The 143491-nt window shown below is 43.2% G+C and overlaps 5 protein-coding genes across 8 annotated transcripts; 2 read left to right on the top strand and 3 right to left on the bottom strand.

Annotated features, from left to right (window-relative positions):
• Positions 1 to 28037: 28037 nt before the first annotated feature.
• Positions 28038 to 87763, top strand: hs6st1a (heparan sulfate 6-O-sulfotransferase 1a). The gene is made up of 4 exons (XM_047610564.1): positions 28038 to 29092; positions 77648 to 77870; positions 79165 to 79413; positions 83365 to 87763. The coding sequence occupies exons 1-4, from the start codon at positions 28593 to 28595 to the stop codon at positions 83689 to 83691; spliced, it is 1299 nt and encodes a 432-aa protein (XP_047466520.1). The 5' UTR covers positions 28038 to 28592; the 3' UTR covers positions 83692 to 87763.
• Positions 87764 to 91479: 3716 nt separating this feature from the next.
• On the top strand, positions 91480 to 122322 carry uggt1 (UDP-glucose glycoprotein glucosyltransferase 1). 2 transcript variants are annotated; one of them, XM_047610807.1, is made up of 41 exons: positions 91480 to 91543; positions 93442 to 93574; positions 93824 to 93903; positions 94194 to 94324; positions 94416 to 94528; positions 94607 to 94781; positions 96845 to 96941; positions 97041 to 97119; positions 97351 to 97451; positions 101238 to 101337; positions 101453 to 101513; positions 103896 to 103987; positions 105396 to 105546; positions 105889 to 106008; positions 106103 to 106188; positions 106478 to 106613; positions 106739 to 106870; positions 107775 to 107939; positions 109159 to 109279; positions 110650 to 110748; positions 110884 to 110907; positions 111304 to 111398; positions 111876 to 112082; positions 112212 to 112343; positions 112422 to 112552; positions 112643 to 112738; positions 112841 to 112943; positions 113094 to 113173; positions 114649 to 114838; positions 115121 to 115279; positions 115381 to 115466; positions 115570 to 115654; positions 116640 to 116728; positions 116986 to 117090; positions 117242 to 117326; positions 117896 to 118078; positions 119992 to 120152; positions 120261 to 120375; positions 120750 to 120866; positions 121349 to 121496; positions 121584 to 122322. In XM_047610807.1, the coding sequence occupies exons 1-41, from the start codon at positions 91513 to 91515 to the stop codon at positions 121601 to 121603; spliced, it is 4614 nt and encodes a 1537-aa protein (XP_047466763.1). In that variant the 5' UTR covers positions 91480 to 91512; the 3' UTR covers positions 121604 to 122322. The 2 variants fall into 2 exon arrangements, with proteins under 2 accessions (XP_047466763.1, XP_047466764.1); XM_047610808.1 differs by lacking the exon at positions 110884 to 110907.
• Positions 121710 to 132452, bottom strand: LOC125023510 (transcription factor Sp3-like). Of its 2 annotated transcripts, none has more exons than XM_047610809.1 (9): positions 131733 to 132452; positions 131309 to 131406; positions 130438 to 130668; positions 129747 to 130352; positions 128596 to 128805; positions 128320 to 128524; positions 128019 to 128208; positions 127057 to 127253; positions 121710 to 124658 (listed from the first exon to the last, which is right to left on the bottom strand). In XM_047610809.1, the coding sequence occupies exons 1-9, from the start codon at positions 131737 to 131739 to the stop codon at positions 124405 to 124407; spliced, it is 1998 nt and encodes a 665-aa protein (XP_047466765.1). In that variant the 5' UTR covers positions 131740 to 132452; the 3' UTR covers positions 121710 to 124404. The 2 variants fall into 2 exon arrangements, with proteins under 2 accessions (XP_047466765.1, XP_047466766.1); XM_047610810.1 differs by having other exon boundaries at positions 131692 to 132450.
• A 979-nt stretch (positions 132453 to 133431) lies between these two features.
• Positions 133432 to 138644, bottom strand: LOC125023891 (obg-like ATPase 1). The gene is made up of 11 exons (XM_047611449.1): positions 138537 to 138644; positions 138108 to 138205; positions 137879 to 138022; positions 137647 to 137774; positions 137045 to 137220; positions 136871 to 136951; positions 136609 to 136706; positions 136380 to 136520; positions 135228 to 135324; positions 134719 to 134841; positions 133432 to 134616 (listed from the first exon to the last, which is right to left on the bottom strand). Exons 2-11 carry the CDS (start codon positions 138203 to 138205, stop codon positions 134515 to 134517), a joined length of 1188 nt encoding a protein of 395 aa, XP_047467405.1. The 5' UTR covers positions 138537 to 138644; the 3' UTR covers positions 133432 to 134514.
• A 751-nt stretch (positions 138645 to 139395) lies between these two features.
• Positions 139396 to 143178, bottom strand: LOC125023201 (transformer-2 protein homolog alpha-like). 2 transcript variants are annotated; one of them, XM_047610299.1, is made up of 8 exons: positions 143001 to 143178; positions 141692 to 141825; positions 141412 to 141571; positions 141101 to 141289; positions 140385 to 140500; positions 140144 to 140305; positions 139985 to 140055; positions 139396 to 139895 (listed from the first exon to the last, which is right to left on the bottom strand). In XM_047610299.1, the coding sequence occupies exons 1-8, from the start codon at positions 143031 to 143033 to the stop codon at positions 139885 to 139887; spliced, it is 876 nt and encodes a 291-aa protein (XP_047466255.1). In that variant the 5' UTR covers positions 143034 to 143178; the 3' UTR covers positions 139396 to 139884. The 2 variants fall into 2 exon arrangements, with proteins under 2 accessions (XP_047466255.1, XP_047466254.1); XM_047610298.1 differs by lacking the exon at positions 143001 to 143178 and having other exon boundaries at positions 141692 to 141876.
• Positions 143179 to 143491: the final 313 nt, after the last annotated feature.

Genomic DNA, 143491 nt, shown 5'->3' with positions numbered 1-143491 from the left:
AGCCTTGGGGAATCCCAGAGGTGATAGAGCCGAGCTGCACAGAAAAACTCTGATCAGTCTCAAGCAGGACTGGAGCAGATTGTTGGCATGTGTAAACCAACAAGGACAACACTGCATCTAGCTAAGGACAGGAACTTAATGCATTTAATATAGGAAATGCAAACCCATAACAAAAAATATGATACCACTGGTAACATCAGTATTTTGTTTTTGTTACAAAACTACAAAAAAAAAAAAAAAAACCTCTACACAACAATACAAAATATTAACTCACAATTCTCCTCCAGTCATTTCTGAATAACGTCAGCATCACAACTCCAGAACTCTGACCTTAGTGAAAATTTTCCAGTCACGAGGTTGTGAATACCATAAAAGAGGCCATTAGGTTTATGGACTTTGCTCATAAACCCAACCCCATTTGAAGGCAGCATTATTGTGGTCACTACTTATGCCACTTGCGAGCCAAGAGATTTTGTGAAGCCATTTTGCCTCAGAAAGGAGCTAACACGTCCGCAGTGAGCTTGTCTCCTACAGAAGCTAAGCAACTTGCCATGTGAATACTCCCAACATCACCCAGCTTCTTGAACCAAATAATTTGTAGAAATGACTCTATTCTAGCTGTAGTCTTTCAGTCTCCTCCCTCTCCCTCCTCTTTCGTCCTCTCTTGTAAATTAAGCCCGCACTTTTGCTTCCTCTGTGTGATCTCTGTGTGTGTTGTGTTGCCTTTGTGACAGGGCCCGCATTACAGGCTGCTTTAGGAGGCAATGGACAGAGTCTCTTTGCCAAGGTCAGGCTGACAGGATGCATTATGGGAGAGTAATTCATGAGTTTACAATAGAGTGCATTTACACACTCAATGCGGTCTGCAGCCTGAGAATGACTCAGTCATATCTGAAGGATGGTTTTTACATCACAGCCACTGAGTTATTTCCTCGAAGCACGTGAACACCTGCTGTGTGTGTGTGTGTGTGTGTGTGTGTGTAGATGTTGTGACATTTGCTGCAGTGTCTGATTAATTATCCTATACAGCTTGCATAGATCGTGACAGGTGTTAGTCATTTCCTTGGGATTAGGAAGACGAGAAAAGCCGGGGGTGAGCGGAAAGGTGTAAGAGAGACAAGGGTGCAGATGAACATGACAAGTTCTCAGGAATATCAGGTGACAAAAAAATATTTGTGTGCGTGTGTGTGTGTGTGTGTGAGAAGGAGAAGGAGAGGGAGAAACAGTTCCCTCTAGCTTGTTTGGAACAATTATCTCTCTATACCAATCAGTGTTGATGCCTGAGTATAATCGTCGGTAAATGCTAAATGCACCTACACCTTGTTTAATGAGAGTGCCACGTATTTAAACACACTTTAAATACACACACACACACACACACACACAAGCCATTAATATTGTCGGGTGGCAGTTAGCAGCATTACCAGACTGTCTTCCCTCAGCTCTGCAGTGCCAGAGGAGCGACAGTTAAGGGGAAGTCAAAGCAGCTTGGCTGTTTGCTTATGACGGGCACGGACTGAAATAAAGTACCCCTAATAAGTCCCGAAAGTATCCGAGGTGAGGTGTAGTGTAAACACACTCGCAGCTTAATTTGGAAATTACATAGACGGTTTTAAATAGCGGCAGTTGCAGCTGGTTGTTACACCGTCACAGACTGATCAGGCAAAACATTAGGACAAGCTGCCTAATGCTGTGTAAGTCACCAAAACAGTTTTGACTCATCAGAGAATGGGCATGGGCCTGGTGACAGCATGTTGTTAGTGTGGGGCTTTAGGTCCTTTAGGGGGCTCTGTGGATCAGGCTTGTTCCAGTGCTTCACACAGTTATTTGATGAGTTTAGAACCTAGTGAATTTGGAGTTTTTCATGTTTTTTTGAGTTGAACCCTAAACCTTTTTGTGTGTGCCCGTGTGAAGGTGCATCCTGCTGGGGACGGCTGCTGTCATTAAGTAGCGTCGTCACTATTAGAGGTATGCAAAGCATCCAGTATTTGTATTCGAATAAAATTCAACATTTTTATAGTTACACTTCTAATTTAGGATATGCCTGTGTGAAAATAATTATCCTTTAATTAGCCATTATAATAATTATGTATGTATGTGCAATATTGGTTTTCTGTTTTGCATTAAATGCAGCTAGTAGAGATGATTTATGTGGACTTGAAAGCGCACAACATGACTGTGATGATGATTTGCTTCTTGTGGGGGATGATAGGGGCTCAGTATGTACAGCGGTTAGCGGTTCAATGCCTGGAATGTGCTGAAGTGTCCTTGAGCAAGACACTGAACCTGTGTGATTGTAAAGGGCTTTGATTACCAATAGGTAGAAAAACACTATATAAAAGCAAGAACAGTTATCACTACCAATAGACAATAGACAGCAAGAATTGCCAAGCTAACGAATGCTAACTGAGATGAATGCTAATATGAGAGAACCTAGCTGCAGACGTCTCGGTATAATCTCAAGGTAAAACTCTGCTTCCCACAAGTTATTTGCTGCCTCCTCCAGCCAGTTAAGGTAAAAATTAATAAATAATAATTAAAAAAAAAAAAACTATTCCACAAAACTAGTAATGCAGTTAAATGGTGTTTTGTCCAGTCAGAGCCTCCTCTGTTACAGACAGTGACGTCGGTTACTCTAATCTGACCACTTTTTTTTTTCCAGTAACAAGTAATCTAACGCGCTACCATTTCCAAAACCAGTATTCAGACTAAAGTTACTGATCCAAGTTACTGTTTTTCCCATTTTATATCTTTGCTTTCTTCTTGCGTCTTGGGGAGTGACGTCACATATCCACAAGTTTTCAGCATGAGGACAACTCACTGTATCATGACGCTGAGACACAAATGTAAACAACAATGGAGGCAGGAGCGAGATGAGCGTTGCTAACCTGGACATGCTGCCACTGGAGTAGTGATTAGGAACACTTGGAAACCGAAGGGTTTAAGTGATGAAAAGAAAAGTAGTAAAAAGTTAATTCGACTAGATTGTGTTAATATTTCTTTCTCTCTTGCTTTTGCTGCAAAGAAACTACAAATTGTATCACAAAAATGCTTCACACACAACTTCACAACCGACACTGAATAACAGCCACATTTTTCGTACAGAACATTATGACCTCACAGTGGGCTTGAGATATCTCCAAAGATGTGTTTTATGAGGCCACAGTGACCTTAATCTTTTATCTTTGACCACCAAAATTGAATCAAATTCATTACTGAGTGGAAGTGAAGGTATAACAACGTGCCATATTTGAAGAAATTCCTTCAAGGTGTTCCTGAGATATCGCTTTCATGAGAACGACAGACAAACAACCTGAAAACATAAAGCCTCTGGCCTTGGCCGACGTCAGCATGCAGCCAGGCACACGAAGTGCTGCTCTCTGCTGTTGTTCGCCAGCACAGAGATTTTAATGACTCAGCTGTGTCCTGTGTGAGGCAAGTCATAATGGCCCGAGACGTTGCTTTATCTACTTCCTGTTTCTGGAGTTTGGATAATGCACACAGAATCATTTATTTCCCTTTGTTTTTTATGAATAAAACCAAATTTATTTATTACGAGCAAATTAGTTTATTTTTTTTTCACAAAAACTACCATTTACTCGTCTAGTCGAAGCTTTTATCCGTATCGTGTGGCTTTCATCAATGGATGCATTTTGCTCAGTTGTTACCACATGATGTGAGAGTGAAATTTCAGCCGCGATGAGCTCTCAAGCACCGCCGCCATTATTAGGCAGCCTGTGTGGATGTGGGATTCGTTCGGCCTCAGAACGACGGTATGAAATTGGCTATATGACAAAGGCTTTGGGGGGAAGAAATGACATCAAGGCAGCTGTACTTGCTGTCTCGTGAGCTCATGCATTGTGATGAGATGTATGCGTCATTCGGTCTAAATGTGGGATGCGTTCAGGCGTCCCCGGTCGGCCCTTTGTCGGAAAGCTGCTGCTACGGATGCAATCCAAACACGAATGTGATGTAATAACAGTGATGATGCAGGAAAGCAAAATTGGTTTTTAGACGAATCAGGCACAACATTATGACCACTGACAGGAGATGTAAATAACACTGAACATCTTGTGATAATACAACGTTCTGCTGGGAAACTTTTGGACCTGGCATGTGTGTGGATGTTACTTAGACATATACCACCCACCAAGACTTTTGTTTAGTTGTGTCTCAAGTCATATTACTTCTTTTAATGGCATTTGATGAACGTATTTTCATAATTTGTGTAAATTTTCTACTAGATCTGTTTGAGTTGGTGCTTTTTGATTAGAAATGTTTCAGATCTATCCTTTTTTTCAATCTATTAAACATCACATGAAGTTTTTGTCCTCCATCTTAAATCCAACAGATATTTCTTTAACATTTTACCTGAAATAAAACCTACACAAAGTGAAATAATTGAAAAAATCCATTTGAACGTGTCTTCCTTTTAATCAATTAATTATGTCAACGCTAATTGGATGACATCACGCTCTTATTCAACGTGTCAAAAATGATAGTGATGATGACAGAAAGTGTTTAAAGTTGCCTGATAGACTCCACAGGACTACATTATTTGGACTCATTATATGTTTAACCTGTATTTTGTCTCTTTATTAGAGGGCTTGATGACCCCTGATGGTGGCAACGCACCACAGAGATAGACAGAAGACCACATGATGACATTCAGAGCCTCCAGGAAAACAAACATCCTTTCAGTCAGTCTGTTAAACCTTAAAACAAAATTAAACATGCTGCTTCTATTTCAGAAGTACTAAAATGTAAACAAAGCCATGATTGTTTACAACAAACTCTCCGCAGGCGACCTTCGAAAAATAGGTAATTTAACTTTGGCTTCATTTGGTGGAGGCAGACATTTGGAAACATTGTCACTTAGCAGCAAATCAGAGCGGGAAATGAAAAGGAAACATGTTTTATGCTTTTCATCTGCACCAAACATCACAGCTGGAGCATAATAGGACCACACACGGCGGAGAGGCAGTTAATTCCAAACCGAACAAAACAGCGCAGATATCTCCACTTTTTAAAATATATAATAAAATATTGAAATTTATGAGAACGGGACCACTGTGCATGATTCAAAGTTGATATCTGAGATTGACGGTGTTAATTATAATGTGTTTAAAAGCTGTTATATATATGTCATCTATGTGAGCTGTTTGCCCTGTCCTCTACATTATACGATAATTTAGCAGTTTTTCAAAAAAAGACTTTGTCCCATAGACTGAATGTACTATACATTTATGGTAACAGTTTCACCTTACTGTCCATTCATGATTATATCATGTGATCTTTAAAACCAGTGGCGGCTGGTGGTGGACTTAACAAATGCATTACACCAAAAACATGGTTAACACAGCAGCAAAAGACACACACACAGTTACATCAATTACAGGTACACTATACTTTTTTATCGCTCTCAGTGGTTCTCAGCTGGTCTGGTCTTGAGATCCGTCATCATTCTTTATGTAAGAAAAAATTCAACTTCTCAAATGTTTTGACGGCAATAATTGAATTAACACTCAGTTGGTGTTTTCAAGCAAAATACATGAAATAAAAAAAAGTTCAACTACTGAGAAATATGTTAAAAAAAAAAAAAAAACTCACTTACTGGATGTCTGACAACAAACGCTGCACTGTGAAAAAAAAAAACCATGACTTCTGTCCTGACTGGGAATTTAACCCCAACTTCCTGTGGGGTAGCCAGTTTCACTGACTGTACCACCTAAATGCTAACTTGTAAAACAACGCATGTTTCCGATGTGACTTATGTTGGATCCATGTTTTCAGATGTGGTCCGACAAATGTTTCAAAATCCCTGTCGGGTCCATGCCGTACCTCGTCCAAAATGTCAATCCAGAAATGTGAATTCTTGGCTACACCTGCCATTAGCCAGTCCTTTCTTTCAAACCAAGAAACACAAAACTCAAAAAAAAAATTTTTGTCTATTTTGTCCCTTTGAGTTATTTGAGTATTGCTTGGCTGCTGTGATCCCAGTATCTTAACTTCCAACTTTTCCTTCCAACTTACTTTCTAATCCAAAAATGATTAGAAAGTAAAATAATCCACCTTGTTCATGCTGAACTTCTGGGGATGTAATAAAATCAGTCCATTTATAGATATTCTGTGTTTATCTTTTGACTTTTTGGTGCTGTTTCTAAAAACTGTTGTAAGTCATTTAAAAAATAAACTAGATTTCAGTCACTTTTAATACTTTAGTTTTAGAAACTTTTTTGTTTGATGATGTTTTCACAAAAAGTGGAGGTGAATGGGACTAATTATGATCATTCATTTTCTGGTCTGAGGGTTAAACTACTGAGCATGTATTGTAATTTAGCTTCATTTCAGAATTTTCCAACATGTCGATATTCCCAGCAGCTTCGCTGCTCACAGCGTCACAGTTCTGAGAACTTACAGCTGACGTCAACGCCAGACATGTAGCGTGCGCGACCTCTCGTGACGTAACCACGGGTTCCACTTGAATACACATCCTTTCATGGTTAGGACGCTTGAGTCTATTAATTGTCTCCTTAAGCCGTGAAAGTGAGTCGCCGTGCACAAAAGCAGGACCTCCCCTGAATGGAATGCGGCCATCGCTGTGTTGTCTCTGCTCCGACAAGTCGAAACGTCTGCTGCAGAAAAAGGGCCGCAAAACCTCAACACTTTAACTCTGAGATGAGTAAAGTCTTTAAAGTGCTCGGAAATGTCTGAATTTGATCTACGGCTAAGTGGCAGAGGAAACTCATAGATCACGTGAGCAGAAAGCTTCAAACCGGCGACCAATTGGACCTCGAGGGAAAACGCTTTGGGCCGAGAATTAACTTTGAACCTTATTTGGCTTTTGGAGGCAATAACTCGCGTGTCACTGGTTAAGTTGTGATTTATGTTGTAGACACAGAGGTCTGATGATGTGATTCAGTGAATGGGCATCCTTCGTCTTTGATGTTTTTGTGCTTTTGTATGAAAAGCATGCATTCTCCGCTCTGTTTATATCAATTTGTGGCTGCACGGCACATCTACAATAATAGAATAATACCTTCCTGTTCAGGCAGCCGAAAATAAAAAAAATCACACCGTCATTATGAATGTGAACACGAGCGACCAGGTGCGTTACAGTGAATAACATCTACATCAGTGGCTGATGATGAGAAGTCGTCATCATCATCCGTGACGCATTTTTCACCTGTTTAGGATGCAGTGTTATTGGCTGGTTAACCACCCACCGCCAGCCTCCTCTCCCTGTCCCCTCTCAGTTCTTCCCTCTATCTTTAGATATGCCTGGCAAACTGTTTCATGCTCTGTCTCCTCAACAACACCTGAGAAACTCTCTCCCTCTCTCTCTCCCCGTCCTGTAGACAGATGTGCCTGGCTCTACCCATTACCCTTTTCCTAACAGAAACTTGTTTTTCCACCAAACAGTATCCCTCAAAAATCTCCATTCCAGCAAATCGGTGTCTCCCAAACCGTCATCTTTCGGCTCCGGAAGCCCCCGAAACCGCTTTATCTTTGTGTGTTCAGCACATTTGCGGGTCGAATTCAGGTGGAATTGTGTTGTGATGAAAAATAATTTAGTGCTGTTTGTGGCACCGCTGGCCAATTAGACGGGAGCGAAGGTTGGAGACAAGAAAAGAATAAGAATATTTTAAAGTCCAATGGAAGTCATTTCCTCATTTTGGAGTCATTGAAGCTGTGTGTGTGTGTGTGTGCCTGCGCGTATGCGTGTGTGATTGGCTTTGCATTATGATGAGTGTACGGGGGTGGTGGAGTGTTGACATGCAGAGCACAATGCCTCCATAAGCAACAGGATAACGAATGCATTTGGGCTCCCACGTTCAAACGCAACCAGCGACTCTGTTTACTCCTTTAACAGACAACGCTCCTCTGATTTTCTAATTTCCCTTCTGTAAGTGGCCAACCAGGTGTGCGTACTGGCGAGAGCCAGTGCAGATTAGGGTTTGTCTGCACGTGCGGCCCTGTGAATGTGTGCGTTTCTTGCAGGGCAACTAGCGTGTAACAATGTTGAGTTCCACGGAGCTGCCAGGCACAGAAACTCATTTAGGCTGCAGCTCCAGCTCAGAAGGGGCCCGAGGCAGCGGTTCCTTCAGGCTGACGCCGAGGTGGCTCACATTTTTACCCCGTTATCAGAGCTCCTCTCTGGGTTGAGCCTGGCGGGAGGCCTGACTACCTCGCCGTTCCTCCAGGCGACTGAGATAGCAACCAATCACTGGCACCAAAGAGACTACCCCACGGCTCTCTTTGCAGACTCCCATTAGCATATTCAGGTGGGTGCGTGCGTTTGTGTGCGCTAATCAAAATGCAGCAGGGACGCTTAGCGTGCAATGTGTGTGGGCTTAGCCTGAGCTTAATTCCCGGTCAAACCATAGTGTTTGATCATATTATGTTTACTTTTGTCGCCCTTATCATCAGAAAACTATACACACACGCGCGCACACACACACACACATGTCTGCACACGCGCATACAAACAGACAGAGCTTAATCACAGCGTGTCCATGTGTGCGCCGCATTCACTGGTCCTTCTCATCTATCTCATAGCACATGATTTATGTGAAAATTATTTGCCGCTACAAACACACCAGGATGCACACACCGAAACGCGCGCGGCCCGTCATCTCATTTATGACAGCAGCAACGCTGTGCCAAGGGGATATTGGACTTTCTCTTTCAGTTATCAATGTTTCGGTTTTGATTGATGACCTTTATTGTAATTATTTATTGAAAGGCAGGAACAGGATAATTAGAAAAGGTCTGAAGGGGAGGAAAGTGCTGATCCAGAGGGAATTCTGAGGAGGAAACCGGAACGCTGAAGGTGATAAAGTTCACGGATCTCCTCAGAATTTCGTGTCAGCGAATGGGGAGGAGGTGGGTGAGGTGGGGGGCGAGGGGGGATCTGCAGGAGGAATCAATGATCAGAGCTAATGGCATACTAATGATGTAACTACTCATCCATACGGCACAGACACGGGGAGAGAAAGAGGCAGCAAGGAAGCGAGGGAAAGACAGAAAGAAAGGAAGAAAGAAGGCAACATAGTGACACAGAGGTCATAAATTGACCACTAATCAAAACAAGTCCCGAACACTGAGCTGGAGGAGAAATTATAAATGTGCTACTTGTACTCTGTTTCCACTTTGCAGGAGGAAATGGAGTCATCATCAAATAAACACGGTCATCAAAGTCAAATGCATGTTATTTAGCTGCAGCCCCGGTGTATCCGAAGATAAACAGTATTTTATCTTTCACGCAGCACTTTCAGACGCTGCCATTACTTCACTCTAATCACAGACCCTGATGTAGCCCTGTCGCCATTACTGATCCACATGATTATTAATCGTGGAAACATAAAATCAAAGAAATGCAGTTGTCACAGCTGCTCTCAGAGCTCAATCACCGATGGAGGTCATGACTCTCATTTTTGTGTTTATTCCTCCATTAGCCATGCAAAATGGTGGCAGCTCTCCAAACTGCCAGAATTTGGCGACGTAACACTTTTAAAACTACTTCAGGGGCCTTCACTGAGCAGTTAATATGAGACAAGACTATGCATGCTACCGGTTTTAAGACGCTATAAACAGTCGTGATTAGACTCAGACTTACACTTAGACTTAGACTCAGACTTAGACTCAATTCATCCACAAGGGAAATTGCTTGGTCACAGTAGCTTGGTTAGAAAACACTCTTGAGAACCACACAAGTAAAAAGAAAAATACGTGAAGATAGTTAAAAAAAATCAAAAAATCTAATATAAATACAAATCTAGTAAAATCTACAGTAGGAAGGACAATAGTGATGTAAACATGCTGAGGTACAGTGGTGGTTCTAGCTTAAATGGCACCCTGACACTAGTTTTGTCCGCCCCCTTAGTCAACGAGTAGCGATGGGCATCGATAACATTTCGATGCCATAATCGATTTTGCTTATCGACCAATTTTTTATCGATTCCTTTATCAATTCCTCCTGCGAATTTTTGGTCTAGAAAAAGTAGGTGTAAACAGCAGCAATTTTATTGAGTTTCTAAACAAGAGATAAGAGCTTGCGTAAGAAAACAAATAAGAAACTGGTCACTGGATCCTCAGTAGCACTGCTCTGCTGAGACTTAGCAGCAGTGGCACTCCTTGATCGGAGATTGTCGAACAGACAGCACTCTGGGTGTTTAATGCCGTATGTCGTCAACAAATGCTTCAGCGTGTTGGTGGTGTTGCCACCCTTGCTTGAAATTGCTGCATAAGTTGCACATTGCGCTGTTACAGTCCCTTCTGTTGAAGTGAAGCAACACTTTCGGATGTTGCAGTTTCTCTGCCATCGCAACTTCCTTGTTGTCAAGTGACATGAACGATGTGCTTCGACGTAAAGATTCTTCTGCTTTCGTTTCATGGCGGTTGGCAAACAACTTTTAGGTCTGGACTGGGATGTAAAGATTCAGAACAAAAAGTATCGATAAGGGGAAGTATGAAGGCCAATGATATCGATTCTTTAAAAGAACTGCGCTGGGTGTGTCCTTGTTCACAAGTTCATAGTTTTCCATAAAGTAAAGGTCTGTGTTATATGACATTTTTCAAAATACTTTAATTGGAAGAAGTTTCTGTAATTGCATAATACACATATGTCTAAGGAAAATGTTAATGTCACATAAAGTTACCTGGTTGTTAGCTTGCTAAAAAGTAGCCTCTGCATCTCAATGAGTTCAAAATACTCACTGCGCATGACTATTCTCACATTAGGAGTCATCATTACAGGTGCCGTTCTCAATTCTGGCAAGTGCACAGGACAAATTCATGGCAGATTTTTGAGTTATTTTATTCTGAACTAAGGTCATTCACCTTCCACTTATTTATTAGCAAAACCACATTCTTAATGTATCTAAAAAAGGACTGAATTTTGTTCATCATTCACGGCTGAACATGTTTCAGCTGTTGACCATTCTGTGTCATCATTATCTTTACATGGAGCCACTGGCAATTACCAAGCAATCATAATTTAACTTAATTAGATGGATACCAAATTACGTAGCTGACCCATGAGATTAAAAATCTCTCTCCCGATTAATAGGATTTTTTTTTTTTCCCAGTGTAAATCAATTCTTATTTATTTCCTCTTCTTTATTTCTAAGGACGACACTAATTGCGCCAGTGCTCGCCAGCTGGCTAACGTCCAGCTACAGTCCTTTGGCAAGCTGTTCTAAAATCAGCGAGGGGACATATTAAGAAACAAAACAAGACAGTAACATGCTGAAAAGACAACAACCAGTGCAATCTCAGGGTGTCCAATACTGTACAACTACATGGAAACAGGACGCAGGAGGAACTCCACGCAATAGCATAATTATCTACAGTTCGATAAGGACAAATATATTCCAATCTTATCTCAGTGGATGTTAAAAGGCCGATATTGACCTGTTTGGATACATAGTAGATAAGATCTGGTTTTTACACGGAGCTCATGAGGAATTAGATTCATCCTTTAAATCTCTGTGTTTTGATGACACTCAGAAGACAAGGACAAGCAATTAGACAAATCACTCAGAGCCCTTATTTTCCACTAATTTGATTAGGTTTATATTTTGGAAATAAGAAAGCTTTCATTTAATTTCTGTGCCACATTAACATCTTACCATGTATGAGAAGACGGGTGAGGAGCCCAGTGAGTCATTACAGCAAACTAGCAGCGGTTCATCAAGTCTGCGGAAATACTTTACGAAAGATGAAGCCCATATTATCGTGACATATCATTTCTGAAATACAACAAAAGCAATATATCTGAAAAGCTATAAGCTAACGCTAACAGAGGAATGCTATTAAATTCTGTTAATGGTGCTGATTTGCTGCCTGTTTTTATACAGGCTATACACGTGTGCCGCACACAGTATGTAGCACATGAGCTGTCTTGCCTCAGCATCTGTATTCAGGTCAAGAATATAGATTTTTATCAGAAACATCAGCAGCTTGACTTTCATCCTCGAGGCCAAAAAAATAAAGCCAATGCACAAATGTCAAAAAACTACAGTTCCTTGAATAGCCACTTGAGGCTGGTTCCAAAAGGGTCTCAATGCTTATGGACCTTCATATGTTTTTGTTTTGTTTTTTTAAAAAAACGATAAGTGTATGGGGTGTAAATATTTGTTTAGAACTTATCTGTTTAAATTTTATGAGGTGTTGCCGCTTTTAATGAAAGGCCAAGCTGCTAGATGTCTGGCCAGACGTGGTGATGCATACACTCTGCCAATGAATTCTGATTTCTCCAGCAGAGTGTGGCCTCTGCTGTAGAAAGAAGGTGCATTCATTTTCTTGACATTTAGGAAATCTGGTTACTACACAAAGGTCAAGGTACAGGTTGTTTGGTTCGTTTGAGGTTGATTTCCTTTTGACAGGTTGATAGATGAAGCTTAACATAGCCGACCAATATAAAATTTACTAGAGAGCCGTGATATAAACCTCTTAAGCGTTTTTTAAGCGCCAACTTGTGCTTTGTCATTTAACTGTCAGCTAAAAGTGTACACACTGTTGAATTTGCTGTTTGAAACTGTAATGCTAAAGGACTAAATGAGTCTGAATCTCCACATCTGAACAGTAGGTTTTGTAAAACCCTCTCGCTGCATCGCCTGCCGCCTCCTCCGCAATCGTTCCGAGGCTCAAGCAAGAAAATACATCTCTGAACCACATCAAATCTGCCAATACCGGTTCCAGAAGCGTACCTGGCTCAGTGACTGAACTAACTTGTTATTTTTCTGGTCAGTCTGTGTTTACAGTTACTGTCATCTGATTGCTTCCATACTTCTTTTCCTCAAAAGGGACATCCATCAGAGCTAATTAACACTTTAAACGTGCTAATGATGTAAATTGGCGGTTCTTTAATGCTGAATGTCAAATTTATCCATTTTTTTTTTCTTTCTTTCAATTTGTCTGTGGTGGAAAAAAAAAGAACCTCTATAGCGGACTCATGAAATACAGAAGGACATGGTTTATGGATAAATTTAAGTGGCGAGCAGTGGACTGATGGACTCAGGGTATCACTGGTGCGGACTAAAACTGCACATGTGTGAAGAAGATAAAGGATGGGCTTTAATTTAAAACCAGGGACCAAAAAACATCTGCCGGCTGCCAGGTGTAGCATTCTGCCCACGGCAAGTGGACAGACAGTTCCCAAACAACTGAAATGGATGAGTGGCTCTGGTGTGTTGGAGCAATCTAAATTAGTTCAGTGGTTTTTGTGGAGATGGTACAGGGTAAAAATGGTTGTCATGTCACACCAAAGCAAGAAAATCGATCCTGCGATGTTTGCTGGATATGAACTTGGCGCATTTTTATTCATATGTTCAGCAGCCGGGCTTTAGACAAGGACAAAACGTTGGCTCTGGGAACACGTATTTGCTTACAAACCGGAGAAATGCTTTTGTTCTTACCAGAGAATCTGAGAAAAACTTGTGGGAAACCAGAATGAGTCTTCGAGGATCTCATCCTGTTCCAAAGAAAACACAAACCTGATGAAGTTGATGAATGGAGTTTAATAAGAAGGTTCATTTACCTCGTCTACAGGTTCACCGCAGTTTCGATAATTTCCCCCATTGCTTTCGTAATGAAAATGCGTAGCTTCTTGCTGTTTTATGAACTGGGATGCATTATTTTTTTTAACGATACGATGATTGCACGCGTGTTTGACACGAAACTGTTTCAAAACACTCAATTAGCACGATATTTAGGACCTTTCTTTACCACCATATTGTCACTAAACAACAAAAACAAACATGGATACGGTGGGGTGGGAAAAAAAAAACTTAATTTCCTCTGAAATGCTCTTATTTCCTGTGGAGTGGAAAGGGAGATAAGGTGAAGACATGCGGCAAAGGGAAACCTTAAAGAGGTACAGCAATTACAGACACCGCAGAGGCACACAATCGCAACCTAATACCTGAATTTTCTCAAATTCTCCGTACGAATGCTCACCTCCTGTATGTACCCTGCCTTCCAGTGAAACAACTTTTCTTTCTCATTTTTTTTCCCCCTTTTCCCAGCTTCTTTTTTTCTGGCTGGCTGTTAAGGATAGGCGCACGCGGCTGCCTCAGTAATGTGACATTTAGACAAATTCACCAGACGTACCGGCGGGATTCTGCCCCCACTGCGCACGAATGTCTGCAAATACGCTTCTGAGAAAGTGTGCAACTGTTTTTTCTTTTTCTTTTTTTTTTTTTTAAATTCCCATTTTAATATGTGTGTGCTTGAAATTGGGCTGACATTCTGCCTAACTGCGAGAGGTGCAGGCTCTGCTTAAGGTGCGCACACAAACCTTCTGCGCCCCCCCCTTTTGAAGTTTGTGTTCTGGGCGATCGTGTTGAAACGGAGCGCTTCTCTTTTGAGACCTACAGGAACGGGGCTGCGTTACCCCGGACCAGCGGCCATTATCTCTTTGCAATAACTTCAATACTTTCTTTCCTACTCTGCCTCTGCATGTGTTTACTCTCACTCCTCCCCGTCACCACAAAACCCCATCAACAGATCCGTCTGGCTGTGAACTCTGAGCCGCCCGAGACAGACGGTCATGCAGAATTGGCAATATGAGTCAAGTGAGCATTGGAAACATGTCAGCCTTCTGTTTTGTTTTCCTCACAGAGCATTAAAGAACTCCTGCAAGGCGGCTTTAAAGAATAAAGAAAAATGAACACACACACACACAACAGCAGAGATGCACAAGCGCATACACGCGAATTCAACCACAATGCATTGCTTATATTTCCCGGGATGAGAGGGAAGACACTGAGCAGATGGAAATGAATTCAGATGTATCGACAGTGGGGAGAAGCAATGAAATTAGGACGGAGACACGACTAAAGAGGGCGCCTTAACTCTGTAGAGACGAGGGAGGAACTCAACGAGGAAATATTGTGAGGAAGCACGTGTGTTGCGTGTGCGCGTGAGGGGCAGCCAAATGTGCAAAATCAAAGTGCTCGCACCTCAATCAGTGAGAGTTCAGATGGAGGGTGACGGAGGGTGCAGCAGAAAGGGGATGATGAAGAGAGCGGTTTAAAAGAAGGAGGAAGGAAATTAGATGAATCAATGGAGGCGTCTCTCTGGTTATTTTTCATCTTTTTGAGGTCAATTCTATTCCATTACTTGTGGACTGTTTGTCCTCAATCACACAGTTTGTGAATCTTACCAAAGAGGCCTGGAAGAATAAAAAAAAAAAAAAATCATGGGGGCGAATTTAATTTCTCAATCTCCAAATTGATTTAGTCGGTGGAACCTACTGGAGGCTACGAGCTGACCTCTGAATATAGCTTATTGTGGCTCGGCCGCGCGCTGTCAAACAGACGGGATTTCAGATCAGAGCGGAGTTATGACCTGATCACGCTAAGATGATAAGATGATTAAATATCTAATTCACTTTAGATCATTAACTTTAATCTGCTTATACTTAGGAGGCAGATGAGGCGGCGGGGAGGTGGGAGAGCGGGGGAGGAGGAGGGGGCGGGGCTCCGTAGTCTGCCTTCCATATTTCAGCATCCGTCATTAGAATCGGTTTTATCGTCTCCGTCCGTCCGATAAAATGGAGGGAAAAGACGGAATAGAATGCTCCGGGGGGGAAATGTATACAGTGTGGGTGCCTTTTATTTTTTTATTTACTTATTTTAGTTCATGATCCATCAGCATCACTTGTGTGTTTGAGGTGACGTCAGCCAGAGTTTGACAAGTCTTAAAGCAACATGAAGTTTGTTTTTTTTTTTCACTAGCACCAATGACTTCATTTAGTATTTTATACGTTAACGCTTCAAACTTGTCGATATGCTGTGAAGAATTTTCATTCACTACACAGTTTGGTGCATAAGGGGCATGGGCTTAAAGTGCGGCTTTAATTTCAAGAGCACAGCTTTAATTTTAATTTACTTGGAGGAAACGTGTAGGAATTACAGCCATTATAATTTATAGTCGCCTATATTTAAAGCAGCGAAAGCAGTTCATTGAACTGATCTGATCATAAACAATAATAATAATAATTTTTTGTAATATTGCCTGTGGATCTTTTGCAGACGTTGACTGTCTGAAGCCTGGAAGCCACAGACATGAGATAACAAACCACAGCGGTGACTGAACAGCATGCTTCAATGATGTAACTTGCTAAATAAGCTGCATTGTTACAGATTACCATTGTTAGGCAGCTTCCATTTGAGAAACTGAAACAAGGGGGTTCCTGTAAAACATGTCTGTATACGTGCGCGTATTTATGTATAAATAATGAAGTATTATCTCTTACTCATTCATATGAATGTTCAAGTTGTTACCTCAGCAACTTGATGGTTTCTGAACTGATCTCCAGAGGATAGGTTGGTATGTACACCGTTCTGCCACAACATTAAAACCGCACAGTACAACGTTCTGCTGGGAAACTTTGGACCTGACATGTTACTTAGACATGTAGCACCCACCTACACCAGACCAGACACCCACAACCCCATAGCAACGACACTCTTTGAAGGCAGCAGGATGCAGTTTGTAAAGCTGTACAAGGTGTCGACCTGGCCTCCAAATTCACTTGATCCCAAACTCATCAAGTCTCTGTGGGAGGGAGCAAGTGTGACTGGACTGAACAAGACTGAACAAGTCTGATCCACAGAGGCCCCTCCCTTTGACCCAGCAGTCCAGCTTCAGAGGCTACAATACAAAATAAAATGCTGCAACACAGACGGAGCAAAGGTCATTAATCGGCTTCACTCAATTAATGTTTAGCTGTGTTAGTAAAGTAAATTTACTGTACATTTACCACCCTTACCTTTTTACCTAGGATTTGCTACCAGTTCATCCAGCACATCATCCAGTCGACGCCGATGAGCAACTGCAAATGAAACAAATCCAGTTCCTCGTGTAATAAATCTCGAGCAAGTCATGTCTCATTGTTTCACTTGCAGGGCGACAGGTTAGGGAGTTAAATGTTAAACGTAAATTAAAACCCAAAATGTCAACGCGTGCATTCGTTTAACTTTGAGACAAACATTTCTCCGCCTCCTCGGGAACCGGTACGGCATCTCGGCAGTGATCGCATCTGACCCAAATCGACTCTAACCACGCTAATATATATGGCAGAGATGCGGAGATTTGTTTTTATGTCCTGACAAGATACCTTGGCAGGTTAGGGCGCATGATTGAAACCGAGCTTCAGTGACAATCTGCTGTCAGCTCAGCGGAGAGAGATACAACACTGAAAGCCAGGCCCGGCTGCTATCTTTGGAACAATACTGCGTTTGCCGATCCGTCACGCCAATAACGTGTAACTGGCATGAGGCAGAAGTTGAGTTATAGGGCGAGAGGGAGGGAGAGGTTCAGATGAAAGAGATGGAAACGGGCGACAGGAGGAGGCTTTGGGATTGTGAGGTGAAAACCACCAACAGTCTGGTAATTACTGTCCATTTATTTCAAAGGAGATAAGCGGTGTCACAGTGGATAGTGTGAATTTCTCTCCGTGTGAGAACCCGATGCCATGTGGCGCACAATGAAAGGACGGACGGACATGTCGAGGGGGGAGAGACAGCGAGAGACAGAGAGAGAGAGAGAAGTTGTGGGAGAGAGAAGAAAGAGGGGCAGAAGAAGAGGGAGGGGTGGACAAAAAGAGGGTGAGACCGTGTGAGGTTACGCAGCTTCCATTAGTCGTCCGTTGTCTTCCAAGAACTGAAGCAGCAGCAGCTAGATCAGATTGCACTCCACTCAAACAAAGAGCTTTGGTTATTTGAGTCCTCTGCCATTGTACCAGATAAATTTCCCAAGGCAAATGTTGACAGAGAAAATTGATATTGAGTGCAATATTATTCTCCAACGATCACAAGGCATTTCCTTCACAAAAAAGTTGGTATCTGTGATGTCTGCGCCGCTCTAATCAGCTTTCACGTTTGACTCAAATGTCCGGTGGCGGTGGGAAATTTTTTAACATTTGTATTGGAGTCCTTCGCTCACGAGCCAAAAAAAACCCCGCCAAACCCAAGTCACATATATCTTCAAAAATCGATACACCTTCAGCAGCCAATAAGCAGCAGACAGCGGTTACGCATGGCTTTTTAAATAAACCCTTAATCATTAACAACTGCCTCGGACCACGAGACAATCCAATTCCCCATAGACGCATGCCTATGGACGTTAATCCCTCATGTCTGAGAGGGAGAATTAAGTGTTAAAGCCGGCACACCCATGGAAAACATATGTCCTCTGGCTACAAGGAAAAAAAAAAGAAAAAAAAAGTTCAAGGGTCAAGCTGTCACTAGAAAATGACAACCCTGCAGAGAAAAGTACAGTGCGCACAGGGAGCAGGCACTCAAAAATGTGGACACTCTCACAGAGGAATGTTTGAGACGGATGACATGCACAAGATTAAGGCCGGGGTACGCTTGAAAACATGTCAGCCTGGTTACAAAAAAAAAAAAGAAAGAAAAGGTTTTGGTATCCGCAGCTAATTACTCCATTAATGGCTGACGTACGGGGATAATTGTTTCATAACTAATCCATTTCAATTCTATTAAGGCATATTAAGGACGCGGTGCCATCACAGATTGCTAGCTGTATTCTTAAGTGTCCCACCTCAACTGAACTCATGCGCCAACCGTTCGACTTTATTGTCGAATTATCCGTGAGTCATATGTTAATGCCTCTCCCCCTTTAAGGCGTCCTGAGGGCCTCCGAAACTTGTACTAATCAGTCAGACGCGTTCTGATTGATGGAGAAAGCTGCGGCGGGCACCGGAGGGACGCATGAATAATCTAAATTCAAAAACAATGAAAAAGTGGATATTTTTTGGGGGGATAAAACGGGCCCCTGTTGCAAGTAAAGCACTGCATTTCCAAGAAATCAATATTAAATAAATTATGTATTATATTCTGTTTGGTCCGAAAGTGGAATATCTCAACAACTGGAGCATTTGAAATAAAACTTTAATGCAAATCCATGGTCTCCAGAGGACAGATCATACTTTCCCTCTATTTACCTCCACACACTCTATGCGTACCTGAAAATTCATGATAACACCATTGCGATTGGAGTTGATATATCCATGATAAACACCATAAACATGCGTCACGTTACATACTGTGTTACAGGGAAAGGTTCAGTGAACCCAACCTAAGATAAATTCAGGCATATTTCTAACTCCATATGTAATTAGTTTCATCATATACTGTGCAGAAAAACCACTGCGAGAAGGATCCTGATGAGGCGAGACAGAGGCTGCTGAGGAACCGAAGAGGTGCACTACATGCGGTTGTGCACCTCTTCACGCTGCACACGTCCCGATGAATCATTTTACAGGCATTTACTGACACCAGACAGATAGATAGAGTCAGCAGGCCTGAGCCACACACATACATTTACACATGACAGATGAGTAATTAGGGCGTAAATTCGTTGCACTGGAAGAGGTTTTAGCGGGGCGTGTTAAGTCAGTCAACTGTTTTAGATACTTGCCGAGTCCCTCGCTGCTACTTTTGGTGATAATGGACTGCAAGGCTGAAGCAGGAAAAAAAACAAAAAAAAAACTCTCACCCCGCAAACAGAATATACACGCACACCTGCCCAATGTGTCTGGAAATGGTGCGATGTGCTTTAGAGGCCTCTTCAATGGTGTTACCAGGATGTGAGTGAAATATTTTAATATTTTAACCCTTTAACTGGCACCGTGACCACACGGTTGATCTTTTTCGTAGAAGTAGACAATAAAATGCTTAGTTTTTCATTTTGTACCTGTTTTCTAACGATTGCTTGTCACTGAGTTTGTAAGATACACAAATTTGCCCACGTGTGAACACTTTTTTTTATACAAATATCTAAGCTCTGGCTTTTATGCTATTTGAGATATAGCACTTTTGAACAGATAGTTTGAAAATGTACAATATTCAGCTTCAGTATTTATGTTGCATGAATCTGTACAATCGTGTGAACATTTTAACAACGATGTGTCAAAATACTCAGTTTGCAGTGCACGCTGTTAATATAGATTAAAAAATAAATGATATTTAATCGTGATTAATCGCATTTCTTACTGAGGAAGTCAAAGGGTTAAAGCATTTGTGTGGACTACGCTACCAAACAAGTAAACGTGACACATGCACACTTACACTGATGAGGCATAACATTATGACCACCTTCCTAATATTGTGTAGGTCTCCCTTGTGCCTCTAAAACAGTTATGAATCATCAGAGAATGGACACTGGCCTTCTGAGGTCTGTCCTCTGGTGTCTGGCAACATGATGTTGTTAGTTGGGGTCTTTGGGTCCTATGGGTTGAGGGGAGGGGCCTCTGTGGTGGATCATCCCACTGATACTTGATCAGTTTCGGATATAGTGAATCTGGAGGCCAGGTCAACACCTGGTGCTGTTTTTCATGTTTTTGGAGTTGCTCCTAAACTGTGTTTTTGTTATGGGGTGGATGTGCCTTGTCCGGTCTAGGTGGGTGCTACATGACTAAGTAACATCCACACAAATGCCAGGTCTGAAAGTTTCCCAGCAGAACGTTGTATCGTCCCAAGATGGTCAGTGTTATTTACTTCTCCTGTCAGTGCTTTCAAAGCTATGTCCGTACAGTAACAGTGTACGCAGACGCACTTAACAAACAGAAACTTGAACCCGGGAGCATTAATAATAAACGCACGCACACTCACAAACTTCCCCTGTGCACCCGCTTTCTCTCAGACGCACACACTCCCAACACTTACAGCCTGTGGAATGTAGGAAATACATGGCGCCCAGGTTTGTTTTCTTTCTACAGTGCGCGCTTCCCCCTCGGGCACATCCAAAGAAAATATTTGTGTCTGAAACACTCCCAAGGTTCGGGGGAATAATTCATTTCGGGGCCTCATGATGAAAACAGATCGCTAATGCTTTTGACTTAATTTTTGCTTGTTTGTTTATGAAGAACAAACAGACATGCTGCTGAATTTGCAAAAAAAATAATTAAATATTAATAAAATAATAAAAAAGCGGGGGCTGGGGGGAAAAAGAAAAAAAAATGTCTGTGTGTGTGTGTTTTAATCCCTTCCTGCTCTTGTTTTTGTGTCTTTTTGCACTCGGTGGTATTTGGTCTTGGCCCGCTGGCTGAATGAAAAATAAAGCGCAAACAGGCAGAGCATGTCTGAACATGATGTGTATGCGTGTGTGTTTGTAGGGTGGACATAACAAGCCGAGAGAAGACTCCTGAAAACGGAGACAAAGATGCAAGGACTGCGAATGAATCCCGGTTAGCTGTAGCCCTCTGTTGTTTATTTATTAATATGCAGGAAATTTTAATTGGGGGCATTTCATAGGTCTCCTACGTATGTAAATATTTAAGCCGTGTGCACTTCTTGTTCCGTTTGTTTCCCGCTCCCAAACACGTGTGGCTCTTGTTTCATTATCAAAAGACAAACCTCATTAATAAAAATGCGACAAAAATACAAGTATAATACAGATAAAGGTAGACAATGTGTGCACGGGAGACACAGGGGCAGGACGTGATGCACAACTCGAAGCCTCTGGAAACTCTTACGAAAATATCCATCTAAGCAGGATCATTATACGAAAGCAACAATAAACTGGTTCTGATGATAAACAGACTGTCGTATCTCCATACCCGAGCCAGAGGGTAACGCACTCGGCAACATCCATCTTCCTTAAGTAACGCTGCTCATAATGGCGTGGCGCATGGTGGGAGAAAAACACACATACACACACGCACGGGTTAACACAAACACACAGTAATGATATTCTCCCTTCCTCGGTGTCTGACGCACACAAAGGCTCGGAAAAAAACGTCCTGGTATTTAATACAACCGGGTAACACCAGAGGGCGAGGCGGGAGTCGTTATCACGGGTGTGCTTAACAGCGGTGCGACAGGCGCTAGCTGCTTCACTGTAAGTAAAGTAATGCAAATAAGCAGTGGCTGAATTATTCAACACCGAGGCCCGGCTCAAACGTGCGGGCTGCCCTCGCCTGCTCGCATCCACGCCTGGTGCTGGAATAATCCCAGGAAGCAGCAAACAGTGAAAGTTTTTTTTTTTTTTTGTCAAACGGAAACGGCGGTCCAAACTCAAACCTGAGCCGAGTAGGGAGCAAGGTTATTTCACTGGGAAAATGAACTCAGGATGAGTGGGAGGGCGAGTTAGTCTTGGCTGCTGCCAGATGGGGACATAAAGAAAAAGGAGAAAGAAATGCATAAGGAAACTACATAATCCACGAGTCAAATGGCAATGGGTTGACACGGGCGATACTTGTACGTGTATCACAGCATTTCTCAGGGACAAAACATTTACGTGTTCCTACTCACCGTTCACGATGTACTCTCCGGATAAAGGTCAGCGTTTCCATACATTTCATTTCACAGACAATTGCAGGGCACCTTGGTTTATGTGCAGCTTGTTCTGTAGGATTTGCTTTGCTGCGTTTAAAAGTAGTTTCGGGAAGAATTACCATGTTCTTTTAGGGCTGCAGAGGAATCATATGAACCTTTTAAAACGTGAGATTTCCTGCCTTTAATGCCTTCGCCATATGGACCCTTCCCGTTTTGACCCAGACCAAGAGTCCTCACATAGTGTCTACACCAAATGTTAAACTGCACGAATCATCTCATCTTCTACTACCGCGTGTCCTCACTAGAGTCGCGGGTCCATAGTCCATGTGTCATTATTAAATTTATGATTAATCCTTAATAAATGTTTCAGAGTATTTTTTTTTAAGTTTCAACATTCATTTTCCAGGAGAAAAAACATCTACTGTTACACTTTGTCACGTCCTGTGTTGCATAACGAGACCTAAAACATATAAAAACTAAGCATCATCTTTGAACAGTAAGTAGTAGTTTTTGAAAAAAACAAACAAAAAAAACTTTGTCCTCATATGTGGACACTGGGATTATTTCATTATTTATGCAATAAAGAAGTCACTAATGTGTGACAAAATATAAAACTGTTCATTTTGATACCTGGACATGGCTGAGCAAAGACAGAATTGCAAACAACGAAGTCCCAACATCCTCAAACGAGTACTTGCTAATAAGCAAAAATTGCTAATTTGTTAAATATGGGTGTCGTATCAAACTAGAAACATAAATAAGCATAAATAAATACGTTTTAACCTTTGCTACCACTAGATAACAGACTACAGCGTCCACTAACGAGGACAAAGGGTTTAAGTGAAGCAGAATAAGCTGCAATAAAACCTAAAACTTAACATCCACATGTGAGGACGCAGGGTCTCAGGAGGTTAAGACATAAACACAAGATATGAAAAACAAAAAAAGGAACAATGATTTCAATCTCTCATACGCTGTTTTGAGATTCTCCCATGACCTTGAGATTCTTGTGAGAGTCTCGAGGTCCCCCTTGCCCTAACGCAAAACAGAGTCAGTGTACAAAAATTTGCAGCGACTGTACAAAAGTGCAACATTTTAAAATAACATTTTGGGCCACTTTAGGAAAAGTCAGCATATTTCAGGCTAAAACAATGACACCTGAGGGGAATTTTTTACTGCTGTCAAATGTCAAAACAGGTCAAATTTGGGGTTAAGTAAGCTGTCGTTGGAAGTCTTAACACCAGGCCCCTAGCAATTATTTTAAGTTGATGAAACTTTCTCTACAAATAAATAAATAAATAAATACCCACTTTGTGGCGGAAGAACTCAGGCATTACAGTAATAAACCTTTTCCCTCTTCCTGGACACAGACTCTAAACCACAAATCCATGAAGACAGACAACATCCCCATCTGAGCCAAAGTAAACCAAAGAAAAGACAGTTGTGGTTTGGTGTCAGAAGTGTTCCTCTTTTTTTTTGTTTTTTGGATTTGGCACAGCTAAAGGTTTCACTTTATCGTGGGTTAATATCTTTATTGGCAGTAACTTACTCACCGGCGAGTGCAACTTTTGGGGTTTTCGGTTACCAGGTTGGCTTCTGTCCACTCTCCAACATTATACGTATCTATTTAACTCTTCATTTGATTAGGAAAGCCCTTTAACAACCTGCAGAGAGAGTCTTAGTAGTATTAACACGGTATTAACCTTTAATCAGATTTAACCATTTATTCTCAAGGGTTAAAAGAGCAACATTTAATAATAAGAATTACAAACATAGTAGGAGTTAAATGAAGACCTTTAGTAGATGATTTACAAATTAATAAGCTGGTGACTACAATAGGTTAACTGCTTATAAAGATGAGCAACAATCGCTGATTGGTTGTCAGTTCAACCCCTGAAAAGACTGGAAAGAAAAGAAAGTCTATTTTCTATCAGCTATTTCAAAGACTATTTGTTCCCCATGTGAAGCAGTTTCCAAGTGTGGTTGAAGAACTGATGTATACACAAGCTGCGAGCACATGGCCCCCGCTAAAACTCCACCTTACATAAAGATGAAGACGAAGGTCGAATCAGGTCCTCGTTCGACTGGGAAATCACAGAAGCCGAACAGCAGCCTGACTTAAACCCGCGTCACGCCATCAACCCAAACCGCCCCACGTGAAAACCCACCCTTGTCTCACACTAACCTCATTTGCCATCAGCCGCAACCAACTGGTGCTTTCGTACCCCCCCGGGGGGCCCGTGGTGATTGGCCTGATCTCGCTGACTGAGACTCATTTAAAAAAAACAAAAAAAAAAACATGTGGGAATCAGGCCCGGTAGCTTTGCAAGATTACACACAGGCACAGTCATTTTGCTCCGTCCTATTACCACAGTAAACATCTGCAGTAACAAATGTCTGAGAAATTGCAGTTGCGCCGCCCCCAAGGGCACCTGTGGTTAACACACGTGTCAGCTTTGCCAGCTTTATTTGAGCAGCACCCAGCAGTTTGAACATGCCTCTCTCTGCCACTCCTAGATGCGATTAGTTGAAACATGTTCGACAATAATCACCTTGGGGAATACGCTAGAGGAGCAGTAGCAGCAACAGCAGCAGGACTCTTTCCTGGCCACCAGCGGGAGCAACAAGAGAAGCAACTGAACGACGGAGGAACGGTTGATCTCATGGTTGCCGGGCGCTTCAGCCTGTCTCGCAAACGAGAAAATTTTAAGCTTTGACGGTGAACAAGCGCCGTGTGTCTTCTTGCTTTCTTCGAATGTCACAGAAATAAGCAAGTGGCATTGAGGAGAAAGGAAAAATAATTTGACAATAGCTGAAAACGAGTCACATTTTTATTACTTCCACTCTCTTGTACTATTCCCGCAAAAGAAACATTTTGTTCCTCATTTTTTGTTCCTCTGAAAGAGAGAAAAAATCGTTCCGCTTTTATTTTGAGTTTAGACTACTAATTCAGATCTTTGTCCTGTTCGTCTGTGTGATTTTGCAATATTAGGGGGTTTTGTTCTGTCAAAGAAAAGCCTCTGGTGATTATATTTCCCCAATAATTTCTTTATGTGGCATGTTTTTTAAGTTGCTTGCTCAGATGTTAGGGGTTTTCTGTGCGTAGAGAAAAGTAGAAATGCTGATAGGATTATTTCCCGTTAATAGTAATCGTGTGAAAATGTAAGTGTACTTAGATGACAATTTTCCAATATAGATTTATGTTTTACATGGGAAATTAAATTTAAACACAGTTCTCTTGGTTGAAAACTCAGTGGGAAGATACAGTAAAATATTAAACCAGTAATGCATTTTGATAGCCTAAATGCGGACCTATTAATAATAATACAGTGGTATTTTTTTTAAGAATAGTAAAGTCAAATCTGATCTGAAACCTATAAAGGTCATTATTTTTGGATTAGTTTATACTACAGGTATTATGATATAGAAATATGGGTATGAATGTAGGGAGGATTTTAGGGTCGTACCCAGTTTCAGCTTTTGTTTGTATATTACCAGATAATTAAAATATATACAGTGCTGTGTAGAAGTTGAGTCAGGTATGAAAAATGCTGTAAACTGAGAATGCTTTCAAAAATGGAAGTATTAATAATTTACTTTCATCACTTAACAAAATGCAGTGAGTGACCAGAAGAGAAATCTAAATCAAATCAATATCTGTCGTGGCCATGCTTTGCCTTCAAGGCAGCATCAGTTCTTCTGGTACTTGCAGACAGTTTTTGAAGGAACTTGGCTGGTAGGTTGTTCCAAACATCTGGGAGAACTAACCACAGATCTTCTGTGGATGTAGGCTTCCTAAATTCCTTCTGTCTCTACATGTAATGCCAGACACACTCTATGATGTTGAGATCAGGGCTCTGTGGGGACCATGCCATCACTTCCAGGACTTCTTGTCCAATCATAAGCCTCCTTGATGGTACTGGATGGTGGATAAGTACTTGCCTGTATTTCTCAGGACTGAGGACACCATTAATCCTAAACAAATCTCCAACTCCATTTGCAGAAATGGAGTCCTAAACCTGCAAGGAACCTCCACCATGCTTCACTGTTGCGTGCAGACACTCATTATTGTACCGCTCTCCAGCCCTTCGGTGAACAAACTTCCTTCTGCTACAGCCTGACATTTCAAATTTTGACTCATCAGTCCGGAGCACCTGCTGCCATTTTTCTGTTCCCCAGTTCCCATGTTGTTGTGCATAGTTGAGTTGCTTGGCCCTTGTTTCCATGTCAGAGAGATGGATTTTTGGCTGCAACCTGTCCATGAAGACCACTTCTGGCCAGACTTCTCCAGCCAGTTCTGAGCTGATGGCTCTGCTGGACATCTTCCGATTTTGAAGGGGAATAAGCTTGATGTGTTTTTCATCTGCTTGACTGCAAGTTTCCTTGGCCGACCACTGCATCTACGATCCTACACAATCCCTGACTTTGTGCAAGTGTACTTATAAGGATTGATGCCGGTTTGAAGGCAAAGGGTAGTAACACCAAATATGGATGTTCTTTTGTTCGTTCACTTTGCATTTTGTTAATTGATAAAAATAACAATCGTTGTGTATATTTTTGAAAGCATTCTTAGTTTACAGCATTTTTCCTCCCTTGCCTAAAAAACTTGTGCACAGTAGTGTATATATATCAAATCACAGCAAAGTAAATGCCACGCAGACTTCCTGGAGCCGTCTGGGCCCCAAAGGCCCTGAGGCCACAGGGTAATCCAGCCTTGCCCCGTAGTTGTTCACTGGCCTATCACAGTCTATAGGTGTTAATCTGCAAAAAAGACTGTGACAAAAGATGTTAAATGGATGTAATGAAGAATTTTTGTCACTAGTATATATACTACTGAGAGGGAAACTGGAAACTAATCAGACTCAAAAGTTGCTCTGCTATATATGCTGTATGACACAGGTGTCAAACGTACAGCGTGGGCTGCAAGAAGACTGCAACTTTTCAAAGTGGACAGAACACAACACTGAGACCCATGACTAAACAGCAGACAGCAATGTGCACAAATTGCACTTATTTTTCTTAAGAAATGTCATTTTTTGAAGGATAGTTTATTAAATTGGTAAATGGGAGTTTACTTGTTCTGCTTTGCACAAAAACAAATGGCAAAAATCTTGAGTTGTCATTGCTTATAGGTTATTATGCTGTTATCTGACTGGTTTGACCCGCTTGAGATCAAATTGGGCTGTATGAGACATCCCTGCCAGGGCATACAGAGGATAATGAAATACATCTCTCTCCAACCCACAATGAAGGCCACAACACTGACGACAAATTTTAAAAAAACATCTGTAGTACAAAAACTACAGAAAGATTCTGTGTGAAGGTTAATTTATATTAGATAACATTAGTTCATAGCAATTAAAATTAGAAGAAGAAAAAAATGCAGATTTCACAGTTAAATCTACAACTAACATTATGGATCAGTCTAAAAAAATTAAAAAAAATACTGGTTTAATCAAATAGACGAAACCTAGCCTGAAAAAACAAGGAGAAAACTAGATAAATATCCTTGTTTTATAAACTCAGACTTAGACTCAGATGTTAACGCTGTTGAGATCACGCACAGGCACAAAGAGGAAAATCAGAGATTGAGTAATCTTATTATGGCTCCTTGAATTCAAATAAATAAACAAAGATTAGCCGCTGTAAGCCGCTAGTTAAACCAGGACAGGCTGCAGCTAAAAAAAAAAAAAAAAACTTGAGTGCATTTAAGTGAGCGAGATGTTTCATTACTTACAAAGACAAGCTTGGCATTTGTAATAAAAGAAAACAAATTTCTTAATGGTGCATGTCCGCATTTTGCTAAATGCTAAAAAAGACTGCTAGCTATTGGCTGGTGGCGGATGACGCGGTCGTTACGTGTCAACCAATAAATTAAAAGTCCCGTGGCTCGGTTGGTTTTCAGAGTGAGGGAGAGAGAGGTTGAAAAGGTAGGCTTCGCGCTGCATCCTGGGTACATAGCTCCGCTGTGATGCAGTGAGCTCGTTGTGTTGACTGGAAACCAAAGTAAAGTAACGGGGGAGGGTCGGCTACATGGGGGGGGGAGGTTTCTGAGCGAGTTACAATGCGTCTTTCACGGTGTTGAGCGGTCTCGCAGAGCCATGAGCCAACTTCGCCGGTCGCCTCGAAGCGGAACGAGCCACTCTTGAGCCCCCGAGGAAAACGAGTCCTTCTTGGCGGCGGAGAGCGAAAATGAAGACGCCGAGCGCCCCGCTCCCTGCTGCTGCTGTCGGCTTGACTGGGAAATGGTAGCGTGCTGCGGGGACCGCACTGGGAAGGACCATGGTCGAGAGGAGCAGCAAATTCTTGTTGATCGTCGTCGGATCCGTGTGTTTCATGCTGATTCTCTATCAGTACGTGGCGCCAGGGGTGATCAATTTCGGCTCCCCGCACGGTTATTTCACGGAAGAAGACGAGGGGGACATCTTCCCGACTCCGGACCCCCACTACGTTAAGAAATACTACTTCCCCGTGAGGGACCTGGAGAGGACGATCGATTTCCAAATCAAAGGGGAGGACGTGATAGTGTTTTTGCACATCCAGAAGACCGGGGGGACTACCTTCGGCCGGCACCTGGTCCAGAATGTCCGCCTGGAGGTCCCCTGCGACTGCAGACCGGGCCAGAAGAAGTGTACCTGCTACCGGCCGAACCGCAAGGAGACCTGGCTCTTCTCCCGGTTCTCCACCGGCTGGAGCTGCGGCTTGCACGCCGACTGGACCGAGCTCACCAACTGTGTGCCGGGGGTCCTCAACAAGAAGGAGAGCAAGCAGAAGACTCTGAGGTAAAAAAAAAAAAAAAAACTGTCACATAATTGCTTTTTATGAACAAGTGTGTGGGCAAGGTTCACGGACCTGTGGCACCAAACAGGAGATCCGCAGTTAAATGTTTTAAGATTTATACCCCTGAAACTTTTAAGCCGTGCTTGTATGTTTAATCTTGAAAGGTTTAAGTTTAAATGACTCCAAACCAACATTTAAATGAAACAAACCTTGAAATTATTAACATTTTCTGTGTATTATTAACAATCTTGCACATAATGCTGTGCCCAAAGCTCATTATTCCTTCAGAGGCTGTTTTAATCTAATCATATTTGTTTAACACAACATGTCAGAGGTCTTCTCGAGCGCAGATTAAAGTCTGCTACAGTCTGATGGATGTGGCGGCTCAGTAAATCATCTTGAATCAGAGGTTCCCTGTCTCTCTCCCCTGGATGGGGCAGTGATTTTAAACAAAAGAGGGACGTGTTTTTTTTTTTTTTGTGACTCTTCCTCAAACATCGGGGGCCGATAATAGACTCCGAGGCGAGCGCTGATTGACATTTTTAACACTGCTCTGTAACAAATGCCACAGGAGCTCAACAGTTCCTCTGACAATTGTTGATAGGTGCCAATATCACACACACACACACACACTGAATCACACACAGAATTTATTTCGAGACACCACGCAGTAATAATCTCTTGCTTTGACAGCGAGGTCCCCAGACACGATGCGCATTTTTTATTTAGGCATAACCCATTTTATTTTCCCACCCCCCATTGTTGTTGCCCACGTTGCATCCCCTCACACAGACATATTGACGGCCGCATCAGCTTCCATTTCACTGCACCCTTGTGGTTAAAGGGTACGGGGGGCTCGTTGGACGCGTTGTGTGTGTGTGTTTCTGTTGCCGATGATTGTTCAATAATATATTTTGGCCGCGAGTGGTCAGTGGGACAAAGAGAGGGGGTTTTTCAGAGATGAAATGTGTGGAAATTATCTGACTTGTCTGGCAGCCAGGCGTGGTGGAGATGTCAGGCCGGCTGCTCTGCTTCCCATGGCAGCCTCGAAAGTGGGGATCAGTGCTGCAGCCGGGGTAGGGCTGGGCCGGGCCGGGAGAGAGGGGGGGGGTTTGGAGGGGGGATGCCCTGCAGGGGTTTGGCTCCGCTCTAATCCGGGTGATTATTACCACTGGGACACACACACACACACACACACACACTAGCGCTGGTATTTGCTGCTGGCGTCTGTCCTGACTCCTGTGGTTCCCCCCCACCCACTACACCCCTCCACCCCGGTCAGAGGTGATAACGCGGAGCTATCGCAGTGGACGCTGGATAAACGGCCTTTCATCACTTTGTGAGCACCGTTGCAAAGCCTGAACTTGTGTGTGTGTGTTTGCATTTGTGTGTGTACCTGAAGAGGCCACGAGAAACAGAAAGAGACAGGACGAATTCATGAGCTGCAGCAGAGAGGCGATCTCTCGCCTCAGGTGTAATCGACTAACCGATCACACCGGACAGGGAAAAACAAGGGACTGTACGCTTTAATGGCACCCTGCGGGGACGGGGGGAGAAACGTTGCCCCTCCACATTATGTGCGGCACCACTTTCCCAACAAAGAGAAGCAGATACAAGAACGTACAAGCACTCCCTCCCTCTCTGTCTGCCGTGTTTGTTCTTCTCTGTCTCATTACCTCCTTATATGTGCTTTTGTCCTGCGTCCTCATTGTCGTGCCGCTAAGAACATTTGTCTCGAGGGCAATGTGGTGAAACGGCCGGCGAAAGTGTGGAAAAGATCATCTGTGTTCACAGAGCGGCGGTGGCGGCGGCGGCAGCAGCGAGGGCTCTCTTGGCGCAGTGTCGTACGCATAGCTTTCGGATCAGCTGTGCGTATCCTCAGTGTGGTTTAAGTAAACAGCGCGCCACATATCTGCTCGCTTTATTTTGGAGGAAGTGGTTCAGAGTTGCACCTGTGAGATAAAGGAAAAAAACAAAAACAACGCAGAAAAAGGGACCAACGCTTATTGAGAAACGTGCAACCATGAGGCAGTGGCGGCGGCGGCAGTCCTCGTGCAGAGATCATCCAGGAACTGTTCTCATCCAGCTGTCAAGTGGATTTTACACAAACGTTTCAAACGCTGCAAAAATAAAATGCGAATTGGGATCGTTTCCATCAGCTGGATTATTGAGGCGCAAAATATCCCTCCTGACTGCGAAAGAAGAGGAGGGAGAGCAAAAAAAAAAAAAAAATGAAAAAAATGGAAAAAGTCAATAATGGCTGAGTTTATTTAAGAATCGATCGTGACATTTGCCGTGTTTTTATGCTTCAGCTTAACTGATTAAACGTGAATTATACATAAAATCAAATCAGAGCACAGAGAAATTGGATAACAGTCCCCTTTCGAGAACTTAAACCCAGGTGGATTGGAACAACAAATGGCTAAATTAAATGTGTTTATAGTGATATTGATGATTAGTTAATTGATAATCGACGAATTGTCCAATTGTGTTCGCGCTCGCTGCTTAATAAGTTCACCAGATGCCTTTTAAGCAACATTACTGTGATTTTTAAGACATTTATGATCATTAAACGAGTCCCTATTGCACTGTTTTCTATTAGTACTGTGAAACATGTTCCAAAGCCTTGTTGCTATGGCTGGATTAGTTATTGATTGTACAGTCGCACAGTAACTTCAAAATGTTTCCACTTCAAGAGACAAGGTTTTTATTATTATTTTTTGAGAAGAAATTGGATTGAACATTTTTTTTTTTTTTTTTTTTCCTTTCGCCTCCTCTCTCTCTCTCTCTCTCTCTCTCTCTCTCAATCTCGGTGCATCCTAAATCGTGGCGGGAAAAAAAAAATGCTACGATGGATTAGGCTCAGTTTGGTCCGGTGACGAATGTGTCAGCCTCGGAGGAAGGCGCGTTTCGAGATGAATGGCTCATAACGGGAGAGAGTGGTCCGTCTTTGATCGGTGATTAGATGCGATCGAGCTCAACAGTGGCTTCGTGGGGGAAAAATAATTTAAAAAAACAACAAAACAAAAACAACTCGTACACACTGCACTCGGAATGAATCAGTCATCTCCCTCCTCTCGTATCAGTTTTAATGTTCCTCACTGGTCCCACAGGAAACACTAACACACACACACACACACACACGCGCGCGCTAACGACGCAAACATCCTAATGCAAAGGCCTGAAGATGTGGAGCTTCTAATTGGTTAAGGAGGCTCCTATCACTTTACTCAAATTAGAGGCACTCTTTCATACGGAGGATGCCATCTGTCCCGCGCAAGTGGATGTGCACACATGTCGTAATTGTGCGTCTGGTTTTAATCCTAATGTGTCATAGAACGACTTAGTAAGAGACGTGATGGGGCTAATTTCTCCGCCTCTGTCTCCGTCCTCCTCCTCCTCCTCCTCTTCGTTCCCACTTCTTTGCCTCCACAACACTTTCCCCTCCCTCTCCTCCCATCCCTCATTCCATCTATGATGGTGTCACTCTCTAATCAAACAGCGGGGCTGGCTTTCTGCTTGGTGGCTTTATGGCTGGGGGCTCTCTCTCTCTCGCTCTCTCTGTCTCCTTCACTTTTTCTCACTCTCCTCCCGCCATCCCTGCCCCCTTGTCTCTCTCTCTCTCTCTCTCTCTCCCTCCTCCGCCATCCCTCTCTCTCGCTCTCCCTCCGAGCGTGACTACCGCATTAGAGGAAATGTCTTTTCATGGAAGATTTGCTGCAATTTCCAAAATGGCTGCTTTGCCTAATGGACAACTGCCTTGGTTCTAATGAATGATTACATGTATGAGTGGGAGGGGAGGGGAGGGGGTGGAAGGGTGGAGGGTGGAGGGGAGAGGCAAGGCAAGGAGAGAGGGACACAAGAGGAGATGAAGAGCGATATGAGGAAGAGGATGAGTGTGGGACAAGAGCAGAGCTGTCGGGGGATGATTGAAAAGATAAAGGATGGAGGGGTGAAAACGTTTAGTTTCATTGCTGGGGAGGGGGCTAGTCAATTAGCACGGTTGTCAAGTACCGGGCATTACTCTTCTTTCAATAGGTCTGTTTCAGATTCACAGCACAAATCACTGCTCTCTAAGATGGCTCTGGGACTAAGTGTGTGTGTGTGTGTGGCGTGAGAAGAGCGTATGCATGTGGAAGCCCAGCGTGAAGCCATCAGCCAGCCAGCCATCCAGCACAGCCCAGAATCCAGATGAACTCCAGGAAGCTGCAGAGGCTGATTGGCATATAGTGCAAGTGTGTGTGTGTGTGTGTGTGTGTGTGTGCGCACACTCCTTGTGTATGTGCATGTATGCATGCCCTGATGTGTAGTCAGGCAGGTCGGTGTTAATCCAATCAGATTAGCCGGGTTTAAGCACTGGCGGCCGGGCGCTCCAAAGCCGGTTACGTCCGCTCATCCTGCGGCTGTGGCTGCTCCGCGTTCCAGCATTCCCAGCAAACATTCCCTGCAGCCTGTTATTCCCTTCATGTTTACTGAGCTCAGATGGCCTTAGCTCGCTTGGCAAGCCCGTCTGTCTTACTGCAACCCGGGCCTCAAGTCGGATTTGGCGGTTTAATACCTGTGCTGGCCCCGCGTTACGTGATTTATATTAAACGTATGAGGTTTTAAAGTGCATGTTTACGTTAACTGCTGAAAACAGCAGATTAATAGACTTTTCCCTGATCTATTTACCACTTTGGTAATTTAGTAAAACCTCAAACGTTTGCTAATGTGTTCATTATCGTTAGAATTTTGATCATTTTGTCACTGGAAACTCAGTCAGAATGAGCAATTTACACATTTGCTTTTGTTACTGTTTGTTCCAGATTGCATGGGTACAAGTTGTCACAAGTGCAAAATTCTTCCATTGCACACTTTTTTTTAAATTTTATTTTATTATATTTGAATACTTATCTACCAGAAAGGGGGAAAAGCAAACATTCAAATCAAACCCCATGGAACATTTTGTTCTCAACGCAGTCTCGTTCAGCGTCCCACAACCCTGTTAATCTATCACATGAACCCGCGGTGGGGTCGATCTGACCCAGAGATTGGCCGTTCGCGCACGCAGTCCACCAGACCAGGAAGTTTATTTTATTGCCGTAGCTGTTTACTCCCAACCTCTTAACAATGTTTCAGTTGTTCAAACCAATAGCGTAATCCAAATAACGGCCCTAAATCCAAAAACCTGATTAGCCGTCCGACGGCTTCGGACGAAGTGCCTCTTCAAGTTTTATGCTCTTGCCCTTCACAATATTGTGAAAGGGAGGGTCGCCGCTCTTGCTATCTGGCACGTAAAAAGGTTGCGATATGGCCCCTATGTGTTTTGTTCTTCGGTAGTTTAAGTTGAGTGTCGACAGGTCTCTCTCAGCTGCTTCCTCTTGATGACAGGAGCTGAGCTCAGGTTCATGCTGCGGTCACCGTGACGTACAACGTGCCGCCTCGCAATTCAGAGAATATGTGGATACCTTGTGTTGGGCCCCTTGCTATGGCCACACACACACACACACACACACTGCATAAACCTGTGTCGTAGCAGCAGCAGCAGCCGCCGCCTTCAGACAAGTTGTGGCAGGGAAGGGTTGGGCTGTGTTTGATCAGAGAATCAAAGTCGGCCAATTAGTAGCATTAGGGAAACAAACATTGAACCGAATTCAAACTACAACGGTCAAGTTGACTGTTGAGCCATTGATTCGCCCCAGCTGTTTCACTTCGGCTCATTGTGAAGACCAGACAAGGGGAGGGATCCGCTTGACCGCTGCCGTCCATCTCCTTTGGTGGTCCGCGAAGGGTTATCGCTCGCTCTGCCTCCGAGCCTTCGCTATTGATTAGCCGCCGCGGATCGGAGAGGGGTTTTTCATTGACTGATAAAACTTGAATGACGCTAACATAGAGCGGAGCCCTTTTTCCACCCCCCCCCCACAACCGATCTGGTTGTAATCCTCGACAAAGAGGACAGACAGGGAAGGAGAGCGAGAGAGGGGGAAAGAAAAGCAAGAGTGATGTGCTTCTTAATCATTACACAGCCTCCGTTGCTCCGTGTGTCACTCTTTCTCTTCCACCCTCTGCTGCCGACTGTCAAATGTCAGCCCTCAAACGCACCACCACCACCTCCACCACCAGTGATTACGCGGCCCTGTGGACAAATAACCGTGCGGTGAATGATTAGCAGACATTTCTATGGCTGGTAATGAGGGCCGCTACGCTGCAGCAGCTCCTCCAACAGGATTACTGCCTATTGATTATCCTAGCCTAGCATTAGCTTGTTCTAGCTTAAGCAACTGACTGATTAGTGGGCATTTCTATAGTGGTTAATGAGTGGTGCCGCGGCATGCTATGGTATGCTATCCATGAGAATAGGATTACAGTCTATTAGTCAGACAAGAGGCTCGCTGAAGTCATTAGCCGGGCCCGCGGCAAAGTCAGAGCATCTGTGGCCACTGATCTCAGTTCCTGTTTTCTAATCGGGTTTGGCCGCGTCTCCGTTCGTCTCTTCTCTCATCAACCATGACTTCTTTCTTTTATCGCCCCATGACGCCCTGCTCTTTGACGAGACACCCTTCATTTTTGACACTGCCTCCTCCTCTTGCGTCGCGCTTCCTTCTTCGGGGACGCAGAAGGACGAGAAAGAAAGACGCCCCCCCACCCCCACCCCCCACGGAGACGCCTCTGTGCATCCATTAACGGCGCCGTCTTCTCTCGTCCCTGAATGTGACAAGTCCAGACAGGGATGTGACCCGGGAGCTTCTCCTCATCCCCTCCTGAGCCCGAGCTCCTCCTGATTCATTTGTAAACAAACAAGTAAATGCGGCTGTTTTCCGCATGCGTGTGCTTGTGAATAAATACATGTATTCATGAAGCTGAGGTGTGTCTGTGGGAGCGGGACGTGGCCAGCGGAGGCATGTGAACGGAGAGTAGAGGCTGACAAGCGTGTTAATTGAATTGTGGGAAAAATGCAAATCCTGCACTGCCTCTTTGAGTAAGGGGGAGGAGTTTCAGCTGATTGGGGATTGCTTCCCCGTTGGGCACACAGACAGAGAGAGAGAGAGTGGGCTAACTTTTAACAAATCCCAAAAGGAGAATGAAAGATAGCGTTGTCTGCCTCCTTAAACTCCTCACCCTGTCCATTTTTCTGCCCATCATGCCATCCAAGGACCCAGGGGTCTTTTGTCTGAGTGCATGTGTGTGCGTCTGTGCATGTGAGCGTACCACAAGAAGGAACTAAAGTGCTGTTGCCATTCATGGAAAGATGGGAGTCAAGGGGAGGGAGGAAAAAAAAAAATTAGATTCCTTGTTCTGCTACACTTGGTTTGTCTGCATCGCTCCGGGGAAGAGCTGTAGGTCACCAGAGCTGCTGCTGCTGCTGCTGCTGCTTCTTTAAACTGCGTACATTCTCAGATATTGTGTGTGTGTCCCGTGCCTTCATTTGTGCATTGAGGCAGGGGTTGCATGTGTCCCAGTGTGTACCGTGTGAATGTGTGACCTGTGTGATCTGTGTTCACAAGACTGTACGTTGATTTGATTTGTGTGACTGTGTGCACGGCAAAGTCACAGATAGGATGTGCCGCTGTCACTTAATTCGCCGTTCAGCTGTCTTTCCCGTAACTCAGCCTGAATGAAAACATGGAAATCAGAGTTTTGTGACTATTTTCTGTAATTATTGAGCCTCATTTTGAAATCTACATGCAAATGTGCTTTTACAAAGAAAGTAAAATGCCGACAACCTTATCCCTTACTTGCATCTCTACCACTCCTAGAGAGCTTCAGATCAGGTTTGAAACCGCTAAAATTATTAATTTATTTAAGTTATTCATAAGACTGTTTTTATAAAATACCAGTCAGTTGGAGAAAAGTCAGCAGACAAGTGAACCCTAAGTAAGCTGTTTCATTAAAAAGATTGGCATAACTTAGTCACGTCCCATCATTATCGTGAATTGCTCGCTTTTGTGCCGGTTAAAGCTGCACAATTGTCCTTTTAATAACAAACTGAACAGCGAACACTTTTCCACTGCGCTCCTTTCAAATATAAATCACATCTGGGCTAGCATCTGTTCCACTAGTTTCTGTAACTCAACGCCTCAATGTCTCATTGAGCATTCTTTTCATCCTCTTCCGTGAAAAAACTAAACACGAAGCACGTTGTTGGAGTTTACTGCCTAAAACAAATTGGCATATTTTCAGTCGTCTATGGATTCTTCTTGTGGTCTAGTGCCTATGGATATATTTTTAAAATAACATCCTTTTTAAATATAGACTGTGAACAACGCTACATGAAGTAAACCAGTGTTTGGTTCTTATTGTTGGCTTGTTGAGTTGGTGTCAGCTCTTCCCGTTTCCTCTTTTGTTAGACAAACACACTGTACCACCACCCACTGGTTTGAAGGGTTACTTCCTGTTCATTGTTTGTGGTCTCTGTAGTGTTTTCAGGTGCGTTTTGGTCCAGACATAGACGGCTTCAGGCGATGGCAACGCTGATCTTCGTTGCCAATTGTTGTACGATGTCTGTTTGATGTGTCCGTACCTTTAGTTTAGTAATTTATGTTACAAATGTCTGTGTAGTTTTGTTTTATGTTCTCATCTTCCGGTCCCCAAAAGTCTGGTATCATTTCAACTGATGATCAGGCATAACATTATGACCATTGATCGTCATGTAACAATTCAATCTCCTGCTTGGAAACCTTGTTCATTTTCTGAGTCACAATGGAGATGTGAATATTATACCCGTTTCACATTGAAAATACTGGGTTGACACAGGATTTTTAGACCTGGGTCGACACGCCTTTGTTGTGCTATTGCGTCAACAACGTCATCATTACACATTTAAGTGCGCCGAATCTCCTCTTCTCCACGGATGCAAAGCAGCTCGCGGCTCTCATGGCCTTGCCACTGCACTTCCACGATCAATAAAAAAAAGTGCCATATCGCTATATAAACTGTATATAAACCCAGCTGCGCATGCAATTCCGCAAACATGAGAAACATTTGATTTGTTTGATTGGGAAAAAATGGACACAAACCTCTGCCCCTCAGAGATCGGTCTCTTATGGGAGTAGACCAAAACTTTGCTCTGTTTTTGAGCTGCTCGCAGCCCTGGAGCTTCTACAACGACATAGTCTGTTCACATTGAAGCCAAGCCAATAAAATCACGGGTCGATTGCTGGGTTGATAACCCAGTTCGACCGTGTTTTTCCTTCGATGTGAAAGGGGCATTAGAAGGTGGTCATAATGTTGTGCCTGTACCTCTTTGTTGCGGGAAGCCGTTCGTAGTCTAAATACTACAGATTTGAGCCTGCAGAGTAAATTCTAACCAGAAAGGTATCATTTTCTTGTAAATAAGGGGATTACTGGTAATTGCTGCTCACACACATGCCTTTAAGGAACAGATCTGGTTGAACGAGGGTTGCATAAACACGTCTCCTCGCTTGAGAATCTCAACATGAGCCGCTGTCGCGTCGAACTTAATGGTTAAAAAGTAGGACAAGCCTCTCCTATAACGGCTGTAAAGAGCGATTGAGAGAGCGAGGGAGTGTCACTCTGCTGAATAAAGGTCAGTGTTAAAGCTAATCCAGTTATACTATTCTTAGTGTCTCTTTACTTCTTTGTCTCTTGCCACTCTGCCCCCCTCCTCCCCTCCTTTTCCTCCTCACCCCCACTCCGCTGGGTGATATCTGGGCCATTGCTATGTAGGTTTCACCTTTCCCCTCTCTCTCTGTACATTTTTCACGTCTCCTTTGCTTTCGCTTTCTTTTCAGTTCACCTCTCCATCTCGCTCCGTCAAAAAAAAAAAAAAAAAGTTTTACTTCTTTATCCCGCCTGCCACCTCACTGTCATTTGGGGTCCCCAGCGCGTGTCAGCTTCCTCCGGAGAGAGGAAGTGATGTGTCAGGATGCGCCTTTATCCGCCAGTGATCTGATCTGATGTGAGATCGAGATAAACACGGGAGGAGTGTAGTGTTCTCGCTCTCGCCCTGGGGAACTGTACAACGGAGGAGACCTCATTTGTTCTTTCTCTGACTGCTTTTCCCCCACCGTTTTCTTCTGCTCACACAGAAAATTCTGGTGGTCTTGGGGAGAATGCCAAATTACAAAGAGAATCCAAGGGAGCGAGTCTTTCAAACCTGCTTTACTTGTCAATTCCTTTAAAAAAAAAAAAAAAAGAAAAATCTGCTTTGGTACCTATTAGGAGAAGTTCAGGAAGTAGTCTCGAAATCACCGTTTTGATCCCCCATGATTTGTATTATGTCTGCCGACAGCCTTGTGTTGTCTGTCAACGTGTCTTTGAGAAAGACGCCAAACTTCCACTGTTCGCGGTTCGCATACTTTTGTTACGCTGTCAAATAAATACAGTAAAAATCTTTTGGATCACTTTCAGGGGCTCCTACGCATGCAAAGTACACTGTTGTGACATCCAGAAGACTAGTACATGGAAAAAGATACAAAATATATCAATATTTCAGATTTAGCCTGGGGTAGTCTTAACAAGCACATAGATTGGCTGTTTGGAGTTTAATAGGAATGGAAAACCCAGTCCCACTGAGGCCAGACTATTTTCAGGAGTCAATGTAGAGTCTTAAATGTAAAAAGCCTCAGTGTGTTATAATGGATAATGATGGAGAGTCGAGGCTAACACGCATTCATCGTACATTTTAAAATTGAGGCAAATGTTTTAGAGGAGGCACGATTGAACATCCATTTTGAAGTTTATTTTGCTTTTCCATTTAGACATAACGAGCAGTGGGGCCTTCTCCTGCGAGTGAGTCCTCTTAAGCAATCCCCATCAGCTCTAGCATAAACTATGGACATAAACTATGAGGTTTTAAAGGTTTTAAAGGAACAAGGTGGGATCTACCAATGTAATGGTCAGGGGGTTGCTATAAATCCATCCAAGACCCATAAACTACCCAAGACTTTTTCTCCTGAATACACAATCTCAAGATGCCACTTGAAGATAAGTTGGGTTATTAGTCATGCATAGTTGTTTTGGTTCAAAAACACGATGGTGGACACAGTTAAAAATACTTAGAGCAAAAATGTTGAACTGGTTGGGGGTAGAAAAGGTCAAACAGACACGAATATGAGCTGAATACCGTCTCTTTGGACCACAAATGCATGATCCAAGCCATCCAATCGCTGTTGTTGCAACTATAAGAAATGGATGATGTATTTGGAAGATGTTGGTTGCCCATCAATCAAGTGGTGGAGTTACATCCCTTGAGCGACACCACTGGCCAGACTAACGCTTACGGACCAGAATAACAATGATGTAATGTGCAAAAGGAAGTCCAACTTAATGTAAAAGTTTTCAAATGTACAGGAACAACTTTTAACCAAAAAGACAAACTCGAGCACAGAAGAAAAAAATGAAACGGAGAAAAGGCGCTGTGTACTGGGAAGTTCAATGACTGCAGGGTATTTTGACGAGGTACCGGGACTTGAAATCAGATGCATGGAGAAAGAGAGGGGGAAAAAAAGGCCACTTGGGAATACTTGAGAACAGTTTTGTTATGTACCGATTACACTGCAGTCGCAAAAGCAGAAAATGCCAGCCCAATTATGGCTGAGTATGTAAATGACGTGCTTATGAGAGGCGAGAGGTGTCCTTATGTTGTGGTAAGCAAACGGGACACAAATTCCCACCCTTATGCCGATAAGACGTGTCCAGCTACTACAACGGAGATTAACGGTCTATATATTTAACTCACGCACGTCTTTGTTTTTTTTTTTTTTTGTTAAAATCTGCCTTGGCTCAGTTTCCCCTTCTCTAATTACTGGACAAATCGAGCCAGAACGATAAATATCAAACAGACTTCTCAGTGACTGCCTCTCATGCTCCTGCCATCATGATGTCATCGTCCCGAGCAGAAAGCCAGGTACCTCAGAGTTATTTTATTTAATTTTTTAAAATAAATGTTACACCACCACCACTGCTGCTGATGAACGTTTCATCACCAAACTTTCAGGTGCGAATGTGTTAGATGATGTTCACTGATTTAAAACGCGCAAAGGAGTTTATTTTTGTCCTCTGTGGCCGCGTTAAACTTCAGAAAGTGATACAGACAAAGACGAATGGCAGGGTTATGAGGCTCAAGAGGCTAAATATTTGCAGGGGGCAGCAGAAAAAGAAAAAAGACTGTAATGCCGCAAGAAGAACAAGATACCCACTGATGGTAATGAAAGCAGAGAGGCGCCGTTAAGAGTGTTGTCTCTGAAAATATAGCCTGTAAGCAGTCGGTTAGCTGCAGTATTCCAGGCACATAAGAACCCCCCCCCCACCCCACCCTCCCAGGCCGTCCCTGCAGTCCAGAGAGATGTCACTTCATTCTTTTTTTTGCTCGTTTCCCTCTTGCGTGATGCCGGACTTTTGCATCCTGAGCGGCACAATGCAAATACCCGGAGGCACTCATGCAAAAACGCAGAGCTCCCTTTCTGCCACACACATTCTGCCCCCCGTCCCTCTCTGACTTTATGGATGTTCTCAGTTTGACGTTCTCTCTTATTGAATATACCCCCCTCCCTCCCTCCTCCTCTCCCCCTGCGTGTCTCTCTTTTCTTCCTCTTCCTCCCTTTCCTTCCTTTTTCTCCCTTCACTCTCCGCCGTCTTTTGTCCGGCGTCTCTTCACGCTCGACCGGCCTTGCTGTGACTCTTGACTTCAAAGAGCTACTTCATTCATCAGTCACTCATCAGAGAGAGTGTGTGTGTGTGTGTGTGTGTGTGTGGGGGGGGGGTTATTCAGCGGCGCGCTAAAAGAGAGGGAGGGGACGGGGAGTGAGTGTATAAAAAAAGAGTGGGGGAACGAGTGCGTGAAAGGAGGGCACGAGAGAGAAAGAGGATCCGCTCTTGACCGCGGGGACCTCGCAAAATAAGGGACACACACCCCCACCCGCGCAGACTCGCTGTCGACTGTCGACGCACACTCCTGCACTTTACTTTCGGGGGGGGGATTTTGGCTGCATGCACCATCCCATCCTTCTTTTCCTATCCGTTCTTTCTTTTCGCTTCCCGTAATCCCTCACCGCACCTGGATGTACGTGGGTATGAGTGTGTGTTTTATTTTATGTTTTTTTTTTTTTTCCCCCCCACATCCTTTCTACTCCACCACTCTGCAATATTTCTAAATCTCACCTTCTGTACTTTCATTCCCTCCGTGCTCACTGACATTCTCCTTCTTCTTTTTTTTTCTTTTTTTTTATTTATTTCCCCCCCCCCTTTTCCTCTGTATTTTGAGGTGGCTGCCGCCGAGCTAGTTTTCAGGTCACTGGGAATTGCTATTGCCTGCCCTCTCAGCTGGAGCCTGGCTCACACTCAGCTGCACACAGACGCACACTTCGGGCGGCAGATGCGCACGCCCGTTTCGCTCGGCGCGGTTTAGCGGGCGCGTGGCTGTGTGGTCTCGCGCACGCGCGCCGGCTCCTCGCTCATCCGTCTTTTGTCTCTCCATCATCCCATCTTTTATTTGTGTTTCTCCCTCAGGTAATAAGACTGTCACGCTCCACGTGCTGCACCTCGAGCTTTTATAGTTGTGCGCTTTTTGCGCGCGAAGGAGACGACTCGTGACTCGTCTTGTTTTCGCGTGCGGGCGCGTGTGTTTGTAACCTCTTACCCCAATTTTCCCGTCTCTGCTGTAACAAGCTGGTTTTTAAGAAGAAACTCGGGCTCTGCCAAGGAATGCCATTGGCGCTCTCACTTGTGCAATTATGGAAAAGCGTGTGAAACTGCACGCTGCGTCCCCGCTTTCAGTTAGTGTCGCAACAGTCGAGTCCCATCCGCTTTATTTGCGTTTTTCATTCAGTTTTGAGTGTAAAATGTAAAGACGGTGAAATTCCCGATGATATTCTCGTAAAGCAGAGGCTCTAAAGTTTTATTTTTATGATCCACACTCCAGAGGAACGCAGCTCATTTTGAAAAGGGAAAAAAAAAAAAATGAAATAAAACGATTAAAACTAGAGAGTGTATTTGAGAAAGACTTTAATTAGCAGAATAAAATGATGGAGCTAAATAAACTGCTTTTTTTTTTTAATTGGAAGAAGTCCTCTCTGGGGGAAGTGGTAATATTTTTTATAATTGTGCGCTCGTTTGTTGGTCCACGTCATGATGCGTCCACAACCTTTGACGATCAAGTTCATAATCAACACTAAACTGGAAAATGCCCTCAACTTTCACTCATTGGCAAGTCGAGAAGGAGTCGAGTGAGATGATCCTCCTTCTTCTTGTGAGTCCTCATAAGGCTGAAAAAGATAATTCTGCTTTTTCACACACTTTTGGTCAATGTGGGCGTTTTTGTCAGACAAGTCCTGAGTTTTGCTTGGTTTTTAAACCAAGGATGTCTCAGCTGGTGTGGAGGACGATGGTCTTCTTTGACTTCTAGTGTGGATCAATGTCATATCGGGGTGCTCTGGTGGCAGGTTGTTATGTAACCCCGCATGTCTCAGGCTTTTCCAAGTTCCTGATGTTGAGGCTGGGTCGGCGTTGCATCTTTTCTTTTTGGCATTAGTCTCAAGGACATAGTGGAACGGATGAGACGATGGTCTGTCCAACGTCCGTCTGTACTGCGGTCAAAAGTTTTAGAAGAGCGCGTAGTGTAGCTGGTGTAGTTGGTCAGGACTTTGTCCCACAGCAAGATAATGACTCAAAACTTGGGTGTTCACACATTTCTGGGAACTTCTGCCACAAAATTAGGAAGAAGTCTTCTTAGGAAGGAGAAAGAACGTCACTAGTGCGTTTTCATGGTAAATCAGCCGAAGCTGGTCACTGTGATGAGTCGAAAGTTCCATGATTATTATTGTTATTTTTTAACTTCAGTTGTTTCATTTTGGTCTACGCTTTCGTTTCAGAGTAAAATGAGGCATTAAAGTGCATACAATGAAAAAAGAAAGATATATTGGTAGTTGACTTTTTCTGATGCCAGTGTTTGGAGCGAGGATGCATCCAGGCTGGTTTTTCTGTCTGTAAAGGGTGTTGGTGATGGTGAGACCATGGTCATGACAGTGGTCTACCAGTATAACATAGTACTTTTATACTGCCAACTCTGAGCCTGTTTGCAGAAGTAGATGTCAGTTTAGTAGTAGTCAATTTTCCGTCTGTGCGAAAGTTCCCAGTTCATTAGATGTATCGGTGTAATCTTGTGGAAGAGCCCTGTATCATGTTCTATCCTGATGAGCTCCTGGTGTTCAGCTCAGTCGAAAGGTGTTATTTACAAGCGTGTGATGTTTGAGCTGTATTTAGCAGTAGTGATTTATTGTACTCCATTTGAAGGTATTTCTCATTTCCCTGTTGTGTATAAAAGTGGACCAGGAAAAAAAAAAAAAACATAGATTTATTGCTTGGAGCAACATTGAACCCCGTTAAACTCATTCGACTAATTAAACGCCTGAATGCATCCAAGTAAGCTATGAAAAATATTGACGTGTTGCGTTTGTCGCTGCATTTTTTTTTCGTTCTTTTAAAGCAATGGGCAAAGAGAAGGGAACTCACACCTGTGGAGTCAAACACCATGTCCACGTGTATTATTTTCTTTTTCCATGTGCCACTCCACACCAAAGAAAACCCTGAGAAACCAGATGTGGAGGCTTATAAAAACATATATATATATGTTTATATATAAGTCACAGGCCTTAATAAAGTAAAGGAAGTGTGGATTACTTAATGAAACACCTAGTCATGTTCTTGTTTTTGTTCCTCTGAATACTTCGTTAAGTACATAAATATATAAGAAATAAATGTTGAGTTCTTTTAAGGCGGCGAGTTGGGGCATGCCTCAACACTACACACACAACACACACACACACACAGACCTATTAACACGACCACAGGATAAAAAAAAATGGATACGAACGTGGAAGGGGGAGAAAGAGCACAATAATAAAAGTGCTGTAGAAAGGTGAAACATTTGCCTCGAAGTGGGTAAACAGAAATAAAAGCAGAGGGAGAGATGGGTGAGGGGGTGTGTGTGTGTGTGGGGTGGGGGTGGGGGTGGAGGGCGGCAACTGTCGGAGGTAAAATTGTTAAAAAAAAAAAAAAATTAAAAAGAGAGGAAAGCCGGGGGCACAAAGGTGAGGGAAAGTATCTCTTTGTCTCCCTCCTCCCCTGATGGAATGTTAATCAGCGTAAAGAGGTCAGCCCTTTTGGCGTTTTTTAAAGTGTGTTTGTGTGGCTGTGTGTGTGCGTGTGTGTGTCTTTGAGAGAGATGGGGTGAAAAGGTCGGCTGCGGTGCTCTGGCCTTTTGGAGCCTCGCTTCAAGTGAACAACTGCACAAAGGGGTCCATTACAAAGTCCTTTGCAACTTTCTTTATGACACCCTCTCAGCCGCAGAATGCAAACAAACAGTCCTTTGATTCGTCAGACAAAGACATCACCATAATAGAATACAGCATGAAACATTTATATCCAAGAAGCTAGTTGTGGGTAGAAAAAAACTAAACAAAAACAAATATCCACTGATCATGTTTTCATCTATAAAATATTAGCGAGTTACTCTCTTTTGTTTTGTTCTCTTCCCTCCTGTCAATTGTTTGTAGGGGCGGCGCTGGCGTTTAAAATTATTTCAAGCATTCAGACGGAGGAAGTCTGCCACACGCAGCCTGGACACGTGGGTTTTAATCAGCCAAAGCATCAGAACGCATCGACCGCGCCGAACACTTAAATCACGTCGTGCATTTCAGATTTCTATTGAATAAGTCTGCGCGAGATTATTTAAGGCCAGCGATGGCCTCGGGATAAGATGCACACTTTGGCAGTATTGACAGAAACATCATGCTTTTTTTTTTCTTCTTTCTCTGAACTGCAGACATTGACATTTCAACCCGACTTTTTCCACACTAACTTTTAAATTCAGCTGCTTAAAAATAAGTCATGATGCATAAACGAGACGCTAAATAAACTGATGTTTTTTTCTCTTGGCATTTGTTGGTGAGATGATTCTTCAGTGCTAAATTAAGTTGTGTAGTACAGCAAACTGTGTGAAATAACCTTTGATTTAAAATAAAAGGGATAAGTCGGTATTGAATTATTATTTTTTTTTAACGATTCATCCAACCGTGTCAACACAGAGCCAGATTGAGGCACATGAAAGTTGCGCTTACGAGAAACTATAAACCGTATCCTCCACCTGCTTCCACATTTGAAGCCCCGTTATGCAAGAACAGGTAGTTTATATGACTTCTCGCGCCTACACATTTACCGTCACAGTCGTTACACCTCTTGGCTTGTGATCAAAAACTAGTGAGTCACACCTCAATCAAATGCGATAAAACAAGGTGCGGCGAGCCAGCTAATCCCAACTACCGGCCAGTCTGTGGCTAGAGGCTCAAAAGAGGCAGTGACACGCTTGATACGTGTACCTAGATATAATACAGTAGCTTAATTAATGCTATTACAGAACCAGTGTTTTGTATTATTATCCAGTTCATCCGTTGATCCAGTGAGGTTGCCAAAAAAAAAAAAAATCAATTAATGCACATTACAAACGCCCCACATTTCTCGATGCGGAGCATCTGTGGTGTTAAACGCAGGCTACTACAGAACAGCACTTTGTTTTTACCAAATGCAAAACAGCTACTTTGACCCGCGTTTTATTTTGAAGGCTGGATGCACTTATGCTAATCTTCTCCCACCGACTTACTGTTGCAAATTTCACGCTGATTGCCGTATTTCTTGGGTCACTAGTCCAATGTGAAATGGTGTTTTTTTTTTTAACAACTAAATCAGTTAAAGTAGCTTTTTTTTTTTTCTTTTTTTTTTTCTCCCAAACTGAAAGTGCTTTTCAGTTTATTGGGCCGTATAACAAACTGGGCCGTGTAATTTCACTTGGGACCAAAACAATCAGACCAGGGCCTTGTTGATGGGAGGGGGGGGCAGAAATACGTCTCGGCGCACCTCTGAAGTGGGAATCGTTTGGAGCGAGGTTCATCCGTCTCCGCTGCTTCGCGGACGCCAGCCGGCGCGCAGATGAAACGGTTTGCAGAACATGTGCGTCGTGGTTCAATTAGCGCCCGAACCAACTGTATTGTGAGACCGAGAAATTGAGTGAAATGGGATGAGGTAATTATTCACAATCTCATTTCATAAATAGTGGGATAATTAATCCTTTGTTGTATTTTGGGGCGACACCAGGCTGAATTTCTGCGGCGATGAACATCCGCAGCAGATGCTTTATGTTTGTTTAGCCGTTAAGGAAGTCTCCCACTCCCGCTATAAATCTCAGAGTAACAAAGAAAGGACGACCAGCGGGAGCAAATGTGGTTCTTTGAGTCGCGAATAAGTTTCAGGAAGTTGCAGAAAGGGATCAGAAAGTTTATCGATTAAAAATTTGAAACGGAGGACGTGGGTATGATTAGTTTTTATGGATCAAAATGTTGCACTTGGTGAAGCAGTAAAGAGAATCTAAGGTTTATTGAACTTATTTGGAACAGAAAATGTAGACAAAATATGGCATAATTGCCCATAATGCAGCGGCAGAAGTCGTATTGTGTAATGCCACGTCATTTTAACACACACCGATCCGCCACAACATTAAAACCACTGAAAGGTGAAGTGATTAACATTGACCATCTTGTGACAAATCAGTGTTTTGATGGAGAGATTAAGCAGGGACCCTATATGTGTTCTACATTAAATTTGGCTTAGTGCTATTAATAAATATATATTGTTGATTTTGGACCCCCCCACGGTGTCTGACCCCCATTGGAAGACCTATGTTAAACCTGATCGGTGTAATCGAGTCGAGAAATCGAGAAAATACTTCATCCTAAAGCCTTCCATTTATAAAAACGAGGAATTGCCGCTTGCATTTCATTTTCTTTTATCTTCCCTTGAATAAACCGGCAAAACTTTTGGCTCACTTCCAACAGCGTTTCTGTGTTTCCAGATCTGGGTAATTATCATCTCAACGCTGCAAACTTATGACCAAAGACAGGAAAATAAACCAAGTTGTAATAAAAGGAGCAGGGCCGGGGGGGGGGCGGGGGCTGCTTAATCAGGTTGTAGTTTCAGATCCGGTCACCGTCGTCGTCTCCTTGAGTCACTGAATCTTTGCGTTGGCGCGATGGCGTCGTCGCATTTTAATACGTTAATACATATGTATGACCGAACACGCGTTACCTGTCAGCTGTCAGCTTTGCAGCACTTCCTTTTGATTAATTTAAGTTTGAGGTGAAAGTGGCTCGGTTGCGTGCTCACCTACTACTGAAAACACACACACACACAGACACGCGCACACACACACACACTTCTGCAGATGGTGCTTGACAGTGTTGACTGCCGTGGATATGCAGAATGGGATGTGGTCCCTGTGGAATAAGAGATGCTATCTCCACCTCCTCATATCTCCCTGTCTCTTTTCTCTCCGTTTCGTACCTATGCTCGCGGCATGTCATCTCTTCATCTCTCCGTCCCTCTCTGCATCCCTCTCTCCTTGCTCGTCTCCCCCCTCTTCCTTCAGATGGAAGCCGACAGCTGCCATCAGGCTTATTTCAGGCGCTGGCAAACACACGCACGCACACACACACACACGCACACACACACACACGCACACACACACACACACACACGCACACACACACACTCACACACACACTCATACACATCCGCCTGCTTGCCTTTTCACACTTTCTCCGCGTTTGTCACCGTCTCTCTCGTAATTTCTCCGTCCTCCTGTTAAGACTCCGTCTCCATGTACTTGCTTGTGAGTGAGTGCGTGTCCAAGTTGGACGGCTTTCTAAAGCCCCCCCCCTCCCTTCACTCCCCACTACCTCACCAGTGGAAGATCTTGGAAGGAGACCAAAGCAAACCAGGATCCGCTCCTCTGCTCCACGTGTCCTTCCGCTGTCCCGCGTCCCTACCTGTCCATCTGCTTGCCTTTCTCCAGGGATGGGGGAGAGGGGGGGGGTCTCGACGCGTGTTTGTGTTTCTCCCCCCTGAGCGTGAGCCTCTTTTTGAGTGCGTAGCGTTCATTCATTTATAATGAGGTGTCAAGCCTCCCTGTCCCCGTGGCTGCACAAATCCCCTACTTTTGGCATCCGGTTCCTGTCAGCTCCAACATGTCTGGGCGTCTCCTTGTCCATCTCCCGTTCTCTCTCTTCCCAATTTATACATCTGCCTACCTGTCCTGTTTGCTGACATGCCTGTCACTCTTTTTGTCAAATAAATAGGTCATCCACCTAATAGTTTGTCCTTCTGACTGGCCTTCCTTCCTTCTTTCCTTCCTTCCTTCCTTCCTTCCTGTCTGTCTTTTCTGCTCGTCTCCAGGTCCCCCCTCCCCACCTGTCAGCCTGTCAGATTAATTCCTCAGCGACCCACAAATGAGCCACAGGGTGGCATTTTGAACTATGGATTCGAGAATAAGTCAGTACGTTTACATGCGCATGGAAAAAAAACTAATTATTGCCTTAATCTGACTTTAACTAGACTAAAATCAGAGTTGTTATTCAATTTGATTAAGACGCCAACATAATGCGATTGGAAATCGATTTTCTCCGACATGTATACGCCTTAATCGGACTTAAACTAGACAATGCATGTGCGCTCATGCTCCACAGCCGATGCGCTGCGTATGACCCCGGCACAAAAACATCAAAGAAAGTCGGTCACAGAAGAAGAAGGTAAACAGAGCCGGTAGAAGAACCACCTGAGAGATAGTTCCATTTTATCTGCACCATACGTAGTGCGCACATTACTTATGAGATTAAAAAAAAGTTGTGCTATTATCCATCTTGTTGAACGACTCTTGTTTATTATATGACGTAATAGGTCAACCGGAGAAGGGGCCGTATTAACCCGCTGAAAAGACACATATCGCCACCTAGTGTGGAGGAGGAGGACGTGTTCCCGTTAGTTATTCGATTTTCTCCGCTGCATGTAAACTGGGACAAGGACGACATTCAGAAAGTTGAATTTTTTCAAGCATAGCTCCATTAAACTGTGATTGCTTCGGGACTGAATGAGGTCGTCTGAAGTTTTACAGAGTGTCACTCTTGTTCAGACGTGTCCCTTGTATCTGTGCGAATCGTTATTTACCTGCTGTCTCCTGTCTATTTTTGTCTTTTTCCATGTGGGCCCCGTCGTCTCCTCCTCCTCCTCCTTCAACGTGGCCTCTCCTGGAGCAGGTAAGACCCTTATCTTTTCTTTTTCTTATTTTTATTTTATTTTTTCTTCCCTATTTGACCTCTTTTGTACGTTCGAGTTGAAATGACTTGGAAGTTGCGTCGCCCTGGTTCGTTAATCAAACAGTTTGCTCTGCCCTTGTGCTTTTCCACGCGCGCTTTGTTAGTCTCTTCCAATCGCAGGTCACACACACACACACACACACACACACACACACAAAGCTCCTTGTGTGTTGATTTACCAAACTTGTTAAATGTTAACTCGACTTTGAAGGGCTGAAGGTCTTTGTGTCTGTGTTTGCTGTCCTTTGCAGTGTGTGTTTGCCTGTGTGTGTGTGTGTGTGTGCGTGTGTGTGTGCTTTTACCCTGTTGGGACATTTCATCTATCCCAGATGGGATTGGCCTCTTCCTTCCTTCCTTCCTTCCTTCCTTCCATTCACGCAGCCTTTGGGACCAGTTTATATTGGTGTGATTTCTTTATAAGTGTGAACCTCGTGTAGCCCGTGTGTGTGTGTGCGTGTGTCTCTCTGTGTGTGCGTGTCATCACCTGCAGGATGTTGTTTTCCCCGAGCTGTCTCTTGTGATCTCTCTTGCCTCTGAAGCACCTCTTCTCTAATTTCCCATCGTTCTGTATTCTCTCCATCCCCTCGTGGTCTTTTTTTTTTTTCTTTCTACCGTGCTCTCCCTGCAGTCCCTTATCTCTTCTTTGCAGCGGAGCCAGGTCCTGAAACAGCACCTGTACGAATCATTGTGTGTGTGTGTGTGTGTGTGTGTGTGTGTGTGTGTGTGTGTAAATGTGTGCTTTGGTCTGTGATGCACTCTAGTGTACTAAGGAAAGGTGTTTCTCCATATTTCACCACCCACTCGTCTGTTTTGTCCAATTCACGTCTTCTACTTTCTACTTCTATCTCTTGGTGCGCGCCCCTCTACCTCATCCCACCTGCCTCTGTCTGTTTCTCTCTCTTCAGTTTTACAATCTGTCAAAAAATCTGTCGTTTCCGGCTCAGCACCCGTCTTCCTCCTGCACATCTGCGTGGATACACAGTGTGTGTGTGTGCATGTGTGTCTCCTGTGCATCGAGCATCACTGCGACGTTTTCTCGTGCGGCCCTCGATTTTTTTTTTTTTGTTTTTTTTTCTAAAGCTACGCAGAACGTCAACAAAAATCCTTGAGAGCAAGTGTCTGTGGCTTCGGCTGGTAACCAGAACACCGTGTAACCCAGAGATCTTTTACTTATCCACGGACAGTTTGTCTTTTCCCCAGTCTCACACTCTGATTTTCATTCATTTATTTATTTTTACGCCCTTTTCTGTCCCTACTGTACGCCCATAGGGAAACAGAAGAAAGGGTGACCCAGATAAGGGGGGGGGGGGGGGGGGGGGGGCGAATGAGGAAGTAAAAAGAGGGGAAGGGAAGAGGAGGGGACGGCAGTCGAGGAGATTTATAGGCAACACCTGCTTCGTGTCAGCGCTCCGTCAAAAGAGACACATTCCTTCCTTTCCCTTGTCTCTCTCCTCAAACCGTCTCTTCATCTGCGTTTTTTTTATTTATTTATTTGTTTTGTGAGACGTTGGGGAATAGGAGGGGACCGACCACAACATGTCACGCAGGGAGGGGAGGAGGCAGCAGCAGCAGCGGCTGCGGCGGCGGCGTCCCCTGTGTGACTCCGTGCATGTGTTTGCATGCATGCACGTGTCTGTCTGTGTGTGTGTGTGTGTGTGTGTGTTTGAAGAGGGGGTTCTCAAACAGCATTATTAACTCATCTGGGCTTTGCATGAGTCGCCTCCCATTCTCAGACGGTGCGTGCGCACAGGCCGCGTGTCTTGACAGCTCCCCCGGCTCCCATCCTGGAAAGGCGAGACAGGAGAGCAGCGGAGCATGCTGGGATAGTAGAAGACCCCGGACGTTCATCTCTGAGCCCCCCAGCTCTGTTAATACTTAATGTCCCAGCGTGCACACACACACACACACACACTGACACTCTTGAGTATGTAGCTGCAAAGTCATAAACACAAGCCCGTGTATACACACACACACACACACACACACACACACACACACACACACACACACAAGCATTATATAAAATATTCAGTAGTGTATGAAATAATGATGAACATTGATGGAATGAAACTTGCTAATTTAACTGGGACCTTCTCTTGCCTCTGTTAGAGGAGGACGACAGACAGCGACTTGAGACTCGGTTGCACACACACACGCACACACACGCACCTTCGCAGAATTAATCGCAACACGAGAAAAGAAGTGACAGCCCATGGGCGCCGCTGGGACAGTTTCCCGACCAAAGTGTGTTTATTTTATTTTTTTTTTGTATTTTTTCGCAGCCCCTCTCCTTTTAGAGCTGAGATGCACGCGTGCGCACTCCGCGCACCAGCTTGCTTAATACATATCATAGTAGGCAGCGTTTGAATTTTACAGTGGTTTGATTGTAAGCCTCGTGGTAAGTAGGGCAGCTGTCCCGTTTCCGTCAGTGCAACGGCTTCAGCAGTGTGTGGGAAGCGCAGCAGTAATTCCTATAAAGATTAATAATGCTGGCTGCTGTTTTGTTGCATTGAGATAGAAGTTTGGTAATCAGTTAATTAAATCAGCTAATTAAATCAGCGTTTGGAGGCGAGCGTGTTTTTCACGTTTTGCTTTTCTGAATGGATGCAAACAGTGGGTGGGGGATAGAAGAGGGGGGGTGGAATGCACAAAGAACTTGCAGAGAGGGTGGGAATATGAGGGCCTGTTGAAAGCCGGATGTCTTAAATGATAAGGGCACAGGATAGAGTGTGTGTGTGGAGTATTTGTGTTGCTCGCATGTGTGTACATCAAAGCGTTATTAGCTCATCTGGGTTTCTTTCCCTTCTGTGTTTAACTTAAACACTTTCCAACACCAGCAGCAGCCTCACATTCCCCAAGTGGCGCACTGTAAGTGCCTATAGTGCATTTTTTTCCACTGAGGTCAGCGTTTGGACGCAGGATCACCTTATAGTGAAAGTTGTTCCACTGAAGCGCTTTCCCCCCGCGAACGCGCTAATGCCGCGCTATCCGGCGCTGATTGCTCTCTTCGCTGTGCTAAGCTGTCAGACGGCAGCCGAGGTGAAATAAAACGTTTCCTCTCGTATTCATGAATTCCAATTTAGACAATTACTGTAACAGCAAGACTTGAAGTACTGTAAACTTCACGTTGTTATAGCCGTTTCCAAAACACAGTTGAGAGCTTTAGGGAAAAAAAATGGAGGAAGGAAATCAGCTGAGATTAATGGTATAATGAGATGACACCGCTAGACGTGAATTAAAAGCGTGACTGCGGGAAAAATAAAACGCGCGAGCCAGAATGAAACCGAAGCTAAATAATGTGAAGGTACGTTTTAACAAGCGAATCCAAAAGCCGCCCGTTAATTTTTTCCCAGCCTCAGCTCCTCCGGCAGTTGAGCTCAAAAAAAAAAAAAAAAAAGCCTCAGATCCCCAACACCACATCTAGGCCTGAAGGCTTATTACTTGCTGCAGTGGCTTCAGACGACAGAGCATTACAGCTGAGATAGGCGAGTTTTGTATCAGCATTTAACTCCGCGTTTCCGTTCGTCGTGACCGGGGGGGGGGGGGGGGGGCGTTGTGATAGGCAGCGGGGGTGTTGGACGTTACCGAGGGGACGGGCCCGAGTGAAGTCGCGCATCCGAGGTGCAACAGTGAGGAAAGTGGTCTGAGCGCATACCTGCGTACACGGCCGGCGCCTACCTTCCGACATCGATCGCTCCCCGTCCGTCGATCTCTCTAAAAGTGTGGGATCCCCCGCCGCTCGGCAGATTGGCACTCCAGATCTCTGTTTGTGTCAGCTCTTAATCTGTCCCCCGCGTCGCCCCGTAATCCGTCCCCTGCCGACCTGCGCTGACAGGTGGAGGTTGCGCCGGGGTGTCCTTGACCTCCGCTGCATGCGGAGTTGGCGTGGCACTGGATCAGACCAGATCAGACGTGACTCACCGCACGCGTGTGTCAGGCTTTTTGGGTGATTTTTGTTTTTCTTTATATAGCGAGTGCAGTGAATATCACTGCTTTCAGGCTCTCAGTTTTAAACAGATTCAACAATACACCAATCAGCCATAACATTATGACCAATGTTGTGTAGGTCTTCCTTGTGCCTCCAAAACAGTTGTGACTCATCAGAGAACATGGACATGGGCCTTCTGAGGGTGTCCTGTGGTGTCTGGCAACAGTATGTTGGGTTAAGAAGAGGGGCCTCTGGATCAGGCTTGGTCCAGTGCACAGATACTTGATCAGTTTGGGATCTAGTGAATCAAGAGACCAGGTCAACACCTTGTGCTGTGTTGTTCCTAAACCGTTTTTGTGTGTGTCCCTGCTGGGGATGGCTGCTGCCATCAAGGAGTGTCATTGCTATAGGTTGGTACATGTCTCCACATGAATGTCTGGTCCAAACGTTTCCCAGCGGAAAACTGAATTGACACAGGATGGTCAATGTTAATCACGTTTCCTGTCTGTGGTTTTAATGTTGTGGCTGATCGGCGTATTTTACCACAGGGGGCGTGAACGCTGCGGAAAAACAAAAGCTGGTCTGAGTTTATTTTGTGTTTGTCTTGGCGCATGTACAATCCTAATAAGGAATCATAAGAACACATCATGCTTTTTTTTTTTTGTTTTCCAGGACTCTTCCCTGACAGACACTTCCTGTCGGTGTCAGTCAGCGGACAGTAACCAGAGCAACGTCGTCTCAAAAGTAACAATAACAAAGCAGAGCCGTGCCTGCGAAACCAAATTAAGACTTCATGTTTACTCTCACAGGCCATCACTCCGAGACAAGTCTGCCGGAGTTGGAAGCTGTTCTTCATAATATATGAAAGTGAATGGCAGCTAATGGTTTCTCCTTAGGGTAGGGAACGGAGCCCAGATATTTCCATTTATGCTGACACTGTTTAGATACCAACAGAGTGGTGTAAAGGAGAGGGAGAGAACATGATGTTGAATGGCTAAACTACCCCACGACTGAGTGCCCCCGCAGGCCAGAACATATAAATCGGTTAGTATAGAGTTTTGTGTATGAAGCCGGACTCCCTCATATTGAGTGTTTCCTATCGCTGCCGAGACAAATACAATAACTAGAATAGGACAGAGCAGCACTCTACAAACCGATACCAGCAGTATCGTGATTGTTATTTTTTTTACAACTTTGGTCATCATAGAGAATTCATGTTGCTCTGGGGTTTGGCCCAATGTGAAATTTGATTAGCTTTCCCAGTTCCAAAGGGCGAAACAGCGGCGCAACAGAGAGGAAGCCTGGCAATTGTTTTATATACTTGTGGGAGTGTAGCTTCAGGGTGGGACGCAGCCAAAATAATAAACAACCGAGAATTACTGCATCTCGGACTTATCTGTCAAATAAATCAAACTTAAACGACCACCCCTTAACCAGCCCTTCTGTGTCTGGTGATTATTTGTTTTTTATCGAGAAAGAGACACCGAATTCTATTTTTTATTTTTTTTCTTTCTTTCAACAATGGGAACGTGCGGCCACCTTCTCACAGACACAATTTAAACTACACTTGTGTGTCTAATAGCTTCTTGTGGGAGGTGCAACTAGCGTTTATTTCCGTGCTCAGTGATTCTGCCAAGTACTTTCGTAAACAAACGGTTTGTTGAGCTGCGCAATATGAGAAGTTCATACACAGTTTAGTAAACGTCTTTTAGTTTCTGGTTTCAAATTGGTGTTTTCGTCTGACCGCACTCGAGACGCTGACAGATCTCACGTAGAACTAGTTTCTGTTCGGTTTCACATCGACCCACATTGCACGCCAAATAAACAGAGCACTTCTCCTTTGATTGACTTATGAATTGTGTGGCTGATAGTTTCAGCTTCCGCTCACTTCTGCAAAGAATGACACTTATTCTCCAGCCTCTATACACTAAACATGAATTACCACATTTAGAGAGGATTAAAAACTATCCAGCTAAAACATAAAGGCTCCCGCGTATAATAAATGTATTGTGTAACCGTCCTTCAGCTGGAAAGCGTTCATCCCCGTTCTTCGTTTAGAGCGAGCTTCAATGTAGCCGCCGCGGTGTCCTTGTGTGAAGTACTTTCCCTCCGCCCAGATTGGTATCACACGTTGCAAAGTTTTTATCTCAAGGCCTTGGGCCATACTTGGCAACCTCTGAGACAGACCTACTGTTACCCCTGGAGAACTGTGAATGCCCTAATAATCACATAATGGTTGCCAGTGGCTCAAAGGCTCCGGGCTGCGCGATGGTTTAGAGCTTTTTAAATGTCTCCTGCAGGGGTGATTAGTAATGTGGTCACCCGGCGCAGACGAGCGAACCTGGATTCTCAGACTAAATGTCTGCTGCCAGAGCTGAGGTGTCCTTGCAGCCCGCTGATCGATTCACTTTGAATTACGCCTCTCTCCTCCATTAACCAACCCGATCCGCCGCCGATCCGCTGAGCTGTACATTAATGAAGCGAAAATATCCCGACAAAATTAATCTCCGGACAGCTTTTTCTTAATTTCCTCTCGCCTGACTGTTTTTATATTTAAAATGCCGCTCATTAACTTTCTCCTAAGACGAGATAAGGATTAAATTTATTTGGTGTTATTTCACATTAACAAGATTTTTCTGGAGTGTTCTGCACACTCTGTACTTAAACTGAGGCGTATGTATGCGCTGGTGTGAGGAGTATTTGGGCTTATTCTCTGGGTCTGACGCAGACTGTGACTCCGTTGTCCGTTGTGGCCTCAGCGTTTATTATGTCGGCCTTTTGATTTTTATTTTGTCTCTTTTTGCGTGCACACCCTTTGGCCCGTTTCCCCCTGCGCTGTGAAATCTGGCATAGAATTGCGTTTGGGATTTTTTGCTCTATATCTCCACACTGTAAATCCCATACGATTATAATTATCGTCATCATCATCATCATCATCCCTGAAGCCCACCTGGTGCCTGGAAGATGCCTCACAGTCCCACATCTATTTTTCCAGCTGGCCCCCCTTTTTCCCTCCAGGCTAGTTTCAGTCCGACAGCTATGGATCCGCAGTCAATAGCGTCCCGTAGTTTAGTATTTGTGGTCGCTTCTTTTTAACCCTGCGGTCCACCGTGCAGAGCCCTCGCCATCACATGTGGAGGATGAATTGATTCAATCGCGGGGAGATTTTCTCTGGACGTGTAGAAGACTAAGGAGCTACTCATGTGAGCTTTAATTGAATGTGAACTGCAAAGGCTATTTGGGGGGGAGATGGGAAAATCCATGGATTTGTTTTTGAGTGGGGTGTTTTGTTGTAACATCGAACGTGACGGTTGTGGCTTAGGACCACTCTGCGCGATCATGACTACAGCTGTGTTCACACAAGCGGTGACAAAGCACTCGTCTACGAGTCCTTTACGACGGAAGCCAGCGGTGGTTTCTTGTTGCTACATGACGGACCTGGCACGTAACATGTCGAAGCTGAGGTGGATTTGATATGACGTTTGTTTTAGAGACCACGGTGAGCTGTTTTGTAACTTTTGTTGCTCATAGTAGGTCATCATCATTAAACTATTCTTTTCTATGAGTAGTATACACCAATCATCATCATGACCACTTCCTACTTAACAGTGGTGATAGTGATCGTGTGATTCTGACACATTAAACAAGTGGAAATCTTTAAAATAAATATGTACAGTACCATTTTACACCCTCTATTCCTCTTTTCAACCAGTTTTCAACCATATGACCTTTATGTATTTGCGTGCCGCTTCTGTGCATTCTTTGCACAGTGAAATCAATTTTCCCGTTCTGGAGGATAAAGTTAAGTTGCAAATTATTTTATTTTAAGCGTGTCACATGGCGTTCATCAGCGGCGCACACTGTTTGCTCAGTTTTTCACGGAATAGGTACTCGGTGGTTTTTCATTAAGTGAAAAGAGTTCTTGTCCTCGCTGGTTTTAAGTGTTTAGGCTGAAGATTCACTTTAGCAAACAGCTGTGCTCAAAGCTAATGGAAATTAAAAAAAAAAAAAGGAGCTCATGTGATGTCTGTTAAGATTCTCGGTCATCCAGTTCATGGTATATCCAAAAAAAAAAAAAACATTCAGGGGAAAAGGCAACTTTAAAGTTCATGTGATCAAATGCTCCAAAATGACCAAATCCACCTTCAAGTGACATTCTTTTACGAGCAGCTGTTTCCTCAAAAACCCCGAAACGTTAGCTGGAGAAAGTTAATTTGTTATTCCTCCGAGCGCCGGCCTGCCAAAAATAATACTATATGCTGTGATGTGGCTTGGCAGTGTTTTGATATGTGATGCACGTGAAAGAGTTTGTTTCGCGTTGCCAGTCGCCAGTGACTCTCACGTATTTGTCTTTTAGATTCTTCATAGTTGCCTTGTGTGTTTTTTACTTTATTCTGCTGCCAGACGCTGATTGAACACAAGAGCAGAATGGAGCAGATTAGAAACCTACAGTAGAATTCTAATTCTCTCCATCTAATGGCCTACAGTAGAGTCGGAGTAATGTGAAAAGGATTAACGCTGGGATGAATGCGCGAGAGGGGGGGGGGGGGGGGGGGGGGGGGGGCAGAGCCTGAGATTACAATGAGAGCTTTGTTTCTCCTACTATCGAGCTGAGGTTTCTGCAAGGATCCATTATTCTTGCTTTGATGCTGCTGTCTCAATGAAAAGTAGTTGGCGGCGATGCATTGTTTCAACGGCGAAGGGGATATCGCTGCAGTGCTATTCAGCATAATTTAGCTCACCCCTCCTCTTCCTTCCCGTCCCACACCCCTAACTCACTCCCCGCCTGCTTCGTTGTGACTCCTTGCAATTACCTGCGGTGCTAAATCAGCCTTTGACAGCGGCGGCTAAATATGGAGCTTCGTGCCCACCTTCGCCTTATTAAACTTTCAGCGGTTTGCCAGGCAGAAACCTCTCCAAAAAGGGATGGAGGCCCCTGATAAACGCCCCGGTTACCCAGGGCGACGGTTGTCGAGGGCGCCGTTTGTCAGTTATATGCTCCGGTTGTCAAGGAGCAGATTGTCAGAGACCAGGGAAGTTCGGGGACAATTAGAAGATGGGTGATTTATGGCGTGTGATAAAAAAAAAAAAAAAAAAAATGGAGTCCGCGCTTGGTGGGCGTCGCCGCCACCGCGTCTGGGCGCCGCAATCCTCAGCCGCGCGTGCTCTCGCCGCGCGCGCATGCAGCCGGGACGCGTTGATGTGTCACGGTGTGACGGATATCCCTGGCTCTGCGTTTGCAACATCATTTCCCATCGCTCTTCTCAGCACAGATGTTCGGCTGTGCGCGCCCGAATCATACACCCCGCCTGCACACGCACACACACACACACATAATGAGCAGCGCTGCACACATCTCAGCTGCAGCTGTTCCAGCAGTTAGAGGGACATGGTAGATGCCTCTATTAGAGAGCCGCAAATCCCCGCAGAGGTGGGGGGGGGAAAGAGTTGGAGTGAGCGATGGATAAGGAATGAACAGAGGGATGAACAATGACCCCGGTGCTGCAGGGAGGTAGCGAGGGATCGCGCTCCGGCTCTGGCAAGTCTCACAGCAGACAGGCATTCTGGACATTTCTGGATCCGGCTTCAGAGACCTTAGCGGGAGTGGAGGGGGGAGAGGTACACGCAGCAGGGGCGTGTGTGTGGGGGGGGGGTTTCGAGGGGAGGTCTTGGAGCGGGTGATGAATGCTCCAGGAATGCTCCAGGAATGTCGGATGAGGCTTTTTAGAGGCGGCCTGCCCAACGAGGGCAGATGTGGCCCCGGGGGAAATCACAGGATCATCATTCCACCACTGCTTACCTTTTTCCTTCCAACACACACACACACGGCAAACACACGGCAAACACATCCACACGTTCCAGTGGAACATTCTCCGCTGCACAGCCATCAAGGGAGAAAGTTTAAGGGGGGAATTTAACCCCCGACTGTGGAGCGGTGGTTACCTCCAACCTTTACAGATGGTTTTATTTACTTTTTTACAAGGATTTATGTTTGTGAGTTTGAAGCTCCTGCCAGCTGCTGGTTGTACCCCGGAGGTTAAACGCTGCAAAATAAAGCCCGGGCCTGGTGAAATCCCTCCGCCGCCGCTGCAGCATCCCTCACTGACCTCTATAGAAGTCTGTTTTATTCTTCCAATCCCTACTATTTTTTTCCTTGATCCCTCTCCCCTTGGGGGAGAAGCCGCGATCTCGGAGGGTCACCGTCCAGAGCCGTTGCGTATTTAGATCGGCTAGGGTGTCGGGGCGAGACGACGCGGCGTAGGCTAGACGAGCAGACTTGTCCTACAGGCTTTTAGAGAGATTAGCTTTCCCCTATGTGTCCACGAGGTCGATCTTTTTTTTTTCAGCCTTTAGCAACGTTTCCTGTTACTCCGGGATGAACCAGTGTGGGTGGATTAACGGATAATAGGCAGTGGGAAGACATGGGAAAGAGACATGGCGAGCTTTCAGCGTGGTGACCCAGTGTGGGAGGTATGTCGGCAGGCTCTGATAAGGGCCAGACTGCTAACCGTTTTCTCCGGTTCCTACTGAATGCTAATCAGGAGTAGCAGAAGACGAGATTGGCCAATTTCTCTTATTTTCTCCGTCGAGCGTCTGCCTCTTCCCTCCCTATCCATCTCTTGTTCTCATTCTGTTTTCCTCTTGTCTCTTTCCCTTTTCTCTGTCTGAGCAGAGATAGCGTTTACAAGGCTTTGCAGATTTAGCATGAAAATGAGGCAAAGGACTTGGCTCTCCAGCGTAAGACGTGTTTCTTTCTCTGTGTGTGTGTGTGTTGACTCACCATATGGAAGTGCTTCATTTGCATAGTATATTGTTCCCCTGGCACATGGTCCCTTGCGAGTTTTCGCCTTCATACACTCTCTCTTTTAACCAGCGCAGGAACACACTCTTTAACTGGGACCCCATCACACAGTCTAGCCTCTGTGTTTTCCACTCAATGCAACCCTTAACACAGTATCTGATCCAGGGATTTGTTTGGGATTCACTCAGATTCACCCTGACTCTCGTCTTTATCAGCGAGCTTGTGCTACGTGTTTTCTTTGGCTGGGCACATGAATATAATTGCATATCAGCCTCCGCCCACGCAGTCTTTGATATCTTCCAAGGAGACAAAATCTCGCATTGTTAGTTTTTGGTGAGGGTAGAATGTGCTGCTACACATCCTCGCACACAAACGCGCGCTGATACTATTACTTGTTATGTCGACATTCCATTGACTAATATCCGCTTCGAAGAAGAGGACTTGTGATTAGACGCCCAGCCCTACATGCTGCGGAGTCTGTGGCATGCATTGTTTTGTGTGCCAGATGGAAATGTAGCAGGAACAACACGCTCGCGGTTCAGACTTTTATTTTCACCATATACACGCATCGGGCATAACATTATGAGCACTGACGGTAGAAGTGAATAACCTTGACCGCCCAAAAGGGGAACACGAAAGGAATCCAGACTGGTAGAGTTTCTTTCGTTTTGCACCTCATCTGAAACGCTTCTTTAGTTCTGAGAGACTAGAAGGAAGTTGAGGTTTAAATAGGTAAAATCTACCAGAAACTTGCTTGACCAGAAACTGGTGCCACTAGTGGCTGGATGCTTACCTGTCATTAAGGAGGGAGGCTGTTTCACCCTATGAATGGTGCTCCAACAGTGTCAGTGGTACCTTCCCGCTAGTCTCTCAGGACTGAAGAAACTCTGCAAGTCCAGTTACCTTTTGGATTACCATGACCTGCATGACTGAGAACATAACCTTGACCACGTTGCGACAGTGCTATCTCCTGGTGGTACTTAGACATGTAGACCAGACCAGGCACCCCCACCCTGTAGCAATGACACTCTTTGATGGCAGCAGCCGTCAATGAGCATAATTCAGAAACACAAGACCAATTTAGGAACAAGAAAAAGAAGAAGAAAAACAGCGCAAGGTGTTGATCTGGCCTCCAAATTTGCTAGAACCCAAACTTATCTGTGCCTTGGTCCACAGAGGCTCATCAACCCTTAGGGCTTTTGGTCCCACATTAAAAACCTCCTGTTATACCTCAGGACACCCTCAGAATCCCTGTGTCCATTCTCTGATGAGTCACAACTGTTTAAGAGACTTGCACAAAATTGGTCATAATGTTATGCCTGATTTGGCTAAAATGGATGTTTGTTTAAAACCTATTTTTTCCTGCATTTTACTAGCTTTTAGTGGGTTGGCCAGTATGTAGTTGTTATTATTACCAATAACAATAATGATGGTAATAATAGCTATAAAACTGTGTCCATAAACTGTAAATAAGAGTTTTCCTTCGAAAGAGTTTTTTTTTTGCGCCCTTTTGCCATTTTTTTTTTATTTTTTTTTAACCATCTGATCTTAAAAGCAACTTTCCACCGAGGCCGAGTGTTACATGACCATTAAAGGGAATCTGTATTCACTTTATTTTGATATTCATTCTTGCCTCTCTTGATGGAGCACTCTAGCTCTGACCCTTGGCCTATGTTTACTTTCATTATTGAGGGTAAGATAAACCCGTCAGCTGTGATGTATATTTTTGTTCCACCGGGCCTTTCGCTCGCTGTTTTTCCATTTCATTCGTCTTCCATTGCGAGGGTTCAGATTGTGTTTCTGGGAGAGCCGCGGCCTTGTATTAGGAGATTTCACGCCAAATCCAAACAGGTGGCACAATTTTTTTTTTAAAGGCGCCGTAGATGCCGAGCGAAGCTGCCAGAGTCTAAATTAATTTAGCACTGATTTACAGACGGTAAAGCGCTCCAAACTTTCCATTCGTCCCGCATTTGAATTATGACTAAATGGTTCTGGGTGTGGTCTTTAACTTGACGCCTAATGGCTGCTGACAGCACGAGAGGCTGCGGAAGCAGGAAACTCCCTGCGTGCGCCCTGGTCCTCTGCTGGGTTGAACGTCGGGGGTGTTGATGCTTGGTAAGTTTCTAACCCCGCTCGGTTGACGAGGAGCTTTGCCAGGGTCGACAGCTGCTCCGGCTCCACATTCCCCCGCATGTGATCCGAGATTGGAAACTCAGGGGAGCGTCTGCCTGGGACACACAGTGGAAGACACATGTACTCTGAACCACACATGCAACACCAGCTTAAAAAAAAAAATCGCACACACATAGTGGGGGCTGAAGAGCTGGAGAGGCTAGATGTCACAGGCCTTATAATAGAGGGATGCCCTGTTAAGCTGCTTCACTCCAGAGCCCAGAAAATCAAACTGTCATATCAATGAGCAGCTTCCCCCCCCCCCATCTGGAAAAGAAAGAAAAAAAAGACTCTCACTTTTCCTTTTCAGACTCTCTTCTTTCTATCTCCTTCTCCCTTTTCCCATGCTTGCCCTCGAAAAGCAGGTTTTGAAGTTGCGCTGCGGCCGGAGCAGGCTTTTCAATTACCGCCCGTGTCACTCGTAACGGTTTAAGGCGGAAAGAAGAGGAGAGAGAAAAGGGGGGAAGAACGGAGAGGGAGCACGGGCGCTGTTTTGCGGCGGGGCTAAATGGAGATCTAATTCAATTTTAGCTACGACCGAAGGCCAGGTTGCTTTACTAAGAGCCTGCTCGCATCAAATGCAAAAACGCAACATCTGTTTCTTTTTTTTTCTTTTCTTTTCCTTTCTTCTTTCGCTTGAGCCAAAGACGGTGACATCAAAAAGGGCACGGACTTTCATCCCTTCCTAGTTTCCCCGTCTTCTTCTTTTTTTTTCTTTATGTTAAAATGATACTTGATGAGAGCGTTTCCAGGTCTCTCCAGCTGTCCTCTATGTTGTGTTGAATTCACAGCCTTTTGAATGCACAGTCAATATGCACCCAACAGATGGTGCGTGGCTCTGCTGCTTTTTCTCTCCCCCCCCCCCCTTTTTTTTTGTTAAGTTTTTTTTTTCTCTCTCCACTAGCCAGAAACAATTTGCTGCTCGCTGTATGCTAGCCGCATGTTGCTCCTCGTCGTGTGTTTGTTCTGCTCTCGTTCTCTCTTTGTCGCAGATGTAGCCCGGGATCTCGTCTGTGACACTGGCCTTAATCTCGGGGTTAGCAGCTGCCAGTCGACGTTGTTGTAGTTGTTGTTCTGTTTGTGTGTGTGTGTGTGTGTGTGTGTGTGTGTGTGTGTGAGATCGTGTGTGATCTTGTGTGAAGAACCCAATAAGCAATTAAAACCTGAACGTGTTAAAGTTTGTTCAGAGCCGCCGGTCGGTGGATAATTAAAGGAGTGGGTTTGACATTTTTGGGAAGCGCGCTTCATTCGCAGTCAGCCAGCAGCTGGTTAGTGAAGCCTGGCTCTGGTCAAAAGAAACAAATCTCCTTGTTAGTTTCACTAAAGCTCAAACGTTATTTATTTAAGTTTTGCTCAGTCTGTGTGACCAGACACTGAAGTGAACCCGCAACACTTTACTTAAATCCCCCTATTTAGCATCTGTAAGCTGTGAACGCGCACGGCCCACCGCTCTATAAATACATGACGTGCTGCTAAATAGTGCGACTTTAGTGGTGTTAATAAAGCGACACTGCTATAACATGTTAATTAGTTAACTTTAGAGCTGTTAGCCTAGGCAGGGCTGTTTCCTTGCCTCGGTGCCAAGCCGCGCAGACAGACAAGAGTGCATTTATCAGTTTCTCATTAAAGAGAAGCAGGAAAGCGAGCAGTTTTCAAAATGTCAAAGTATTCCTTTAAGAATAAATTGAGTCCGGTTGAACGGAGTGAAAGCGAGAAAAGAGTGAATGAGGACAGGAGGGAAGGAAGGGAGGAAGGAAGGAAGGATGGACGCCGCAGCCTCGCGGCTCGTTCGACGCAAACCTCGAGCTCTGAGCTTGAGTTACGCCGCTGAACAATGGGCTTCTTTCACCCAAACTCGCCCTCTCTCGCACGGACCGACACACAGCACAGAGGCGTTCTGTCTCCAAAAACTGTTGTCGCTCCTGTTGCACAATATTTGGCTCTTCTTATTTCATTATGCCCCCTTCTTCCTGCTCTCCCGCCACTCCGGCCATATCTGGTTTTAATTTTCTGGGCCGCTTGTTTTTCGTCTGACTGATTGGAAGCTGTGTGTATGTGTGTGTCTGTGTGTGTGCATTTTTGTGCATTTTTGTGCGTGCACTTGCCCCTGTCACATGTACCAAGCCCCTTCCGTATGATTGCATACGATAACAAAAGGCTAATTTTAGCTGTGAAATCCCTCTGACATTGTGTCTCCAAGTCGCGGGCGCGTAATGAGAAAGAGCAGGGGGATAAATACTGGGGAATGCCATCCTTATTCTTTAATTCCTTGGAATTTTCTTTCCCGTTTTCCTCTCCGCCTCCATCGCGCCATCCCCTCCCTCCAGGCAGAGCTCATTAGCCCCTTTGGCCCTCTCTAAACAGGTGGGGCATGTTTGGCACGGCCCTCCGACATGCAGTCAGGCTTAATTGGGCTTGGAGGACCCTTTAACCACACACACACACACACACACATACATACGTGCCTCATATTTACCCCTCCCTTCACACTTTTCCCTCCATTCTTAAAGAGCCAATTGTCCCCTTTCTATTCCCCAGGGTGACGTTGCAGTTCTCGGGGCCGACCGGCCTAAGTCCAGCCCCAGGCTCCTCTCCAGGCCTGGTCGACTCGCCCTCTGCCTGGTCTGCTCGCTGTAACCCCCCCATCTCAACCCCTTCTTTCCATTCCCTGTCAAAAGATAATAACAACCACTACCCATACAAGCTCCATTGATATGCAGACGTATCCTCCAAATGTCACCGGGCGGTTCTAGCCGCTGGCTCCTCCGTCTCCTCGCCTGCTTTTTCTCCAGCTCTCTCGTTACCTCTCCACCACCTCTTTATCTTTATCTCTTTTTCTCTCTGGCTCTTACCCAACCTAAACTCTTTGTGTCTTGTTTTTTTTTTTTTCCACCCTACTGAGGGACTCATTTCTTACTTACTCTTTTCAAGGATGCTGCGAGACAGAGCGCTATCCTCATGTGACTCGGCCGTTTGGTGTTTGTTTGTGTGCGTCCGCCGGAGCTCTCTGGGTAGACGTGAAGCACCGCCATAACTATCTTATATCTGCGTAATTACAGCCGCATCAGCCTGGTTTTTCTTTTTTTTTTTTCTCTTTTCTCTGTGCAAACACTTGACACTACCTTGAAAGAGCTGTTTCTTCAAAATGAAAAAAGAAAAAAAAAAAACTCCCAATGTTACTTCTGCCTCCTGCCTTATGCACACCTGCTGTCCACCGCTGCTACCGGCTCAACAATACCTCATTATTTTGTTTCTGCACATACATGTTCAGATGTAGAGCTGGGGTATCGGTGGGGTATATCTATCTATATATATCTATATATATAATACAAATCTAGTGTTGCAGCTTGTTTCTGTTTCTGTGTGCGTCGGTGGAGCTGCACGGGGCAGGTTGGGGGGGTTTGAATGTTAACTGCCTTATCACTCCAATTTCACACTCTCGCCTCCAGTCACGCACACACTCACAAGCACAATGCGCGCTCACAGAAACACCCTGTTGCCTCCAGTTTCGTATGTGACGACTGATTAACTGAGAAACGGGTGGGGGTGGGGGGTCATTCACACACACACACACACACACACACACACACACACACACACACACTCATGCTCACACTGATCCCAGCCAGAGGGGAGTTTTTTTTTTTTTGGTGAGAGTGTGTGTGTTAATGAGTGTGTGTGGCTGCCTCTGTAATGGGGCCACCTGTCTCCTCATTAGCCTCGTTACCCAGCCTTTTAATTGCCCCCAAACTCTGCACCGCGTCTCCTCCCTCTTTGCCGTCGTCGTCTTCTCCTTTCTTTTCTTTATTGCTGTAAGTGAACTATTGGGACTTATCAATAATCTGACATCATGGCATACGGCAAGGATTAGATTATAACATGCAGAGGTGTGTGTGTGTGTGTGTGCGTGTGCACGATGGGGATTGTGCAGGGTCGTGCGATTGCTCCATATCCATATGTCAGCGTATTAGCAAAGTGATTGCTTCGACCTCGGTATCAGGAGGCGCATGAACATGATGCTAGGTGGAGCTTCCTGCACACGCAGGGGTATCGGGTTGATTTGTGTTACCTTGAACAACCTAAAGCTCCACCTCTGCCCTCGCTTCCTGGCTCATATTCCCGCTCCTAAACGGCTGCATGATTATGAAAAAGCACTCTGATTACTGTATTTTTATTACTTCTGCACTCGCACTCGTAATCATTATTATTTGTCTCAGCTTCAGGAAACTACAGCAGATTGTTTTATTGGATTTCTCTTTGCAGCTTGGCGTACATTTCCAGTTTATTTTTGTGCAGTATTTCTCAAAGTTGCCGAGAGTCCTTTTTTTTTCATTCAGTTGTTACACTTTCATTGGGCTCATCTATTTTTTTTTTTTTTTTAACCAAATTCAGTTAATAATCACTTCTTTATTACTCCGAGGCGCAGCTATGACCCAAAGGCAAAATTAGCTCGGATTCTGCAGTTATTTGTCATCATATGACTGAACTGAAGAAATTTTGTGGGGGATTTTTTCTTTTCTGTTGTCGGGCCAATTCACTTTGCTTCTGCAAACTTGGACTGCTGTTTTGCTCCCATGATCACAGGCACTAATTCTTGGAACTAAATGCCTCATATTTCTCAGTTAATGAGTGGGTTGAATATGTAATTTTTAGATAACCAAACGGATAAATATCAAGATACGTCTATCTGGATGTAACAGGGATGTGCACTTTGCCCGAAAGTTGACTAATTTATTAATTAATTGCCTCAAAATTAGCATCTAATTTGATAAGTGTCAAACTATTTAAGATAATCACATTCTCAGGGATATCGAAGCGCCCAAATTATGAAATTGTTTAACCTGATTAATTAAAGAACCAGTATGTAGTAGGATATAGCACCATCTAGTGGTGTAATTGAAAATTGCAATCACCTGATCATCCCCCTCTTCAAAGAGTGTAGAGGGTATTAATATAGGTTGGAAATAATGGAAAAGTGACTCTCTAGAACCAGTGATTTCTCTGTTGTGGGCTACTGTAAAAACATGACGAACCTCCTGACCCTAAATCCTCCGCACCAATCAATCAGCTGTTTGTGGAAGTAGTCTTTAAATTATTCCTTGCACATGGCAAATTCCGTAAAGATGTATAATCCTTTTGCAATGTTTCTCTCATTTCGTCATGTCGTCCCACTCTGTCAAGGACACACGCATTTTTAAAATTGCAAAAACATGAAAAACGATCTGTGATTACTTGTTCAACCCTTCTTGTCCTCCACCCATCTCCCTCGCACCAAATCCATCTTATTCCCTCTCGCCCTCTGTCTCCATCAGACAGTTCTCTGGGCTGTTGCCAGTCAAGTTACATGAGCGAACAGGCGGCCGTACATTCCTGCTCAACATAGCTTGGCACTCAGGGGATTCCCTCCCCTCTCTCTTTCTTTGTTTTTATCCATTCCTGAATCGCAACGTTCAACTTGGTGAGCCATGGGCTACGCTTGCATCCGAGGCGTTCCTCTCCTACTCTGCTGCTTTTCTTTGTCTACTAGTCCCTAAGAAGATGCTTCTTTTGTTTTGCTGAAATGCAGCAAATCTTGCGTTATTTTACGCTCATGGCGCAAGCTAAGTTTTGGCACGCTCCTTTAGTTATGGCCTCACAGTAAATCCCACTTGCATTTCTGGCTTGCATGTTTTGTGTTTTTTGTGAGGAATACCTTGCATGCAGAGAGGAGTTTGCCTGAATACTTGACTGCGGGGGCTCAAAAACATGCTCGGTGTCAGATTTATTGCTTCAGTGTTCCTGGGATTCAGTCTTATTTTACTCAACCACCATTAGATGACTGAGCCTTAACCAGGAAACATCACTATTGAGGCTGGTAAAATAAATATGAACCTGACAGGATTAGCTTCACTCTCTGTCTCTGACAGCGTTCATTCATTTTGCAGATGAATCCGCATACGAGATCATTGCCATTATCATTTAATGTTATTTCGTTAATTATTTAGTTTATATAATATTCACCCAATTGCAGTTAGGAAATCATTCAATAGCTTGATTTGTCCAAATAAGTTAAGTTCAGAACTGAAAGATAGGCAAACCCTCATATATAAAAGTACACTCACAAAAAAACAAAAAAACAGATCGTAGATATCTTCTCTTTCCTAGTGCGATCATCGTGATGTTGGCATTAATCCCACGTCTTTCTAAAAAGCGGACATTAAAATACTACAAGCAGAGATTGTTCTCGTTGTCAGTTCATTTATAGAGTTTTATTTTATTTACTATTTATTTTGTAATTGTTTTAGGCAGAAGTTTCCACAATCAAAAGTGGAAGTCTTTGTTATCTAACGTTTTGCTGCCCTTTTATGGGGTTAATTAGAACCTATTCACATTCATTTACTCTAACATCAGATCACCTAGTTGTTAGCGTGCTGAAGTGTTGCCCGGTTGCGGTGTTCTCCGCAGTTATGCTGCGTTCACACTATGTGCGACATAAGATACAACTCGGGCAGCGTTACCAGTGACATTGTTGCCAAGTTGCCCTTGAAGCCTCGGTGAAGCGCTCAGTGACTTCATTGGCAGAGGGTTTGTAACGAGCATTGACTATGAAATTTCTGTCTATAGCAACACAAAGATGCTTCACGAAATCCGGTCTGAAACACAGAGAGAAAACATGAAGGCGACGGTGCAGATGAAAAACTAACTCTTCTAACCCTGGTCCCTCTAACCCCAAGCCCTCTAAGCCCAGCCCCTCTAACCCAAGCCCCTGTAACTCTAACCCTTCTAACCCCAGCCCCTCTAACCCTAGCTCCTCTAACCCCAACCCCTCTTGCCCTAGCCCCTCTAACCCCATCCCCTCTAACCCTAGGCCCTCTAACCATAACTCCTCTAACCTTAGCCCCATGAACCCTAACCCTTGAAGAAACCTTGAGCAGAACCTTAAGCTCACGTGGAGGGACCCATCTGCTTGAGGTTGGCCAGGTAGAGACAGAAAAAAAGTGAAAAGAGCACAAACACTGACTGAAGTGTACATGTAGAATCTAATTGTGATACAACTACAAGATACATCTGACAGATGTTACATGAGGCAATATAAATAAACCTGTTAATGACAGCAGTTGGTTTAGTACAGGAGAATGATCTGCTTTTAATGAATATAGGAGCAGGTTGGAGCAGAGCAATGGATGAAGCCAACCAACTCATATGATTGATTTACATGTTGTGAAGCCAACGTTTACGTCACGCGTCTCATCTGACACGCAGCGACAGGTGCGGGACGTCAGCTTGTTGACGGACATTTTGGTTTCAGTGTCAAACGTTTTCCCTGCATTAAAGCAGAAAACCTACCCATGAAAGTGTAAAAGCGATATAAAACCAATGAGCGTTGCTTAGGGGGGAAAAGTTTAAAAAATGACTACATTTTCAGAATACTTCAATCAATTATTCAACCAATCATCTCAGTATTAAGTGGGGCCTTAATAATTCCTCACTTCTTACTAATAAGGCTTCTTAATCACAATGAGATCGATGACTAATGTGTTCTGATTAAATATTAAAAGGATGACAAATTGTCTAATAGATGTGATGACCTGCTGCTGTTTCTTTTTCGCACCATGAATCAAAAACTTCTGTACGCTTGGTTTATGAAAAGGACAATTAGAAGATTTTGTTTTTTTAAAGCGCCGCCCTCGTGTGCATTTCATTAACTGACATTAATTGTTAATGAAGGCGTTGTTTGCAGCCCTTGTGAGTATTGTGGGTTATTATATTTCCTCTGAACTCTGGCCCGAGTCGCCACATCAGCACATATCCAGCTGCATCCGAGCGAGTATGGGGATATATAGAAAATGTGGATAGTTTTAAGTGGAAACTATTCAGAGACCATGGCTTCTTGGCGCTGTCGGGTTCCTCTACGCCAAGAGACGGAGAGAACAAAGAATTTCCGCATGTGTCCTCATATTTAACCGCACACCACTTGGACGTCTACTTCGCGTCGGCGTGCCCCCTCCGTGTCCTCTTCGCTTCCACACTGTCGCCTCTGTTACTCTGTTTTCCTTCCACTCCTCTCTCTCTCTCTCTCGTACGTTTTCTGTGTTTAAAGTCCAAATTACCACAGCGGCCTGCCCCAGGTCCCGAGGCTGGTATTGATCAGCCAACAAAGAGAGCAGTGCAGGCAGGGAGAGGGAGTCAGGACGGACGGACGGACGGACGGAGAAGACGCCTGAAGGGCTCGTCTGAACCGGAGGGTCTATTTCTGTCCGTCTCAGTGCGTCATTATTGGCCAGGAGACACCCGGGACACGCTGGGATGAGATGACGGATGGTTGAGCGGAGGAGGAGAGAGCAGGAGTAGGAGGGAGGCCGAGAGGGTGAAGTTTAGTCTTGAGAGGTCACCTTTTGAGGGGGAGGGAGATGGAAACTGGGGGGGGGCCGTTTCCAGTCTGGGTCGGTTTGTCTGAAGCCTGTCAGCTCCCAAAGACGTCCGCCTGCTTTCGCAACCTGACAATCAATTATTTTACATCCCTGTGTAAAGCGCTCATCCAAATATGGATGTGTGTTTTGCTGCAAAATGCTTAGTGGCAGTCTGCTGAGATTCAAGTCCTGACACGCTGATTCTCGCTCTCGTTTTTTCTAAGGACGTAGTGACGGGCTTGATATCATCTGCAATTTTCAGGAAAAACATTCCACAAGTCCTTAACTAACTGGATTTCACATGAACTGCAAAGACAAGTCTTGGTTTTGAATCCTACACCAATCAGGCATAACATTATGACCACCTTCCTAATATTGTGTAGGTCGTCTCTCTTGTACCTTGTGATTCATCAGAGAATGGACATGGTCCTTCTGAGGGTGTCCTGTGGTGTCTGGTGACACAATGTTGTTGTTAGTGAGGGTCTTATGCTATTTTTCACGTATTTTTGAGTAGCTTCTAAATAGTTTTTGTGTTTCTGCATCAAACTGGAGATGGCTGCTGCCATCAGTGAGTGTCAGACGGTCTAGGTTGGTTCTACATCATCTACAGGTCCAAAAAAAGTCACTAGATGGTCAACATCATTCACTTCTCCTGTCAGTGGTCATAATGTTGTGGCTGATCAGCGTATGTGTTTGCCTAACAGATAAACCTAATCTCCTAAGAGGCGTTTATATTGATAGCACACTGCTGTAAAGGTTAGTACACACTCGTTTCCCGACTGGATGCTCTGCATATTGTGATAATTAAAGCAACGTTATGTGCCAAGAATTAACGCGGCCTCGAGGCATCGGTTTCCCACCCATCTCTCCAAAGAATAAAAGAGTAATCAATCCAGATAGAGTGTAGATCTTAACCTCAATGTTATTGGGTTTAAATGAGGTCTGTGGACAGGTTCTGTCAACATGAGCATCTCAGCCGTGTAAGACGACACTTAACATGTTTGTAGAACAAAATGATGGTCAAGAGCATCCACTGAGAAGTTGTGGGTCTCAGCGTCAACATGTCAGAAATCATAATTAATCACGATTTGATTCCATCTTGTCAATATCTGAGTACCGTAGAAACCCCCGACTCCCTTTCTCAATATCCAACGGCAACTTTTCGAACTCTTTTCTCCAAACTTGTCCTCAGTTCATCTCTTTTGCCAAGTGCGGTTTAATTCTGGCACATTTTTCAAACTAAAAACCTGTGTTATCCAGGCGACGCACACTATTTTTTCTCTTTCTTTTTTGATTTTTGTTTTTTGCTCTTAAGTCAATTGAGTCCAGATTCCATTTTTAGAGGTGGTAAAGAGCCGTGTTGTTGAGTGGATCTGGTTTCAACAAACATCCGTGGACTATTAATAAATCATGGCTACACAGCGGGATGCTGTTGGCGTCACCGCGTTTGTGTGTCTGAGCGCGTACACGCGTGCGCGCTTTCGTAAATCATACAAGAAGCCGTACCCTTCTGTTTAAACAGGGCGCCTAAACCCTTTCGTGCTCCCCCGAGAAAAGAAGACTTTGTATCTCCCGTGTCTTCCAGCTCCAAACGTCATTTCTCGCGCTCCCTTTTCTTTCTCTTGTTGCTTTATAGGAATCTCTTAATTGGCGCGGGGCTAAAAATGGTAACGGAAAACATGTGAAATTGAAAGTCTAACTCTTATTAGTAATTCTCTTCAGGACTCACTCACAGATTCTGGTTTGAGATTTTAACAAAATCAGCTCCTGGAAGGGGGGAAAATCAGACGGAGCTCGACGACGCGGAGGCGAGAATGAGAGATGGGCTGAAATAGGAGTAACGGCGGAAAGGGAGAGATTTAAAGAGAAGGGAAGAGAGGTTAAAGAGAGAAGGTGGAGGTTGTAGAAGTGGTGATTTGTGGCCCACAGGAAACGGACTCATTTTCTCCGGCCTCTGAGAGGCCGTAACAGGCACTGTGTGTTTCCTCTTGATAACGCTCGGCAGTCTCACGTGTCCTCACATTTGACTGTAGAGTCAGACCTGGCTGATCTTCAGCTGGTTTTTTATTTTTTGTTGTTTGTGCGTGTCTGGAATCTGCTGAGCTTTATTCAAGTATCTCTAAATTTGACTTTTGTCCTGCCAAAAAAAATAAATAAATAAATAACTGCAGGTATTCAGTGTTTCCTGCCATATTTATAATCTTGGCAAGGTGGAAATGGTGGACAAGTGTATTATTCTCACATATTGCAGATGTTGGAGAAGAGAAGGGGAAGAAGGAAAACGGAAAAGTGATTGCGTGATGTGTGTTTTCTTTCCCTTTCTTGATTCTTCTGTTTTTATCATAGACTGTATACAGTATAAATTGCTATTACTAATACTAAATTACTATAAATTACTAAAAAAACTATATAAATACGTGTTGCCACTTCCTTGCATCACTGCTTTCCCGTCTTGCGACTTTGGAATCTGATCATTAGCATCTGAGAGTGGAGCCACGATATCGATGTCCCGGCCACACTTCCTCCAGACTCACTGGTGTTTTTACTTAATTAATACTACGCTGCATTTAATTATATGCTGTACTCATTTATTTATTTATTTATTTTACAACTCTCCCAGTGACACGGGATAGCTTACTGGAGTGGTTGGCATGGCAACTGGTAGTCATAAGCTTCTGTTTCTATAACGTCAAATAACTAAAACAAAACGTATCCAAAAGTCCCAAAAAAAAAATCCATTATAATAACTACCTGAAATAACATAAATCATCCGTGAAATAACATTATTTGACGTGTATTTTAGTCTTTTATTTTGCCCCATCCACTAACATGGAGGGGCTTGTGACCTATACTGCAGCCAGCCACCAGGGGGAGCTCTACTAGCTTTGTCTTCACTTTTGAATAGCATCTCCGCTGTCCATCTTTGTACCGTCTGTGGTTTTTTATCAGCGGGGAGTCTAGTGCACTTCATCCTGCACTTACAGCCTCACTATTGAGTTCAGTCACAGTGACTGGGACAAAAAAAGAAACTTGAGTGTGTCCTTGTTCATTTGAAATCCCACAGCGGTCCGACAAAACCCTTCATCACCAACCTGACTATCTAATAGGATAAATCAGTAGTCATTGGTCAACCCTTTTGATAAAAACAAAACAACAAATGTAGTTTTGAGTATTTTTTTATAAGAGGGTTTCTTCCATTACTTGTAGATTTTCTTTCAAAAAAAAAAAAAAAAAATTACACATAACTGTAGTCTGCAAGTGTCTCCTTCAAGGTGCTTTTACCAGACTGCAAATTCCTGCACTCAGCCGGAGGATGATGTTCTTAAATCTCGACAGCGAGAGATTGAGCGACTCGCATTAGCTTTGAAGTTAATTTGACAAGCGCGCATATGCTCCGACTATAAGCAACATCACCTGTGGACAAAAAAAAAATAAAAATTTAAAAAATTTTTTTGCTATGCTCGGTCACCTCGGAGGCAGAGAGAGTGTGTAAAATGTTGGCGAGTTGGGGAGTAAGTGTGTGTGTGTGTGTGTGTGTGTTTGTGTGTGTGGGCTGAAAACATCATTACCTAGGGATCTGAGGACACGGCCAGACATCATTAGGCTTTAAGGCGAGAAAGTCTCCATGGCTCTAGTTCTGCAGTTTGCCCGACCCAGCAGACACCATGTTTAAGATCATTTATTTGGGTTTGCGTGTAGTCCCGTGTGTGTGTATAGGTGTGTGTGTGTGTGTGTGTGTGGGTTACTATACGTGTTGCATCCTGTGCGTGTGTGTGTGTATGTTATTTATTTATTTTTGCCTGGTAATATGCCTGAGCCTTCATTATAGCGGGAGCCATAACTTTGATAAATCACTTGGGCTTGGGGCCCTCACTGCTTTCACAGTATTAGAAAACTAATTGAAATTCTCTTCCGCCCCCCCCTCCCTCCACTCTCTCTTTCTCTCCCTCCCTGTTTTTCACCCTTTCCCTTACCATCTCTGTAGCAGGGGCCAAACAGTGCCATGGTTTTTTCAGAGGAATGGAAGCCAAGAGGGGGAAAATGTCATCACTGATTTAATAGGCGTATTCTTACCCAGAAACACACAGTGGGCTCACACACACACACACACACACACACACACACACACACACACACACACACACACACACACACACACACACACACTGCACTCGGGGGAGTGTTAGGAATCCTGATAATGTCATCATAGGAATCTCCATAATGTACCCCGGTCTCCTGCAGGCTCAGTTTGACTGTGCCTCTCCTCTGTTTTTGATTAGATGGAGAGGAGGAGGGTAAGAGAGAGTTTAGGTAGATGGGATTTAGAGTTTAGATTCTTGTCTCTATAGCTGTGCCCCCCCCCCACCCCCCACCCCACCCCCCATGTAGCCCGGATTGAGGGTCTGTTTGGTTCGTTGCCTGGGATCTCCCAGCTGCCTCTGGAACTGGATTGAGGGTTTAGTCCCCCCCGACTGCCACTAGATTCGTTCCATTTGCAGAGATCGGTCTGTGCTGCAGCTAAACTCAGGGTGTGGTTGATCCATTACGTGCCCCCCCCCCCCCTTCTCACCACTGCTGGATTTAGAGTACGGGTGTTTTATGAGGCTCCATCTCTCAGCTGTTGCCGGATTTAGGGTTGAGTTGTTTTGTTGTCCGGGATCTCCCTGTCTGGTGCCACTCCTGGGGGGTGGAGGGGGGTGGAGGGGGGGGGAGTCAGGAGGTGGGTTTAGACACTTCTTAATATCCAGCCCATGCCACTGTTCGTGTGACACTTGGGGCTTTGTGTCCGGCGCAGCAGACCCCTCTGCTCCCGGCGGGTGAGCTTTGTAGCGCGAAGCCAATGATTTTGCGATGAAAGCACTGTGTGTGTGTGTGTGTGTGTGTGTGTGTGTGTGTGTGTGTGTGTGTGTGTGTGTGTGTGTGTGTGTGTGTGTGTGTGTGTGTGTGTGTGTGTGTGTGTGTGTGTGTGTGTGTGTGTGTGTGTGTGACGATTTCGTGGAGTCCTGTCAGCACACAAAACTCTCTCCGCAAACATTCTTCTGACGTGATGCGAGCCCAGGAGACGAGGGCAGAGTATATGTCCGTGTGTGTGTGTGTGTTTTTTTTATTTTTTTTTTTTGTTTTGACAGGCGGCGCGCGTACGTCGCCCAGACAAATCCATACCATCACTCTCAGGCACGTCGTCGCACATAACCATGCACACGTATATACGTGAGCGTATATATATGTGTGTGTGTGTGTGTAGTTAATGAGGATGTGTTGATTGATTAGACTGCAGTAATTAGCTGGAGTGTGAAGGCCTGGAAAGGTCTCCGCTCTGATGGGAGTGTCTCCTCTGGAGAGATGTGGAACTGTGCTATGCACCATTACATTACATTACATTACACACACATACGCCGCCGCACAAACGGTCCCATCCAAATCTCTGATGCGGGATGAGTCATCTCTCAGAGGCAGACCTGATACTTGGTGTAAGTGTGAAGCAAGAGGAAGGATGTTTGCTGGTGTGTCGGGAGTCAGAGACACAGGGATGTTTGCAGCGTGGAGATGTGCTTGTGCCAGCAGTTTCTTTTTCCTGCACAATGTGGCAAGAACACTGACCTGATCCCGAGCCTCACGAATCAACTCTCACCCTCCCCCCCTCCTCCTCCTTCCTCCTCCTTCAGTTCATTTGTCTTCAGTCCTTTACCCAGTTATCTCTTGCAAAACACAGAACAACTTCTAGTAAATGCAAATAATAAGCTGCTAAGTGTGCCAACCTCAGTGTCTGGCCTTGAGTGAGGAGTAGGCTGTAGGTTGAACTGTTTTCAGTAAACCATTGCAAACAGTGCCACCACATGGTCAACTGGAGAATCACATCATATTTCAGCAGAATCTTTTCCCACTTTTCTCGTTTATGCTGCATCACTTGATATTTTACAAAAATAATTCACTTATAAACCCTCCCCTCATGAGCTTGACTCTTTTGAATGTATTAAATTTGTTTTTACCCCTCATTTTCTTTACCCCTGCAATTTTCCTTGCACCTGTAATAAATAGTAACAATTTGCTGTTTTTTATTTCTTTCTTCCCCATCCCTCTGCTTTCACTCCTCTGCCACCCCATCCTCTCTTCACTCCACTAAACAGGAAGTTCTACTACATCACTCTGCTGAGGGACCCCGTGTCTCGCTACCTCAGCGAGTGGAGGCACGTGCAGCGCGGAGCCACGTGGAAGACGTCCCTGCACATGTGCGACGGGCGAACCCCGACGCCGGAGGAGCTGCCCTCCTGCTACGAGGGCTCCGACTGGTCAGGGTGCACCCTGCAGCAGTTCATGGACTGTCCCTATAACCTGGCCAACAACAGACAGGTGGGAAAAGAGGAAAAACGACAACGGCAACAAAAATGTTGTGGCATTGTCACACTCGACCGAAGCCGCTGCAGTTACTGAAATGTTAGAGAGGGAAACAGACCACAAATCTTCAGCCGCTGATCTTTGCTTTTGCGGTCTATATCACTACACCCACTCAAAGATTTAAACCGTTTCACCTCTGGACCAGTCATCTTTACAGTTTTTTTTGTTGTCAGCTAGCGCCGTGAAAAATAACAAAACAGGGCAAAAGAGATTAAGTCTTAACAAATGCAATTTACCTTGAGCTGGAGTCGAAGGAGCAAATAAATGAGCCTCTATTTGGTTTATTACGACCGAAAAAGAGGAAGCTACCTGCGTTAGATGAATCGCACACATGTCAGGATGCACTATCTCTCCTGCACACTTACCCGTACGCAGGCAGGATTTTGCCCACCGGCCATAAACACCTCGAATTCACACCTTCTTTTCTCATGCTTTCTCAGTCTCCCACCTCAGCGTGTTGGCCGGTTTATCTCTTCTGAGCCTGAGGGTGTTATTACTCAGGGTCCTATGACTTATAAATGTGGCACACATCAGCGCGCACATAAAGTCGAGGCATCGTGATGGAGCAGCAGCAGCGGTACCGAGGTGCACACAGTGTACCGGCCCTGCTCCTCCGCTGTACTGTAATATGATGAAGTGGTCACTTGAATGGGAAGTAGGCACAAGTGGCGTTCAAGGAATTTTATGAAAGATGTTGTTGAACTGAGATTTTAAATGTGGTTTTGATCAAAGAGTGGATTTTTTTTTTAATCAAACCTGCAGGATTTGTTGTTATTTTAATCTGTGTGTTGTCTTCTAGTCAACCATGCAACTTTTATTATACCAGGTCAAAACAGAGCCAGCTTCTTCTCAGCTAATTACTATATAGACTGATCAGCCACAACATTAAAACCACTGACAGTAGACTATCAGTGGTACTAGACCACTGTTTTGGAGGCACAAGGGATACCTACACAATATTAGGAAGGTGGTCATAATGTTACGGCTGATTGCTATAACTATGATATTTAATTTACATCTTTTCTGACACTTGAGAGCATAAATAATAAATAGCTTACAGAATAAAATATTCGGCAAATGAATAAATAATCATTAGTTGCTGGTGCCCCACATAAAGATTTTTCTGTTAATAATAAATTAGAGGAGTAAGCAAACAATCGTAGTAGTACTGAATATCTCAAAGATAGATTTCCACTTTGCAGAGGCGATGGACTGAACCCAGCTCGACTTGCTTCTCTCCCTCCTGCAGGTGCGCATGTTGGCCGACCTGAGCCTCGTCGGCTGCTACAACATGTCCACGGTCCCGGAGAAGAAGAGGGCCCAGCTTCTCCTGGAGTCGGCCAAGAAGAACCTGCGAGACATGGCCTTCTTCGGTCTGACCGAGTACCAGAGGAAAACCCAGTTCCTCTTCGAGCGGACCTTCAGGTTGCGCTTCATCAGGCCTTTCATGCAATACAACAGCACCCGGGCGGCGGGGGTGGACCTGGACAACGCTACGGTCAGTGCAGCCTCTCGATCGCAGCGGTAGATTTAGCCAAATTACTGTCAACCTCCATTTCAAGCTACTTCATGCGTCCACATTTTAAACCAGTTAAATGCATTAAAATGCATTTTTCTAACACTAAGCCCTCATGTAAAACCTTTAATGCAGGTTTTCCTTATCTGAAAGTCTTTGAAAAACACCATTGTGTAGTTGGAATCTCTTGTCTCCAGATGTTTGTGAGTCAAAACCGGTTCCTCTTTGAACTTCTCAGGTGGTTTCATTTAAATCACTGACGTTTGTAGAGGTAAAATTACCCAAATATTTCACAACAAAGCAAAAGATTAGCGCGTGAAATTCTTGTTTTTGGTCCTTCTTGGTCTTTTTATCTTCTAGATTATCTCCTCACATTTGCAGAATGTCCAGTCACTGGACTTCTCTACAGCATGTAAGGTTGATAAAGCAGATCCCAGTGAGCTACGACGATAAAACGCTGCCAAAGTGCAAATAAAATCCTGAAAAATAGTCGTCAGAATGAGGAAAAACTAGTGTGTGAATCCCCACGGGGAGAATGCTTTGTTATAGTTGCTCAAGATTGTGGAAGCTGTAAAATGATACAGCTTCAGCAGAAAGAGGAGAAATTATATAACTGCATAGCCAGAGGAAGGAAGGATCTCCTGTGTGGAGGATTTAGTCATATTAGACTCCCGCTGATTGTGCTCCTCCGGCAAACCAGAGCTCGGCGTAGTAGAGGATGTGTAGAGGTTGTCGGCGACGGAGAGGAGGTTTGTTAACATCCTCTTCTCTGGTACTACATGCACATTATCCAGCTCCAACCGCAGGAGTGAGCCAGCTTTCTGAATGAGCTGCTTAAGTCTATTGGTTGACCCAGAGGCTTTTGTCCCAGACGTCCACTGGCCTCCAGAGATTCACTGTGGAGGTTCTTCCTGGTGTTTTTTACTCCAGACTCATGGGAGGAGGGTCAGTAGGAATCCTGAATCTCCTGAAGTCTGCCTCAGCTCGCCACGCTCACATTCACCATTAAGCCACAACATTATGACCACTGACAACGAGACAATGTTCTCCTGGGAAACTTTGGTACCTGACATTCATGTAGATGTCACTTCAGATATGTAGCACCTGGACCAGACCAGACACCCCACCCCATAGTAATGACACTCCTTGATGGCAGCAGGATGCACTGATCCACAGAGGCCCCTCCCTTAAAGTCACATGGTGCGTTCACTTTACCTCAGAGGATAACGTCACACCTGAGTTATCGGCATTTCCAGTTACAGAAGTTGGAAAAACTAGATGAAAGCTCTCGGCTTTTCTGAATATAACTTGGTGTGTTCAGTATTTACATTTTTTGAGTTTTTTTTTTTTTTTTAAATCTTGATATTAACTAAATTTAGGCTATTTAAGTTACACAAATTGTAAATCAAGCAGATAACTTGAACCAACTCATGAGTTTTTTGGTTTTTACTAGAATTATGTACAGCAAAAGTAAAACAAAACTTTTAATTGTTTCATTTAAACGTGCGAAAAAATCCCACTCTTTTAGTTTTACCAGGCTGTTGTTTTTAGCCTTTGTTAGCTCGACATGGGCTTGTAGTTCCCATATAACACATGAAAAACTTTAATTACACCGTAACAGCATTTCAACGTATGTATGTGGAAAGATACTGTATGTTTGACCGATTTAATGCAACAAAAACTAATCACAGGTGCTTATAAAGAGAATATTACAGGAGCTTCTAATTACGACAAAGTTATGACAACTTTCTCAGTAGAAAATCCAACTCAGAAAATTCCGACTTCTGAGTACAAATTGAACGCACCAATCGGACCCAAAGGTCCCCACTAACAACATCCTCCGATGAGTCACAACTGTTTAGGAAGGTGGCGATAATGTTGATGTGTTTCTCACTCGTTCTAAACAAGTGCTTTCCGTACTCTGCATCCTGCTCATAAACATCGTTATTTAGAATGAATCTGCAAGAGGCGCAAAAAGTTAAAGGTTACCTGCAACAATGTGGTAAAGAGAGGAAAAAAACATGAGCGGAGAGGGAGAATACTCTTATTTTGCTGTGAAATGAGTTGGGATGACTGTCGCTGTTTAAAAAAAGAAAAAAAAATAACAGCAGCTTCAAACGTCGTCTTCACACTTTGATTTGTGCTGTCTGTGTGGGAGTTCTTTAACTCAATTCCCTGCAAAAAAAAAAAAAAAAAAAAGGAGAAAATATGCGCGGCTGGCTGAGGCTGTTTGAAAGGTGGTCCACTGGTTCTTATTATTATTTATTATCACAACAAAAGAGCAGATATCACATTGTGGAAGTTTGTGGCATTTTGTGATATTTCAATAAATGTATTATCATTTTTTTTTTAAGAAGAATATGTTTTTCCCTTCTCCTTTAAAGCCGCTGAAGGCCCACTCATTTCAAGTCTTTAAAATCCCCGTGAGTCATTTTTTTTGATTGAGGCCGCTGTCTAAATTATTTGTGCCGGTGTCCCTCGTGCTGCCGATCAAACACCTCTATTTTCATTTATTTATTTATATTAAATAAAGATGCAGGGCGGTCTCTCTCCCCCCGCCCCCCTTTTACCGTGTTGTCGCGCAGATTTCTCCCAAATGATATCAAGTGCCCCGTCACAGATTTCAAAGGGATCCTCTTAATTAAACACATTTCCCCCCTCCGTGTTGAATTCACACGCGGCAGATGATTCGTGCCAGTGAAGCCAGCAGCTGCACCGCATGACCGAACATCAAACACGTTTCAGTTGTCTCCCACGTCGCCGGCGGCGGTTCTCTTTCGGTCCCCCGCTCTCTGTAGCTAGCGCCACTATAAAGCATTTGTACATTTGTCATGTTACACGGCGTATTCGCAACGTGAACTTTTTTCAAAGGACGCAGAACTTTATTGGAACCACACAGAGGAACCAGACACTAAATTTAGTTCTTGTTGAGGTGCCAAACAAGTTCCCGGTTTGGTGGACTTTCTAGTGGTTCTAGTAGTTTTGGGCCAGGTCTAGCGCAAGAGAAAGGAGGAAAAAAAAAACAATAAATTATCCGCTGTAGAAGCAAAATTATATCCCAGATATCATTTGAAAAATACTAAATTGGGGAAAAAATACTACAAATAAAAGTCATCTAGTAAAAATCCTAAAGTAAAATCAGGTAAATGTGCACTAGGAGGTTTAATAAGTTATAATTTATGTGCCCATTTTATGTTTTAACATCTTCTCCTTCAAAGCAACATGACTGTGACTACATTACACGCCGATGAGCCACAACATTATGACCACCTTAATATCATGTATGTCTCCCTTGCGCCTCCGAAACACAATGAATGGACATGGGGACCTTCTGAGGGATTTTCTTTGGTTTCTAGCAACAGGATGTTGTTACTGGGGGGCGTTTGGGTCCTATGGGTTGAGGGTTGAGGTCTGTTGCAGTTCATCCCACTGATACGATTGGGATCTAGTGAATTTAATGGCCACCTTGTGATGTTCTTCAGGTTTTTTTTTTTTTTAGTTGTTCCTGAACCATTTTTGTGTGTTTACCTATGTCAGGCTGCATCCTGCTGCTGCCATCAAGGAGTGTCATTGCTGTGGGGTGGGGGGGGTGCTGGTCTGATGTAGGTGGGTGGTACATGTCTATGTAACATCCACACTCAGGTCCAAAAGCAAATTGTGAAATTGCGAAAAGATGTTATTCCCTTCTCCTGTCGGTGGTTTTAATGTTATGGCTGATCGGCGTATCTGTCAGTGCTCCAAGATTTTTTTTTTTTTTTTTTTTTTTTAAATAAAGATGAGGACAGGAATAGCCCGGAAGGTCAGTGTGTTAATCTCCATAAAACGATGTGGCACCGTTGGGTTGAAAAGGGCGATAACTTCAGTTTCCCCCTTGTTCTCGCTCTGACGCAGCTTAAGGGAAACTCACCGTTATTTCTTCTCTCTCCCCGTCAGATCCAGCGCATAGAGGAGCTGAACGAGCTGGACATGGAGCTGTACGACTACGCCAAGGACCTGTTCCAGCAGCGCTACCAGTTCACCAGGCAGCAGGAGAGGCGGCAGCAGCGCATGAAGAACCACTTGCAGCAGAGCCACCAGGGCCTGGGCCTGGGCGTCAGCCTGTGGCCGTCGCGCGGCCGGCAGGGCTTGACGTCGGCGCTGGAGGACGGGGACGGAGAGCGGGAGAGGGAGGAGGGCGGGGAGGAGGGAGGCAGAACGGAGGAGGCGGGCAGCCGGCTCCCCACCGAGGACTACATGAACCAGATCATCAACCGCTGGTAGCAGCAGAACGAGAGCAAACAATGGACATGCATATGTAATGTGAAACACACACACGTATACACACACACACACACACGTATACACACTCACACTCGCAGAAAGTGGCGCCTGCATCAAAGACCCTAATGACTGACAAACCGGCTTCGCCAGAGGGTTGGGCCGCCAGAATCGGAGCCCAAGCGGGTTGCTATGGAAACCTGAGCTTGGTCGATTGCATCAGCTCACATTATTGAGGTTTGCCCGGTTGTTATTAGCGCCTGCTTGCCCTTTCTCCCCCCCCTTCCTCCCTCCTCCTCCCCTCTCTGCGTTTCTTTGTCTCTCCCATCATCATTACTGACTGAGCAAAGATATTTTTAAAAGTTGCTGACAGCCCCCGAGTCTCTCAGCCACCTCTTCTGCCTCCTCCTCCACCCCCCCCCTCCCCCCTCCCCGTATTCCTCTCTGTGGCCTGATACGGAGCATGAGAAAATGAAATTAAGTCTGTGAATTCCCACTTAAACCCTTTCGCAAAAAAAGAAGGACCAGTCTACTTCCCGGACGCTCCGATTTCAAAGGAACCGGGGGGGGGAGAAAGCTATGGAAGTGCGCTGATGGGCTGGGCTCGACGAAGAAAAGGGATGTGAGCACACGAGAGACTGTACCAGACAAGAAAAATAAAAAAAAAAGAAAGAAAGAAAAGTTGGACTCAGATGTGTAATAAAAGCTTTCTGCTTTACGAGAAAAAAAAAATAATCAGCCATTTCACCCATGAACACGCTTCAGTCATGAAATAGTGACATTTTAGGATGATTTTGTTTGTATTTTCCTTTTGTGTTTATGCTTTTTTAAAAGCAGAATTGTAATAACACTGAGACCAATATTGCTGCCTAAACAAAAGTGATTCCTTTACTTCTTTATCTTTATTTGTTTTTTTTTTGTTTTTTGTTTTTTGTTTTGTTTTTTTTAAGTCAAAGCTAATGGATTGGGTTGTTGTACAATGGACCATAGCCATTATTGAAGCCTTGCTTCTTTTGGGTGAGGAGGGGGAGGTGAAGTGGCCTGTCTCTGTGTGTAAAGGTTCCCAAAGCTCCTGTCGCTTAACAAGTTCATTATTTCTCCCTTTTCTCTCCTTTTTTTTTGAGGGGAGGGGAGGAGGTGGTGGGTCCTGCAGAGAAAAACAGCCAATTACAGAGCCGAATCTCACATAGGTGCGAAGAAATGAAAAGGAGGGCGAGGCCGGGTGCTGCAGGTTGTTGCCAGGAACTGTGCAGCGCGAGCGGCGAGCGCTTTGGAAGCCTTAACTCAGACAAACGCTCGAGATGGGAGCTGTGGAACTACTGGTCACCATGGCAATGTGAGCTCTTAATATAGTGGGTGGCATTTCTAGATGTTTCTTTTATTTTTTTCTTCTTCCGACTGAGCTGTAAAAGCGCCGGTCTTAACCAAGCCTCCGTCCCACCTGCTGAAAGAGCGCACACGGCTCTGGCGACCCGCAGTTCATTAGCGCGCGGCAGCGGCAGCGGCGGCGTTTCAGGCTGAACCGGACGGGGCGAGGTAGCAGTGCCTCTATGTACTGGGATCATAGTCAGCATATATAATTATTGCCAGATTATTATGTCTGCGTTATACTACAGTGATTTTTTTCTCTGACTACTCGTGAGTCTGTGCGGGTGCGAATGTGTTTCCTGTGTGCGTGTAAATAGTATGTGCGGTGCGCCTGTGATTGGCGTATGTTGTATGCCTTTGTAAATAGTGTGCCTGACTGACAGGGGGGATGCCTGATGAGTGTTGTTGCGAATGACTGGTTTCATGACCAATTATCTTGCCATTTTTATTTTTTTATTTTTTATTTTTTTGGGTGGTGGAGGCAGCAAAGTCCCTCCGACAGCATGACAGTGATATAAGAAAGCCAATAATACTCCCCCATGTCCCGTCCTTCTCCCTTCTCTTGTCTCCTTCCCACATATGAGGACATACTATAATATAAAAAACATAAGCTTTTTTTTTTTTTAATCCACCTGTGTGACAAATTTATGGCACTCTGTACATTTTCACGTAGCTTTCCCTGTGCAAACCTTCGGGTGAAATCCAGTCTTTTAACCTGTCATGCAGAAGCTGGCTTCAAAGAGATCAGCTGTTTGCATAAAAATCAAAGTACTGCCACAGATTTTTTTTTGCAGTTACTCTCACAGCTTAGAATCATACTGATCTACGCCCTAGGTACACCGTAGCCTGACGTGCACCTACCCAGAAATTTAACTGCGCGTCAGGGACCGCAACAGCTGTGATTGGTTGTCTCTTATTGGCCATAAAAAAAAAATAAATAAATAAATGATGGAAACCCTCCTCCTGCCTCCTGCTCGCAGTCTGCTCAGACGTCTTCTCTCTCTTCCTTTTATTTATTTTATTTTATTTTGCACTGCAGTGATTTCAGTAAAAGTAGCAGATGTTCACCATTTATTAGCTCCAACTCCAAAATTAGCTTCAACGCCGTTATTTGAGGCGCACGCAGAAACTCGGCACAGCTGACGAGAACTATCGCACAATTGAAGAACACATCGGTCCGGTGCATATTCTGTAAATGCTCACGGCGTAGATCTGTGGCAGGTTTGTAAACAAAGCTTCAATTGGGCTCAGAGGAGGTTTGTGAAAAAAAAAGTTAAAATGTCATAAAAACATGTTTGTAGATAACAGGTCAAAAAGTAATGCTTTTTCCCCCTATGGTTTGTGTTGGGAATTGCAGTGTGCTTAGTAATGAGCAGAGTGACCGATCATGACAGCAGTTTATATCACCCAACAATAATTAGTTTGAAACAGCCAAAATCTTCAGTTTTTTTTCTGTATTTGTCCGTGGAGCTCATGAAAAATCAAAAAAATGAAATGTCTGATACCATGACGTCCATCCAGATGTGTGTGTTTCACTTATGAGAGTGAAACATGTCTGGGAATTTGTCCTATTTCATAAGTTACTTTCAAAATACATTAAATTGGATGCATTAAGGGATTTAAAACGACTTGATTAGAGTTAAATCCACCAGCCCTGTCTGCGAGCAAAGAGCAATAAAAAAAAAAAAAGTGGGGAGGTAAGAAGACGTGTCGGCTCCATCTAATTAAACTGAATGTAGTCCAGGTTCAATGTCAGCAATCAGCGGATGTGTCCTTCACATTCAGGTGAACAACACAGCACATCCTGTTATAAATAATACTTCTTCTTTTTCCACGGCGAAGGAGACAGTTTAGCTGCGTTTTCTTGTTAAATTCAGCTAATCACCGTAGGTCCTTCCGCCTCCATCTATTTAATCAGCTCCTTTAAAATCAGGAATGATTCATGGAAGGGAAGGAGAGAAGAACAAAGGGGAGATGAGAAAAGGTACTGGGACATATCCAGATTCAATATGCTTCTTCTTTTTGTGTGTGTGTAGCCTTCAGAGTAATGCAATAGGGACGGAGAAATTGATACGGACAGAGAGCTCTCCCCCCTTTTTTTTTTTTTTTTTTTTTTTTTTTTTCCCCCATATCAACTTCCCCGTCATTGTTTCTTCTCGGAAGTGGAGACTTAAAAACCTCTGCAGCTCCAGGCACTTTGCCCACGACTGCTCGCATTAGTCCGCATTTAGAACTCCAAACTAACATCTGGCTCCGCCTTAGTGATTAAAGAACAAAAACACAAGTGATTCTCTGATCTGGAAAGTCTTCCATTATTTTGCGGCGTTCCACTTTCAAGTGGCCGTGAGACTTTAAAGCGGTCCTCAAAGATACGAAACGGAAAATAACCCCCGATCCTTTCACTGAAATAATTCCAGAAATGAACGCTCTAAAGCGAATATTTGTGTCTCATCATCACTATGTATATCTGATGTCTTAACAGCGTTTCCGTTGGTTTGTGACAATGGAGCAGCCCAGGTGTCGCTAGCATTTCTTTTTTTTTTTTTTGGTTTTGTTTTGTCAAAGAGAGTGTGATAGTTTTTTTTTTTTTGGTTTTAATTGGTGCGAGTCTGTCTCTCTCCTTCTGTATGCATCTCTCTGAGTTTGTTTCTTATGATTGCAAAAATGAATCATCAAGCCACCAATTAAAATATTTCATTTTTACAGACCTGACTGTGTTGTCGTTCATATCATCTCTGATGTTTCCCACTCTGTCTGCGCTTATATTTCCCATTTGACTTTGTTTTTCAAAGGAAATTACATCCAAAGTACTAAAATTGCAAAAACATCCACATGTACTTTTTTTTTTTTGACAACTTGTGTGGGAGCTTTGCCTTCCAGGCTTCTACACTTGCATTCACAGTGGCCAATCTGTAAGTAGAGGACATTTCTACCCCTTCGCCTACACTAACCACAGGATCGTGACCCCATAAAGCAGCCTGTTCCCCCTGTAATGACAACCTCAGTCCCGTCAGCCGTGATCTACGGCCTAATTCAATCTGCAGACGCGCCGGGCTCGGCTAACACACACTTAAATGCACACAAATTTGTTTCTTTCCTCTGCTGTGGCAGGTAGGCGAATGAGAAGGGCGCGGACTCTCGGGCCGGTGTTAATATCGCTCTTATGTCCTCGAGGAGAGGGGGGGTTAGAGCACGGGCCTTCACCTTGTCTCATCAGCGCACCGCTGAACTTCAACTCTGACCCCTCAGGTCAGGGTGGAGAATTAATTTCCTCGGATGGAGGCAAATGAGCTGGAGGGAGATCCGAGTCGGAAGAGTCTTTTTTTTTTTTTTGTGCCTGAGTTATGAACGGAGAATGGGAGGGGAAAAGGGAAGGCTGTGCAGCTTCTCTGGCAGCTGGCAAATGGCGTACTAGACTGAACACGGTCTTTAATCCTCCCCGCAGCTCCGGGTCCCTGTCATTTCAAGTGCAGCTGGACTAAACAAATAATAATGGCTTTGCTACCGCAGAGGGCCGGACGGCTTTTGTTGCGCCGAGCATGTGCATGGGAGATGTGTGTTTGAGAGGGAAAGTGCTCCTGCAGTGAGTGATTGTATGAGCTCTGGCTGCAGTCCATTATTAGGAGGTCAGAGCGGCTGCAGCTCCTCGCTGCTGGTCCCATGCTTGTTTCATGCAAACAAAGAAGCTCCGGGGTTATTATTGCTTATTTCCAGGGTGGAATTCTGCAGATAAGTTCACACCGGGTGCTTCCCTTACATGCACCACTGCCAGGCTATTGTAGTTCTGGAGGATTGCCCTGTTGGCGCGGTGGAGATTTTTTATTTATTTATTTATTTTTTTTAACTCCGCTTGAGCCATTTCCAGCAGTGGCTCAGGCCTTCATCGTCAAATATACAATGCAGAGAAATCTCTATACACAAACAAATTTGCGGAGTTTCAATGACCTGCTTTGTCGGGTAATAAATAGGAGACGGCGGTCCACTGAGGGACCACGCATTTGTCCTTCAGCTTTAAAATAAATATGATTACATCTCGGGCCATTATCTGACCTTCCTCTCCGGGTCTGGCTAATCTCCCGGGTCAACACCAAATCATCTCTCGTGATATTACACGCCTGAGCTCAAGAATCCAACCTCCCAGGCAGCGCTCCGCTGACGTACACCGGTGGGAGTCTGATCTGAGGAATCCTGCAATCCTATTAAGGTCCAAAAAAAGTGTATTTATTATGTTTGTGCGCGTATGTGCGCGTTTGTGTGTGTGTGTTGAGCTGCGGTCCAGCTGCTCATAAAGCACTGGTCTGCTGCAAAGTTACTAACCTCAACATAAAAGTCTCATAAATGTTGATAGTGGAGAAATGTAGTAGAACGCAAACCCCGGGGTCACGGCTCAGCGTGATTTCTGAAGCCGTCAGAAGGGGGCGATAAATTATTTTTATGCACGTGAAGACATGCAAACACACGGGAGAATGTAATATCTTACAGTGCACAAAAAAAACTGACTAATTAAAAAGTGCGCTATTATGTACGTTTACAGCTTTTAAAAAAAAAACACCAAGGTAAACACAATTTGCCTCCCTCTCCAGCTGTATTTAAGACTGGAGCTCGGACGGGCCCCGCGTTCGGTGACTGTAACGTGGCGAATTAGCTTCATGTTAGAGACCCCGGCTGACCCCCATTATACAGTCAGGGACACATTTAATTAGCGGCAACTCACGTGAAACGACAAAATGTATTAATATTAATGGAGGTTTAATTGAGGTCGTTTTGGTCCCCCGTCGAGGCTTTCAACCTCTAAAATGGCTGACGTGTGATAGTGTGAGGAGAGAGGGAGCCCACAGCCGGGGGTTCGCCATTTCGTATGTGACCCCGGAAAAAGATGACAACCATCTCCCATAATTCATCTGAAGATGTCACCTTCTAGACAGATGAACAGGTCCTGTGGGGAGCATGTGTGTGTGTGTGGGTGTGAGAGGTTCAGCTATACTTGTGGGCGCTGTCTAGTCAGGACGTTTTTGGCCTGTCCTCACAGGGGTGCGGTGGGTTTTTGTGTTACATTGCGTGTGTGTGTGAGTGCGCGCATCGAAATGCGCGAGGCGTCAAAGTGAAGGTCAAACCCAACAGGATAATTAATGTCGCTGCTTTTTATATAATGTTAAATCAAACCCTGGAACTGCTCCCTCTGGAGGATCAGCTGTCCAATTTAATTTAGGCTGCAGAGCGAGTAAATGAAAAAGCAAGACCCATGTCTCCGCACCCTGGGACACTGTCTCCGTACCTTTCATCTTCTTTTTATCAAGACCACTCAACAGGTAGACAGGGAGTCTGGCACATTTTTCACCTATCTGCCCCAGAGGGACAGTCTATCTAAATTATATCACACAAACTCAAGGTAAAGATTTACAAAACGATCTCAGGTGCCCCCCTGTAAAGTAAGAGGGATTTCAGAGTCTCTAGTTTTTCATTACCATGTAACAAACACTTTTAACCAAAGGGACCAGTTTAGGTTTGCTCTAAATGCAAGATTTATTTCCCATGGCAGTCACACAGTGCATACAGCAGGCCTCATTTCCGTGAGCTACTTTGCAGATGATTACTAGCAGTCCATATGGATCAGCATGTCACCTCATACAGATGTAATTACAGCTTTGCCTTCTATAGACTCCTGTCTTTCAAGGCGACGACAAGGCCAATTTTAAAAAGTCTCTTCAGAACGAGCCCTGTGCTTATTTGTGCACAGATAAGGTAAGATATGATAAGATAATGTTTTATTTATCATATGCACAGTTATATATAGTATAATGCACAGTGAAATTAATTGCTGTAATAAAAAAGTACTACAGTAGAAACAGTAATACAGCACATAAGATATATAGGTATAGATGCAAGACTGAGAAAAATAAAATAAAATAAATTAAAATTGAATAAAATAAAATATAAACTGTAAACCTGAGATGTAAACTTAAAAGGGAGTAGCTCATGCATACATGAACTGATACATATATATTTTTTACTTACATATTTTTTGACAATATTAGATCAGTCTTCCTGCTGTTTACTCCCAGCACTTTTAAATATATATAATTAACAAACATTAACAATTTCTCTCAATTATATATGCTAATGTCTTATCTAAAAAAATAAATAAATAAATAAAAAGAAATTAAAACCAAGTTAGAAAAAAAAAGAAATCACGTTTGGTTTAATTATGTTTTTTTTTTTTTTCGGTAGGGAAGGCAAGGGTTAGGCAGTAAAGTTAATTGCTTTTTTAGGTTCCGTTTCCCCACTCTTCAATTTTTAATTATCTCTGTGAAATGTGCTATTTTGTCCTCAAGTCACGTTTCGGCGTTAATTTATTAAATAGTTTAATGCCCGTAGGATTTTCAGTAATTTTGAACAGGCAAATTTTGCGGTTACCTCATCGGGCTGAAGGACCCATACAGCCACTCCCATAGGATCATGGAGGCAGGAAGCAACGGAGCCGGCTTCGGTGAGGATAAATCATTGCTCTTTCTGGATAAATGAACCTTTAAATGCGTGCATTAAAGCTTGCTTAATTTCTTTATATAGACACACAGAGATTAGCTGCCTGTGAGCGAATGAAGACGGTTTAAATGTGGTGTTTTTGTTCCTCTTGTGCTGGAGAAGTTAGCTAGCTCCTGTCGCTCAGCTTTCATTTATCTCGCTGATAGTTTTAGCTCGGGATGTGGTTGTGACGGCAATAAAAGCACAACACAGAACGAGATTATTCTAGGTGGCAATTAGCTCGGTATTAGAGGCAATGTGAAAGCTCCGATCATTGTCATGGAATCAACACGGATGTCGAAACCTCTATGCTCATTGGACGAAGGAGACACGCTGAAGTCTCCTATTGGCCAAACATCATGGCGCTTTTTGTTTACTGTACAGATGCAGCGCTTCGGATTGATAAAATTATTGTTTGTGCGTAATCGTGATGTGAATATGGGTTCCATTGTCTCCTCTTTTACATCTTGCTCATAGCTTTTGATTACTCTCTATTAATCCGGAGGTTGAATGTTAACTGGATGCTGGGCCCCTAGTTACCTTCTGCCTTTCCGTTAATTATAGCGCATCGTGTGAGCACATTATAAACAAAATCACAAAGTTTAGGCACAATGTAACGAGGTGAAGAGGTAACACAACTCCTTTCATTGACTCATGTTTTGTTATAGTTTTGTAAAAGTTCTAATATTTAACTATATAATTGTATTTAATATTATATTAATGGGGAAAAAACAGAACCAATTAGTAGATTAGGTAAAAATTTACAAATCCAATTGAATTTTCGGAAATGAGATGATTTGCTCCATTAATGAGTTCTGTAATGTCTTTAAAACAAGACCTTTGACAAGGAGGAAGAGTAATTGATTATGAAAATAGTTGTCAGCTGCGTATAATTGTTGTAATCATAGAAATGTTAACAGAAAGCATTATGCAATGTTATATTCTTACATTATGAATAATTAAATTTTATGATAAATTAATAATTCATTTACATTTACTTGGGGAGGGAGCAGCTCTTTGAGATCTGTTGTTGAATCTTATTTCGAGATTAATCTTTACTTTTTAAGTTAAAGACTGGAGTGAGAGTATTAGGAAATGATGGACCTGTTTAAAAAGGCGATACTACATTCCCAGATAATCAAAGTTCACCTGACACCTGTCGGACTTTGGGTTCTTTAGGGTTTTTCTGAGCTTTGCCCATTTGAAAAAAAAATCCTTGTTTTGATTCTTGCCTTAGATGGATTGTCCTTTTTTTTATTTATTTGCTACACAAAGCACTTCACAGGTGTCTCCATGATCAGCAGTGATTACACTTTTGTTTGTCCTGATTACGTTTGTTTTATGTGTGGATTCTTGGACGACTGCTACAACTCTAAACATGGCATCGTACAGCTAGAGGGGAGGATTTGGCTCCTAGTCCCGGCTTTTTTTTTTCTAGCAAATTAACAGTATCTTACTGTGTTTGGCAAGTTGGCTGTGTTTGGCAGTGATGATGAAAGCGGCATCACAACTTTTATAATTGTACCTCTGATACTGGCGTATGGCACAACGATAAGTCCCACTGTTACGTACTCTGACTCCAGGTCCATACCAAGTATATGAATGGAAGACAAAAATGCAAGGAAGCAGAGAGAACTGACTGGATACGGTTATGATATGATGACATGATTCATCTGAAATGTGATGAAGATGTGTAAGCTGAATACTGTGTGCACACGTAGAAACAGAAAATGTTTCCATGTCAGTGTAAATATAATATAGCTTCTCTTCTCTGTAATGCATATTCTTGCTGTGTTTTGGTATGATCTCATTTAGCATCAGTTCCCTGCTCATGTTCCCTCTCTCCTCTGTTTTCGTTTGTAGGGTTGAGGATGTGGCTCCCACGGATCCTGCTGCTCTCGCTGCTCTCTACAGTTTCTGCGGGTGCAGACTCAAAGGCTGTCACCACCACTCTCACAACCAAATGGGCAGATACTCCTCTGCTGCTAGAAGCCAGGTAAGACGCTGCAGTGCTCTACAGTGGCAACAAATTGGCCGCATTACACCCAGCATTAAATTTAGGGAGCGGATAAATCAGTGTCCTGTGGGACATTAGTGAGACTGTCCTCCAACAGCCTTTAAACATTCGTCTTAATGATGTGTCCTTTAGAAAAAGCCACCGAATGCCTTTAGCTGCCGTACCCTCAAACACGGTTAATGTTGTGTACAGTCGCAGCTGTTGAAGCTTCATATTCTTTTTCTCCAGCGAGTTCCTGGCAGAGGAGAGCCAGGAGAAGTTCTGGGACTTTGTGGAAGCCAATCAAAACATAGAAGGAGAGCACGATGGTAAAGTAAAGCTGTTTCACACGCTCCAGACCAGATTTCGCTTTTAGTCTCTGTGCTGCGAGCAGCTGAATTTATGATGTGCAGGCAGCATCTTGGCAGTAATTGCAGTGTCAGTGTTTTTGGCCAAGCAGTAACGTGATAGAATGGAGCTGGAAATTGTGCTTTTTATTCTGTGTTTGACCATTACTGCTGTAATCTCAAAGTAATAAGTGATTTTTTAAGATCTGCAACAGGATAGATGACTACTCATTAATGTCAAACGTCATTACTTGTCTGCCGTGCTCACACAGACACAGATCAGGCCTACTATGACCTAATCGTGAAGAGAGCCAGTGCTTTGCTCAGCTCCGTCCAGTTGAACATGCTGAAGTTTGCCCTCTCTCTGAGAGCCTACTCTGCAACTGTACACTCCCTCCAACAGGTAACAGGATAACTTAATGCTTGTTTTTCAATGCTTGTACACTAAGGAGGATCATATTTATAATGCTCCTGTTTTTGTTGGTTTTTTTTAGATCGCTTCCACTGAACCGCCTCCCTCCGGCTGCTCGGCTTTTTTCAGTGTCCATGGACAAAAAACATGTGATGCAGAAAGCTTAGCAACGCTACTGAAAACTGCTGCTCAGAGGTAAAAATGGAACATTTAGGTTTGAGAAATAAAATAATGACATATTTTCTAATTATAATCTCCATCTCTTTCTTTCAGGCCGAAACCATACCTTTTCAAAGGCGATCATAAATACCCAGGGTCAAATCCAAACGCTCCCGTCGTCATTCTCTATGGCGAGATAGGGAAACCAGATTTCCAGAGGCTTCACCAAGCTGTTTTATCCAAAGTCCACGAAGGCTCAGTGACTTATGTGCTCCGCCACTTCCTGGCAGTAAGTGTTTACTTTAGCCAATATATATTCAGCCTGATTAAAGTCATTCTGATCAGAGACTTTAAACAAAATGATCTGGTAAGAAAAAGTATATAAAGAACTAAATATATAAAGAACTAAAAAGACCAAAGAGACCCCACATTTTCAGCGCTCTCACTTCAGTTCCAGCTTCGTTAAAACTTTCCTACCCCCTTTTTTTTTGTCGTTCCTGGAAGAACTTAAAATGAAAGGCAAACATTCTCCAAAATAATATATTTATTCCCACTAGAAACAATGGTTATCAGGCGTAACACACATCAGAGAATGGAGGTGGCCCTTCTGAGGGTGTCCTGTGGTGTCTAGTGTCTTTGTTAGTGGGGGCCTTTGGGTCCTATGGGTTGAGGGGAGGGGCCTCTGTGGATCATCCCAGAGATACTTGAACAGTTTGGGGTGTAGTGAGTTCTTCTAGTGCTGTTCTTTGTGTTTTTTAGTTGTTCCCATACAGTTTTTATGTGTGTGCCTGTGTCAGGCTGCGTCCTACAGGAAATGGCTGCTGCCATCAAGTAGTGTCATTACTATGGGGTGAGGGGTGGTCTGGTCTGGTCTGGTCTAGGTGGGTGGTTCATGTGTAAATGTCACCCACATCGAGGTCCAAAAGTTTCCCAGCAGAACATTGTATTGTCACAAAATGTTATTCACTTCTCCTGTCAGTGGTTTTAATGTTGTGGCTGATCCGTGTATTTGCCTATTAAACCGATTGCCAAGAGTCTCTCAATCCTATCCAAAATCCCTTCTCATTGGGCCACTCTGTTCCATTTTCTTTTTTCTGACATGGGCTGTACATGCACCACTGTTAGTAAAACTAATGCTTATCTTATTAGAATAAGGAGTGTCCTTCTCGACCAGTCATTAAACCATGAACACATATTTTCATCACACTCCACAACGGCTGAAGCTAACTCAATTTATTCGAGCAGAAACTCATGTTATCCCAAAAGTACTCTTGCTAGTGAATAAGAAGCAAGAGGATGATTTAAGAGCACTTGTCTGCTCAGTTACACTCATCTTCAAAAAAAAAAAAAAAAAAAAAACTTAAGTTCAGTCTGGCTCCTCATTTACACCTGAGATAAAAAAAAAAAGTGTCTCTTCAGTTTGTCGTGCCAAGTGGAATTGGGACTGCTGATACGTTTTTTTCCCCCCTCTCCTTCTGATTATGCAAAATTATTCTTGCCATCTGTCCATTGGAAAGGCTGTAGGACTTAACTCTTTACTTCATAGCTTCGAGGCCAGTCAGGGGGACGGTTAGTGTCTGCAGCCGGTAACAGCTGGAGGTCTGTACCGGAAAGCTGTCGGTGGAGTCAGAAGGCACACATGATTGCAACGTAATACGAGATGAAAACAATATTAGCTGAGCAGAAACATTGTTGAATTTGTTATCGAAGCAGGTTAAATGAAACGGCAGCTCAATTACCTGGTGACGTAACCCTTTAACCGAACGGATCGCCGGCCAACCGGTAAAGCACGCGGTTTTTGTGTTACCGTAACTCACAGCGGTTTGGGCAATTGACAAAATTCAAAGTGCGACTGAACACTGAGAGGTTGCGCTTTTGTCTGGAAGGTCTTCGTGACATCTCAAGGGTATGACTAACTTTTACCAACAAATTCCTCCAAACAACTCTCTCTTCCTGGGTCTCTCCGGTCTTGCGTCGCTCCCCAACGTTCAGCCTATAGCCGCGGTGCGTCATCATTACCGTAATGGCAGGTTTTTTCACCAGAAAACGCAACTTCCCAGTGTTCAGCCACGCTTGAAATTTTGTCCATCGGAGAATTACGATAATTCCAATACCGCACGCTTTTTTTATTTATTATTATTATTTTTATTTATTTATTTTAAATCGATGAGCAGATGTTTAGGTCTTGAAGGGTTAACAAGTGTCTGTACCTTTTCAGTGTATTTACAGTAATTTCTGAAAGCCTCCTCCAGTGGTGCTTCCAGAGATACAACACACTTGTTATCAAGAAAAGAACAGCCTCTGCTTCCTATTTTATTATTTATTTTACAATGTTTCCTCCATTCCCTGCAGCATTCAAATGGAAAGAAGGTGTACCTGTCTGGTTATGGAGTGGAGCTGGCCATTAAAAACCAAGAGTACAAGGCAAAGGACGACACACAAGTCCAAGGTGTGCGCACTCTTAGGAATACACACTGTCCACGCGCACACACGTTTAGTCCCAGAGGAGTCCTGATGTGAATATCGAGTTAATTGATTGTGGTTTCAGGGGCGGAGGTGAATGCTACAGTGATCGGGGAGAATGATCCAGTGGACGAGGTCCAGGGATTCCTCTTTGGCAAACTCAAGTGAGTGACTCTGTGTCAGGCCGTGATAAAAATTCAAAGCTTGGAGTAGCTCCAGGAGCTGCACCCCCACTCACTCCAGCCCACACTCCTTTATTCCCTCGAAGCACTGACCGTATCTCTGCTAAACTAACCTTAAAAAAAAAAAAAAAAAAAAAGTCAATCTGTGAATCTGACCACTTTCTCTTAATTGGATGTTTTACCTCCTATCTCTGTTTGTGTATCTCTCGCCAGGACCCTCTACCCAGAGCTGAAGGAACAGTTAAAAGAGTTGAGGAAGCATTTAGTGGAAAGCACCAATGAAATGGCTCCGCTGAAAGTCTGGCAGATGCAAGGTGGGCCTCCTTCCAAATCCCGTTCCCCTCTTTCACCAATCAGCATATTTTCCTCTGTTTCCCACTTAAAGACTAGATTTGTCCATACAAACAAATAGGCCGCGCAAGGAAGTATCCGTTTATGGTATTACATCCGTTATAAATAAATTGTACAACAGAGCGAAACGGCGTCATGACAGCCTGACGAAAAATAAACGATGAGTCTCGCTCATTTCACCGTTACGACACCTGAGGGTGTTATTCCTGCCACTTAAATTTTCAAAGAATCAATTTTATTATCCTGTAAATATACCCTCGAGAGTCTTTTTAGTTTCATAGCTAAGGCTGACAAAAGGTAATTATCTAATGGTAAAAAAAAAAAATATCCCAGGTCCTCATCAGAATTAAATCAATTGTTCCCTCATCCGGAGAAACCTTTATGTCCTGAATGGTAAATGGAAAAACTTTCACACTTAACCCGTCTGGCTCTGTTCAAATGAAGCCTGTGGCATTTTCTCCTTTATTTACGTGAGCATGAAAGCTGTGGATTGGAACTGGATCGAGACGACCTGAAAAAAAAAATAAATAAAAATCCTGATGTTCAGCTCTGCAGAAGTATAATAACTCCCACTTCTGTTGCCGGTCCAGAATACATTTCCTCACTCACGTCTCTCGGTGTCTTAACAAGCACAGAAAATGCACCTCCTCCTGCCTCCTGCCTCCTACACACAGTCGACTCGCACGTCTTCTCTCTCGTCTGTGTTACAGCCACTTCAGTAAAAGTAACAGTCGTGTTTTTGTTTATGTTTTTTCAGTCCAAATGATCCACTCACTTCCACTTGCCGCTGTTTGAAGTACGTAGAGAAGCGTATCAATCATAGCGCAAGTACAGAAGCTCACAGCGACGTGTCTCACTACAACTTAGAAACAGACCAGTGACAATGTCTGGCAACAATATATACATGTGTTTGTATTAAAGTAGTATACGTACAATATATCTTTAAGAATATATAATGATTTCTGCATCACCATATGGCTGCAAGGATTTTTAATGATGCATCAGAAAGTAAAATAAGTTTAATCTAAAGAACATGTAAGTTTCTATCCCACACAAACTGTGTGTTTCCCCAGCCTCGTTTCTACCTGTCCGTCACTCGTTGATTTCCAGGCGCACTCTTGAGTATTTATTTTAATTAGAGATCGACCGACATGGATTATTTAAGAGCTGATACCAACACCGATTTGTTTTTGTACACCAGCCTTGGCTGATACGTGCTGCTGATTTTTCTGAGCCGATACTGATTTTTCTCCCTCCGTTTACGTGATAAAAATGCCACAATGGCAAGAAATGTTACACGTCTCAATTTAACCAAAAACATAGACTTTTATTGAACTCAAAGAATTCTTAACGCCCTTATGCAAAATACAAAATAAACTGGTAAACGGGGGGCATTTTCCGCAGCATCTCCTGCAGCAAAGGGCTGTTTGTGGATGCACACACACACACACACACACACACACACACACATACACACACACACACACACACACACACACACACACTCACACACACATATATATGCCTAAAAAGTACTTATACACACGCTAAAATCATTTAATCGAATTTTATTTTGAACTTAAAAAATGTATATAGTAGCCATTTAATCACTGAGTTAGCCAATACCAGTAAAAAAAACAATGCAATCATCCTGGTATATCGATTTATATTTCTTTGTGCTTTTTTTAAGTGCCACAGAAGGTAAATGGCTACAGCACGTGTGGTAAAAACTGCTTTATTTGCCGTCAGTCGCTAGAATTCGATTTCCTCATGCGGGTTCGTGTAGGGCTGCAGTATGATCGTCACCAAAACGGTCGATTAATAAGGTCCCCGTCCGTCTGCGTGACTTCATATTCAAACGCCTTGGTTTGTTTTCAAATTTAGAAAAGTATGAATACGAAGCGTGCCAATTTTTTTTCCACACCAAATTAACTGAGCTGTACGTGTGGAAGCATCTGCTGCTGTGTTTAAATTTATGAAGCACTTGATCGAGTGAAAGCTCTGACAGAATATCTGTCCCTTTTCCAGACTTGCTATTAATGCAGTTTCATTAGTTTGATTAACACCTGGATCATAAATAATTTCCCTGCCGAACGGAAACATGCACAAACTGCCAATAGATATATTTATGTAATAACATTTATTTGTTCGTATGTCTCGATGCACTTTTACTTTATATATTCTGCATACTCAGAATCATACATTAACTTTTGAATGACGTCACTTATTGTTTATTGTTTAGGGTCTTGTTTTGTCATGTGATCAGCACTTTAAATGCTTTTAATTCCGTTGTGCTGCCGTGCAGCGGTGATGAATTCTGATTCTGGCGATTCTTCTGAAATGAAAAGAAATTAATATTGACTTCCGCTGGTTTAACCGTGACGTCACTGTATCGGTGGAAGCGGAAACTTTCCCTGCACAGATCTGTAATCGATGGCCGCGGTCGATCAGCGTCCCCTCGATGCGTTTGAGTCGTAACGTCTTGAAGTTATGAGAGCATTGTCTGCTGCCGCAACATAAAAGCATTATTGATCAGAATTGCGTCATGTATTGATTATGTATTCAAGCCGAGTCTCGCAGACATAACTGTACGTGGGTTCGAGTCCCCCCCCCTCTCCTTCCCTTTCCATCCATCTTTCATACTGCACATGTACTGATAGCAGCGACTGGCTAATTTACTAAAGCTCCCATCGTACTTCTATCATCAGATGCGGTCGGGGTTGCGTGAGCGTTCAGCTGCTTTGATTCTGGTTTTTATAAAGGATGCGAGGGGATGAGGGGGCTGAGCTTGACTGTCAGACTGTCATGCAGACGTCTGTCTTTATCCTCTAACCCGCTGGGGCTCATTAGCTCAGCCTGTTTACAAAGAAAGGGAGACCTCCGGGGGCTAATAATCACACTGGCTACAACACCATTACAGAGACGCTCACTGCATTGAAATAATCCTCACTACATCCTCGCTACCTCGCAAAACAAAGCTCTGTGTTGCTCAATTTTCTGCGCATGGAAACAGTTTGTTATGAACATATTCAAGCCTGGTCTTATATGACCTCAGATGCAATAAGGAATTTATAATAACGCAACATTCATTTCTTATTAATGTGTTTAAAAATCACAATTACATGACTTTGCCATGATATTTGGGTGACTAACTAAAATAAATTCATGTCCAGCTCCATTTAATTATAAAAAACGTATTTGGTTTCAGATATTTTAATTATATGTTGTATATTATATGTAGTAATGCAAAAATTAACGACATTCCCAAATGCAACTTTCTAGCGTCACAGATCTTCTAGTGTGACTGTAAACTCGTAGTCTTGTTAAATGAAATTTGTAAATTTTATATTATTGCAGTAACATTTGTCTTTTCTTATTTTTAAACTGAATTTGACCTTTTAGTGTTCATGAAAGCGCGACCAACAGGTTTCATTCTGAGTCAGAAATCTCATTGACATTCATGTTTAAATCAATTATAAAAACTTCTTATGTGTTTTCATTTGACGCCATCAAATGATTCGTTTCGCTCTGTTTTCATTCCCGATGTTAAATGTTACAGATACAGACTCTTAAACTATTATTATTAACATTTGACTCTTTGATCTTTTTTTTAATCTTCATGCCTCACAAATCTGAGCCTTAAATTACTCTTCACTGTATCCTCCTCTCCTCTGTACTCGTGTCCACTCACCTTTCTTCTCCATTTTTGACCTCTCCGTCCACCCACCCGTCCACCTTGTCTTTTATAGATCTGAGTTTCCAGACAGCAGCGCGCATCCTCGCTGCTCCCGCTGCTGAAGCCCTCAGTGTCATGAAAGACCTCAGTCAAAACTTCCCCACCAAAGCCAGGTACAGAAGAAATAACACAAAAGAAAACACATGCACACAAGCAGTAGCTACAGTCAGGAGTTTGTGCAGATATTGACTCGTCTGCCCCTTTTTTCCCCTCCTCTTCCTCCCACAGGTCCATCACTAAAACAGTGGTCAGCTCTGACATCCGCAAAGAGATTGGCGAGAACCAAAAGGTACGTGTTTGTTCGGCTGTGCATCTGCATTGATCACTCTTCCTCAGTAACAGGATAAAAACAACACACAACCTATCATTAAATCATGAGGACGGTGGTATTCTACTTTTTAATTATTGACACGACGTCTATAAGACGGAGAATTCTTTAACGACGTGTATAGAGGACGTGCATTGATGTCACTGCCGCCTTGGGCCATATGGGACAAATGTACAGTAGCTAAATAAAAAATGCTAACGCTAAAAGCTTTACTGAGAAGTAACGTAAGCCATCTCTGACTGCTTTTCAAATCTGTTGGTACCCTCAATTCAAAACAAAACACCTAAAAAACTAAAAAATTTAAATAAAATTACAATTTAGACGCTATTAAAGGCTACGATTCAAACTAATGCTAACTAATCTCCATGCTCAACTTCAACTGTCACTTTTTGCCACTCAGTGGCCGTAACCATGGCGACTTGGCTACCTGTGACATCACATGCGTACCCTCTATTCCCTTTGAGTTAATTCAACGTATATTCAACTAAATCTGGACATATCTGGACGTAGCTCGGTACAGATTTTCTGTCCACGTCTAGTAACGTAAGGTGTTCTTGGATCTTAAAGAATCACTCACAGATTCATGTGGGCGCTTTCGCGAGTGAGAGAAGGGACACGGAGCAGCCGATGTGGATGTCAGTCGTTAGGGAAACACATTAGCGCTCGAGGCTAACGTCAGCTAGCCCACTACACATATCAAACCTGACAGTCTCATCTCCAGATCTTTCAAAAGAATAAAACCATTTCCTCGTCCGCGTTTGTTGCAGTCGAGTTCTTCTCCTGCAGCTGCTTCTGCTCCTCTTGGTTCGATCGGACTTTTGCAAAGCAGCTTGCAGGTGCATTTCTTCCACTTACAGAACTGGAGAAGGGAAAGGAGGGGTAAGAGGAGGGGGTCGATAGAGTTACAGCAAGTTGTTTACATTCACTTCCCCTGCGAGAGCAAGCGTGGCGATGCGTTCAATGCTCTCTGGTCTGGTGCGATAACCTAAATAATATCCTATTTTATGTGTTGCGCTACCGTTTAAGCGTTTGAAGATTGATATTAGAGAGAACGTCTCCCCTGTGAGCCTCAAGTGTGTGATGCAACCTAAATTTAAAGTCCGCTACTGTATGGACAAGCTTTAAGCTTTAAGCCTATATTTTCCTGCCTTTCCCGTCTCCTACAGATGTGCTTTAAAATTTGCCTGCAGACTTGTTGAAACGTTGCCAACTGGCTGCACATCCTTGCATGGAAAGCCAAAAGCCCCACATCATATTTTTTTTAACCCCTTTTAGAAGCGAATTATTCCCAAATATTAACGTTTGCCCAAAGGCTCCTGATGAACTACCTCTCGTCCACCACCCTCTGTCTTTTCATTATCCGGCAGCGCGCTCTCCCCTCCTGCTGAAAGCGCTCGGAAATAATTTAGGCTCAACTGTTTACCAATCTAATCCAATAAAGAAGAAAAGCAGAGGAAAGCGTTATTGCCGCAGCCTCGCAGCCTCTGAGCTTTTGTCTTGAGGGAAATATCTCAAAATGAGAACTGTGCTTTGTGTTTTTGACTCGTTCCTCACCCCTTCTATTACGTTATAAATTGCAAACAACACCTCTCTTGAAAAGCGTTCAGTTTTTGACAATGTGTTTGGCCTTGCTCCGCTAATGGAATAGGTAATCAGGTTTTTTTTTCTTCTTCTTCTTCTTCTTCTTCTTCTCTCGTCACTCTTCCTCCTTCTCTCCCGAAGCTCTGCTCACATTATCTTGGTGTGCAGACGGGACTTGGGGTGTGTGGTGGGAGTCGTGCAGACAAACGTCCTAATTACTGAACCGGTGATTCATTCAGCAGAGTCCTGCAGTGAGAAATTATTATTGATTGAAGTAGTTTGGACACTCGCGCGCTCACACTTCCCCCTCACGCACGCACACACACGGTTCAGCCGGGGATGAACAATATTTGTGTTAATCATGTCTTGTTGTAATTGCAGTGTCTGGAGTATGATTAATCTGATGTCTTTGTCTTTCTGTAATGAGATTTGACTGCACCAGAAACGACTTTGAGCTTTCCTTTCTCCTGTGCAGACACACACACACACACCACCCTTTCTCTAATAATTAGATTTGTTTAGCGTGTCTGTTTGATTGCTCTAAACAGACTGGCTTTGCACGGAGCTGTCGGTGCTTGTTTGGAGCTGTCAACATGCCTCGTTACGACCGTGGCCTCTGGTTTTACACTGTAATTGACAACGCGACGGTCGCCGCCGCGACGTTACGCACGACACCTTGTGGCGGTCTGCTCGGCCGCTGTTCAACAGGAAGCTTTAGAGTCTGATGGATTGTGAGTCACATCGATGTTTCTCTCTCCACAGTTTTTCAAAGGAACTCTGGGGTTGCAGCCGGGGGACTCGGCCCTGTTCATCAACGGGCTGCACATAGATCTGGACACACAAGACATCTTCAGGTAAACACAAACATCGCACGTCCGTGTGTGGTTAATGAGACGTTCAGTGCGAAAATGTGTTCGTGTTGTGTTTTTTCGTAGCCTGCAGCATACGCCGTTCAATCAAGAGCCGCAATAATTGTTTAATTACTTAATTATCTAGTTACTGTAATTAGTCAGAAGTTAATCAGTCATTCATTCAGATGCGTAATGTTCTATTATAGTGAAGTGAGTATTTTTGGGTTCTGAACTGTTGTTTGGACAAAACGAGGAAACTCAAAATAATCAATCTCAGAAAACTGTTAATTACTATAATAATGGTCTATTTGTGTTCTCTTGACTGATCAATGAGTTAATCAACTTACTGTTGCAATTCGTCTGAAATTATTATATCATAATTATGCCGATCAGGCATAACATTATGACCACTGACAGGAGACGTGAGTAACATAAACCGCCTTGTGACAATTCAATGTTCTACTGGGAAATAGACGTGTAGTAGATAGTGGATAAGTGTGACACTGGATGAGCTCCAAGGGATTTATAGTTTCTTAACTGCTTGAACACTTATTCCATATACGAGATAGAGAGTTCACGATGTCCAGGGAAGAAGTTGAAGGCAGCAGGGGGACGACGGGGGAGAGGAATCTAATGCAACTTTCTCTCCCCCAACTAGCATCATTAACCAATCAGAAGTAGGGTGGGGGCGTGTCTTGGAAATCTTGGTTGAGATCCCGATGCTGCATTCACTACAAGAACAAAAAAAAAAAAAAAGCTCTGAGCTGTCGAACTCAGAAATGACTGCTGCTTCCAAATTAAAAATAAATAGCTGCTGCACATATTTAAATGTTCAGCAAACAGTGACAATTCACCAAACTTATTCTGTTGCTATGATATCTGAAGTCTGAAATTTCCGAGGTGGAATATAGAATTTCCAAGCTTTTGTGAAGGCATCATCCAAGCCGGCTCTTTTCCATCAAAGTCACTGTTGTTGGAAAAATGAAGAGTAAATTTATGAAGCTAGGAGAATGTGTCCTAACTACAAACAAAGGACTTAAAAATTGTAAAAATAGTAAGTAATAGTAAATGTTAGGATGTAAATTTTGCAATTTAGAGTTAGAACATGATCTACACTTGGTTTTGCATAAACTATTAAATGGTTAAAGTTCTGATCGAATAATCAAATTAATTAGCTTGGCTCAGGATTTTTTTTACTTTAAGCCCTGATTCTCTGATGAACTGTTTTGGAGGCACAACCTACACAATATTAGGTCATAATGTCATGCCCGATTGGCATCTATCATTTTATTTTAGTTAAATTAACAGTTGTTTGATTTTTAAAATAACGAGCCCTGTGTCACACATCTGAGCCAGATAATCAGGTGGTGGCCGTCCACTCTGAGCCGACTCTGTCCCGTGTCACCCGCAGTGTGTTCGAGGTGCTGCGCAGCGAGGCCAGGGTGATGGAGGGTCTGCGCTCTTTGCTAATCGAGACGCCCTACATTCACAACATCCTGAAGCTCAACGTCCAGCCGTCCGACTCTGACTACGCAGTCGACATCCGCAACTCCGCCATCAGCGTAAGAAACCAGAGCAGCCGTGGATCCGGCTCGTCGTGTTTCTAATTTAGATCTTAAACAATTCTAATTGTCTTTGTTTTAGCTTTCTCTCAGACGAGCCCGTGATAAATGTGTTTGGCCTTGAAAGTGTAATTGAGAAACGTAATCCAAACATCCTTGGGAAAATTCATAAAGAGATTTATATTGTGCAAAGAAAATTACCATCAAGCTGCTATTTCACCAAATTTGGAGGAATTCCAAACTGTAGCTCCAATGTTCATCCGCCTGAAGTCAAAGTAATTTCTCGTCTCTTTATACCTCCTCTCAGCCGTTTCCTCTCACATTGCTTCTTTTTTTTTTTAGTGGATTAACAACTTGGAGACCGACCACAGGTACAGCTCGTGGCCCTACAACGTGCAGGAGCTGCTCAGACCAACTTTCCCCGGAGTCATCAGGCAGATCCGCAAGAACTTTCACAATCTGGTAAGACCACTCAGCTGCTGCTGATTAATGAGTCTCTTGTGAGTCCGAAAAGATCTGAATCCTTGGGAAAAATACCAGCATGTGTCTGTTGCAGGTGATTATTCTGGACCCCGCGCAGGAGAACTCTGCCGAACTGTTGAGCGTTGCAGAGATGTTTTACGCTAACAACATCCCCCTCAGGTTGGTGCAACGTTACATTTTTTTTTTTTTTTTTTAATCTTCTGAATTTTAATATCACTCCACAAACCAGAAAAATAACAACCTGCAGCAGTGTGGTTTGAGTCATCCGGGACTTGTAGTTTAAATTCGTTTTAATTTCGTCAGGCCTTTGAAACGTCCCTCGCTGCTTGATCTTAGGACGGACATTTTGTTTGAATACTAATGAAGCTGGCAGCGCTCATTCTGCATTTCAACTGTTTTTTTTGTTTTTTTTTTTGGAAACTTATTGCGGCGTGTGTTTGTGTTTCAGGATCGGCTTGGTGTTCGTGGTGTCGGATGAAGATGACATAGACGGCATGCAGGACGCCGGGGTGGCGCTCGTCCGAGCCTACAACTACATCAGCGACGAGGTGGACAGTCAGAGCGCCTTTGAGGCCGTTATCTCGGTGAGTCCGTTTTTCACAAAACGCCGAAGTCAGGAACTTAAAATATCCAAATCGTCCTGATAAGAATATTAGCATAACAGCATTACTATCCCCCCTTGTCTTTCTGTGTCCATGCCGTCCTTTAGATGTTTAACCGCGTGGCACCTGGCAGCAAGCTGAGTGTTGGAGATGTAGTGAAGGTTCTGGAGAAGAGGTTTCCCTACGTGGAGGTCAGCAGCGTCCTCGGAGCCGACTCGAGCTACGACAGCAACAGGAAGGTGGGTGGAGCTGAACAGGGGCTGATATATGTCGATGATATTAGCAGTTTAAAATAAACCTTTCCATTATTTTCTTTATACAAATGCAGTTAGAATGTCTGGCAACAAATCCAGATTCTGACTGTACTGTAAAATAACTACTCTAAATGTCTCTTGTATACTTTCATAATGCTAATTCTTTATGTTTGTTTGATTACGCTGCTTTATTTTACTTCACTTTAATCTCATTTTATCTATCTTTCTTGTGGTTTTATGAGTGTTTACTTTTATTTGCAACAAAGCTACAGTGACAAAGTAATTTCCCTCATGAATCATTAAAGTCTAAGTTTAAGAACCTGCAGATGATTAGCTTAGCTTAGCATAAAAACTGAAAGTAGGGGGTAAGATCTAGCAGAAGTCCAGCAGAATTAACACAAAGTGAGCAGCCTTGCTCGTTTTGAGAATGTTATCGATCCCTTGATGAGGTATCTTCTCAAACTATTCTCTTTAAAATGAGAGGTGACAGAGGTTTCATTTCAGACATTAGTTTATAAGCTGAAAGAGTTTCCGCAGTGTAATTTGGTCCTTGCACACATTTTTACTCTGACTTTTTGCAACAGCATACATAGGTGCAGGAAAACAACGAGAAAAAAAGAGTGGACTGTATAAAGGATAAATAATAAGATAAAATGGATTAGAATAAAAAAAAAAAAGTATTGGATTATATGCAAACAGCATTACAGTACATATTGAGTGGTAGAAGTATTGAACCTTGAGGTGTAACAGTATTGCACACATTATGAATGTTCATTGTGTATGTTACTTCTCATAGATGTAGTTTCCCACATCTACTTTTCCATGATTAGATAAATAACCTGCGTCTTTGAAATCCTAAAGAGCAGCTAAATGATGTTTTGTGTTTCAGGAGGGCCGGGCGTACTACGAGCAGACAGGAGTGGGCCCGCTGCCCGTGGTCATGTACAACGGCATACCCTACCAGCGCGAACAGCTGGACCCGGACGAGCTGGAGACGGTCACCATGCAGAAGATCCTGGAGACCACCACCTTCTACCAGAGAGCCGTCTACCTGGTCAGCTACAGCAAACTCATACTCGTTTGATACAGAGTCACAGAGCTGTGTTCGTTATCTGGCATCACAGTTAAAACCATTAGGGTTCGAGATCAGTATTGGATACATTTAAACGACTTTGCACAAACATTATAGTGAAGTCAAGGTGCAATCACATTTTCATACAGAGAAAAATTCTATTTTTTTCTTAAATCCACCAACAAACTGCAAATATTTCCATTTTTTTAATCAATAAAAACTAATCTCTCTCTTAATCTTGTCAAAAAGGATTTCATTGTCCTCTAAGATAGTTAACTTAAGCCTTTGCAGATGTAGTTTTAATACCAGTGTTTTTTTTTCTTAGTTTGTTGGATCCACTACAAAATCCAGCATAAATTTAAAAAAAAAAATGATTTCAGCTCAAAGCTTTTTTTTTTTTTTTTTTTTAAAAAGGAGCTATTGATAAAAGTTCATTTGTCTCCTCTTTGTGTCTCCGATTGATAAAATGAATTCTCTTTTAGTCGGGGTCTTTGTGAGCACGCCATCTGTTATTTTTCCTGTTTTTATACCGTGCCGGCGCTCACAGGAGCCAAAGCTTTGAGCTGCTTCTTTTTTAAATACTTTAAGGCATTTAAGCACAGTAAGCAGAGTTTCATTTAATATTCCTACCAATCGCACTAGTCAGCAAAGACTTCACACATTTGGTCTTTTTTTAATTTCTAAAATAAACTTGTTGGGGAATTCTAGCTGCGTTTCCATTACATTTCTTTTTTTTGCAAATTAAAATCGATATTTCTGAAATTACGATAAAGTGCTCTTTGTATGTGTTTCCATTGATAGATATTTTGCGAATGTAACTGTAACTCTTGTAAAGTCTTGTGTCGCGGTATCCCATAATTCTCTTAAATTCTCGTTCGCTTTGAGGAAAGTGGGCTTCGGATGAACTTGTCACATGACCCCCTTCATCATCTCCGGTGACACTGGTGACAGTATTGCACTTTTGCAATAAACTTTTGTAACGATACATCTGCAAAAACACCTAATGAGAGCGTAAAAATATTTTAGTGATATTTGAGAGGTTTTTTCGAAATCAATTACCAGTTTATTATTGCGATGTTTTAGGTTTTGCACATGTTTCTAGAGGGTAATGGAAACGCAGCAACTGTCGTCAGTAACAGTAAATAACGTCCTCTCTGATTTCTGCCTTTAAATCCTGAATATCTGCTAATTTGTCCCGCAGGGTGAGCTGGCTACGGACCACGACGTCGTTGACTTCATCATGAACCAGCCCAGCGTCGTCCCTCGTATCAACGCCAGGGTGCTCTCCACCAGCAGAACATACCTGGACCTGTCTGACACCAGTGAGTGCACAAAGAATATGTCGATTCTGATATGTTGCTCTATTTGTTAGATATCGGTACGGCTCGACCATAGAAATTTATCACCATGTTTTTAATCTAGATTAGTTGTGCTGGACTGATGAAACTTCTCAGTAGTGCGTGCAAAACTACACTGGTCTAAACAGAAGCTCAGCAAAACACAGTGTTTCCAGATACAGACCCTTCTGGGGCCTTGCACCAGCATCATTAGGTGAAAAGTATTTTCCTGACTTTGTCAAAAGTCTTGCAAAGGCCTATCGATTTAGATCCCCTCGATGGCCATTCTGGGAGCTGCAGACTCGAACCTAATACACAGAATATGCTATCATTCATCAGCCTGCTTCTGGCGTGAGGATTGATCTTACTCAACTGGAAACAGAAAACTGCACCGACTCACTCAAACCTGATGAATGAGGTGTGAAATATCTTGAATTAGAGGAGATTAAACTTTCTCTGAAGCAAGAGGGGGAAAAAAAAAAAAAAAAAAGTGGAGAAAATTTACTAAAATCTGGCAACTTTTCAGAGATCACTTCTGTCTCATGAAAGGCTCGGACCAAAGTTAGGGCCCCTTTAGCTTTGAGAACATTTTGTTTTGGGGGAGAGGGAGTGCATCCGAGGGTTATGCAATTCAAAAGTTTTGCAGTAGAAGACAACATACTGGTGTAAGCAACTCATTCATTGGGATTGAGCAGAAGTTATCAGTGAGGCTAACCGGTAAAAAAAGGCTTCAGTTTGCTAGGGAGCATTTAACTCTCATGTGGTCTGATGAGTTCAGATTTACCCTGTTCCAGAGTGATGGGGCATCAGGGTTAAAAGAGAGGCAGATGAAGTGATGTACCCATCATGCCTAGTGTCTACTCAACAAGACTGTCGGGGCAGTGCTATGATCTGGGTTTTTGCTGCAGTTGCTCAGGTTTAGGTTCAGCAACATTATGCCCAAAGACTGAGGTCAGCTGACTACCTGAATATACTGAATGACCAGGTTATTCCAAGACGACAATGCCGAGATTCACAGGGATCAAATTGTGAAAGAGTGGTTCAGGCAGAGATCATTTTCATGCATGGATTTGCCACCACAGAGTCCAGACCTTAACCCCATTGAGAATCTTTTGGTTGTGCTGGAGAAGGCTTTGAGCTGTAGTCGGACTCTTGGTGAAAAATTAATGCAACCCCCCGGATGGAAATAAATCTTGTGACGTTGCAGAAACTTCTTATCGAAACAATGACGCAGCGAATCTGTGCTGTAATCGAAGCTAAAGCCAACAAAATGTTAGAGTGTGACCTTTTTTTCTTTTTTGGGCCGGTACAAACATGCATAAATCTCAGTAACATTTGTGACGTGATGTTTGCAGACAACCACTTCGTGGATGATTACGCTCGCTTCTCGACCCTGGACACGAAGGAGAAGAGCACGGCTGTGGCCAACAGCATGACCTACATGACTAAGAAAGGTAACTGTGACGTGAAACAAACACTGAATAAGAAGGGCATTCAAGTTTCAACCCTCCTCTTATGTATTCTCCTTCTGTCTTCTCCTCCATCTGCTCCCTCTTATTCACGTGTTGTTTAAAATCTCCCTGCATCAGGGATGACCACCACCAACAGGCATGGTAATCCGCCTCTTACTACGCATCATTCCCTCTCCTCCTCACTTGCTCTTTTTCCCGTTAACCACATTTCTGGCAGTGTTTAGATCTGTTTGTGAGTCCGCCACTACTCCTCCATCTGTGTCGTATCTCCCACAGGACACAAATGACTAATTACGCATGTGATAATTGTGTATCAGGCTATAAGTACTAAAACGTGTTAGCGTGCCTTCTGAGGATGCTCTAACATAGTTATAGGGAATGATGGTTAGTTTTGTGTCACGGTTTATTGTAATTGCATGGAAATGAGATGATTCATAGTAAATAGTTCCAAAAATCTGCATCGTTGCCGCCCATTTAGAATTGTGTCTTGATTTGCATCCACCTAAAGCAACGTGACTCTTCTTCTGTGGTTTTTAGATGAAGGCTACATCCGCCCCGTGACTTTCTGGGTGGTCGGAGACTTTGACAAACCCTCGGGACGCCAGCTCCTTTACGACGCCATCAGGCACATGGTGTGAAATGTTTTATATTAATTCTTGTCGCTAAATTGTTTATTATTCCTCATTGCCGGCGAGTCACAGCTGATTTTGTGGCCTACACTTACTGTAGCATCTCTAAATCTGTAGCATTCTAGGTTCTGTAGTCGTGTCCATGGTTTAACAACAGTTATACAACAAGTAGCTCCGACCAAGCGATTGATTGGTCAATAAAACATTTATAACGTGCTCAAATCAGCATTACAGCACGGCCGACTCATCGCTAAAAATGTTGCTCTGCCAAGTCTGTGGCAACATTGTATCCATCTCCATGGCAACGCTGTAACTGTCAGAGCTGGAGCTGAAAAAATACGCTACAAAATGCAAAAAACTTCAACATCAACATGAATATTTATTTAATTATAAGCTTTATTTTGTTAATAATTGTTGTATAATCGCAATATTGCCGGTAATATTGCTTAAGTAATTAACACTCACCGGCTCCCCCAACAGAAAACCAGCAACAACGTCCGACTTGGGATGATCAACAACCCGTCCTCTGACATCTCTGCTGACACGAGCAGAGTGGCCCGAGCAATCTGGGCCACCACGCAGACGCAGTCCGCCAATAACGCCAAGAACTTCATCACCAAGCTGGCTAAGGAGGACACCGCCACGGCCCTGGAGAAAGGCGCAGACATCGGGGACTTCGCTGTCGGGGTGAGGGGTTGATGAGTCATAACGATCCAAGTTTCCTTTGTTGTTTTTTTATTGTTGAATCATTTTCTATTCCTGATTTGTCCTTTTCTCAACTGTTGTATGTTTTTTTTTTCCGTCTCTCCGCCTCAGGGTATGGATTTGTCATTGTTCAGAAGTGCGTATGAGGGTCCCAAATTTGACTTCCTGCTCTCCCACGCTGCCTACTGCAGAGATGTGCTCAAACTGAAAAGAGGACAGAGAGCGGTTATCAGCAACGGAAGAGTGAGTCACGGCAAAGGCAGCTTATATTTACTAGAAAAGTGTCGCAGCTCAGTCAATAATTCTGTTCCTGCTTCACAGATCATAGGTCCACTGGAGGAGGAGGAAGTGTTTAATCAGGACGACTTCCTGCTTCTGGAGAGCATCATCCTGAAAACATCTGGAGAGCGCATCAAAAGCAAAGTCCAGGAGCTTGGAATTGAGGAGGACAGGTACTTTATTTATTGTAGTTTTGGGAACTTCACAGTTTTTTTTTTTGTTTGTTTGTTTTTTTTGCCCTGTTAACTCTTCGTGTCCCTCAGAGCCAGCGACCTCGTGATGAAGGTGGACTCTCTGCTCTCGTCTCAACCCAAAGGAGAACCTCGGATGGAGTACGGATTTGCAGATGACCGCCACAGGTAAAGTTTAAAAAAAAATACGCTTGGAATAATGTAATCGACCAAGCCTCCTCCTGTTTTCAGTGGGATATTTGAAGTTTTTCTTTATCTGTTTGTTTGCAGTGCTGTGAAAATCCGGCCCAAGGAGGGCGACGTGTACTTTGATGTTGTTGCCGTGGTGGATCCGGTAACCAGGGACGCACAGAAGCTAGCTCCTCTACTTTTGGTAAGTCCACACTGATCCATCATTAAATCAGATCAACAGCAGCCTTTTTTTTTTTTACCCATCCTGATGATTTATTTGGCCTCACTTTGATCTTCTCCCCCATCCTGAATGTCTAACCCGTCTCTTATGTCCCCCTGCCGTCACCCGCAGGTTCTGAAGCAGCTGGTAAACGTCAACTTGCGCGTCTTCATGAACTGTCAGTCCAAACTGTCAGAGATGCCTCTGAAGAGGTGAGGAGGAAACAAACAAGTTGTGTACTGGACACGTACTCTGATCAGCCATAACATTATGACCTGACAGGTGAAGTTGGTCTGTCTGGCAGCAAGCGAACTTGTATATTCTCAAAGTTGTGAGAAGAAGCAGGAGAAATGGGAATGTGGACGTATTTTATTTTAGTGAAGTTATCTTCCTCTTTCTCAGGGTGTCCACATGGTCTTGAGAAGTATTAAAAGTTGATAATTGACCCTTAAAGACCCTTAAAAAGTATTATCACTTATCACAGACTTTATGAGGTCCTAAATTTTGAAGGTAAATTTGGAGTTTCATAAAAACTGGACAACTATGGGTGCGTTTTAAAATTGCAACTTTTTGCAGGTGTTGCTTTCCCTTTGATTTATTCTCTCAGCCTATTTGTATTCTGTTGTATGATAGTGGTCTATTGTCTTTATCATAAACTGAAAAAAAGGTGTCACTGATGTAAGTGACAGGGAGGTTTTAAAAAAGTATTGAGAAGGTCTTGGAAAAGTCTTAAAAAGCTATTGAAATTAACTTCAAGATTCCTGTCTATGCCCCGTTTCTGCATCACGTGGATGGACGCGTGCGTCGCTTACCTCAGAAACATATCGCACAAGATGTACTAAAGGAAGGAGGCGAGCAGGTGAAGGCAGTGTGGTGCTTTGACAATGTTCCTCTCTCGAGGCCTTGTGTCCTACTATTCATGCACTGACCACTTACCTGAGCATCGCTGCGCATGTCTGTGCGCATCCTTTCATGGAAAAGGTATTCATCAGGATAATGATGCTTCCTGCCACAATGCAAAAAAAAAAAAAAAAATGTTGACTTGGCCTCCAGCATTTGTGAGATGAGCTGGACAAATAAAATACCGCGGCACAGCCTCGGAGGTCAGGGCTGCTTTACGGTCACAGGAGGGCAGGTGGTCATAATGTTATGGCTGATCACTGTACGTTCTATCCTCTCTATTTTTGCTTTCCGTCACTTAAAATCTACTTTTTGCTTCACTTTTCGAAATAAATTATGGAATCGGACAAGTATCGTAAGTACGTGAGGGAAAAAAAATGTTTCCATGGAAACGTCTTAAATTATGAATCTAGACATCAGAGTTAAAAAAATATGTATGAAATATATTTTTTTTGGGATGCGTTGGGACATAAAGCCAGTTTGGAAGAAGTTTTAAAACATTACGTTTACGCATGTATCATATACTTTCTTAGAGATGCAGCAGTCGTGAATATAGATCAGTAGACATGCTGACTAGCTTACTAGCCTCTAGCAGTTCATGTCTGCCGTTTGTAGGATTTCTCTCACGACCTATTTCTGGAGCTTTCATCTGCATCAAATGGCTTCTTTTTCTCTTTTTTTTTTTTTTGATATTGTGCCATGCTGTGAAAGCTCTTTTATTTTCAAAGTCAAAGCAGGATATCGCACGAAGCCGTGTATCTAATCTAATCCTCTCCTCGCGCTCCAGCTTTTACCGCTACGTGTTGGAGCCGGAGGTGGTGTTCCAGGCCGACGGCAGCTTCTCTCCGGGGCCCCTGGCCAAGTTCCTGGACATGCCTCAGTCTCCGCTCTTCACCCTGAACCTCAACACCCCCGAGAGCTGGATGGTGGAGTCTGTGCACACCCGCTACGACCTGGACAACATCTACTTGGAGGAGGTACGCCTTAGATGTGGGGGTTTTTACTGAGCAGTGTCCAGCAGTGAAACGTCTCTATCCTGCTGTCAGAGGACACGTTTTAATACTACTTCCAGATATATAGTCTTACTTCTTTCCTCTCCTCTTAAATCCTCCTTTTTGCAATATAGTAGCGATGTCTCTTTGAATTTTCTCTTCTATTTTTATTCATATAGTGTTGATATAGTGTTTCTGCTGCTTCATTCGCCTTGAGACAGTTTGAGAAGTATCCCGGTGCATAATAAACTTTACCGCGTGTTCCAGGTGGAGAATATTGTTGCTGCCGAGTACGAGTTGGAGCATCTTCTACTGGAAGGCCACTGTTTTGACGTGAGCTCCGGTCAGCCGCCGCGCGGCCTCCAGTTCACCCTGGGAACCGCCTCCGATCCCGTCCTTGTGGACACCATCGTCATGGCAAACTTGGTAAGATGTTAGAAGTATTTTTTTATTTGATAAACAACAAATGCTCTTTTTCGACATTTCCTTTACGTCTCAAACTGTAAATCTCCTCTCCTCCTGTGCAGGGTTACTTCCAGCTCAAGGCCAATCCCGGCGCCTGGATCCTGAAGCTGAGGAAAGGACGCTCGGATGACATCTACAAAATTTACAGGTGAGGACGTGGATGTTTGACCACACGCCGTCACATAAAGTCGTCTTAAAATCCTCGTTCTTACATCTCCTTTTTTTTTCTCCTTTCCTTTCTCCCGACGCAGCCACGACGGCACAGACTCTCCTGCCGACTCTGACGACGTCGTAGTCGTGCTGAACAATTTCAAGAGCAGAATCATTAAAGTGAAGGTCGGTCCACCTGCGATGCCGTAACCACCGTCTGTCACAAACACACGGAAACAGTTTGTTGTCCTCAAATGAATCTCAGAGGATGGAGAGCAAAATGTCCACAGGTCTCGGTTTCTCATACATTTTAATGAGCGGAGGAGAACGTTTTCACCGTTACTGGATAGATATACTATGTGCATAAATTACATCATGGACGTGGCCACACACAGTCACAGTTTTGAGCTATTAACAAAAATATATCTCTTCTTTCATTCCTATATTTATGGCACACGGTGGTCGCATATTGGCAGCGGAGTCAAGTTCAGATTCAAATTCTTACGTTACAGTTCGCACACATACGAACATGTAGCATTTAAGCACATAAAAACGTTCAGCACATACAAACCCAACACCAAACACAAAATCACAAATATCATAGACAGTTGCACGAGAGATATGATGGTGGGCAGATACGGCTGTGGGGATGAAGCTCTTGGCAAATTGTGTCCTTTTGCAATTTATTTGTGCATATCGGATACTAGAGGGGAAGTGTGTGAAGGGGTGGCACGGGTCAAAATTATAAATGCGTTGTACAGTTGCTTATACTTTTAGATACTGCGGCTAAGTTTATTTATTTATTTATTTGTTTTATTTGTAACTTATTCCTATTTTATTCGTCATAATTTGTAGAAATGTTATATAAACTCTCTCCACCAGGTGTCACCAAAGTCAAGTTTTCATATCTCGCACCATTATTATTATTATTATTATTATTATTATTATTATTATGATTAGCTCATCTATGTTCCTCCTAATATTAAACATGTCCGTGTACTATATTTTCTAGATATACGGTGGTTTTATTTTGTTCCCTCTTTATTGATTCCCAAGAAGGAGTTTAGAAACTGAGCCTGATTAGATAAAATTTAATTATGAGGTGAAGTGGATTGATAATATTTTCTGACATGGAGCGTTAAACTGTGTCTGTCGCCGCTGTGTCGATCAGGTCCAGAAGAAGCCGGACAAGTTCAACGAGGAGCTACTGAGCGACGGGACCGAAGAAAATGACAGCGGTTTCTGGAACTCTCTGACCAGGTATAAATCAGTTTCAGACAATTACATGATGAAAAATGGGAAAAATACCAAATGTCATCTGGTTCCAGCTTCTCACACGTGACATCTTTTCACAGTTTTCCTCAGTTTGGAGCACGATAGAACTTAATAATCAATATAAGTGCTAGTTCCAGTCCTGTTGATGCATGTACATTATTATTATATCATGTTTACGCTGACACTCTTTCGTCAAATATTATTTTGAACTGTCAAACAGTGATTTTATTTTTGTCTCTCAGAGGTTTCACAGGCACCGGGAAAACCGAGGAGCCAAAGCAGGAGAAAGACGATGTGATCAATATCTTCTCTGTGGCCTCGGGGCATCTGTACGAGAGGTTCCTCAGGTGAGTGTCAGAAGATTTGACCAAACAAAGGCGGAGGGGATCGTCGGGGTCAACCCCCACCCCAAAAAAAGCAACCTTTCCACTGTGCGCAGAGATTTTATTGACTCTGGTTCCTGCTCTGACCTTTTACTTTATTCCGCTCCTCTCTCAGGATCATGATGCTGTCGGTTCTGAAAAACACCAAAACACCCGTCAAGTTCTGGTTCCTCAAGAACTACCTGTCCCCGGCCTTCAAGGTGAAGTGTGGAGAGTTTCTCTGTGAACAGAAGAGTGAATATAAACATGCAGCCGGGATCGGTCCTATTTATTGTTCTGTTGTTTTTAATTCTTTGCTTTTAGTCATTAATCCGCATTTTCTCGCAAGTCTCGCTGTCCGTTAGCGCATCTTAAAAGTAATTATAATGAGTTTCAGAAAGGTTATTACAGGTTTTAAACAACAACTTTTTATTAGTGGATATAAACAAAGGAGGAAATGAGACCTGAGTGAATTTAGTATTTTACTGGAAAAGCTGCATTTTTATCTGCTATGATTTCATTTGTATGTCACTTTTACCTCATCTTTAATGTAGCAGAGGTATAGTAGGTTTTTAATTGCGACTTGGAGCCTCATGGAAATAATCATTTTCCATCTTTTTATGTTGTTTATTGTGCATTTAATTACAGTATCCAGATGTAGCAGCTCGATTCTTTACTCCCCGTTTGTATTTACTGATGAGTTCTTTAGCAAAACACTGTCTTTTCCTTTATTATTATTATTATAATTAATTTTTTATTGCATTGCTTCTTTATTCCTTTGATACTCCAGGAGTTCATCCCCCACATGGCGAAGGAGTACGGCTTCCAGTACGAGCTGGTCCAGTACAAGTGGCCCCGCTGGTTGCACCAACAGACGGAGAAGCAGAGGATCATCTGGGGCTACAAGATCCTCTTCCTGGACGTGCTGTTCCCCCTCGCCGTCGACAAGATCCTGTTCGTGGACGCTGACCAGGTAAGGCTCAAACGTAGCTGCGCAAACGGTAAAACTTTTGCTTGTAAGTCTTTCAGACACGGTCTTAAACTCAGCGTTGCAGAGCCGATACTCTTTGACATCAACAGGAGGCTTGTTGGTGGTGATTCAGGTTTCAGGTGAGGATGAGGAGGAGCTAGGGTCAGCATTCATTCAGAGGAGGGGTGGCTGATCTGAAATATCCAGGGGTGACGAGAAGAGGAGCGCGTCTGAAAGCCAAGTCTTAACATGTGGCATAAATGGCTGCGGTTATTGTTGTGAGGAGGAGGCGTAGGCACGGACAGAACCAATCTTGTCTGCTCGCCTCAACATTTTTGGAACGACAGAAGCAAAGATAATTAAAACACATAATCTATCCAGCAATGGCATTTTGGAGCCACCTGTTTTATTTGCTGAGGTTTTATCATGAGTGATTTTTCCTTTGTTCTTCTTGTAATGTCTCTCTTGTAAAAGTGAGACTTCCCAGTTAAATAAAGGTTAAATAAATAAAAAAAGATTTCTCTAGGGTTTTAGTGATACATCGAGACAGATAAAAATTGATACAAATGTGTAACGATTCAAATCAACCGCGATGAAAAATGAATCGCGATGCCCTTTGTAAACAACAGAGGGCGTAATCCAGCTTTGAGTTCACTTGTTGGACGTTGTAATGTCAGGTATTCAGATGAGATGAGAGACGCATTTGTGTTTTGGAGTTACATCCTACCTCAGAAATGTGTTGTTTTTTATGTCTGAGTAATAATTAAAGGAATCTTTTTCAGTCATAATTTGTCTGCAAGCTCATTCTGTTAAAAAAAAATAGTGAGAAAATCATATCGTTAACCCAAATTGAATGTTGACTTGAGCGTCACGTCCCTGATCGCCTCCCATACTGTGTTTCTCCTTGTTATGTTAAAATTTCTTTGCTGTAACTCCAAAAATAAAAACAGGGCGGCCTCCATCACTTTTGCTTTTTTTGAATATGTTAAAATAATAGCAAAATAAAGAAATATCAATATAACACAACAGGCAAAACAGGAAGTCTCCTGCTGGCCATTTTGGTGCTTGTTTGTTTGAAAAGGGAGTAGGATGAAATCAGTGACTTTTCTAGGCCTCGTATCTTAAAACTCAGAATCAGTTCGTTATTATACGTTAACAAGCTTGGAATTTAGTGGCGCTTACTTGGGGTCTTAGTAAATCATTGCCACCATGATCCAACCTTGGATAAGCTATAGAAGAATGAACTTTCGGTCTCAGTGTTTGACTGTTTAATCCAGGGCCGGGCGATGCATCGGTTAATACCGAATACCGGTATTTTATTTCGTCGTGATGTGAATTTTTGAAATACCGGCGTACCGGTGTATTTGATTACACAGCGTTTGTAACGTTGCACTGCGAGACAGCGTTTCAGCCCGGACCATTTTCAATATAACGCTTGGTCACTGCGGCGTGGCGAAGATGGAAAGGTCCGAAATATGAAGCGGCAGAACTAGAGGCAAAAAAAGGTGCCCCGTCTAAAGCTGTTCCCGAAAAAAATGTTGACAATTTTAGCTTTTTATGTATGGAAAATATGTTGCGAGCAGACTACAGTTATTACGGTAGCTGGTCACATTTGACATTGACATTACAGTAATTGTCCCTGTTTCTTCATTTCATCTAACATTTAATTCTTTTTTTTAAATTTTTTTTTTATCTCCCAGCTGTAAATTTCCCTGGATTTTTTTTATTCATTATTCATATTCATCAAAAATAGTAAAATAGTCCAATAGTCAACCTACTGAATTAATTCTCAGTAGAAAATGTTGTGAACACTTTCTGTTTTTGTTACTCTCAAATGTGAATGTCTGCTTCTTTTTTAACTGTTTGTCAAGCATCATAGAGAATATATCATTAATAACTCCCCCCACCACCCTCAGATTGTGCGCACAGACCTGAAGGAGCTGCGGGACTTCGACCTGGAAGGCGCTCCGTACGGTTACACTCCGTTCTGCGAGAGCCGGAGGGAGATGGACGGATACCGCTTCTGGAAGTCCGGATACTGGGCGAGCCACCTCGCTGGGCGCAAATACCACATCAGGTACGGACGCAGGTTTAGCGAGAGTTGACTTTTGACAACCAGCGCCTGCACAGATGCGAACCGTTTGCGTGCTTCCTTTAATGTCTCTCGTCGCGTGTTGTCTCGCAGCGCTCTGTACGTGGTCGACCTGAAGAAGTTCAGGAAAATAGCTGCAGGGGACAGACTCAGAGGACAGTACCAGGGGCTCAGCCAAGACCCTAACAGCCTCTCCAACCTCGACCAGGTCCGTTACTGCCAACATTTCTCATTTTAATCTCCCGTTTTAGTGAAAACTGTTGTGTTCAGTGAAACTGTGTAATTGTGACATTTGAGCCTTGTCCACTGAACAGCAGGCTTTTTTTTTTTTTTTCTTCTCATCTAGTCCTTTTTACAATTGTTTTCTGTTCTGGTTGGTCTGGTTTATGACGCCCTATTATGATCATTACAACATCAAGACTCTTAAACACAGCAACAGATTTTAATAGCGCTCTCTGATTGTTTTTAACGTCTGTTACTCAACAAAACAACAGCTGTTTCGATGCAGATGCTCATTCTAATGCTTCTGTCTACATGATGGCTCAGTTTTTTACCCCCTTCTTATTTTTTTTCTCTCTGTAGGATCTTCCCAACAACATGATCCACCAGGTGCCTATAAAGTCTCTGCCTCAGGAGTGGCTGTGGTGTGAGACCTGGTGCGACGACAGCACCAAGAAGAGCGCAAAGACGATAGATCTGGTAAAGACGCGCGTATCCGATCCAAAACTGAAACTTTTGACAGAAACTTGCAACACCTTGAATCGTCATTCCCTCTAATGGCCACTAGAGGGCAGACGAACAAACAGTCATATATGTGGATAAATTTAGAGATTCACACCTAAAAACAACACTTTTTAAGACGGAAAAGGGTTAAGTTTGGGGTGGATGGTTCCCAAACACCTGGAAAAGAAAAATATTTTGATTAGATAAAAACTTTAAACTTTAAATGCATGGAAATTAGCTGTGTTCAATCAGAAATATCATGATTTCTTTGGACAGGACAGAAGTGTTTTATCATCTTGTGTGTGACTCCTTTACAAACTTGTCAGGTTTCTTGTCCCAGAATAAAACATATAATACAATTTAAAATAAAGCAAAGCATTTAGGCTTTATGGCTTTGATTCGGCCAAGATAACGTGAGAATATTTATTATATGTCCGTCCCTTTCTTCCTGAATTCAGTGTAACAACCCCATGACGAAGGAGCCCAAGCTGCAGGCTGCGGTGAGGATCGTGGCCGAGTGGACCGACTACGACCAGGAGATTAAACGCCTGCAGACCAGACTCCAGGGCGAAGCGAAACACAGCATAAAGGCAAAGGAAGGCGAAGGTAGGCAACGCTAAAAAAGGCAGCCAACACACACACACACACACACACCTGCATCAATCGCTAATGTTTCTCCTCCGTCTCTTTCAGATCCTCACACAGAGTTGTGAGGATTGCAGCAAAGCTGGACTCTGTTTAAAGAGTCTCCTTCTCGAAAAGAGGCTCCTGTCGCGCCTCCAGGACTGCTGACCACAAACCAGTGATAAATGGGTGATCTGTTTTTTTTGTTTGTTTGTTTTGTTTTATAAGGGTTTAGTGTACGTGTGTGCGTGCAGTGCAAGCGGTGAGAATGTGCTGTTGTGAATCGTGATTTAAATTTTTTTTTTGGATGTTACGTTGCACTGATTGGGATTCTGGTTGTGGGGTGTGGGGAAGGACTTTGGATGCATCTGGTGGTGGGAAGATGATCTGCTCACACACCGGAAGGAAAATGTTTGATGCTGTTTGACCTTCATCTGGATTGTTAAAGGTTAATATGAAGGTTTGAAAAAAAAAAAAAATCAGACGAATTTGCTACATGTTTGATGCCCCAACAAGACTTTTAAGGGAATGTGTCTAAATTTATAAAACACAGTTTATGAAAAACAAAATCAGCAGGTTTGATTGATATTACTGTGACTCTCAGGTAAAAAATAAAACATGTGTGAGTTGCAGCGTAAAGCAGAAGAGGAGAAAGTTGAGTGTACTGTTAAGGGAACAGCAGCCATGACAGTTAGCTGGAAAAAAAAAATACATATATTTTTTTGTTTCTTGGTACCATCCACGGATTTGTTGTCACCTTCTTGTTTTGGCTGTCGGATATTTTTGTTAAATAAAAATCCCCAATGAAGTTTGTTTGTTTTTCTCCTGATTGGTGACACTTCAGACACCAAACAAAGAGTCATACGGAGGCACAAGGGATACACAATATTAGGAAGGTGGTCATAATGTTATGGCTCATCCGTGTAGGTTTCTCTGGTTCAAGAGTTCGTGCAGCTGTTACATAAAACCTGTTACTGGAAGGTTTCAGACTTTTATTGTGATCCATTTGAAAAAAGGTTTTACAAAAGGTAACATTCATTTTTTACACCAATTCTTAAAAAAAAAAAAAAAAAAAATCACTTAAAATAAGGTTTTGATACAACAAATTCAGTTAACTAAGTAATGGCTTCTATAGACAATGTGAAAATAAGATAATATACATGTAAATGAATGCTACAGACATGAGGACAAACCGAGGAAGGGATTACATTAATTAAAAAAATAATAATAATAAAACAAACAAAACAAAACAATGGCATGATTGTTTTCCTTTTGATTTGAGTGACATCTGGCCAGCATTACCCACAGAGCAGTTATTATTGCAAAATGAATCCCACATCATCTGGCGTCCAACTGGAATGTTCGATGACAAAAAGCCCCCCCATCCCCTCCCCTCCGCAGAGGGCTGCTCATCTGTTGCATCCGTTTTTTGTTTTTTTTTTTAGTTTTAACTTCACATGGCAACACTGGTGTGTGTGTGGTCGCCCTCCTGCCGCCTGCTGACAAACGGAGAGGTAACCACTGTACGCCGGTCAAAAGAAACAAACAAAAAAAATAATCTATAATCACCTTCGAACGGCTTTGATTTAGACCCAGATCAAGAAACAGACACTGAAAACTGAATTTACAATAAACAAAAATATGAAGAGAAAAAAAAGAAAAGAAAGAAAGAAAACCAGACGTGTTTTTGTTTTCTAAACGTGGACAAGCACAGCGGACGGCGTGCTCGTGAGGACAGACGCATGCTGGAAGAAGTTGCTCTTTTTCTCCTCTTTTTTTTTTTATTGTTATGTGTGTGTGTGTTTTTTTCTTTTTAAAGAGCGCATCTGTTCCCGTCGAGGCAGGTGGAGAACACCCAAACTTCAGATCAGTCACTCTGATCGCCGGGGAAAAACCCACGCTCCGCTTGTAGCAGCGCTCGCTGTCGGCTGCCGGCGGTTGTGCGACAGCTGTTGCGCGTTTATTTAAAAAAAAAAAAAAAAAAAAAGTGAGTTGATGTTGCAAAAAAATTATGCTAAAAAAATATGATGAAGTCGGACACCTTGAACATAAAGTCTGGAAGCGGTGGAGCTACTTCCTGAAGCGTAGCAGTTAGCATCTTGTATCTTAGCAACCAGTGGAATCAGTCTCCACCGGTTGCTAGGATACAAGACGCTTACCCCTAAACTTTAAGAGTTGCAGATAACTTTCTACAAGTTTCCAGTCTTTATGCTAAGCTAATCCGCCTTCCTAACAAGCCACCCAAAAAAAAAATAAAAAAATAAAAAGTTAAACTGCTCCTTTAATAAAACAAAAGCATTCGATCAGAGTTGAGGCTGCGCTGCTTCAAACAGAGCGTTTGGTTCTGTCAGGAAAAAAAAAAAATACTCATTCATCCCAGAGAGGCTTCCTTTTTCTTTCTTCTAAAAAAAACAAAACAAAAAAAAGAATCTCCACATTTATCTCCATTACAATTACATCAGCTGCAAAGCTTTAAAAAAACACATGCACCTCCAGCATTTTATACAAGAGTATGATACAAAATAAGGCATTTCATTGTGTTGAGTATTCGTGTCAGGTTTTCAGCGTTAATGTGGTGTGTGTGTATGTGTGTGTGTGTGTGTGTGTGTGTGCGTGCGAGTGTGTTTACGCATGTGTACATAGCAACCACATTTTAATGTTATTTCTTTTTGCCCGCCTATAAAAAGACTGCAAAAAACAAACAAAGTCAAGATAACTCTTACTTAAAATATATATATTTGTCATATATATTTACGTATATATTCATATGTAAAAAAACAAAAACAAAAAAAAAAGGTAAGAGGAGGGAGAGAAAAGCCCAAGAGGTCCCTGTGATAGGCCAGTTCTGGAAAAAAAAAAAAAAAAAAAAAAAAAAAGCCACGTCACCAAATCACTCCATGACCTCACCGGACGCCACGGTGACCAGCTGCAAGGGGATCTCCTGATTGCCTACGAGGTCGTGGGTGTTGGTCTGGAGGATGAGCGTGGTCCCGTCGGCGGCGGTGATGACGGTGTCGGTCGTGGGCGGAGACGTGGAGGACGGAACTCCGCCCTTTTTGTTCTGGTGAGTCTTTATGTGCTTGGCCAGGTGGTCGCTCCTCATGAACCTCTTGGAGCACTCCGTGCACACGAACTTCTTCTCTCCTGGGAGGTCAAGGACACGTCAGACAGTGTATTATAATATATATAATGATAAAATAACACAGAATATTAAATTATATTCAAACATGAGGTTGTATGCGTTAAATATTCCTTGAATAAATGTTAATGTTTCTAGTTAAATTGATACTTGTTACGTGTGCTATCATTTTTAGCATGTAGCATGCAGTATCGGCCCAAAATATTGGCTTCAGGTATCGGCCATCAGCCAAGGCTAATGTATACATGTAAAAAACAAACAAAAAAAAAAATGTATCAGTATCGGCCCTAAAAAAATCCATATCGGTCGATCTCTAAATTATACCATTCAACAAAAGTTAAGACTGACGCCACCTTCGTGTTTACGATCTGTGAGAGTCTCAGAAACAAATTATGTGGACCAAGCAACTAATCACTATTTTGATCACTGACTAGTCAGTTTATGAATTGCAAAACAAACAATGTGCAGCGTTTCCCACAACATCACAACCAATGAACACAAGCTGCTTGCTGTCAACAAGGCAACTTACTGATGAAAAATGGGTGATGTAGAATCAGGGCGTTCTTAGTAAAAACAAAACAAAAAAAAAAGGATCACGATGACTAGAAGTCAAATCCTTTGCTCATTCCCTTGTTTCCTTACTTGGACTCTCACTTAAGCCTTTACATGTAGCGCCCTTGTCGCCTTGCTGCTCTACTTCCTTGCATGTACACTTCCAACGTATCAGATGTCACGATAGCGATATTATCACGATATCAACAAAAACGTAAATAATAACGGCAAAATCTAGGAAATGCAACTTTAACGTTTTATATGTCGTTTTTTGTCTCTTTTGGGAGATGAAGTACACTCAAAATAACAGTAGAGAAAACAGGGGCAGATGTAAAACACGCACTGTGTACAAATGGCACAATATTATCATGTGCATCATATTGAAATTTCCTTTCTTTTAATGCCACAATTACTTGAAGGCGTATATTTATTTAAGGGAGCATGTGAATAAATGTAAACTAAAATGTAAACTTCATAGAGCGCCACATCTCATTAGCATTGTGTTTGTCTATTACAGTAGTTTAAAGATGGACTGATAAAAAAAAAAAAAACCCTGCATGTTCTTTCTAGTCTATGTGCAGACGTTTCATAAACTGTATAAATAGTTTCGAACAGACCACAAACCAATCATCAGACTGAGCGGACTGAGCTCCAGGGCTCTGTTTAATACATTTCTCACATTTGACTTTTGGATAAGAGCTTTTTTTTTTTTTCTAGTAAACATTGGAAGACATTAGCCGTATTTAATCGGTCAACGTCATCAGACCCCCGGGGATAAATAAAGTTTTCAGAATCTGAACCAGCGACGAGTCGTCGTAGCCCTGATGTTGACGATAACGGTTAATTACATTTCCTGTTCAGAATAACGCACAACGATAACACGCATCTAAACCTTTTAGACAACACCTGCGCTGCTTATTTATAATTTATTGTTTTCATCCTGTTTTTTTTTTTCCTCCAGCCAGTGGCTTTCTTTCTAACAACCCATTACTGTCAGGAACGTCCAGACGGAGGAGAAACTTTTTTTCTGTTGTAAGTGGATGTTAAATTATGTCTCAGTCCACCTCCCACATTCAGGGAGGGTTTTCTTTCGCAATTTTACACAGATGGCTTTCTTAAGTCCTCTTTCAATTTATCTGTCTTCTCTGGCGAAATCACGGACGTTGTTGTCCTCCCACGGCCTGGACGAACCAGGAAACGTCATCAGATACATGCAGCAAAACACCACCGTACACCGATGGTTAACACGGACCAACGCGCCGCTGCAGAGCCTGGTTCAAAACGTTTAAACATCTCATTTAAGAGACGCTAAAAATGATAGCTAATGCCGTGCCCTGCAAACTGAAGCTCTTCTGAAATATCCACCAAACTAAACTCAATCACACAACACAAAGGAAGCAGCTCATTTACACTGATGCAGGTACATGTGCATATCTCAGATATCAGAACTTAAAATCCGTTCCCAAAGCTGCACCGTCTCACAGTAAAACAGAAGAAAACACGGTCACTGCACAGAAACAGCTTCATTTCTGCATAAAGTCTCAAATACAATGATTTAAATAAATGTCCCTATCGTTGATGCAGGTATTGAAATATTGTCTGAGGTGACATCTGTAGAAAAAAATGCAGTTTTAAGTTACTGCTAGTGTCAATACAGAGGTAGAAACAAAATGCCCACAAAACAAGATGGCAACAGCAATAACTGCAGGAGTCACCAGATCAACAGGACTGAACGCTTCCATAAATCTATTAAAGAGTGAATCGGGGACAAACGCAGGAAACATTAGAGGTTTCACTCCTTCACCGCCGCCTCTCAGGTCTTAAGAGCGATTGAGGAAGAAGCGATCTCACCTGTGTGTGTCCTCCTGTGTCTCTGCAGCTCGTCGCTCCTGGTGAACCTCTTCCCGCAGAACATCCAGTTGCAGACGAAGGGCCTCTCCCCGCTGTGCCAGCGCAGGTGAGCTCGGAGGTGGGACGTCTTCCCGTAGACTTTCCCGCAGCCGGCGATGTGGCAGATGTGCTGCTTCTTCTTCCCCATACCCGACCCTCTGCGGCACAAAGACGGGAGCGTGTCGAGTGAAGGGACAAAGGATGCAAATCGACAGGTTTTCTGAAGGCCGGCCGGCGCAAGTGAAATTTAAGAGTTTTTAAGGCCTTTTTAAGGTCGTTACGGGTTAAATTTACGATCTGAGACCCGGAATTTGTTTCGAAATAACTAAATTAGTTGTTATTCAATGATCAATTCAAGACATCCCTGGGGTGGCCTCCACTAATGAGGAACAGAAACATAATAAGCCGGGGCCAGAGGGGGGGGGGGTCCTACTGCAAATGAAGCGGTAATAAATGGTCGTAAGGATTTAAGACTTGACTTAATGTAATTAAGACTCACAATCCAAAATGTGCTCGTATTTAAGACTTTTAAGGTTTTATTAAATTTTAAACTCCGCAAAGACCCTGAATTAATGTTCTGCCAAAATATCTGCCTTTGAATGAATGCGTTTGCAGACAAATACAGACTTAGCATGGAAATGGAAACGGGACTTCAAAACCAGTTAAACGACTAAATTAGACAAACTTAAGATGAATAAATAAGAACTTAGTGTTTATAATTGTCACTATAGTGGATTGTGTGGTTGCACCGATGCAGCTGAAAAACATTAGTATAATGTTACATTGCTCTGCTTCATGAGACTTTCTTTGTATCCCACTTGTTTGTACAAATAAAGTTTGTTTTTCTGTTCTTCTTTTGGATAAATGTTAGCGTTAGCAGCTACGGCTATCTGCATCTGTGGTGCGTGTTTTCAGAAGCCCACCTTCCTCCCGACTCTTTGCAGTTGGGGCAGGTGCAGGCTACTCTGCGGAGCCTCTTGCCCTCCCCGCTCGGAGTATCCATGTCCTCATCTCCCAGCTGAACGCGCAGGTTGTTCAGGTCGCTGGGGTTCAACGTGGAGTCTCCGCTCAGCTGCCACTCCTCCGTGTCGGGCTCCTCCTTTATCTGGATACCTGAACCGAGAAAAGGAAGAGGCGGGGCGTGAGGAGGATTTAAGAAGTCAGACAGTTAGGGATTAATAACTAACAAGTTAGCGTAGCGTGTGGTTATATCTGCGGTCATACCAACTGGACTGCCTGTATCCTCTCCGTGTGTGTACTGTACTCCGGATTGTGTCACGGAGTTAACCGTGACCGTCTGGAGGTTGGGTAGGCTGACCTGGCCCGTCTGGCCCATGGGGATAGTCTGGACCGGGGCTAAGGTCAACTGCTGGGCCTGGCCTTGACCCTGGGGCAACTGGAGCCCCTGAAGTGACTGAACACCCTGAACCTGGACAGAGTAGCGACAGCATTTTAGCCGTTGGAAATATTTCACAAAACAACTGGTTTGCCGGAGCTTACCTGGAAGGTCTGCCACTGGATCTGTCCAGTAGCTGTGACGGTTTGGGCCTGGATGAGGAAGGTTCCTGGGTTGACCAGCTGTACGCTCTGTAGAGTCTGGCCGGCCGAATTCATGTCCTGGCCTTGAGCCACCTGGGCTACCTGGGCCTGACCGTCCCCAGACAGCTGCAGGATGGGCTGCGAGAGAGTAGTGGCGTTGGAGGACGACACCTGCAGGTTCAAACGGAGGTCGCGTGATGTTAGCGTTTAAGAGGTCCTGCAGCGTATAGTAAATGTATGTTATTCAAACAGGATGCGGTTGCACAACGGTGTTGCACTGACTGTCTGACTCTGCATATTTACGTAGTTGCACCATTAGTGTAGTTTTTCACTTTGAATTGTAGGGACACAGAACATTAATTTAAAAAACAAAACAACAAAAAAAAAAAAACCCTCCAAGACGCCATCCCTCCTAGACCGTGAATCAACTAAGGTGTGTCAACCCAAAATAAATCCTGTGGTGCACAATCAGACACAGTTAAGGCTTCAATGATCATAACAAAGGAATTTCATAAAACTATAAATAAACAAAGTCAAGACGTCGCATGAAAAACATAATTAAATGTCTGAAGCGTGAATCTGCTTAGAGTTAATTATTTACTTAAATGTCTAATTATGGCCAATCCATCACTGGGACTGGATATCATCTGAAGGTTTAAGGTGCTATTTACGATATTATACCTGAGTAAAGCCAGATCATAGTGGAGAATTGTTTTTCAGCCTTTTCTTACTCCAATGAAGTTGTAAAATCTTAAACATGGTCTAGTTGCCCAACAACTTCCCCTCATATTTGCAAAATTTTGACTTAAACCAGGAACTATCTGTGCCTCTGAGGAGACATTTGATGCAAGCATGACCCAACTCTACCTCTTCAACAGGCTTCACTATTGGTTTACACAAGTAATAAGTAATACGTTAGATGGTTACATACATACATACATATGTACTACTACTGTAACTACTATTTATGGCCTTAGTGTGGACCAAAGGGTGTTTTTATTTCAAACATCTTAAAAATTAACCAAACTCCCTATCACCAAGTCACCTATCAGATTTGTTATCAGTGCCTTAATAAACACATACACACCAAACAGAGTTAAAGAGAGACACACCTGTATTTGGTGCATGTGGTTGTGGGAGTTGTAGTTCTCAGACGAGGGGTCGGACACGCCTGCAGACACGGCGGTCGCCTGGGTGAGAACGCCGGTTCCGTCGATGGTCTCGGGGAGGTGGGACGAGTTGGAGGAGGTGGTGGTGGTGGTTGGCACGTAGAGCTCGTGGTTGCCGCCGCTGCCGCTCACCGTCACCAGCTGCTGCTGCTTGCCGCCGGCGTCCTGACTCTGACTCTCCAGCGCCTGGCTGCTCATGATCAGCTGGCCCTCGGGCGTCACCGCCGTCGCGATGGGGACCGTCTGAGCTCCGGTCAACCCTAGCGACTCCAGGTCCACACTGTTTATAGGGACGAACGTTATGTTCCCGGGCAGCCCCACCGGTACCGTGCCGGAGTACGCCGAACCCCCGGCCAGGGAGACGCCTTGGATCGACTGAACCTGCCCGGCCTGCGTGAGGAGATCCGAGGTCGTCGTCGTGGCGCCGCTGATCCCGATGTTGCCCTGGCCGCCGTCTTGAAGGAGCTGGATCTGCCCCGTGCCGTCATCCAACCCTTGCGTTTGGAATCCTGCAAGCGTCCCGTCTGCATTCTGGATTTGGGGGATGACCTGGAAGACGAGAGTTTAGATCGTGATCAGTGCCTGAGCAGAGCTCCCACTGCAGCTCCGAGTGCGTTTCCCGACTGTTTCGTACCTGATACTGAATGCCCGACACTCCGTTGGCTGCAGCCTCACCCCCAGATGCTGTAACATAAATGGGCTGGCTGGGAAGGCTCCCGATCGGAAGCACGTACTGCCCGTTGGACGTGACGATCCCAGAGTTTGGAATGTGAACAACTCCCTGGTCTTCTTTCCCAGCTGAGACGGGAGTTAACACCTCCCATCGGTCCGAACCGGTCAGCTGAATTGCAGACATATCTGTCGTCTGGGAGCACAAGCGACACTCACATTAGCAAGGTCAGGTCCTACAAAGAACCAGCGATTCATCTCATCTTTGGATTAGATTAAAAAAAAAGAAAAAAAAAGAGGGGAAGACAGAGGAGCAGTTTATGCATTGTCTGTAAATCAGTTATAGATCTAGAAGCTGTGCAGATGAATCAAACGGAGAATAAAGTAAAGGACTGTGCATATTCCTGATGCAAAGAAGGTAAAATGAAAAGAGGCAAAAGATGGATGTTAGCTACAACACACACACACACACACAGGCTCGGAAACGCTAGAGAGCAGGGTGTGGGGGATGGGTGCCTATTACAAGACAATTGAACGCTACTGTTTTGATTATGGACGCTTTCCCTGCTACAATATCACACCCCCGCATCCTCCAAGCCAAAGGTACACCGGCTATCTTCCAGAGAGCCGACCCAAGTGACTGACTTCAGTGTCCTACCCACTATGGGCGGGTTTTACGGGGGTAAAGTGGGTGGCCGTTATTGAGGGGAACACAGGAAGTGTACGGCTTTCACCCCATGCCATCAAAATTTGCAAAACGTGTGAACTCCATGCTCTCAAAAACACACATCCGAGAAATCGAGAGCGAGAAAGACGAGCTAGAAAATGTCGGGTACCTGTGTTTCCGCTGCGCCGCCGTGTTGCAGAAACTCGCTTTGACTGCTGTCCACGTCCGCGGACGCCATTTCTCCTTGTTTCAGAGGCTGCTCTGGCGCTAGCAGGGAGAGAGGGGGAAACTCAGCAAAACTCTGTAATCTTCAACTCCTGCCTGCCAGAAAAGCCCGCAAAGCATCCCCACTCTCCAGGCCAAAAGGAGCCGACTGCGAAATTCAACTTTGCAGCGGAGATACTGAGGCGAATCGGGCCCAGATTGACTGTTTACTTTGTCAACTCCGCGGCTAGCCAGCTAGCCCAGTTAGCTAACCATATCTAGCTAGTTAGCAGGAGAGCGAAAAGATAAAAAAAAAAAGACGCAGCTCGCTCCGCTTCACAAACTCACCGATTAGTCCCCACGCTTCGATGCGCTAAATGTTTACGTACCAGTCATAGCGTGAGTGGTAGTAACCGGGAGGATTAACAGATCAACGAAACTCCGAACATGATTATTTTATCAAAGGCGGGCTAGTGTGTTGATCGGTGAATTCGGGTCGATTTTTTTTTTCTATTTTGATTGACGGTGCGGGAAACACAAAAAGGTGGGACTTACAGGCCTGGCCGACGAATTTGCGTCACATTACAGGAAGTCCCGCCCTTCTTCTTTAAGCCGATTGGCTGAGCTCGGGTGGTGGTGAGCCGTGATTGGCCAGCCGCGGCTGTCAATCATTTTTTGTAGGACGTGTGTTTCCTGTTTGTTGAGCGAGACGAGAGAAGGAATGCAGTTGTTGAAATCTTAACGGAGATACTTGGAAAAACAGCGCTGTTTGCATCGAAAGTTAACGCTAATTTACCCGTTGTGTAAAATAAAGTTATAGATCCTACCCTTTCTTTGTCGTTTCAATAGTTTTTTTTTAAGTTGTATCTCAGTTTTGCAAGAGTCGTGCGAAGAGTTACTTTTTTTTTCTTTTTTTAAAAAGTTTTGAGTACTTAAGTTCATTTAACGTCGTCATTTGGCCCCCATTAAGTTAAACAACCGTACATTAAAGTACAACACGTTGCAATAGTTAGTTTTATCAAACCAGAACTCACCCAACTTATTAAGTTTAAACGGGACCATCTGTTAACAATCACAGATGTAGATTAAAGCCATTAACTCTGTAACATGTTTGGGTCCACAGTCAGTAAAAGTGTTTTTTTGGCAGTGTATGTTTTGTAGTTAAAACCTAAAAACATCTTGCATATGTGGTGGGTGAGTCAAGTGATTTCAATGACTGTATTAATAAAAAGAAAGTAAACCCTGTAAAATTAGTTGTTTTTTGTTGTTGTTTGTTTTGTTTGGTTTTCTTTAAAGTTACAAACTCACCAAAAGGTCAATTAAGTCGCAGTCCTGGAGCTTTTCGATTGTGTCACACCATCTTATTTACGTTCTTATCCAATTCAGATTTTACAAATCTCCTTTTCAGTAGTGTACTACCCTAGAATCAAGTTAAGCCAAAAAGAAGTAGACAAATCAAAATGACACAATCCATCCATGCAAGTCACATACACACAAATCAAATCACATACAACACATCTGATAAAAAAGAAAAAAAAAAACAGGAGCACAAAGACAGGCAGAAAATTGTTATGCAATATGATAAGAACGGTCTGATGGAAGACTTGAGGTTGAAGACATGAACTTCTAGATTGTCTAGATTGAGTCTAGCCTGCAGGTCATTCCGAGGCAAAAGGAATTTTGTATGAATACAAAGCTGGAGTTTGCATAACCTCTCTAACCAGTGCTGCATTAAAGTGAACACAGTCCAACCAGTGTTTGTACAGTGTGCAGCTGAGTTTGAAATACATTTTGGAACTGCTCGATGAAGTCGGTCAAGCAAATACATTAAGGGCATCACTGTAGTTTGAAATCTGTAACCAGACATTCATGTGCAGATATAAAGGTTTTCATCCAACAAAACGTCTGGATATTTATTATTATTGCCAGCAAATAGTTTCAAGATCGTTAATATAAAGAGAAGGAACATTAGTATCTGTCCACTGATTAAATTTTAGCCATCTAAATACCAAACTCGTCTCGTTTAGAGAAAACTGTGTACATGTCGTCTGTTACGTGAAGAAAAAGTAGAAACACACGAATCAGTGACAGGTTTGATTTCTTTTATTGACACGTGCATATTGATGAGGGCGACATTTATCATGTACCCGCTCCTTTAAGATTTCTGGTTTAGTCCACAGTGTGACAAGTTGTTTGAGTCGTAAATGGTGAGAAAATAAACACATTCAGACTGCGGAGTTGGGGTGACACACGGTGTGTTTTGAAGTTGTACAGTTTAAATGATCCACAATGAAGCATTGTCTTTTGCGCGGGGTAAAGCTGATGATGTGAAGAGTCTGTGGCGTTTTCAAACCAGCACAAAGTAAGTCAATAAAAGCAGCTTGTATAACATCGTTCAAGAAGGCTTTCTTGGCTCTAAAATAACAATATCCCTCTTGCTCACAATACAATAAAGTCCTGCCCTCAGTTAAATACTGACAAGTGAATTTCATTTTCTCTTAGTAATAAACAAAATAGTCAGAAGTTCTTGGACAACAAATATTGTATCATTTTCGATAAACATGAAATTGTTTTAACTTCGTAGATATCTTAAAGGACCTGAGTTTAGGATTGTAGTGACATCTAGTGGCTAGATTGAAACCAACTATTTACAATTCACCTCACAATCCACTTCCTACCATGTAGAAGCTACAGTGGCCAGAAAAAACAAAAGGTATCAGTCTACAACATCATTATGAAAACAATTTTCCATATCTGCTTATAGATCCCCTGAAATCCTACACACTGGACCTTTAAATGTGTAATAAAGAGGAAGGCATAAATCAAAGAACTGCAACTTTCTAATTCCAAGGAAAGGGCTGTTCTTTAATACTTAATATCAACAGCTGGTTCAAGTGATCCGTCATATCTGCAACTAATATGCCCTATTTAGGAGGCTTCTTAGGAACTAAAAGATTAATCAGCCGTAGTTGTTTTTACTCAGAGGAATAAAATGATGTCTGCACGAAGAAAAATGTTTGTATACTGTTCTAGTTTTCATATCTGTCACCCATATTCTTCCTTGATTCTGTAATTTCTAAAGAGAAATATGAAAACCAGTAGACAGTATAGCTCTTAAGGGCCTGGCTGGATTGTATTATGAGTTATCCCTCTGCTGATCGTGCAGTCTCATTATTTCTTTTTGGGTGCGTTGGGTGTGTTGAATTTGAAAAAGATAATGTCCCCGTCCTCTACAACGTAGTTCCTTCCCTGTTGCCTGTACTTCCCTGCAGCCTGAGAAACAGAGGGAGAAATTTCAATTGTTTTTTAAGCTTTGCAGAAAGTCAACAATTATTAACAGAAATTGAGCGGAGCAACAGTCTAATAGTGACAAACCTTGGCTGCATTTTCACTGCCCTCCTCTTTGAAGTCGTTGAACTTCATCACCTCGGCCATGATGAAGCCCTTCTCAAAGTCGGTGTGGATCTTTCCTGCAGCCTGTGGAGCCTTGGCTCCTTTCTGTTGAACATAGCACAACACACACACAACAGAACAAGTCAGAAATACGTCTAAAAAAATATATAAACACCACCAGAATTTCAGGATGGTGTGTTTTTTTTTAACGCTTTCAGTTTGTTGAAAAACTAAAGAATGTACCGCTTAAATCCCTGCTCTATTAAAAGGCTGCTGACATTACAATAAATCACTGTGTCCTGCACAGAACCCGATATCTGCCGCTGAATCTCCTCTTCTCCGTGGATGCACAGCGCTGCCTTGATTGTTAAAAAAGTGTGGGATATCGCTATACAAGCTGTATATAAACACAGTCGCACATGCATTCCCTGATCGGTGCAAATAAACAAAAATCTAATTAATAAAGAGGAGTTCCTCATCACAGCACTCACCCTGATGGTCCACGCTCGCACCTCATCTGGTCCCGCTGTGAAGAAGTATTCCAGCTGTAGCGCTGCGTAGCCGGTCTTTATGATTTTGGTCATGACACTAAAAGCAAAAACACAAAACTAATTAGCCACGATTGAACGCTTCAGGCAAGAAATCATCTTCAAAAAGGTGCTTTAAATAATTTATTCTTTAAAAATTTTATTTGAAAAATGGGCACTTTAAAAAAAAAAAAAAAATCAATGGGTGCAATCCATTGAACAAAATCACACAGAGGCGTAAGGTTTATTTAATAATTCCAACATGACCTGATGAAGTTTCATTCTGTAGACACAGAAGAAAAAACACCCTTGACATGTAACCAGATTGTACTGTGTACATTAGCACACTGGAACTAGGCCAGTATTAGATACAGCTGTGCACTTCCTGCTGATATTGCATTGAATTGAATGAGAAGATGTATCCAAACTTTTGAATGGTAGTGTATATACTGATTGAATATCTTTGTATTTTCTATCTTTGTATCAATTTCTGTGTTTACATGGACCAAAAAGAATAAAAATTCTACATGAAACCACAATCAATTAAACAGATCAGACTGAAAGCAGTGATTTAAACCTCTGATAAACCATCCAAAAGGAAAATATTATCATCCAATAACCACGTAAATGCATAGTTCAATCTCTTCTCTCTGGTTAGAATAAATCTATTCTTTGTGAAAATCAGGTGATGTGACGAGTTTCCAGGATGGACGGAAACATGGAGACATCACAACAACAACACATTTTCAAACAAATGATGTCTGAATTGATGTGGGCAACACTGTTGAAAACGTGGGTCTTTCAACATTTCAATCATATTTTCAGTTTATTTATTTGATTTTGGGCAAAAACATTCAGTGCAGTTCATTCATATATAAATATAACTCGTCACATATATCTTATCAGACAACTTTATTTGGAATCTCTAGTCACAATTGTTTCAAGAGAGCTGAAGACATATTGTCCCTGTAGGTGTGGTCAAAGGACTCTGACAAATTGTTAAGTGCATGGTTCACTATTTGGTGACATTTTTAACAATAGCTGGAAGACCACTCACTAAATTTAACAACTGGATACCACTAATTGTGAAGATTATGTGGTAAGTTTATGTCTCACCTCTGTGTCTTTTGTTCCTCGCAATATTTATTCCTCTCCTCCTCCTCCATGTCCTGCAGTTTGAACTCCAGAGCTCCACTCAGAGGAATGACCAGAGCGCCGGGATCATGAGCATCTACCCACTCCTTGATTTTTGCCAGCCTGAAGAAAGCAGGCAGCAGAGTGAGACATTTTGACTTCTCAAAGAGAGACAAAAACAAGGTTAAGCGCAGGGGAATGACAAACCTACCACTTGTTCTTTTTTCTGATGTAATCCTTCTCTGAGAGGTTAACCAGGTAGATCATGGGCTTAGATGTCAGGAACAGGTATTTGTTGAGTACCTCGATCTGAGAGGACAAATTGAGAAATAATGAGTTTGGGACAAGTTCATTTCTAAAAAAAAACAACTTTCAAGCCTCTTAATAAACATGAAACAAACCACATATAGGACAACATATAACTTGAGAAAAAAACACAAACACAATTTAAGTGCACAAACATACATCATTACCTCTTTGTCGTTCCAGTCATGGCAAAATCTAATGTGTTTCTTCTCGTCCACCAACCAGGTCTTAACCTTCAGCATGATGTCCTGAAGCGACGAGCAGCAAGTTAGGAGGTTTATATGAAATCCGGTGGTGGAACAAACGTGAAACAGATGTCACAAACGAACACGTTAACTTACATATTCAGGTTTGAGTTTTTTGTCCCCTCCTCTCACGGCAGTTTTCTCCAGTTTGTCGATGATCGGCCCGATCATTTCCTCGTCCTTTAGTCGTAGTTCCTCGTGGATTATTTCGATGTCCCTGACGGGGTCAACGTTGCCCTCCACGTGGATAATATCCTCATCGTCAAACGCACCTTTAAAATCAGACACAAGCATCGCAAGCCGGTTAGAAATAAATATTATAAAAATTATAGTAAGAAATATAAAATGAAAACCAGAAAATGCTTGAAAAATTATTGAATCCTCAATTAATTATTAGTATGCAACATAGTAAATTGTCTGGAAACTAACTTTTAATCAGTTAACTACGCATCAAGATAAAATTCAACATTATCGACGTGCATTGTTGTAACTGTAGTTATTAAAATATACTTTAATCAACAAAAAGGTAAATTAAATTAGTAATCTGACCAGACATTAGAAGATTCAATGGCAGCTTTCAATAGCAGCCACACCGAGACCTTAAAATGAGCCTTATTCCCCTTTAAGCAGTTCAGTAATTGCCCTCCTAACACCTGTGCACCCCGTCCAGTTGTTACTACACAGCAGCTGAAACTCACGAGTCATGTGGAAGATGCCGTCACAGGCACTGATGTGGGAGAGAAAGGCGTTTCCCAGTCCCTGTCCCGCATGAGCTCCCTTCACCAGGCCAGCGATGTCCACGACATTCAGGAAGGCGGGGACCTTACTGAAGAGACAAAAACAACCAGACGAGGAGGACTGTTAAAGAGACGAAAGTCCACTTATGCCAGGCTGAATGGACACTGTCATGTGTAACACACACACACACACCTGGCTGGTTTGTGGTACTGGCAGAGGAAATCGAAGCGTTCATCAGGAACAGGTACTCTGCTCTCATTTGGGTCAATGGTGCAGAATGGGAAGTTTTCTGCAGCTGCTTGGCTTTTGGTCAGCACGTTGAAGAAGGTGGACTTCCTGCAACACAGACGGGAGAGTGTCAACAGTACAATGATCAAGCTCAGACGGTGTAAGTATTTGCTCAGTTATAACATGTACTTACCCAACATTAGGTAGTCCAACAATTCCAATTTTCAGAGATGTTCCAAACCGTCCAATTAAAGGAGCCTGTTTCGGGGCTTCGTTCTTTTTTGGAGGCATCTGCATAAGTGAAAACAAGCTGGTTAGTCCGTGACAACCATGTCAAAATATCCCATCGCAACAAGCTTAACGAGTTCTGCTAAAAAATGGGTCTGAATATTCACGCCTTCGTGGCTCCATCCTACTAAGCTAGCTCTACTAAAAACGTGCAGAGGCAGCTCCAGTCATATGCTCATTCAAATACAGCATGCTAACGACAGCTAGCGGCTAACTAGAGCCACTCCTAGCTACCTGCTGAACACAATACCAAACCGAACAAAGAGTCCTGGCTGTATTTTCCATTTATTAAAGTCTGTGAGTTATTTAGCGGGGAATATGTATTTTTATCTACCTTTATGTCAGTTCTTAGCCTATGGGCGACGTGGTGTCCACTCCGCTGCTCTCTGCTCACACCGGCCGCTCCAGTGGAAAGGCAAGTTGGAGAGCAAGGCGGAAGTGTTTGGACGTGAGCGCTCTCTGATTGGTCAGAGGAATTTGACGTTAGAAGCACGCCAACTGACAAGTAAGATAAAAAAAATAAAAAAAAAGATCGAGCGTTTTTATGTTTTTATTTTGCTTTAAAATGTATTATTATTATTTTTATTATCATTATAATTAGATACAATGTGTGAATCGGCTAAAAGTATTATTTGTTTAAAATTTATTTCGTTTCCTGTCTTTCCGGAATGTATCACGAGGGGTCGCCCTTTTACAGGTAGCGTTCAAGAAAATGCACATATGAAACGTCATGTTTCCACGTTACGTATCTTACCAAAAAGCTTTTCCCCTACCTATCTTTTTGATTTCCATCAGTAAATCCAGGTGAAGGTCTTCATGTTTCTTTATTTTATTTTGTCAATGCTATGCATGTCAGTTTATTAGCCAACTATTTAAGAAATATCTTAAAAGAATTATCACTTTCAATCATCCCAAATTTCAGGAAATACTGCTTTTATGCTTTTATTTCTCTTACATAATACTAAACTTAATATGTTTGGGAGTGGACAAAGAAAACAATACCTGTTAGGTGTAGCTTAATTAAAATTTGCCTTTAACCTGTGCTAAATATAAATTTGTTCACCTGACCACTGAATATGACTTATACAGCAATATCTTCCTAAATCGTTTTATTAATGTTCATAAATTTACACAGAAATATATTCAAATATTTAATGAAACCCTAAACTCATGAGTCAATGCAAACTCTAGTATACAATAGTGGTAATAAACAAGACTTTAATATATAATCTTCAATTGCTTATTTACAGACATCAAAAATGTACTTCTCACAAGAAAAAAAGAGGCAGAAACAAAAAGAAACGTGGCATTTAAAATTAGGAACTTGATGGTTCAATAAGTAGAGACAAATGAGAAACCGTAAAACTCACACAGAAAAGACCCATCTTTCATTACCACTTCATGACTGGTTGTTTTCAATTCCGCTTTCTTTGCTCTGAACATTCCCACACCGCCACATTGAAATTGTGGCAAGACTCTTTTGTTTTTCCTTCTTGTAAATCTGATGGTGAGTAATTCACTGCTGATGTGGCAGTGCTCAGACAAACTTCAATTAAGGGATTTCTGTTAAACTTTTGAAAAACAAAGATCAAGAATTCCTTTAAACGTACATAATATGGTGTAAACATAAAAACAGACAAGCATCCACGCAATAACACAATTGTAGACTCTTCTTTCACTGCTCAGTAGTGACCTGTGGAAAGAAAGAAAAAAAAAAGGGTGAGAACTGAAGTGCCCGACTTATAACAAAGAATGAACAGTGATAAACAGTTTCAAACTTACGTGGTGAGTAGGACCGCGATCGAGACCGAGAACGGTACCCTCTGCTATAGTAAGGAGACGGAGATCTGCGTCTGTAGGGGGGGGATGAAAAATACTGGTTACATCTATAATTGCACCAGTGATTGTCAGGTAAAAGGCTACTGGGAAAAAGTAACCCACCTGTATGAACGGTACTCTCGGTCATCGTAGCGATCATAGTCACGATCATAACCTCTGTCATAGCCTCTGTCGTAGCTCCGGTCGTAGTCCCTCGAGACGCGACGTGACGACCCACCACTACTGCTGCTGCTGCCGCCGCCGCCGCCACCTCCACCTCCGCCACTGAAAACACAGAATCAAGTGTCAATTTAGTCATCACACTAAAAAATAGCGGCAGACTGCTTCATTCACAAACACTCACTATGTGGGGCGGCCCATGTAGATTCCTGGAGTGGGAGTGTGGGCGCGTTTGGTAATTGAGAAATCCACTCGGATCCTTCGTCCGTCAAGCTCCATTCCGTTGGCGCGTTCCTTGGCCTAAACCACAGAACAAGATCGCTTCAATTCAAGTGACAGCGCCACTTGTTCACTGCTTCACCAATCAAACACATCATTATAAAAACTTCTTCTTCTGTCAGAAACACACACTCTCATTTATGTCATTAACCGTCTGAGACCTGAGCTTTTATTTCTCCAAGGACCTAAGTTGTATGAAAACTAAGCATCATCTTTGAGTAGGAAGTTAAATCCCAACATCCTCAAACAGGTACTTGCTAATTTGCAACGTTGCAGCTTGTTACTACTGATAGAATTTATCAGTGTCATATCAAACTACAGAAGTTAATAAGCTTAAATAGACAAGTTTCAACCATCAAAATAAAAATAAAATAAATATTTTGCTGAATGTTATCATGTTTTTACTCCGACTACTATATTGACCCTTTGCTACCACTAGATGGCAGATAAAGGCATCCACTTATGAGGACAACAGGTCTAAATGAGGCAGAATAAGATAGATAACAGCGAAAGACCTAAATTATTCTATCATATTTAATGACATAAAATTGAATACTGCATAATATACAATAAAAAGTCAACTTGACTAAAACTGTAAACGAATCTCTCTATCCTCCCCACCTCCTTGGAGTCTTCACAGTTTTCAAAGTAGACGAAGGCGAACCCTCTCGAGCGTCGTGACTGCTGGTCATACACAATGTTAACGTCACTCAGTGGGCCGTATTTTGAGAACACCTCCCTCAAGTCCCTCTCGGTTGTGTACAGGCTCAGACCAAACACGCCAAGACAGTTGTTGGGGTCCGGGTTGGCCTTTGAGAGCAGAGGGAAAATATTATGAGGAAAACCTGTAAAAATCACTATGCAATTTCTCAATCTAAAAACTTATTTTTAAGTAAGGAACTCCAAAAAAAAATATAGAAGAAGCAGGATACCCTGTTGCCAATATGTCTGCGACGGTTTGACATGGGGGAGCGGCTGTGGCTCCGACGATGGTGGTACTCTGAGCTACGAGACCGGCTCCTGGAGCGGTGGTGATGGGAGCGCGAACGAGAACGGGAGTAGTGCCTGCGGGAGCTTCGGTGGGACCGAGACCTGAAAAAAAAAACAAAAAAAAAACCTATCACTTAATTTGCACCGGGCTCCTTCAGAAATATAGTCTGCAAGTCTACGTGTCGCATCCAGTATTGAAAACGCTTCAAATGCACATCTCACCTAGACTTGGATCTAGACCGAGAACGAGATCTGGACCTGGACCGGTGAGAGCTACCTTTGGAGCGCGCCGGCGAACGGCTGGTGGATTTTGCCGAGCCGCGAGGGGAAGCGCTCCTTGAGCCGGCCCGTGAGTCCTGGACAGACCAGACACCGAGATCAGAAACACTCATTAAAACCTTTGTGTAAGAAAAACAAAACAAAACAACAACAACAACAACAACAAAAACAGGGCCTGGGGGTGACAGTGTTCGCCCCCTTTCAGAAGGAGTTCACCACAATATGATGCTTAGCAGGTTTGACACCAAATATGTAATTAAAAATCATATATTGCAACACATATTTCAAATAGAAATGATTTAGCTTAAGTACAGACTGAACAAGAATGTATATTAAAAGAATGGAGGGATTGAACAGTGAGGTCTGATGCAGAAAGGGAGAAAAGTTTACGCATGCTTTAGAAAAAGTAACAGGATGAAACAGAGCAATAACATAGGAGGCTGTTAGGAAATCACTCATACCCTGGTCAACTTCTGATCTTAACTTCATAACTTCTTTAACTTCATAACAACCCTCCATCTCTTCTTTCTTCTGTTTGACCTTATGACTTCTTTTTTCCTCCTCTTCCCCCATCTACCATCTGCCATTACAACACTAGCAGTGGGGACAGATCTTGATTTGCTTCTTTTCCATCCATCCAACACATTAGCATGCATCAACACCATCAGCTTCAAACAATAACAACTTCACATCTGACACGTCTTCCGCCTTTTCTTTCTTCCAACCTCAACCTTAACAAAGAACAAACAAGGGTGATAAGGCATGTTGGCTTCTGTTATATATATAAAAAAATTGCAAAACCAAAAGGTACGAAGAAACAAAACACAAACAAAACAAGAAAAACAACACAGATTAAACAGCTGAACGGGTTCACATAATGCAAGTTAGCAAATAAAACCATTTACTGACACAAAGCTGACAAGATAGCTAATATTTTATATTATATATCTACATATAAGGTTTAGTAATAAATAAGGAAAGTAACCTGACCTATGGGGGCCACTTCTCTCGTCAGTTTTAGCTTAGCAGGCCTTCTCGTTTTTCCACATTAACAATGCTTTTACAGTAACATTTCTCTTCATCTTTTACCTATGCGCACATAAAACGCCAGAAACTTCAGGTAATATATATACATATATATTTATATATGTATATATATAAATAAAATCCTCTGATCTATGAGGCTAAGCAGAAGCTAAGCTAGCTAACCATAGCTAGCTTAAATTTATTTTATTTTCTAATCGCAACTCACCTGATCCCTGAATTCTCTCTCGCTGTCGCTCATTATTAAAGTGACAAAACAGCAGATGCGTAAAATGTGTCACTAAAGACTTAACTTCTGCCGAGTTTCAAACGGGTTTGAGCTGAACTGGGCTCTGGTTTCACTTCTATCGGAGCGATGTGTCATTGGTCTAAGAGCCGATACTTGGTGGTGAATCAGAAGAGCAGAAGAACTCATCACGGTCGATATGGAAGAGTATTAAGGCCATGATGAAAAAAAAGAGAGAGAGAAAAGTCAAAATGTCAAGAAAAAGGTGGAAATAAAAAAAGTAAATATCGAAAAAAAAAAGTGGAAATACATTGTGAAAAAAAAATGAAATACAGTGTCGAAAAAAGTTCAACTGTCAAGAAAAAAAGTTGAAATGTCGACTAAAAAGTGGAAATATAACGTCAAGATTAAAGTCTAAATGTCAATAAAAATGTGGAAATACAATGTTGAGGAAAAAAGTAGAAATAAAATGT

This window comes from Mugil cephalus, chromosome 17, assembly GCF_022458985.1.
Source record: "Mugil cephalus isolate CIBA_MC_2020 chromosome 17, CIBA_Mcephalus_1.1, whole genome shotgun sequence".
Lineage (NCBI taxonomy): Eukaryota > Metazoa > Chordata > Actinopteri > Mugiliformes > Mugilidae > Mugil > Mugil cephalus.
The sequence above is the reverse complement of the archived record's forward strand: the minus strand, read 5'-3'. Positions and strand labels throughout refer to the sequence as shown.

Excerpts from the sequence above, each read along its gene's own strand:
- LOC125023891 (XM_047611449.1), bottom strand. The coding sequence starts at position 138,205 with ATGCCTCCAAAAAAGAACGAAGCCCCGAAACAGGCTCCTTTAATTGGA. Across the intron at positions 136,952-137,044 it reads AAAAACTCAAACCTGAATAT|GACATCATGCTGAAGGTTAA; the intron begins GTAAGTTAACGT and ends TCGTCGCTTCAG. Across the intron at positions 136,707-136,870 it reads ATGACTGGAACGACAAAGAG|ATCGAGGTACTCAACAAATA; the intron begins GTAATGATGTAT and ends TTGTCCTCTCAG.
- LOC125023201 (XM_047610298.1), bottom strand. The coding sequence starts at position 141,861 with ATGAGTGTTTCTGATCTCGGTGTCTGGTCTGTCCAGGACTCACGGGCC. Across the intron at positions 141,572-141,691 it reads CGGTCTAGATCCAAGTCTAG|GTCTCGGTCCCACCGAAGCT; the intron begins GTGAGATGTGCA and ends TTTTTTTTTCAG. Across the intron at positions 140,056-140,143 it reads CGAGAGTACCGTTCATACAG|ACGCAGATCTCCGTCTCCTT; the intron begins GTGGGTTACTTT and ends CCCCCCCTACAG.
- LOC125023510 (XM_047610809.1), bottom strand. Across the intron at positions 128,525-128,595 it reads TCCAGTGGCAGACCTTCCAG|GTTCAGGGTGTTCAGTCACT; the intron begins GTAAGCTCCGGC and ends TACTCTGTCCAG. Across the intron at positions 124,659-127,056 it reads ACACAGGAGGACACACACAG|GAGAGAAGAAGTTCGTGTGC; the intron begins GTGAGATCGCTT and ends TTGACCTCCCAG.
- uggt1 (XM_047610807.1), top strand. The coding sequence starts at position 91,513 with ATGGAGGCAGGAAGCAACGGAGCCGGCTTCG. Across the intron at positions 94,529-94,606 it reads CTGAAAACTGCTGCTCAGAG|GCCGAAACCATACCTTTTCA; the intron begins GTAAAAATGGAA and ends TCTTTCTTTCAG. Across the intron at positions 107,940-109,158 it reads ACCAGAGAGCCGTCTACCTG|GGTGAGCTGGCTACGGACCA; the intron begins GTCAGCTACAGC and ends TTTGTCCCGCAG.
- hs6st1a (XM_047610564.1), top strand. The coding sequence starts at position 28,593 with ATGGTCGAGAGGAGCAGCAAATTCTTGTTGATCGTCGTCGGATCCGTG. Across the intron at positions 29,093-77,647 it reads AGCAAGCAGAAGACTCTGAG|GAAGTTCTACTACATCACTC; the intron begins GTAAAAAAAAAA and ends TCCACTAAACAG. Across the intron at positions 77,871-79,164 it reads ACCTGGCCAACAACAGACAG|GTGCGCATGTTGGCCGACCT; the intron begins GTGGGAAAAGAG and ends TCCCTCCTGCAG.